General features: G+C 42.8%; 1 protein-coding gene and 1 pseudogene across 5 annotated transcripts; one reads left to right on the top strand and one right to left on the bottom strand.

Annotated features, from left to right (window-relative positions):
- Positions 1-41474: 41474 nt before the first annotated feature.
- Positions 41475-142849, bottom strand: LOC141135725 (V-type proton ATPase subunit S1-like protein). Of its 5 annotated transcripts, XM_073624455.1 has the most exons (9): positions 141982-142849; positions 104710-104871; positions 82345-82391; positions 70500-70632; positions 69596-69657; positions 69154-69395; positions 65960-66010; positions 55590-55833; positions 41475-42064 (listed from the first exon to the last, which is right to left on the bottom strand). In XM_073624455.1, exons 3-9 carry the CDS (start codon positions 82345-82347, stop codon positions 41738-41740), a joined length of 1062 nt encoding a protein of 353 aa, XP_073480556.1. In that variant the 5' UTR covers positions 82348-82391; positions 104710-104871; positions 141982-142849; the 3' UTR covers positions 41475-41737. The 5 variants fall into 5 exon arrangements, with proteins under 5 accessions (XP_073480556.1, XP_073480555.1, XP_073480557.1 ...); XM_073624454.1 differs by lacking the exon at positions 104710-104871; XM_073624456.1 differs by lacking the exon at positions 70500-70632 and having other exon boundaries at positions 141982-142846.
- On the top strand, positions 115510-115628 carry LOC141125150 (5S ribosomal RNA; annotated as a pseudogene).
- Positions 142850-144179: the final 1330 nt, after the last annotated feature.

The following is a 144179-nucleotide window of genomic DNA, read 5'->3' as shown; positions in this document are numbered from 1 at the left end:
AATCAAAGCCTCATGCATGTGTCCTGCTTCTTAATATAGGGGGTCAACAATGCCAAGAGCTAGTGAAAGCAGGGGTCCGTCATCCGGAGATAATTCCGAAAATCATCCGGATTATTCTCCTGGAGCTCCCACAGAAAAGGCATATGACATAATTGGTCACGATTAATAAAACAAACAATTTTTGATCCAAGAAATCTCCTCCACCTGTTCCTGGACTAGACTTGGGTCAAAGCAATAACTCCAAGGCCAATAATAAACAACACGTTATCTCCTCCGATTCCGCAACACGTCTGGTTGATGAACGGAGGTTCAGAAACGAACTGAAAATCGTGAAATGAAAAACGTGAAATGAAAAACGCAAATCAACACTCACCAAACTTCTACTAACATGAAATTAGCAGAAGGTGCCCAAAGGGTGGCGCCTGACAATTGAATTTCCTCTTTATCGGCTCGTAGTACGTCTAGTACGTCACTACATTCGTGTTTGTTGGCAGACAATTGTATACCGTTTGTATGCAAAACAAGTTTGCGGCACACGCCCTTCAGACAAAAGTCTGATGTTTTGTCTGTGGAAAATCCGATCGTGTGAACGAGGCTTTAGTCTACACTGTTGACTAAAGTTAACTAAACATTGTAACAATGCAATGGATTATAATGTATGTGGGGGTTTAATTTCACTATCCTTTTAGTCTTGGTTCACACCTGAGATGCTGTTTAGAAGACGTGTGGGAACTGGGAACCACACAGCACTATGTGGTTTCCTTGCAGCTGCATTTTTGGAAAAGATGCAGGGGCATTTTCCCTGCATTTTCCTTAGGTATAGCAGCCCATTCAAAAGAAAAGCTGCTGTGCCCACACATATGCGGCCACCAGGAAACCGGTATAGTGTAAATCTATGCTAAGACACTTGTAATTGTTTGCTTTAGAACATTGTATACAATATTTGAGGCTTGCCTTTAATGTGTTTATTTGTGATCCAGCACAGGAAATAGGTGCCTGGATCTGCCACATGTGTGAGACGCTCCTTTTATTCCAGTGTACCATCAACTTAAATATATTACTATATGAATTGTCATCAGTGCCGAATATGCTAATAAAAAACACGGCCCTACTGTGAGATGTGTCCTGACATGACTTCTCACAGCTTCCAGGACATACATATGATAGGACTTAAATAAATGCTTTGTTTAAAGAAATATAATATCTTCTTGGTGTAAAGGTTTTTACTTTGAACCATTTTTGGCACAGGTCTTCGGCTTCTCTTCAATAGGAACTTTTCGTTTTCACATTATTGTTTTAGTTTTACCTATAATAGTATGTTGTTCCAAACCAATCCATTTATATAGATTTTTCTTTGCTCATGTTTACAGATAATTTTGTGGGTTAGCATAGGACACTATTATTCTCACATGTCTTCAGTCTTTGGCATAGTATGAAATGTCAGCTGTATTTATATATTTTTCCAGCTATAAGATTTTGGGTCTTTTGTGGTACTAAATACACATCTATATAATTCAGGTGGTGATGACATTGTACAGAGACCTACAAATTTTTGAGGCTTCTATGGTGAGAACAAGGTGGTCTCAGGGGTACACATGCTCAGTTTAACAATGTATTTGCCAGTTTAGTAGGAAACACATACACAATATTGGTATAATGTTCAGCGCTAAACCATCTGATGAAAAAGATTCAAGTTTAAAATTAAAATGAATCTGCATGCTGATACATGAAGGTGCAACCATGTGAATGGTGAGTGGATTGAAAGTTCTGAATCGCTCCTCGATTTATGCGCTTCCGCCCTCGAAATAAACCGCAGATGTACAGTGGAACGGGCCCATCGAATCGGGGCCCCTGCAAATGATCGCAAGCACCCAAGACCAATTATAGCAAAATACCTTAACTACGCCAATCGCATGGACATTCTACAAGGCTTTCGGAAAGCTAGATCCGTCGTGGTGGAAGGCCACAAGCTCCTCATCTTCGCGGATTACTCCGCCGAAGTGTCACACAAACGCAAAGAATTTCAATCTGTATGCGCAGAGCATTACAAAAGGGGCGTCTGCTTCACTTTGGCCTACCCAGCAACTCTCCGCCTACAAGCTCCGGATGGAGAACAGCTCACCTTTCAATCCCCGGAAAAAGCGAGCGCTTTCCTGCGCTCACTCCCATCTCCACCCGGGCACACCCCATCTGCAACATACGCAGAAAAAGTGAGGTCGGGACCCAGAGAACAAAGGAGCCCAAGGAAGGACCCCCCCAAACGTCTGAAGTCCACCTCTCTAAATGCTCTGCAAGAACCTCGTCGAAGTCAGGAGCCTTTGACCTTGGAAGAGATCAAAGAAGTGCTGCCCTAAAGCACACTCCACGTTAGTTTGAGTTTTGTTTACAGCAACTTTTCCTGTTGTGCTGTTCTGGTTTTTCTTTAAATTGTATGACATACTGATTTAATATGTGATCGCCCCTCTGAGACGGTTCCGGGCAATAGTTATTGCCATGACCTCTCCCACTGGATAGGACGTATGCTCCTTCACCACTTGCTCTACCACACCGAGATCCTCCTAACTCAGAGTTACAGAATGACAACCCCGTCACCAAATCTTGCACTCTGCGGGGGGGGGGGGGCTAACGCTTGACCCCACCTCTTTTCAGCCTGCGGGCTGGCGGTTTGACCGGTGGTGAATTAACATACGGAAAAAAGTGAAGTCGCACAAATGTTTATCTTGTGTAGTTATTCTTTTTACCTCTATCTTCCCCCCCCCCCCCCCCCCCATGCACCCAACTATCTAAAGAAAGGATGGTTCCTCCTGTCACAAATCCAGACTTCTGTTTTACTGCGCACAAAATTAAACTCCCTTCATATGCTCCAGGTAATTTCCACATACAACCACCTACACTATCTACCACATTTCTGACCTATGGCTTCTTTACAAATCATGGAATGTTAAAGGGCTTCGCTCCCCGATAAAAAGAATGAAGATCCTCAGACACTTAAAAAGATTAAAGTCGGACATAGCCCTGCTGCAGGAAACTCACTTGGCGGAAAGTGATTTCTCCAGAATGCAGAAACTTTGGGTAGGAAAGGTGATAGGCTCAGCTTCCAAGGGCCGCAAAGCGGCTACACTTATACTCCTACACAAAAGGCTAGCATACGACTTAATCTCAGTTGACAAGGACGAGGAAGGCAGGTTAATATCAATCCACCTAAAATTCCAATCGAGAGAGGTGTGGATAACTAATATATATGCACCCAATTCCCCGGACAAGTCTTATTTCACCAATTTAACATCCCAACTAGCAAATGAAACCTACATACCACACCTTATAGGAGGTGATTTCAGCTCTTATCTTGTCTTACATAACAGTGAAGATAGATCTAGCCCACACTACAGATCAAGACCGTCAACACGTGACCAGTTCACCCACTTCTACCACATGGTAAACGCTCTCCAACTGATAGATACATGGAGACTACAACATCCCCTAGATAAGGAATTCACTTTTTTTTCCCCAGCCCATGACTCCCTCGCCAGACTCGACTACTTCCTTTGCACCTCATCCCTGTTGCACAGGGTTAGGGACTCTACTATACACGACATGACAATTTCAGACCACTCCCCTATCTCAGTTACCATAGACGCCCTCCAGACCTGCCCAGAATACAGACAATGGCAATTTCCGGGCCACTTGGCCCAAAATGCCAACTTCAAAACAATGATGCGTGAGGCTTGGTTAGAATACTCACACAACAATAGGTCACATGAGGATAACCCGAATCTATTCTGGGAGGCAGGGAAGGCATTCCTCAGAGGAAGGACTATATCCTTCACATCGGCACATAGGAAATCCACCCAAATACACTATTTGAAAGCTAGTGACGAACTACGGACAGCCCAACAGCGACTAAACAACCGTAACACCCCAGAAAACCGTAAGCTATGGCAGGAAGCTAAGGACTTTTTTGACTCCTGGGCACACAATCTAGAACAGCTGAAAATGTCCCATACTCAATTACAATACCACAAATATGGAAATAAGGCAGGGAAGCTTCTGGCCAGACTCACCAAAGGTACCTTTGTTCCAACCCATATCAACGCCCTACGCCGCCCTGATGGCACTCTTTCCACTTCGCCCAAGGAAATAAATAAAACTCTAGTATCATTTTATCCTAGCCTCAATGCCCCTGAATCAATAGATTTTACTGAAGCGGCAAACTGGTTGGATACTACGTTCCTTCCCCAGATGGCACCAGACCTGCTAAAAACTTTAATTGCCCCTATTACTGCAGAGAAAATCAGGACCTCCATTAGTGGCCTCTCGAATGGTAAGGTCCCAGTACCCGATGGCTACACTCCCGAATTTTTCAAAATGCTCAGAGACTCAATCACCCCTTCTCTCCTATCAGTATACAACTCGATATGGGACGGGGGCCCATACCTTCCGACTGGCCATCAAGCAAACATAAAACTGATTGCAAAAAAGGGTAAGGACCCACAGAACCCAGGGTCGTACCGCCCAATATCATTGCTAAACATTGATTCCAAACTACTATTCAAGATAATAGCTACCCGCTTGGCACACATTATGCCGTCTCTTATCCACCACGTGCAGTCTGGGTTCACCAAGGGCAGATCAGCCACTTCCAACCTAAGAAAGGTCTTAGCCACCTTAGAGTATGCAAAACAACACCCCTTAGATGATGTGGCAATTATAGCTTTAGATGCCGAAAAGGCCTTTGACAATGTGAGTTTTCAATGGCTATCCCTAGTAATGCAAAAGTTTGGTATATCAGGCCCCTTTTATCATTTCATACAGAACTTGTATTCATCCCCGTCAGCCACAGTAATAGCATCAGGTTTACAGTCTAACCCCATAAGACTACACAAGGGGACAAGACAGGGATGCCCCCTATCTCCCCTGCTATTCAACCTGGCCATTGAGCCCCTTTCACGATACCTTAACACAACAGCCCCCATTCAAGGAATCCCTATTGGTCGTGAGGAACTGCAAGCCACTTTGTTTGCAGACGACATCTTGTTATTCACGATCTCCCCCCAAACAGATATTCCTACCATACAAAATATTTTCAACTCTTTCCGCAAGTGCTCTGGCCTGAAAATAAATTTTGTCAAGAGTGAAATCCTCCCCCTAGGTGCACACACGTCCCGACCATGGATGTCCTCCTCCCCTTTCCACATAAACAAGAACCACATCACCTATTTGGGCATCAAAATAGGCAAGGAACCTTCCTCTCTTTATCACCTTAATTACCCTCCTCTGATTTCAAAAATTGTGGGTGAGCTGGAGGCCTGGTCCAACCTTTCACTTTCACTCTTTGGGAGATGCGCACTCTTCAAAATGGTCAGCTTTGCTCGCCTTTTATACCCTTTACAAACTTTACCATTACTACTTAAACATAAAGATGTACAAACTTTACATATGGCACTTATTGCCTTTCTATGGAAAAAGGGTAAACCGAGAATAACTTTATCTAAACTTGTTCTCCCAAAAGAGTGCAGGGGGAGCCAGCCTTCCGAACATTAGAGTTTACAATCTGGCATGTTTATTGAGAACAGGCATGGACTGGCTATCACAATCGTCCAAATACTCTAATTATGACCTGGAATCTGCCATGGTCCACCCGATAAATCTACCAGCACTCCTACATAGTTCTCTACGAAAAATCCCAAACCATATCAAACAACACCTGATGTTTAGAGATACGATAGCATGGAGGGAAGTGCGGAAAAAATTAGGCCTCTCACCCCATGTATCCAAATTTCTCCCAATCCAAGGCAACCCCATGTTCCCCCTTGGTATACAGTATGAACCTTTCTCCAAATGGAAAGACAAAGGACTGACTAGAGCCTGTTATCTATATCACGACGAGAAGGGTACTCTTGACCTTCCCACCCACCAATTCCTTCCAGTCTCACAATTCTCTGACTTCATCAGGTCGATCTGCCCAAGGAAACACATTCGATTCCAACCATCCTTCTTGGATACTCTACTTGAAGAACACAGATACTCCATCTCGGACCTGTACCACCCTCTAAATGGAAAATTTGCAAAACCGTTACATGTCATTTAGATCAGATCATGGATAACAGATCTACCGGGTCCGGTCAATATTGACAACATCCTCAAGGGTTGCAGGACCACCAGAAGCATCACACCGAACGAAACTTGGAGAGAAACACATTTCAAGATAATGCACAGAGCCTACTACCCTTTTTCATCGAACCATCCCTCCACCACTGGACCATCTTGTCCTTGGTGCTCTTTCCGTAAACCATCGCTGCTCTACCGCCTCTGGCATTGCCCAAGGATTTCCACCTATTGGTCCTCAATTCTCACGTTTATTTATAAAGTGACTAGCTTTATAAATATTGAAAGACCCTATGCTCCTCCTGTTCGGATTCCTTCCATCAAACTCGGAACCCCCACACACATCTAATTTGTTACCTCAGGAAAACCATCACTGGGTCTTCCTAACGCTACTCATAGCCCGCAGAAACATCCTTAACCATTGGATTGTTCCCGCTCCTCCAAAAGTATCCGGAACGATAAATCCCCTCAAATCTCTGCTTTTCCAAGAAAAATTGGATGCCATGATCCAACACAAATGGCCCAACAACAAATTCACAAAAAAATGGTCATCCTTTATTGACCGCTGTCTGACAGCATCAGAAAAAAAACGCCTATACTCGACATCTTTCCCTTCCTATCCAAAAAAACACATCCCGACTTCACACCTCTCCCAAAGGCAGACACGCTTTTCCTCTCCATAAGCCTCGACACCACAAACTCTCCTTCTCTGAGAAAAATTTGACATTGTTTGTGCTTGGTCGATTTCTCTTTGACTTTATCCGTTGTCTGTTAGGATCTACATAATGGATAAACTTGCGTTTGTAATGTTATTAACATTCATGTATATATTTCTGGTTTTAGACCCAAGGTCACCAAGGGGAGACGCTTTTTGACTGTCCCTGTTCGATGTCTTCTCTTGCTTCTGTCTCACATCCTTCCTCCATTTCTTCCCCCTCCCCCCTAGCTACTCCCTTTTCTACTCTTTTATCCAAATCTCTTCTCACATACTCCTTCCTCATAGCAGTGGGTGTTATAATTATTGTAGAGGTTATCTGGTTTATCTGACCGCCTTGTCTGTTATCTACTCCAACTGTCAAAAATTTTAACAAAACTAATAAAATATCTTGAAAAAAAAAATACATGAGGTCAGGTCAAATTTGAGGAAGATTGACATCAGAAAGGCAGTAGGACCAGACAGGGTGTCAGGCCGTATACTGAGGGGATGTGCAGACCAGTTAGCAGGTGTTTTTACTGATATTTTTAATTTGTCATTGAAGCAGGCTGCAGTACCTTTTTGTTTTAATCTACTACTATTGTCCCAATACCTAAAAAATCTGCGGTATCATGCTTAAATGATTATCGCCCAGTTGCCCTAACTCCTATCATCATGAAATGTTTTGAGAGGCTCGTATTATCACATCTTAAGGCAAGCATTCCTGTTGATCTGGATAAGTATCAGTTTGCCTATCGTGCAAATAGAGGCACAGATGATGCAATTGCTATTGCATTGCATGCAGCCTTGACACATCTTGAGCATTCAAACACTCAAATAAGAGATTTGGATAAAAGAGTATGTTATTATATTTGGATATTTGGATAAAAGAGGATGTTATTCATTGATTTTAGCTCTGCATTTAACCACTTAACAACCGGCTCGTGGCCGAATGATGGCTACAGGGCGTTTTTTTAAATTTGCGAGGGCGTACAGTGACGTCCTCCCAGAATTCCCCTGGGGCGTGCACCCGAGAACATCCGTGACCGCCGGGTAGAGAGGACCCGGCACATCACGGATCATGGTAAACAGCCGCTGATCGTGGCCGTTTACCATGTGATCGCTCCGTCAAATGACGGAGCGATCACATGTAAACAAACCGGCGTCATGTCATGACACCAGTTCCTCTCTCCCCTCTGTGTACCGATCGTTACACAGAGGGGGAGGGATCGGATGACAGCAGCACTGTGGGCTGGATGTGTAGTGCCCACAGCGCTGCTCTGTGACATGTGCAGTCACATCCATGGATCCATCCATCCATGCTCAGCCATCCCTCCATGCTCAGCAATACCCTGCACTACTCTGCAATACTCTGCAATTCCCTGTGCAATACTCTGCAATACTCTGCAATAGCCTGCAATACCCTGTGCAATACCCTGTGTAATACCCTGTGTAATACCATGTGCAATACCCTGCAATACTCTGCAATACCCTGCAATACCCTGCATTACTCTGCAATACCCCACAATACCCAGCAATACTCTGCAATAACCTGAAATACCTTGCAATACTCAGCAATACTCTGCAATACTCTGCAAAACCCTGCAATACCCTGCAATACACAGCAATACTCTGCAATACCCAGCAATACCCTGCAATACTCTGCAATACCCTGCAATACTCTGCAATACCCTGCATTGCCCAGCAATACCTTGCAATACTCTGCAATACCCCACAATACCCAGCAATACCCTGCAATACCCCGCAATACCCCTGCAATACCCAGGAATACCCTGCAATACTCCACAATACTCCACAATACTCCGCAATACCCAGCAATACTCTGCAATACCCAGCAATACCCTGCAATACTCTGCAATACCCAGCAATACCCTGCAATACTCTGCAATACTCTGCAATACCCCACAATACCCAGCAATACCCTGCAATACCCTGCAATACCCCGCAATACCCAGGAATACCCTGCAATACCCTGCAATACTCCACAATACTCCACAATACTCCGCAATACCCAGCAATACCCTACAATACTCTGCAATACTCTGCAATACCCTGCAATACCCCGCAATACCCTGCAATACCATGCAATACCCAGCAATACCCTGCAATACCCTGCAATACTCTGCAATACCCTGCAACACCACGCCATACCCAGCCATACCCAGCCATACTCTGCCATACTCTGCCATACTCTGCCATACTCTGCCATGTTCAGCCATACTCTGCCATGCTCTGCCATGCTCAGCCATGCTCGGCTGTACTCGGCCTCTGTATGTGGCCAGGCTGTGGAAGTCTCACACATGTGGTATCGCCGTACTTAGGAGGAGTAAGAGAATCTATTTTGGGGTGTCATTTTTGGTATGTACATGCTATGTGTTAGAAATATTGTATAAATGGACAACCGTGACTCACCATCCAGGAAAATAGCCCCGTGCTTGAGGAGAAACACAGGCAGGTGTGCATGCAGATTACTGAAGAGCTGGAGACCAGGAGCTGATTCCTTCAGTCACTCTTGCAAAAATGACTCCCGTAATTAGAAGTCCATAAGATCTGGTAAGAATCCATCTGGCTGCTTGTTTTGTCCCCCCGCAAGGATCGATGTGCAATATCTGATATACCTGTGTAGGATGAATTTGATACGGCCACAGAGTCTGTAGGATCAATTCCTACAGAATCTATTTGTAAGATCTATTTTTTTTTTTCACATAGTCCCTTTAATTTTTATATAGATTTTTTTGAATTTTGACACATAAATCATTTTTTGCATGTTTATCACGATTTTTAAAAAATTACATTAATTATTCCAAGGGTGTTTTTACACACACAAGTTCACCATTTGTGTTTACGCAACTTTTTGTGTTTAGTAATATTGTTTGGATTAAGTATTTAATCTTATAAGTTTGCGGCATTTATATTTTATATTTTCACCTTTTAGAGATGAGCGCAGAATTTATTTACTTTTAAACTATCCCATTGTCTTGAAACTATTACTGAAGGGAGCACGGACAGTTCTAACTTATCCTGAATTGATGAGAGAAGTACGGGAGGAAGAGGTTCTACTGAAGGAAAAGAGTCAGGGGATGAAAGAGTTGGGTGCCAGTGGAGGAAGGAGAGAGAAAGCATCTGCTTGTGTTGTCCATACCGAAACTGGTTTCTCGGAGGAGGACAGTGAAACAGAAACAGAGCAAGAGGGATCTGTCAGACCTGACAACAAAAAGCCAGTTGGCGAATCGGAGCCAGTAGAGTTGATGACCCAAGTTGCTCAGGCTCAAACTCAGATGTATCATGCTTTGATGCGAGTAATGGAAACCCAAGGGAAGATACAAGAGCAAAGATTTCACCCAGGAGGGTCAAAGCCTTCCCAATCTAAAGAAAAGAGTTGTTTTGGATGTGGGGAAGCTGGGCACTTCAAGGCTAAGTGTCCCAAAGCAGGAATCAGCCCACAGTTCCTTGCAGAAGTATTAAAAGCGTTACAGAAGATACTCTTTGAGTGTCCCAGGGTAAAACAGAGCTCCAAACCCAGGAAAGAGTCAAAGAAGAGACGTAAACCACCTTTACTCGTCCCTCTCCTCCTTTGCCTGCATCTAAAGTCCCAAGGGAAAGGAAGATGGACATGGGAGGTCAATGCACACCCTTCTAGTCGAGCATTTAAAGAGACTTCCCAGTCATGAGAGAAGTTGATTAGGGCTCAGACTATAGAGTCACAAGCGAGGAATCTGCCAAAGAACCTGGTAGGGCCTTTTCCAATAGTTTTGCTTCAAGTGGAAGGGATCTACACTCAAACGCTGTTAGATACTGGAGCCCAGGTGACGCTGTTAGGGTTAGGGATTTATATGACAAACATCTGAAGCATATCCCCTTGTGTAAGCTGGAGGAGCTGGAGATCTGGGGCATAGGTACCCAAAAGTTACCTTACGTTGGATATATCCCTATCTAGATAACATTCGATCCTTCATTGGCTGGGAAGCCAGAAACCTTTGACACCTTGGCCATTGTTTGCCCTTGGCCCCCTGGGCCAGGACAAAATTCCTTGTTGATAGGAACTAATACAAACCTTGTGAGAAGATTGCTCACCCCGTTGGCCATGAAGGGTGCTACAGTAAAGACTATTCACCCCCAGCTGAGGCAAGCTTTCCAACGTGTAGTGCAGGAACAAAAGGCACCCACCGAAAAAGAGGGAAGACCGTGACAACTGGACACTCAAGAGAGAGACCTACAACCCGGAGAAAGAACTTGCATGAAGGTGTCAGAAACCATGAATCAGACCGAGACAGAAGTACAGTGAAATCACACTTGTATAATAATAAAAGTAAATAGAACAAACGTAGTTAAAACATAGCCAAAGTTCGGTAACTGGAACGGATAGTCAGACAAGCCAAAAAGTCAGGAAGCCAGGGAACAGCGTAGTGGAACAGCAACAGGATCTGGAGCCAGAAGGAATGTCAGCCAAGCAAGTCTTCAACAGGAACGCAGGAGATAGTCTCTGTGATGTTGACCAAGGCGAAAGCAGAGATCATCTGGGCTGAACGGCTTAAGTAGGCCAGACTGACGAGCAGGATATCATCAACAAGTGAGTCGCTGTTGAGAGATAGGAGCTGGCAATTAGCCAACAGCTGAGCAGCCAGCTCAGAGAAGTCAAGCTGTCCTGGGACCAGCCGGGTCCCTTTGTGGTATTGGAAGCTGACCCATTGGAGGAAGATATTGGAATAGAACTGGTCCCTGAAATCGTATCCACCAGGGCGTTACTGAGGAATGGGGGAATAATATTTGTCAGTGTTCGAAATTTTACCAGTCAGCCTGTCAGCTTGAAGCCTCCTATGGTGATAGGAAGAGTGAGTGCAGCTACTCCAGTGACGGTGGATGACTTGGTTCGGAACGACCCTGGGAGAGAGCCTCCTGTCCAGTGTCCCACTTTGTCTCCCAGATGGGAAGAAAGGCTTAGAGCTCAGCTAGCCAGGTGGGAAAAGATGTTCTCTAAGAATGATTTTGATGTGGGCTGTGCCAAAAGTGCCCAACACCGAATTCCACTGAGCGAAGATAGACTCTTTCAAGAGAGAGAGCTCAGCTGATCCCGTTGAGTGATCTTGAAGATATCTCAGGGAGCAGCTGGTCGAGTCGAAAAAGGCTGGAGTCATTAAAGAATCCATGAGCCCTTACGTCCTCCCCCATTGTGGTAGTGAACAAGAAAAATGGGTCCATTCGGATGTGTATTGACTATATAATACTGAACCGAAGAACTATTCCTGATCGGTATACCACACCTCGCATAGAAGATGCTTTGCAGGGTCTGTCGGGAGCCAAATGCTTCAGTGTATTGGATCTGAAGAGTGCATACTACCAGATACCTATGCATCCTGATGACCGAGAGAAGACAGCATTCATCAACCCGTTAGGATTCTTTAAGTTTGATCGTATGCCGTAGGGATTGATGGGAGCCCCCGGTCACCTTTCAGAGGTTGATGGAGAACATAGTGGGTGACATAAATCTGATAGAAGTGCTCGTGTACTTGGATGATATCATTGTTTTTGGCAAAACGTTAGAGGAGCATGAAGCACGACTCCAGAAAGTCTTCCAGAGACTTCATGCAGAGGGACTAAAGCTGTCGGAGAAATGTCCATTCCAGACTTCAGTTACCTATTTGGGGCACGTGGTCTGAGCTGATGGAGTAGCCACGGATCCACAAAAGCTGGAAGCTGTTACCTCTTGGCTTCGACCAAGTACTGTTACTGTACTGAGGTCATTTTTAGGATTCTGTTCCTATTATAGGAGATTTGTGAAGAACTTTGCACAAATTGCGAAACCTCTCAATGAGCTGTTGTAGAGGGAAGTGAAGGAGGATTCACAGAAGCCGAATTCAAGAAAGCTCAAACAGTTGAGACCCAGAAAGCCATGGGAGTCTGTTCGGGATCAGTGGATGCCGAAGTTTGAGAGGACGTTTAGTCGTTTAAAGGAGAGCCTCACTGAAGCGTCAGTCTTGGCCTATGCCGACCCTTCAAAGCCTTACGAGCTGCATGTGGACGCTAGCCGAGATGGTCATTTCTGAGGTGATTTCTAGGATTCTGTTCCTATTATAGGAGATTTGTGAAGAACTTTGCACAAATTGCGAAACCTCTCAATGAGCTGTTGTAGAGGGAAGTGATCGAGGATTCACAGAAGCCGAATTCAAGAAAGCTCAAACAGTTGAGACCCAGAAAGCCACGGGAGTCTGTTCGGGATCAGTGGATGCCGAAGTTTGAGAGCACCTTTAGTCGTTTAAAGGAGAGCCTCACCGAAGCGTCAGTCTTGGCTTATGCCGACTCTTCAAAGCATTACGAGCTGCATCTGGACGCTAGCCGAGATGGGCTATGGGGAGTTTTGTACCTAGAATCTAAGGGAAGTTTTGTCCAGTAGCATATGTGAGTCGGAGTCTCACTCCCCCTGAGAAGAACTATCCTGTGCACAAGTAAGAGTTTTTGGCCCTCAAGTGGGCAGCAGTAGACAAGCTGCAATATTACATATATGGAGCTACGTTTGTGGTCAAAACGGACAACAATCCTTTGACCTACCTGTTGTCTACTGCTATATTGGATGCCCCTGGACATCGGTGGTTGGCTGCATTGTCCGAATTTCAATTCAGCCTGAAGTAACGGGCCAGGAGTGGGAAATCAAGATGCAGATGCCCTATCGTGTGTAATGTTTACATGCATCCAGTGTCAATGGACCCTATTGGCTGCTCAGGGCCGAGATGTAGATATAGATAACACATAGGCAGCGCCAGTGGCATGCATGGCCGCAGGTAAAGGTCAATCTGCGCATACACCGTTGATTCATGGATGAATCATTCTTTAAATCTCAGGTGCTTATTAGATTGGATTTGTTATAGCAGTAAGTTGTTCATAATGTAAGATAGAAATATTCTTTAGTGAATAGATGTCACAACTGACTTTTATCTCAATGACCACCATCTCTCACATTCAGAATCCTCAGCAGCTCAGGAGATTTAGCAAGCTGGCTTCCCTACGCCCCCCAACTGCACAGCATGTGTGCATTGCTGTCCCTTCACACTGGAGATAGCAGGACGTTGTGGAAAAAGGTCTGGGTAGCTTAGGGCAGGAAGTGGTGAAAGGAATGTGCAGGAACTTGCAGGGAGTAATGCCACGTACACACGAGCGGACTTTACGTCAGACTTTGCCCGGCGGACGGGATTTCATTGGACAATTCGATCGTGTGTGGGCTCCAGCGGACTTTGTTTTCTCAAAAGTTGGACGGATTTAGATTTGAAACATGTTTCAAATCTATCCGACAGACTCGAGTTCGGTCGAAAAGTCCGCTCGTCTGTATGCTAGTTTGACGGACAAAAAGCCACGCTAGGGCAGCTATTGGCTACTGGCTATAAAATTCATACAAATTCATCGGACTTTGGTTGATTGTGTGTAGGCAAGTCCGTTCATTCAGAAAGTCCGTCATAAAGTCCGTCGAAATGTCCACCGGGCAAAGTCTGCCGTAAAGTCCGCTCGTGTGTACGCGGCATAAGAGTGGCAATCCTAAAACACTATGAGCCTATCGAGTAGAATTATAGGGGTCTAAAAATGTTGAGCTATATACATATATATATCTATAGATAGATAGATAGATAGATAGATAGATAGATAGATAGATAGATAGATAGATAGATAGATAGATAGATAGATAGAGAATATCACTATAAGAATTGGTTATTCAATTGTTTATATTTTTTTTCTAGATGTTCTCCTTTTTTTTTGCTCTTCCTTCTCTGGTTTCAAGTCCTTGGAAAACGAAACTACAGGATATGTGATGACTTCCTTATCAAAACCAGTCTGAACCGACCAAATATTGTTGAATTGTCGTTTTTTGAGAGTCACATGATGTAACCACCCATTTAACTGTTCCCTTGCTACTAAGAAGATATGGACTTTGATTGGACTAAACTATATGATCACACCTATACGCCTAGAATACACTTCATACACACCCATATCTTATGCATATTCATACGTATACATATGTATAACCCTTAGATGTAAGCTCAGAAACACTTTCACTTTTGCTCGCTAAAGTAGCCGAGAACTGTGTTGTATTTTTTCAGTGAATAAAAGCACCTATCTTCTCTTAAGATCTGGACTCGCTATCTCATCATCATCTGTCTTGTTTTGAGACCCCCAAATTGTATTTAACACTATAAACAGGAATTCTACATTTACAAGGCACGCCCCCTTCCCACACCTCCTACCCCTCCTCTTGTCCTGGCCCCATTCGCTGATATAAAATATATCTGAAGTTGCAATACAGATATTGTAAGTCATTCACATTTTACATAAAAACAGAATGCTTTACGAAAACCATTTGCTCAATTTGACAGACCAGACACATAAAATAAGTCATTCTTTTACAAACAATGCCATCTGAAATGTACAGAATATAGCTTCCTAATCCTTTCCACTACAATTGTGGGCCACTGTCCTGTGTTCATGGCTGATATTAGTAAGGGTGAAGCTCTGTATCAGTAGTTAACCACTTCAGTCCCGGAAGATTAGGCTGCTCAATGACCAGAGCACATTTACAATTTGGCACTGCGCTGCTTTAACTGGTAATTGCGCGGTCATACAATGTTGTACCCAAACAAAATTTGCGTCCCTTTTTTCCCACAAATAGAGATTTCTTTTGATGGTATTTGCTTGCCTCTGCGATTTTTATTTTTTGCGATAAACGGAAAAAGACCGAAAATTTAGAAAAAAAAATGATGTTTTCTACTTTTTGTTAGAAGAAATATCCAATAAACTCAATTTTAGTCATACATTTAGGCCAAAATGTATTCAGCCACATGTCTTTGGTAAAAAAAAAAAAATGTCAATAAGCGTATATTTATTGGTTTGCACAAAATTTATAGCGTCTACAAACTATGGTACATTTTCTGGAATTTACGCAGCTTTTAGTTTATGACTGCCTATCTCATTTCTTGAGGTGCTAAAATGGCAGGGCAGTACAAAACCCCCCCAAATGACCCCATTTTGGAAAGTAGACACCCCAAGGAAATTGCTGAGAGGCATGTTGAGCCCATTGAATGATTTATTTTTTTTTCACGAGTGATTGAAAAATGACGAAAAAAAAAAAGGGTTGTCACATGGTTATATGTGGAATTACGCCCCAAAATACACTCTGCTGCTTCTCCTGAGTACGGGGATACCACATGTGTGAGACTTTTTGGGAGCCTAACCGTGTACAGGACCCCGAAAACTGCCTATCACAGTTTTGGAGGCCATGAAATGCCCAGATAGCACCACCCCCCCCCTAAATGACCTCATTTTGGAAAGTAGACACCCCAAGCTATTTACTGAGAGGCATGTTGAGTCCATGGAATATTTTTATATTTTGACACAAGTTGCGGGAAAATTACAATTTTTTCTTTTCTTTTTTTCTTTTGCACAAAGTTGTCACTAAATGATATATTGCTCAAACATGCCATGGGCATATGTGAAATTACACCCCAAAATACACTCTGCTGCTTCTCCTGAGTACGGGGATACCACATGTGTGAGACTTTTTGGGAGCTTAGCTGTGTACAGGACCCCGAAAACCAATCACCGCCTTCAGGCTTTCTAAGGGCGTAAAATGGTGATTTCACTTCCTCACTGCCTATCACAGTTTCGGAGGCCATGAAATGTCAAGATAGCACAAACCCCCCCCCCCCCCCCAATGAACCCATTTTGGAAAGTAGACACCCCAAGGTATTTGCAAAGAGGCATGGTGAGTATTTTGCAGCTCTCATTTGTTTTTGAAAATGAAGAAAGAAAAAATATATATATATATTTTCTTCTTTTTTCAATTTTCAAAACTGTGACAAAAAGTGAGATCTGCAAAATACTCAAAATGCCTATCAGCAAATAGCTTGGGGTGTCTACTTTCCAAGATGGGGTTATTTTGGGGGGGGGGTTGTGCTATCTGGGCATTTCACGGCCTTCAAAACTGTTATAGACAGTGAGGAGTGAAATCAAAAATTCTGATTTTCGGGGTCCTGAAGGCACTGATTGGTTTTTGGGGTTCTGTACGCGGTTAGGCTCCCAAAAAGTCCCACACATGTGGTATCCCTGTACTCAGGAGAAGCAACAGAATGTATTTTGGCATGCAATTTCACATATGCCCATGTCATGTTTGAGCAATATATCATTTAGTGACAACTTTCTGTAAAAAAAAAGAAAAAAAATACATTTTCCTGAAACTTGTGGCAAAATATAAAATATTCCATGGACTCAACATGCCTCTCAGAAAATAGCGTGAAGTGTCTCCTTTCCAAAATGGGGTCATTTGGGGGGGGTTTGTGCTATCTTGACATTTCATGGCCTCCGAAACTGTGATAGGTAGTGAGCAAGTAAAATCACCATTTTACGCCCTTAGAAAGCCTGTAGGCGGTGCTTGGTTTTCGGGGTCCTGTACACGGCTAGGCTCCCAAAAAGTGGTATCCCCATACTCAGAAGAAGCAGCAGAATGCATTTTGGGGTGTAATTTAACATATGCCCATGGCATGTTTAAGCAATATAGCATTAAGTGACAACTTTGTGCAAAAAAAAAAAAATTAATTTTCCCGCAACTTGTGGCAAAATACAAAGTATTCCATGGACTCAACATGCCTATCAGCAAATAGCTTGGGGTGTCTACTTTCCAAAAAGGGGTCATTTAGGGGGGTTTTGAACTGTCCTGGCATTTTATGCACAACATTTAGAAGCTAATGTCACACATCACCCACTCTTCTAACCACTTTAAGACAAAGCCCTTTCTAACACTTTTTGTTTACATGAAATTTTTTTTTGCAAGAAAATTACTTTGAACCCCCAAACATTACATATATGTTTTAAAGCAAAGGCCCTACACATTAAAATGGTGGGTGTTGCAATTTTTTTTTTCACACAGTATTTGCGCAGCAATTTTTCAAACGCAATTTTTTTGGAAAAAACACACTTTTTATAATTTTAATGCACTAAAACACACTATATTTCCCAAATGTTTGATGGAATAAAAAAGATGATCTTATGCCGAGTACATGGATACCAAACACGACATGCTTTAAAATTGCGCACAAACGTGCAGAGGCGACAAACTACATTCATTTTTAAAAGCCTTTAAAAGCCTTTACAGGTTACCACTTTAGATTTACAGAGGAGGTCTACTGCTAAAATTACTGCCCTTGATCTGACCTTCACAGTGATACCTCACAGGCATTGTGCAATTGCTGTTTACATATGACACCAGACCGACGCTTGCGTTTGACTTTGCGCGTAAGCACGGGGGGACAGGGGTGCTTTTTTTTTTAATTATTTATTTTGCTTTTTTATTTTATTTTTAAACTATTCCTTTTATTTATTTATTTTTATCCTTTTTATTGTTATCTCAGGGAATGTAAATATCACCTATGATAGCAATAGTTAGTGACAGGTACTCTTTTTTGGAAAAAATTGGGGTCTATTACACCCTAGATCTCTCCTCTGCCCTCAAAGAATCTGACCACACCAAGATCGATGCAAGATCAGTGTGATAAAATGCTTTGCTAATTTCCCAATGGCGCTGTTTATATCTGGTGAAACCTAAGTCATGAAATGCTCATAGCTTCCGGTTTCTTAGGCCATAGAGATGATTGGAGCCATTGTGGTCTCTGATCAGCTCTATAGTCAGCTGGCAGAACCACCAGCTGCATTCTCAGGTTCCCTGTTGGGACAGAAGAGCCCGAGAAAACCATGGAAGACAGTGGGAGGGGGGGGCGTTCCCTCCCACTGCTTGTAAAAGTAGTCTAGAGGCTAATTAGCCACTAGGATTGCTTTCATATGAAAACTGACTGCTGGCTGAAAAGAATGATACCAAGACGATACCTAAATCTGCAGATATCATTCTGGTATAACCACTCAAAGTCTAGCAACATACCAGTATGTCGCTGGTCCTTGTTATGCATACATTGTAATGTTCTTTTTTCCATGCAGCCTGTGGGCTGAACGAAAAAAAGAGATTGATCGGTGGGTATGCCCACCATTAGAATACCGCCCTTCATCCACCCACTTCTAATGATGGGCATACATGCATCATTTTTTTAACTGTGGTGGTGAAATCACATCCTACAGCACTGGAGTCACTGAATAACGTATCGTGGGAGCAAACGCTGTTGCTGTCAAGGTAAATAAATGTGCTGCAGCTGAATGGCGTACCTGCTAAGCAAATGATAATTAACAATAAGATAAAGTAACATTACAGTATAACAGTAAGACATACCACACCTGCAAAGCAAATACAATAAAACATAGTAAAAATAAAACATTTTTTTAACGCAATCTGTGCCTAAAAAATATATGCCGAAGCATGGGGGCAATCCGCCCTTAATGTTAAGAGCAAATCACTCCTCCACCCCTGCCCCCATGCTTCGGCATATATGCTGTTTTTATAACTGCAGACTTCTCAAGTCTCCCACGAGGTATGGGAGTCTCCCACATTTCTGTGGTGGCTCCCGCACACACGCAATGCCTCGCGATCTCCCGGGAATGATCGGTGCAGCTGTGAACACTGATTTCACTGTATAGCTTTTCAGCTGAGAGCCACTTCTCCTTCTCTTCCTCCTGCGGCTGTCAATTAAAAGCTATAGAGGGAGATCAGTGATCACAGCTGTTCACTGCCGCACCGATCATTCCCAGCTATTCTGTGTGCTCCTCCCCCCGGCTCAATCCATGTCCTTCTCTGCCCCCCCGGTTCTCCTCCTCCGCCCCCCTCATCCCCCACAGCTCCCCTCCTCTTCTCTCCCGCCAGCTGTGGGGAAAACTGTCAGAAATTGGACACAGCAGGGGTGGACTGACCATTTGGGAATTGCCGGGGTCCCCATGATGATGGTGCGCACAGATGTAGCTGCTGAGGTGCAATAGTGACAGATTGCTCTCCACTGGTTGGTGAGATCCTGGGGGCCGGGGCTCTAAATAGTCTGCACTGACATCTCGGTTAATGGGAGAATGGGACGGATCATCTCTCCTCCCTCCCCCTGCTGACAGACAGAGGAAAGCATGGCGAGCCTCAGCCATCGCAGCCACCTACATCCAGCCACCTTGGACATGAGCAGTTGTGGAGATCATAGCAAAGCTCAGGGGAAGAGGAAGGGGGAAGGAACCGGCAGGCACACACACTTCTTACACTGTGATGTGGGAGGAGCCGGAAGGCACATACTTCTCCCTCGTGATGTGGGACTTACAGGTGAGGCTCTGTAGGTACTACCATGTTTCACCGAAAGTAAGACATCCCCCGATAATAAGGCCTACTTCCAGTTTTGCCTCTCGCTGTAATATAAGGCATCCCCCGATAATAAGGCCTCCCCGATAATAAGGCATCCCCCCGATAATAAGGCCTCCCCTGAGCATAAGGCCTCCCAGAATATAAGGCCCCCGAAGCTAGGTACCGGTACCGTAAGGCGTCTGATTCTAGACTGTAGCCGCAGCGCAGCCGGAGCTGTTCAGGCAGTGCGAGGTCTCTTTAAATCAGTGAGCTGCGGCGGGCTCTCTGGATGATGAGTGACGTCCCTGATGTTGCGCAGGGGAATGTCGCCCGTCAGAGAGCCCGCGCCTCCTCCGCCAGACACAGGAGTCAGGCATGTTGTGTGGAATCTCGCCGCCACAGGGGTGACTGAGGTGTGGGGGGGGGAATGTCTAAAAAAAGGGGGGGATGTCTGGTGAAGGTGGGAGGGGGGAGAGACTAAATAATAAACTGTCCACTGGCACAGGGGTGGGGGGAGGGGGACTTAAAATCACACATGGTGGATTTGAGGGGGGGGGTCAAATCGGCACAGGAGGATCAGAAGGGTGGAATCAAAATGGCACGGGTGGATCAGAAGAGGGGGAATCAAAATGGCACAGGAGGATCAGAAGGGGGTACTAAAATGGTAATCCCCCCCTTTGATCCTCCTGTGCCATTTTTATTGATTCTCCCCTCTGATCCCCCCTGTGTCATTTTAAGTGATCCCCCCATTTCAATTCCCCCTCTGATCCAGTGTGTCACTTTAGGGGGTGACTGCTTTTCTGCTGAAGGGTCTAAAGTACAAGAAATACTGGTAAACAGTGCTGGTATATTTTTACCCCTAGACATGAGCGCAAAAAGAAAGAGCTACTCCATGGAGTACAAGAAAGGAATCGTGGAAGACTCTTGGGGCCAAAATCTTACTGCTTTCTGCAAAGAGAAGATGTTGAGTATCCGATTGGTCCGAAAATGGCGAGCAGAGTACGGTAACCTCATTGAACAAGTGGACAAGAGAAATGCTAAAAAGCGCAAGTGTGGATCAGGTCGGCAACCATTATTTTCCAAGCTGGAAGACCTGATCTGTGAATGGGTTGTTGACAGGAGAGCAAAGGCTTTGGTTGTGAATAGGGCTCAGATTCAAGAATTTGCCCTTGCAATGGCACCACAGTTTTGACATAGCCCCCGAAGACTTCAAAGCATCACAACACTGGCTCGATAATTTCCTTCAGCGAAGTGAACTGTCTTTAAGAAGATCCACAACACTGTTTAGGCTGGAAGATGCTCAAGTTATTAAGCGAGCACTTGCATTCAAGTCCTTTATTGATGATGCTGACTTCTCTAAATACAATCTTTCCAACATGATTGCTATGGATGAAACTGCAGTGTTTATGGGTCAATCATCTCAAACAACAATTGAACAGCGGGGTGTCTCCTCAGTGTACATTCCCTCCATTGCTTACGAAAGTGCATGTGTTACCTGTATTTTGGCAATTCGTCTGGATGGCACTAAAATCCCACCTTTAATCATTTCTAAGGGCAAGAAGGACAAGACTGAACGTGTTTCGGGCATTTTTATTCTTGAAACTGAAAAAGCCTGGGCCACACAAGCAGTTATAAGGAAGTGGGTCGATTTAATGCTGCCACTTGTTATGCGAGGCAGCCAAAGAGGTCTGCTAGTCTGGGATGCAGCCAGCACTCACCGCGCTAAAGACATGAAGAAATTTCTTCACGAAAGAAAAATAGATCAAATAATGATTCCCGCAGGAATGACGGCCTATCTCCAGACTCTTGATATTGCAATAAATAAGCCATTCAAGGACCATTTGCGCATGGAAATTAATGACTACATTGAAAATAGAATGGAGAGAAATCAGCGTGGAAAATTTGTGAAACCTAAACTGCAAGAGGTTGTGACTTGGGTGAAGAATTCATAGGAGAAAAGCACTGACAGTTGCATTGCAAATGCACTACGAGCAGGCTACCTTGACAAGAAGTACTCATTTAAGGACAGTGCTATTGCTAAACATGAGAGATTTGGTCCACTGATTCTGAAAGAAATGGAGTCACAAGAAATTCACCAGGAAATTCAGGGTTTGGATTGTTATGATGATGTTCCAGAAGATGATGACATGACTGTCATTGAATAAATCTTACTTTGTGTTCTTACTGGTAAATATCAGTATCAGTAAATGTACCATAGATTGTTGTACATGGAAATAATGGTAGTAACAAGAAATTCTTGATACCGTAGGATTCACAGTTTGTCTGGTTATGCTGGTTTGTGATGACCACTACTACCGTACCGTATACAGGTAATACATTTCCTTTTTTTTGTTCAACAAAAAATGTGTACCATATTCTTCTTCATGGAAAAATAAGACATCCCCTGAAAATAAGACCTGGCGCATCTTTGGGAGCAAAAATTAATATAAGACACTGTCTTATTTTCAGGGAAACAGGGTAAGCAGCCCACAACTGGTGCTTGGCTTGGGGGCAGTAGGACTCGGGGGCATTAAGTTATACAAACAGGGCAATTGTAGTGCTGGAAGAAGAGGTGAATGGGACAGTAGTTAGGTCAGGGAGGATGACAGCAGGATGGCAGTATCTGCGTGAAGGAAGGAGAGAGCGAAAATATTCTGTGAATCCCTCCACTTCACCGCTAACAAATTATTACACTTCAAGCAGGCTCTCTCCCCCGTCTAAGTCGGGATTCAACAAGCCGTAGGGGGGGAAGCCCTGGCGATTAGATCGCACGGTGCCACATGCGCCATTTCCATAATAAAAAAGGTGACTAAAAAGTGTCACACTCGTGTAATAATTGTCAATGTACAAGTGGTACCCCTTTCTGAATAAGAGTGACACCAAGTCCCACACAATCTTACCAGCGCTCCCTATGTAGTCTGGGCAGTTCTCCGACTATCTTTTCCCTCGTAATCCATAAAACTATATGTATAGCCTGATGCCCTGTCACAGAGGTTTTATATCTTGAACCCATATCTGGCACGCTTGCTGGGAAGATACTGTTTGATAGACAAGTGGCCAGAAAACTTAATCAGGGACACATCAACGCAGACAACTTGATTGGGAGTAAACAAGGCTGCAAACTGTTGGTTGAAGTGTTTTACGAGGGGCCGAATTTTGTAGAGCTGATCAAATCCAGGATCACCCTGAGGACGACAGAGTTCATTATCACTGAAGTTCTTAAACCGCAAGATCTGCTTGTATCGTGTCCTGGTCATGGAGGCAGAGAACATGGGCATATGGTGAGTTGGGTCAGTGGACCAATATGACCGCAACTCACTCTTTTTAGTTATGCCCATGAGGAGCGATAGGCCCAGGAAGGTCTTAAATTCAGGAGACTGTAATAGGTCTCCAATCTCTTGCAAGGGTCAACTAAGGATTAGCGATGAATTGACCAGCATACAAATTGCTTTGGTCCACAATAGATCTATAGAGATCTTCCATGAAAAAAATAAAAATCAAGTCACATAAAATCAACTGTTTCCACCTGAATTCCAGGTTGGCCAGTGAATGGGGGAAGTACGGGTGCTGCAAAAGTGGTGGGCTCCCAATTAGGATTGGTGAATGCAGCAGGAAGGGCACTATGGGCTCGACAGGCCTGTGTTTGTCTTCTTCTTGGTGGCAGCTGGACACTACTTGTGCTAGCTACCTCGCCAGCTTGAACTGCACTTATGAGACTCGCCACGTCACCAAGTGTTACTGCAGTGCTGGATGTACAACCAGGGTGTACTAGGCCGCTGGTGCTTGCCAGTTCACCAGAAGGATGAGCGGCACTAGTACTGGCTCTCTGCTCCATATGAGAGCCCTGCGGTTCTTGCACCTCAACGACAGCAGAAGAACGGGGTCGGGTATGCCTGACCTTGGCAGGGACCACAACTCCGTCGTCAGAGCTATCTGTCAGGGTGCGGATGCCGGTTCGTATTATGAGACTGAATCTGACAGATGAGTGACTCCTCTTCACTATCTGCCATGCTCAGAAACGTGTAGGCCTCTTCACTAGTGTACCTTCGATTTGACATTTTGGTCTCTAAATTTACTGGTACAGTAGTGAGACTCACAGTAAAAAAAGATCCTGACTGTCAGCGACTGCTTTAAATGCTACAAAAAAAACTGTTAGCGTTCGCAAGGATCAGGCCTGACTCTGTGAACGCTGCAGTTATGTGTGTTGTGTTTTGTAAGTGACAGTGATCAATTGATACTGTACTTGGGTGGGCTGGGCTGGGCTGGGCGGAGGGGCTAAATGCAGGTGCTAGCAGGTATCTGGGCCGATCCCGCTAACACTGCATTTTTGGGAACCCTAAACTGCTGGGGATGCTAATATAGAGCTGATCATATCAGATATCGATCTGTTCAGACACTATACTGCTAAGGGAGGTGTATGGTGTGTGCGTGGGTGTTAGCGCTATTGGCACTAATCTGACACTGCCTGGGGAGACGCAGACCCTGACAGACACTAACTGATATCACCCGCCGGGCGATCAGGGGGTTAAACCTTTATTCATGTAAAATACGGCGGGTGCCCTGACGCTATAAAAAATAAACTAGCTAACCAGCGTCACCAGTGACACTTATACAGTGATCACTGGTGACAGGGGGTGATCAAGGGGTTAAACCTTTATTAGGGGGGTTAGGGGGGTCCCTAGACCTATCTGGGCCTACACCAGTACAGTGATCAAAAAGAAAAATATACACTGCAGTGGGTTACACAGTGACAGGGGGTGAAGGGGTTAACTGGGGGGGGTAATCGGGGGGTGGCAAGTGTACCTACGTGAACTGGTGTCAGTATAGTGTTGGTGCACTTACTCTGAGATGTCTTCTCTCCTCTCTCTGGAACGCAAAGACTTCCATGAGGAGAGATGACATCACTTTCCCTGCTGTGTTTACACTTACACATGCAGGGGAAGTATCTCATTCTCCAGGATCGATCACCAGGTCCAGGCCAGATACCATTGGCCTGGGCCTGGGGATTGATCGGGGCTCTGGAACGAATATGATCGTCGTGGCTGCTGAGGGGGCGTGCGCACGACATATAGCTACGATGCTTCATGCAGCTGGGCCAACCTGCCGCAGTATACTTGCGGCGGCTGGTCCGGAGCCGGTTAAAGAGGAACTGCAGTTAGGGTTGCCACCTTTTCTTCAAGCCAAACCCGAACACTTTAGCGGCCTGGGACACTTTGGGTGCCCCAAGGAGAGTAGTAATGTGGCGCGCATAGAGTGCCACAGTGAACAGTGGGTGTGGCCAAATTGTTCTTGTGGATGTCATTGCCCTGCCCCCCAGTGATGCCAAACCTGCCCGCAGCCATCCACGGCTCCCGGAGGGCAACAGATTTGTGTGTGACTATCTTGGTTACTTGGGGAGTCACAGCCCCATCTGAATAACGTGTCCGGGTTTTAGTCAGCCTGAAACCCGGACACATGATTCAATACCCAGACTGTCCGGGTGAATCCCGGACAGGTGGCAACCCTAACTGCAGTCTACTCACATAATTTGTAATAAGAACATCTTTGCCATTCTGAAGCTTCCCTCCAACCCCTTTGCATATTATTTTATATATACTGTGATTCTGTACTTGCCAAATATGCTGCAGAAATCTCCCTCCACTGAGTCTGGCTGCAACCATTTTAACTGTGGGCAGCTAAAGCTGCTGCCTGCTCACTTCCCGGATTTACACAGAGGCACACCTCCAGCTTTGTAGCCCTGCAGGTCCCATTGGCCCTCTTATGACTCACCCCTCCCCCCCTCCCTTCCTGGCAAACTATCACGAGGGTGAGAGAGAGAGCTGTGCATGATGTCATAAGCCTAGGCTATTCACCAGACAAGAAACAGGAAGTGGGCTGTATAAGGTATTTACTGGCAGAAAAAAAAATGTTTTACTATCCAAAGTTAAAACAACAAGGGCAGGAGATTAAGAAGATGGAAAGATGAAAAAATGACTGAAGGTCCGCTTTAATCATATGCTATATTGTAGAGTGGAGATTTTACAATATGTTAGAGATTCTCACAGTGAAGACTGCAGAGCACAGAATAATTTATAGGAACAATGAATTTACAATGTGATGACACTATCAGATGGAATAGATAATAACAAATGATTAAGGGCCAGAGGCCTAGTTCAGGCCTTTGGCTTTTCCCACTGTTTCATCCTGGTAAAAGAATGACTTACTAATAACTTTCAGCTGACATAAAATTAGCCACATTTATAAAAACAAGACAGTAAGGAAACATTGGAATATGTTATGCTTCACTAGAATGTACTTGATGGTACAGTGTATTCATATATCAAATATAATCAGAGTAAATAAAAAACATGTGCTGCAGATTTAAATTCTACAATACTGTATGTGTTCCCAGTCATTGTCAATCCCCCATATAATGTATATTATGACTCTATTAATATTAAAATTTCTGTAACCTGCCGGGATGTATATCCTGCCTATAGCAATACACCAATCAATGGCTATCCACTCTATATCAATGCCCCAAAAAATGGTATGCATCTACAGTATATGCAGTGTATATCTTGCCTGTATCAGCCCCATTACAATGCATGTACTATAAGAAAACTGATAATATGAGACTTCAAAAAGATAATTTAGTAAATATAAAAGTAGAAGATGAAGCATAAGAGAGATCTTAAAGTGGAAGATAACTACAACTACAAGTCTAACTACAACTGATCTTAAAAACATTCCAACCCCTTCTTATTACCTATCCTGCATACCCTGTAAAAGAAAAAAAAAAAAGAACAATGTACCTTTTTTTAATCCTGTTCTTTCCAGTCACATGATTCAGCAGCTTTGGCTGCCCTGTGTCAGATAGAAGCTGCTGCAGGGGAAGGTATGTGGATGGGCATGGCAGGATCTGCCATCATGTGGGCGTCTTTATAGGTGCATATGTGTGTATATATATATATATATATATATATATATATATATATATACAGGCAGTTAGAAGAGGCCAGTCATTCAACGCTTTGGCTCTGAGGAAGAGGGTCCTCCCTCAAAACGCGTTAGCCATCCTGCAATACTGTCTGGTCCTCTGACATCTTTGGTTTCAAATATAGATTCAAGAGATACCGTTCGCTATTGCTGTTGCCTTGATATGCTTGTATAACACGTTATACTCACATAACATGTGAGTATAACCATTGCTGTTTTACTTTTATTAAAATACTTTTGGTAATGCACAAGGTCGGTGCACCCTCTCTTCTTTTTTACAGTGGAAACAGCCAAAGGCCTGAACTGGGCCTCTTTTTCTTCTTCTATATGACTCCAGGACTTCACAGCCATTGTCAAGTACTCCCTTATATGGGGGGAACCAGAGCTGCTTTTCTGCCAATTGATGGCCTCAGTCTTCTTGATTGCATAACAGTCTGCATCATACAGCCCACTTTCTCTTAACCCAGGTTGTCATAGACCCTCCCCCACACCATGATTGGATAATGAAGGAGCACAGTGCTGAGTTCATCTCTCTGTCACACTACTTTCTTCAACTATCAGCAGAATAATGTACCTAGGGAAAAAGAATCCCCTGAGAGAGTACAACATTGGAGGTGCAGTGTTAGCCAGCACTACAGAGGAAACAGATTTGGGGGTACTTATTTCAGATGATTGCAAAATGAGCAAACAGTGTGACCAGACAGTGGGAAAAGCAAATATAATACTAGGATGCATCACTAGAGGGATCACCAGCAGGAGGAAGGAGGTCCTGATTCCCCATTATACATCTTTAGTGAGACCTCATTTAGAATACTGTGTCCAGTTCTCACTTACACAAAGATATTGATAAAATAAAACGAGTCCAGAGACAGGTAACAAAAATGGTAAAAGTTTTGGGGGAGAAAACATATTAGGAGAGACTTCAGGAACTTAATATGTATAGTCTGGAGGAAAGAAGTCAAAGGGGAGACCTGATTGAAACCTTTAAATCCATGAAGGGGGTGAATAAGGTTCAGGAGGGCAGTATTTTTTAACATGAAACCAAAATCAAGAACACGGGGACATGACCTCAAACGGGAAAGTTCAAAACGAATCTTATGCAGTGTACACACGATTGGAATTTCCGACGGGAAATGTTGGATGTGAGCTTGTTGGCTGAAAGTCCGATCGTGTGTATGCTCCATCGAACATTTGCTGGCGGATTTTCCACCAACAAATGTTGGCGCTAGCAGGTTCTCAAATTTTCCGCCAACAAAACTTTGTTGTCTGACTTTTCTGATCGTGTGTACACAAGTCCGTCGCACAAAAGTTCACGCATGCTCGGAATCAAGTACGAGCCGGAAGCGTTCGGTCGTGTAAAACTAGCGTTTGTAATGGAGATATCACATGACTATTGAACTTCCTGTTTATCGGCTCATTGTACGTCTTGTACGTCACCACGTTCCCACGTTCGTAATTGTTGGCCAACATTTGTGTGACTGTGTGTATGCAAGACAAGTTGGAGCCAACAACCTTCGAACAAAAATCCACGGTTTTGTTGTCGGAAAGTCCGATCGTGTGTACGGGGCATTAGAAAGTATTATTTTACTGAAAGGGTAGTTGATGCTTGGAATAAACAACCAGCAGAGGTAATGAGACAGTCAATAGTAAATGTTCAGACTCGGTTCACACTGCAGCATGGAGCGGCTCACAGCAGGGGTCCGGTGCATCCCAGTTCACCGTTTCAGATCTGATTTCAGTCCGAATTTTTGGCTGAATTCGGACCTGAAACAGACCAGAAAACGTACAGGACTCCTGTGCAATTGGCTCCAGAGGCGCTTCCGAGATGTTTGAACCAGATCCATAGAGAGCCGGTCACAATCTCCTGACATGCGAATTGGATGCGTGGAAACCCACATCCAATTCCCACTAGTGTGAATCCAGCTTCAAACATGCTTGGGACAAACAGAGATTTATACTCAGACAAAAAAGTTAAAGGGTAACTCCACTTTCGTGGGGGGAAAAAATAGCAAATAAAGAAAAAATGATATAGCGTATACAGTTGTGACACAAGTCACATTGTAAGTGAATGTTATTAAAAATGACCTTTCCTTTTCAATCTGCAGCTCTGTAATTTTCTGAAAATGCATTGCAATATGGCTACCTGAAAATATTCGAACGCCCCTCATGATTTCCTGCTCGTGTGATTGGCTCACTGATTTTCCCAGAAGTCTGCACCAAGATACAAGTCAAATTTCAAGTGTCCCCTGCAACAAAAATGTAATTTTTGGTGCGATACTCCCAATAGGAAATCATGACAAAAGGGATGCAGGCCCCGCATCTTTCCTCATTAGGGCTCTGCAGGTGCACAGCTGATTGATAATTATGAAACCATTCCCATTAGACTCACTTTCCCACAAGGGCACAGACAAATACGAGGATTTATTCAGAATAACAAAAGGTAGGAATCTGGAACAAAGTTTGTTAAAATCCCTGCAATGCACATAGATCACCCAGAGGGGAATGTTTTTTTCTCAAAAAAAAAGTGGAGTTATGCTTTAATGAAAAAAAAACAACAAATAAAACAAATTAGAAACCAAAAAAATAAAAATAGGCAGACTCGATGGACTACTCTGTCGTTTTCTGCCGACACTTTTCTATCTTTCTATGTGACTCTTTGTCAGCATATGAATTCATTTCTACCTTGTTCTGTTTCTTCCTCTCACAGTCTGTGTTCTGTTGTACAGGGTCTACTTGCACTGATTGCATTAAAAAATACATTTAATAATGTATTAATGAATATAAAGCTGCGTTTTATGTCTTTAATATCTGCCTAGAGTTCAAATTTAAATACCTATGTCTTTATCTGTGTTGTGCCAAATATTATGGTGGATAGATGTAGCCAATGAAGCCAATGTTGCTATTTAAATAAAATAAAGAACAGTTTGACCACATCCATCCCTGATCACTGAAGAGATAATGATCAGTTACTGATAGGCCACCAGTTTTTTTTGTCTTTTTATATAATTATTATTTATTACAGGTACTTATAGAGTGCTTTCAATTTACGCAGCGCTTCATATATATTATACATTCACATCAGTGCCTGCCCTCAAGGAGCTTACAATCTAAGATCCCTAATTCATACATACTGAGGCTAATTTAGATAGCATCCAATTAACCTACCAGCATGTTTTTGGAGTGTGGGCTGCAATCAGAGGATACCTACACAAGTACAGGGGGAACATGCAAACTCTGGACAGGTATCGCCATGTTTGGGATTTGAACTGACAACCCTAGTGCTGCTAGGCAGAAGTGCTAACCACTTAGCCACTGTGCTTCTTATACAGAGGATATAAAAAGTCCACAAACCCAGTTAAATGTTAAATGTTTCTGTGATGTAAAAAAATGTGTCATTTCAGAACTTTTTCCACCTTTAACGTGACCTATAAACTGTACAACTCAGTTGAACAACAAACTGAAATCTTTTAGGTGGAGGGAAGTAAAAATAAAAAACTAAAATAAAATGTATCTACTGCACAGAGTTTATTATACGCCAAAGAAGCTTTTTAGGTATGGTTACAGAGCAGATGACAAATGCCTCAGGTGTCCAGGAACTGGCGATTTGATCCACTTGTTGTGGAGATGCCCAAAATTGTTCAGGTATTGGAAGGAGATAATCGAGGAGGTGAACAGTACCTTTGGGATTAAATTGGAGATGGATGCTACATTATGCTTGCTGGGGAAAATAGAGGAAAATAGTATATCTGTAACTACTAAAATGACAGTAATAAGATGTTTATTCCAAGCTCGAAAGATAATTGGCCAAAATTGGCAATCCGCAAGGCTCCCTACATTTGAAGAATGGGTTAAGGTGATAGACGCTAATGTCTGGAGGGAAAAAGTGAATTTACAAGACCAAAGAATTTGGAGAAATTCTAAAAAATGTGGAACCCTTGGCTAAATAAAATAGGTTGCCCACCATAAGGGGAATAGAGGTCACACGGAGGAGAGGGACGAGAAGAGAGGGGTATAGAGAGGACGGGGAAGGGGGGAAAGTGGGAGAGTAGAGAGAATTAAAAGTTACATATTGTACTTAAACTAATATTAAAAAGGAATATTATGCACTGCGAGGAATGTTTAAAAATTGCACTGGTGGGTAAGGGGGGCGGGGTGGGTATAAAGGTTAACAGGCATCAAATAGAGGGGATGGTACAGGGCTAAGGGGGACCACATAGATTTATCATTTTTTAACTCCTTTTTTGATCATGTGTGAAACACTGTGTCCCCTTCTGGACCCCTCCCCTTTACTCCAGGTTGTGTGGTTGAGTACAGAACATAATAATGCATGGCCAGTTACTCAACCTGGTAAGGTCGTCAGGCGAGATAGTTATGGTTAGACAAACTGTCCATGAGTCATAAGAGGCTTTTGAGAGACAATGTATTGTTTTGCATTTGTATGTATGAAAAACTATAAAAATAAAAGAGTTAAAAATAAATAAATAAAATGGTTGCATAAGCGTGCACACCCAAAACTTGAATGGGCCAGCCAAAGCCCAGACCTGAATCCTATTGAAAATCTGTGGGGTGATCTGAAGAGGGCTGTGTACAGGAGATGCCCTCGCAGTCTGACAGATTTGGAGTGTTTTTTCAAAGAAGAGTGGGCAAATATTTCCAAGTCAAGATGTGTCATGCTGATGGACTCATACCCAAAAAGACAGTGCTGTAATAAAATCAAAAGGTATGTCAACAAAGTATTAGTTTAAGGGTGTGCACACTTATGCAACCATTTTATTTATTTATTTTTAACTCTTTCATTTTTGGTGCAAATGGGCCACAATGGCCATTTTACACTCTGCGCTACTTGTGCTGCCTCGTTCCTCTCCTTGGGATGCCCCACGTCTTTCACAATCCTAGGAACCTATCTGGAGGAGGTCCAGGAGAAAGGTGAGGAGAATGCCATAAAGATAAACAGGAGGAGAAAGACAAGGCCACCATGGAATACAACTCTTAAGGCCCCTTTCACACTTATATGACTTGTCCCACAATTTTGTACTGCAAAATCGTATGACAAGTCATTCTCCATGATTTTCAAAGACTACCATTCATATTGGCACGGCTTTAAGTCGTGCTGACTTCAGAGTAGTCCCTGCACTACTTTGGTCCAACTTCCATGCGAGTTGATGTCCATAGACCTCAATGTTAAACCCTCAAGTAGCATGTAAATCGTACCTGAATAATATAGACATGATTTCAGCACTACTTTGTAAGCACAAGAATGGTTAATGCCAAAGTTGTGGCAAAGTCGTACAAAGTAGTACTGCTCCCAAATCGCAGCAAAATCGCGGTAAAATAGCGGCAAAATAGCGGCCGTAAAATTGCGTGTGAAAAGGGCCTAAAGAAGTATTAAAGCCCCAAAAATGTAACATATTGCAGCTTACCAATTCTCAGATATGATGGCGACAATATTTTTTTCTTTATTTTCACCTAGTGATCCTGCCATTAGGTCTATTATTTTTCAACTTCCCTTATATGACAAAACTGTCCTGTGGCAGTTGGGGGGGGGGGGGAGGCTGAGATAAACCCTTTACCACTCACAGGTGTGCTTACAATGGTCAGTTATTATTAATTTATGTAAAACCAAAGAGGAAAGAAAATGGATGCTGTAACTACAATATAGGATGGAAAGGGAAGACCAAACATAGAAACACCACATCCCAATTTTGACAAATGAAGAAAATAATGGGGGTTTGAGGTAACAAACCTCAGGACTTTAATGGTGTTGTGTGAGTAATAAGGGAATATCAATTCATCAACGGTATTGGATAAAACAGAATTTTATTTTAACAAAAAAAAACATGAGGCAAGACTAAATACAGAAAGTTCATAAAATTCAATGAGACATTATAAAAGAATACCACTTTTCTCAACACGTTTCACTCTATGGAGCTTCCTCAGGAGATTTTACTTGTGGCATCATATTATACTAAAAATCGCAAGAAAAATACTCAAGTGTAGATATAAATAAATTCATAAATCAGGCATACACCAATTACTTTGAGCAAAATGCAAGAAACATAACAAAATAAAGAAAATGACAAATTATTATCATAATAGGGCATAAAGAAAAACAATAATAATGACCGTAAATGGGATGCTGTAACTGCTTAAAAAGTGTTAGCAGTTCAGCTTCAATTTGTTAGTCATCTAATACTACCCTCTCCCCAGAATGACAATGCTACTGTCCAAAGGTGTTTCCGTTGCTCCACCATCTAGAGTGGAGACACCCTAGGACAGAAAGTGTGTTACTGGCCAGATTCCCAGGTAAAAATAAAGGTTGGCAGCACAAGTGTGATAGTTATCATTCATTGCATGCCTTGAATGGAACTTTTTTGGGAAAAAAGTTAAATGTATTTGTGTTATGAATTGGTAAGCTGCAATATTTTACATTTTTAATTTTGGGTTTAATACCGTTTCAATTATCACCTTTTAAACCATTTAAAAAAGTAAAAATGATACCTAGAATATCAGTGAGGCACTGCAGACATGCAAATTTCTTCTATCTCAACTACCCGCCATAAAATTGCTACGATCGCTATGTTTCATTGACAAAATCTGTATAAAAGTGGTGTTTTGTCGCCTCGAGCATCATCTCAACTCTCTATATAAATGACTCAGTTTTATATCCATTCATTTTCTACTTTACTTTTGTGCATGTCCCTGTTTTTTTTTCCAAACACAGCACTTGAATCCATTTCTTGGTAATAAAAGAGTTTTAGCTTTCACTATAAAATGAGAAAGACTAATTCAACAATGTCAGTACATCTGAAACGGAAAGAAAGTTCTATCACTTGCATGCTACTGCCATCTTGTGGTGTCCCTATAAAAAGTGCACACTGCAAAGCAAAACCATCTGAAATGTCATTACATTATGAAATAGTTTTCACTGAATACAAAGTCTCATTCATCACTAATTTTTTATTTAAAGCTGAACTCTGGGCAAATATAAAAGACACAAATGAATGAAGCTCTGTCATTATTAATGCCCCAATCGCACTAGTGCAATTTTTCTTGCATCTGTCATTGCACTGCATTGCACAACAATGTCGCCTTTTTTTAAAACCACTTGAAGACCAGGCTTTTTTCTGACACTTTTTGTTTACAAGTAAAAATCTGTATTTTTTACTAAAAAATGTTTTTCTTTTAAATATAAAAGATGAAGTTACGCAGAGTAACATGTCACATGTTAGATACCTACCTAACATGTCACGCTTTAAAATTGCACACACTCATGGAATGGCAACAAACTACATCAAATCTCCATAAACAACGTTTAAAAGACTTTACAGGTTACCAGTTTAGAATTACAGAGGAGGTCTTGTACTAGAATTATTTCTTTAGCTCTGACGTTTGGGGCAATACCTCACATGTTTGGTGTGATCACCATTTATGTATGCTTGTGGGACCAATGCATGTGCTCGCCTTTGCAGGGGGGGATAGGGGGTGCGTTTAAAATTAGTTTTTTCTTAATTTTTACATTGTTTCTTTAAATTTTGAAGCACTTTTATTGCTGTCACAGGGAATGTAAGCGTTCCTTGTGACAGCAATAGGGAGTGACAGGTACTCTTTATGGACATATCTGGGGTCTATTAGACCACAAATGTTTCCTCTGCCCTTAAAAGTATCTGATCACACCAAGATCAGTGCGATCAGATGCTTTCACAATTTAAAAATGGTGTTGTTTACATCTGGGGAAACTGGAAGTGATGAAAACGCTTGTTGCTTCTGCTTTCCTATACCATAGAGCTCATTAGGGGCACAATGCAGCTACAGGCATCATGCGGGCATCATACAACTACAGCAGCTACAGGCATCATACAGTAAAACCACTTGAAGTCCATCACATACATCATAGCTCCCAACTGTCCCTGATTTCGAGGGAATGTCCCTGATCTGGAACAATGTCCCTCTGTCCCTCATTCCTCCTCATTTGGGTCTGATCTATATAGTTGTATATAAAATGTACTACTTATCAAAAAGTGTTTCCCAGCACTAAACCTTTCATCCAATCTCTAAATTACTGCATTTGTAAATACTAAAAGCCAGGGCTTTTTTTTCTCAGAGAATAGGTGCAGGAACTCACCCCTTATGAGTCATGCTTCCTCTCTGCCCCCCTACCCACCTCCGAGCACTGTCTCTTGTCTCCACCCACCTCCCAGTACCACCCCTTTTTAGAGAATACAGAACCAAGTATCATTTTGTGCTACTAAATTGTATGGAATTTGATAGACCCCACCCAAGCAGCAACAGACCCCACCACAGCAACAATAGATCCCCCCACACACAACGACAGACCTCCCCCCAGCAACAATGGACCCCCAACAACAAAATACCACCCCAGCAACAATAGACCCCCACAAAAAAATAGATCCCCAATGACAATAGATCCCCCAGCAGTCAGCATCAATTGATTTTCCAGCACACTTTGCCATAGAATACATTCAGTGCTGGAGATGCCGGAACTGCATTCCCCACGTTCCCGCTGCAAAAAAAGCCCTGCTAAAAGACAATATAAAGGAACAGTAGTGGTAAAAAGCAGTTGTGGGTTTAACCAATCATTTTTTTGTTGTACAATTCTCCTTTAAGGGGGGGGGCGCGGCAGGAGGTGTGTCCTATGCCTACATACTTTTGCGAATAGGTGTCCCTCATCCCCATTTCAGAAAGTTGAGAGGTATGCATACATGTACTTGATTTGGTGGCAAGTGGTTAAATACAAGCAATGTAAGTATTTGAATTTGACCTGGTATCAGCCTCTTACAGTCCCTCTACAGCAGAGCTGGGGTGTGAGAGCAAGAAGCAGTAAATGAAACCAATCAGTTTATGTGCTGGCAGAAAGCGTGCTGATAGGAGGAGAAAGAGTGACAGACAGATGAGCTCATTACTGTGCTGCTTCTCCTTTCACTGTGCAGCAACTGGCTGGGGAGAGTCCATGAAGACTTGGGCTCAGAGGATGTGGGGTGAATTATGCTGGTCATCAGACACGGGACATCTAGTGACAGAAAAAGAGTATTGTGAAGAAAATCTCTGAATTAAAGATGAATACTATGGCAAAACCTGTTTTTGCTATTTTATCTTTTAATAGGCTATTCATTATTATCTTTTTTTTGGCTGGAGTTCTGATTTAATAAGAATAACTGATAACACTAAAGCTACATATTAGTAAGAAGTGTATACAATAAATGTTATAGTCTTAATCTACATGCTAGATCTATAATTTATTTTTCACTATGGAGGGTACTGCAGCAGTAGAAGTTAGACTCCTCCTAATGAAGGAGAAGAGCTCCTTGCAAGGAAATGGCAGTCAAAAAAGGTGGAAAGAGACATCTTGCCATAATCCATGGGATCATAGGAAAACAGTATATGATTCAGCCCTTTAGGGTCCACCTGTAGCTAAAATATACATACATATTTTTGTGTTTACTGCTCTTTTAATTAATAGGTGACAAAATGCATCTTACGCTTTAATATAAAAGTGCGTTAAAAAAGATGTAAATCAATTAAAAAATAAGATTGTTACAATTCGTGATGAAATCTCCACTCTACAGGTATCTCCCCCAGTTGACACCCCATGTCAACAGCTACAATTGACACTCCCCTTATTCAAACCTGCTACTATAGATAAAGTTGCTAAACTCCTTTCTAACGCCCCACCTAACCACCTGTCCCCTGGACCCTATTCCCTCTTAAATACTACGGTCAGCCTCTCACTTTATCCTACACTCTCTAACCTACATCTTCAATCTCTCCCTCTCTTCTGGCATCTTCCCCAATGCTCTAAAACATGCACTGGTCACCCCCATACTTAAAAAGCTCTCATTGGACTCTACCCATCTTAACAATCTATGCCCTATCTCCTTGCTCCCCTTTTCCTCTAGACTCCTTGAATTCCTGGTCTACATCCAACTGAGTCTGGATTGTGCCCTCAACACTCCACAGAAACTGCTCTTCTAAAACTCACAAATTACTCACTAACTGCAAAAACCAACTGATGTTATTCTGTACTTCTATTTCTGGACCTTTCAGTTGCCTTTGATACGGTTGACCACCCCCTCCTCAAAAAAAACTTTACTCCCTCGGTCTCTGTGACTGCGGTCTTCGGTGGCTCTCATCCTACCCATCCCAACGCACCTTCAGTGTCACTTACAGTTCTACCTCCTCCTCTCCTCTTCCCTTCTCTGTCGGGGTGCCCCAAGGTTCTGTTCTTGGACCTTTCTTATTTTCAATCTACATCTCCTCCTTGGGTCAGGTGATTGCCTCACACAGCTTTCAATATCATTTCTACGCTGACGACACTCAAATCTATTTCTCCACCCCTCAACTCACTCCATCAGTCTCCTCGCGCATCACTAACTTACTAACAGACATATCTGTCTGGATGTCACACCACTTCCTCAAACTCAACTTATTCAAAACTGAGCTCATAATATTTCTTCCCCCATGTGCTTCTTCCCCTGACTTCTCTGTCAAGAGCAATGGCACAAACATCCACCCATCCCCACATGTCAGGGTGCCAGGTGTTATCCTGGACTCTGAACTCTCCTTTCAGCCCCACATCCAATCCTTTTCCAAAGTTTGCCGACTCAACCTCCGCAACATCTCCAAACTATGTCCCTTCCTAACCAATGAAACCACAAAGCTCCTGATTCACTCTCTGGTTATCTCTCGCCTCGACTACTGCAACTTCCTCCTCATTGGCTTACCTTTAAATAGACTATCCCCTTTCAGGAACTCGAGTCCACCCTTCGGGTAAAGGACTTGGAGAAACACACGTCTCAGATCTACGGGTCCCTGCTAGTAGCTGCCATCCCCGAGCTGTCCTCCCTCCCCAGGAAATGGGTGGGGGACATACCGGAGCTGGATGAGGATGAGTGGAGAGAGATTTGGGACTTTCCATTCTCCCATCTGGTCTCAGCCAGGGACAAGCTGGTCCAATACAAAATTATTGGAAAGAAGTAATCCAAGTGATCATTAAGGTCACTACGACTAGTGTCCCTTATGACCCTAAACATTGTCTGCTGGGACTGGTAGAAAAAAAGGCAATGCTCAGCGCTAGAAAAATACTCATATCCCTGCTTTTGTATTATGCACGTAAGGCCATCACGATGAACTGGAAACAATCATCTCCCCATTCTGTCAGATTTTGAAAAAATCTAGTGAACGCCAGTTTACCCCTTTATAAAGCCACCTACTTGGGCAGGGGTTGCCCACAAAAATTTGAAAAGGTATGGACCTGTTGGCTGGATGATAATACCACGGCAAATGATACAGTAGCCAACTCCTAGATTAACATCATGGTTGTAGTATGTTAATATATTGACCCACTTACTCTTATGTCACAATATCCTGTTATTAAATTATTGAGCACAGATCCTCCTGATCTAACCCCCCCCCCATTGGGGTATAGATAGATAAGGTTGTTTATGTTGTATGATGTATCCTGTTGTGGTCTGTTGCCACAGCTGAGGATTGTCTCTGCGTAGGCTATGTCTGCCCTTGTGTGGGCAATTTTGTATGCTAATGAAAAATTCAATAAAAAAAAGATTTATAAAAAAAAAAAAAAAAAAAACAGACTATCCCCTCTTCATTCCATCATGAATATTGCTGCCAGACTCATCCACCTTACAAACCACTCAGCGTCTGCTACTCCTCTCTGCCAATCCCTCCATTGGCTGCCACTCACCCAACAAATTAAATTCAAAATACTAACAATAAGTTACAAAGCCATCCACAACTCTGTTATAGAACAATAAAAAAAGTCGCTCTAGATCATGTACAGCTCATGCACAAGATCAGAAGCTGTGTCGTTGATGGGCTAGCCATAGGAAAAACCAGTCACAGATGATGTCACCATTTAAAAATGGCAGCGTGGGATAGGAGCAGTGGGAAGAACTATTTGGTACAGTGCATGCGCCGTACATGGTCTGGGCCTGGCATGGTATTATTCAATACCAAGCCACCCCAGATCATGTATGGTGGATGTGCCAGACCAAGCTTGGTTTCCCTGGAGTCACTGGTGACATTGCCTTTCCAAGGTGCACCTGTGCAGGCAGGGCTACATCACCATTGCCTCAGGAAAGCCTGGAAGACAAAAAAAAAAAGTTTTACAAAAAAAATGTAAATCTTTGAAATGGCTTGTGGAAGGATGGACATGCAGTGATGCATGCACAATCCTTTTTTCTGTTCAAGATCCACTTTATTGGCAGCTTTAAAAAGCAAGTACAGCTCTATCATCATTAATACACCAATAAATGTATTTTCAAATGCAAGCAGTGGGAGTACACATGGTTTAGAGAGTTTGCAGCTGGCCCAGGCCAGGGAATGCGGTTAGCTGTTGTAAGCTCAGTTCCCAGGCTTTTTGGTCCTTGCCAGCCCACCTGTGCTATAAAAAGGGGGAAGGCTGAGGTCCAGGACCCTTTTTGGTTGGTTCTGTTCCTACTCATGGTTGGAGGTTACACTTTGCAGTCCCCTGAAGGCACTGTGATTTTCGGAGACATCGAAGTCATGGCAAATGCCAAGATGGGCTCTCACCTCATGAAGGTATACCTGGGCAGCCATATTACAGTAGTTAGCTTAGGGAATGGACATAGTTCATATTGAAGTCGCTGATAAGGCAGTACAGCCAGCCCTCCTATACTGGGCCCAGGCCTCATCAGTTTAAAAGGGGGCCCAGTCACCTGCCAAGCAGGAGGGCCAGCAGTACTGCCTCATTACTGACACCTGTGTGGCCCTTTTCCCTATAGTGCTGCTGTTTTCTCTCCTCTCCTCTCCTGCTGGCAGCTGCTGAGGGCTCACAGGCAGGTTATTGGGTTATTTCAGGATGGTGAGCAGGGGGGGGAGGGGTCTCACCATCCTGAATGAACACACCACCCTGAATGAACACTGTGGGGTTGCAAATAATGACTCTGTGCCGCTATTCACCTGAATGGGTCTTCTGCCATGGCTGCAAAGCTTAGCATTGTGGCCATTGCATTTAAGCAAAAATATAATTCAATATTTGTGGAGGAATGGGGGCCCTGTCAAGTAGGCTGTACAGAGCCCCGTGATCAGCAGCCCTGATTATGCTTTAACTTACTCAGTAAAGTTACATTAACCGTTTTGAGCCTGGTCTGAAGTTATTCAAAGGGATGCATGTTGGTTCTGGCGTATCTAAGGAATCAGGGTCTGTAAAGCACAAAGGGTTACGAACTTACAGCACTACAAAGGTACTAACACCGCTACAGGTAGACCCTAAAGGGCTGAATGCTGGAATACCCGCAGCTGACGACTCTTGGTCAGCGCTCTCAGCCAATGGCACTTTTGGAGTTTTGTTGTGGGGGGGCAGGCAGAACACAACAGCTCAGTGAGTTAGATCACTGTACTTACTTTGCATAGTGAGTACAGCGGCTCCCACCGGAGCTGACAGTTTTTAGTAGTGTACCCAGCTTAACAGAGGCTCTAACTCACTCCTATTCTATACAAACCAAATATTTGGCTAGAGTTGGGCTTTAAGATGATTCAGATCCACCAAAAGTTCTACCCCACCCCAACCTTCTGGGAATTGTCATAGGTCCTAGAAGGCTGCAGGACCATTCACAAAGTGCAGCATGGCTTGTACATACGCAGGGGGAAGCTGGCTGTGTACTCGTAACGAGTCCCAGCTGGCTGCCCCACAGTTAATATGCCTGTGCCAGGGACCTTAAGACCGAGGAAGAACTGGTCCGGATGTATCCTTGGACAGGTGAGTGTCTGTTTATTGAAAGTCAGCAGTTACAGTTTTCATAGCTGCTGACTTATATTTTTGGACAAGTGACTGAAGCTTCTCTTTAAAGTAGTTGTAAAGGTTCGGTTTAAAAAAAAATACAAAATAACAAACATGTCATACTTACCTCCTCTGTGCGGTTGGTTTTGCACAGAGTGGCCCCGCTCCTCCTCTTCTCGAGTGCCCAGTCGGAGAAGCGCTCTCCTTCGTGGACACCCATGCGGGCACGCTCTCTTGTCCTGCTGCTGCGTCTGTAGACATAGACAGCAGGACTCGGCTTCGCCCCCCGGGACACGGGTCATTGGATTTGATTGATGGCAGCGGGAGCCAATGGCTACGCTGCTATAACTATATCTAATCAGGACACGAGGTGGGATTCTCATGTAGTGTCCCCATAGACATTAGATGGCTGTCTCCCAATATGTCTATTATCAATTAACCTAAGCAACATTCTAAAGTTTATGAGCTACCTTCAGGGACCACCAGCTGAGGCTAACCATGGGAAATGAAATGGGTCATGTTTAGGGACAAAGACACAAATACTGTTGAATCATGACTGTAGGTCTGACTGTACTGTAGTGTCTATAGCCAGCTTTAATTGGAACACAATTTAAATGTGAATATTGAGATTAACTGAAACAAAAAACATGAGGTCTTTGTCAGACTTGATTACCTTTACTGTTAATGACTCACAGCCTAACACATCCACTACATACATTGGCCAACAATTATTCAACATGTTTTGGTGACAGAACGCTCTGCAGTTTCACAAGAGTGCTCTGGGGTCGCGGGTCTCTGGAGTGACTGTGTTGCACAAGAGTTTATTTTATAATGCCTTTATCGGGGGGAGTCATTTCTTGGAAACTGTGTTTAATGTGAAATCAAAATAACAGAAATACACAAAGGGAAACAATGGTCAATTATAGAGCTAATGAGAAACAGATGCACACTGCTGAATGCTTAGTCTACAGTACTCCGGCTGTCTTAGTTCATAGAACTCTTGTCCACGGCCTCTGAGGGGCTCCCTCTCGTCTTCCATATAATTGTCTTTTGTTTTAGGGAAATAGGTGGCAGAACATTTCCTCTGGTAATGTCTGTCCATAGATTTTAAATGGATCAGCATGTGGAGAGCATAGGCGAGGACTAATAGAAGGATGAGTGACATGACTAGGCCCATAAGAATAGCTGGAGAAAAGTACGTTGTACAGTCTTTGGCATAGGAAAACTCTCCTTCTTCAATGTTAAATCCTTGTATCTGCAATACAAAATATGCATCAAACTCATATATTCATACATGCACTAGTCACAAATGATCTTACGGTAAATTTATAAATTTTAGGGTGTCTGCTGCTGTGTATATGTGCAAAATCTATGTTTTTTGTTCCTGTATGCGGCCACATCTTCTCTATATGCTGCCACACCTAAGCACATGTAAATTAGGAAGAAACAGGATACAGTCTGCGGGGGCTCCCATGCCCACCAGGGCGGACCCAATCCCTTTGGAACGCAGTGCATGTTTTTGCTTAGGCTAAGGGCTGCATTTTATGTGGGGGGTGACGCCGCGCATACTAAATGTATCTTAGCCCAGGTTCACACAGCTGCGGGAATGAAGCCATGCGAGTTCAGCTGAACTCACACTATTTCACTCCTGCATGTCAGTTTTGATTTCAGCCGCGATTTCAGAGACATCTGTGCCGGTTTCTGCACAGATGTCAATGTAAATCGCAGCCCGAAATCGCAAAAAAAAGTAGTACAGAAACTACTTTTTGAAATCGGTGCGAAGCCGCAAATGCAGCGTCGCACTGATTCGGACAGTGCCATTGCCGGCAATTGCCCCCGATTTGACATGTCAAATCACATGTCAAATTGTACCAATGTGAACCAGGGCGTATGGCTATTTGGCCTTTTCAATGGCCTTTAATGTGTTTTTGCTCGTTATTATGCTTAAATATGATTTTCTTCTTCTATTTTGTAGTACATGATCTCTGTTCTATAAACGTCATTTACATGCAAACAAAGCTCCTGAAGAAGCGGAGTACTGTCTGAGAAACATGTCCAGCATGCTAATATGATTGCTCCAGGGTAAACAGGTATCACTACTCTTCTCAGTTGTATCCCTTTTTTCAGATTTGACAGAGTTTTAAAATTGTATGTTTTAAACATGTTGTAAAACGCAATAAAATTAATTTTGTTTTATCAATATGTGTGAATCCCAAGCATTATGGTACCATTAAAGTCCACTTCAGCCTCATAACTAATCACTTCTATATTGATATAGCATGAAGGTATCCCTCTTTTTTACCATTTAATATTAGGCACTCCATTTAACTATAAAGAACTTGTAGTCAAAGTAGAACAGTTCACAGCAAGTCCGGCGGGAATGCAGCCTGACCAGGAACACTCACAGATGAACAGCTGATTGTAGCAGAGCAGGTCTCAACCAAATTGACAGCGTCTGCCTTGAGGGGTGCAATGCAGCCTAGCCTACCCAAGTGGGGAGGTTCCCAGGAAGAGTGGCGGATCCCTAGGCTTTCCCTTCTCAACTGGAACCTTTCCCTGCTGCTATTGCTGTCTCTGACAGAAGGGTGACCTGTCCCTACACTACCCACACGCTAAATGCACACTAATCTCGGGAGTCAGGGTGTTAAATAGACTCTGCCTGACCCAAGATGGCCACCAGAGTCACATGGGCTGTCAGCATCCAACTGGATTGCTGCCCCAAAAACCCAAGAAACTATAGAGGAACCACATTCCTCTTAACTTCCTCTCTCTCTGCAGTGCCGCTGCGATTGAGCACCCCCTGTAGTGGAAGAAATAGACTGCACCTGCCTACAGACTGCCAATCAGTTCAATTTAATGGAAGGTTTGGGCATAAACATATAGCCTACTAGAGTATCCATTGATAGCTGGTCATTTTCATGTTAGCTGCTCACTCACTGCAACAAAAATACTTTGAGTGTTAAAGGTTTGTGCTGAGTGATTTTTAGTTTTGTTGAAACTGTGCAACCCTTCCAGGTCAGATTTTTACATTGCAAGAAAGTTAACATTTATTACAGAACCTTACCTGCTTCATTTCTGGAGATACTGGACTTTGTGGGTACCTCTACTTTTCTTAATAAACGGTTTAGTATTTTTTTTACACTATGGAGTCTTTCCTTCTTTCTTCTATGGTGCAATACTGCCTGGTCTGATTTTACTGGATTTCATGTGTGGGAAAACTGCATCCTTGGTGCCTATGTTTTACACCACTGAGATTAAGTGCATTTAGACCTCTTTCATTATGGGGTCTAGGTATCTAGTAAGCAGCTTTATGTTTTCATGTGGTTAAAGAAAGAAGCACTTGCATAGAGGATCACTATGACATTCGTTTTTACTGGACTTGATTCACCCACATTGTGTTTGAGCATTGATTTCACTCATGTCATAGGAGTTTGTGTTCCCAGTTATTTGAGTTTGTGGACAACATATAAGCTTTTGTGAATATTCATGATTTAAAGGGACAGTGCAACATTATTTACCTTTTTTGAGTGTACAATATATATGTCAGTGAGTGCTGCTGTTCTGACTTCCACATATTGGACACATTGAACTTATCACATCCATTGAAGGTTTGGAGTTATACCACACATTATGAGATTTTTTTTCACACTGACTATTTAATTTGTAGTTTTGACACTGAATGCAGATTATTTGGCTTTATGAATGCTTAAGGACTAATTCATGCTCGTGGCCTAGGGGGAGGTAAAAAGATATGCAGATGATCCATGGTTTTACCGCCCCCAATTGCTGCCCTTCAGCTGCATTGGCAGCCAGATGGGGTTGTGATAAAGCCTGCAGATGATACAGCAGCATAGCTCTCAACTGTCCCTGATTTTGAGGGACTGTCCCTCATTCGAAACAAAGTCAATCAGTCCCTTTTTCCTCCTCATTTGTTCCTCATTTTGGTCTGATCTATATAGTTTTATATAAAATGCACTATTTATCTTTCAAAACATGTTTCCCAGTGCTAAACCTTTCATCCAATTTCTAAATGAGTGCATTTGTAAATTCCAAAAGTTAGTATAAATGAATAGTAGTGGTAAATAAAAATCACTTGTGAGTTTAACCAATCATTTTTTTGTAGAATTCTCCTTCAAGGGGGCGTGGCAGGGGGTGTGTCCCATGCCTACATACTTTTGCAACAAGTGTTCCTCATTCCCATCTATGAAATTTGGGAGGTATGCAGGAGTGTAAAAATTCCCAGCAGCAGGACAGTTTTCATCAGGGATAATAGGCCTATCTGGTTCACGCCTAACCTTTATTTTATTGTTGTGTGTGATATAATTCCAGGAGCTTTAGATGCACATTCTTCTTGTACTTGTTTGGGTTTTTTTTTCCTTTAAAACGATGCAATGGTAAGCTGGGAACAAAAGGCATTGCGGTAGTGGTATTAAACCCAAAAGCAAATGTAGCACCCCCCCCCCCCCCCCCAGGTCTACTGGGAGCAAAAGGGCAGCAAGCTTACATTCACCCCAGAGCTGAGTCCATGGCTATAATGGCAATTTAGAACAGATTTTAGCCGCCAGTCACTTTAGCTATTTTTCAATGCTTTAATGAGAACTTTAGAAAAGTAGTAGAAGAGAGGTTTAGGGGAGGTTTCAAATATACTTTTTAGCAGATCACTTACAGACTCCTTGAATCCAAAGGACAGAACAGCTTTCTTTTAGAAAATCTTGAATACCTGGACAAGTCTCTCTCACAGACTTAGCAGCCAGTAGAACTATTGGATAAGTCTCTCTCACAGACTTAGCAGCCATCAGAACTCTTGGATAAGTCTCTCTCACAGACTTAGCAGCCATCAGAACTCTTGGATAAGTCTCTCTCACAGACTTAGCAGCCAGTAGTACTCTTGGATAAGTCTCTCTCACAGACTTAGCAGCCAGGAGCTAGTTACCTTGATTGGATTGTAGAACAGCTTAACAGTACTAGGACCTTTAAGCCGACCCGGCGGTACTGTAAGGGTAGTTAGATGTAGGTGCATCCTCCAAACGAGTTACCAGGCCCTTCTGAGAGACCAGCCTTCATCCTGGCTCTCTCCAGCAAGGGTCCTCCCCTGGATCTCCTCAGCTTGGCTCGGCTTCTTCCACATAGGCAAGACAGCCTAAGGACCACCTTAGAATTAGTAGGCCCCAGACAGGCTTCTGGGCCTACTGCAGGATATGCAGCAGGATATCCTAAGGCCAGAAGGTCCCGAGGTAACGACTGAACTAAGAGCACATGGCATCTGTCCAATAAATACCCCTTCCCAGAATGCACAGCGGCCAGGCACCTCCTACTGGGCTGTTTCTGGAAAAAGAATATTCATTACAGAGCAACCTAGTTGTAATTCTCACACTGTCCTGTGATACCAGTGACACCTACTGGCAACAGTGAGAAAAGCACAACTCAGCCAAGTTTAGAACAGAACCAAAAATACAATCAAATCTGAGCTGTTTACAGCTTAGCCAAAAACTAAATTTACACTATAGCCACATATTTAGGAACAGGCTACACAAACATTTATTATAGTGCAGCTTACCAAATCTTAGATGTGAGGGCTGTATCAGTTTTATTTTTTAGGCTTTTTTCCTTTATTTTCATCTGGTGAACCAGCCAGTGTTGTTTTTAAACAGAAAAATCTCTCCTGAAAATGTACCAGTTAGGTGTTTTTGGACAAACCATTTACCACTGACAGGGGTGCTTACAACTGTCAGCTTTTATTTATTCATGTAAAATAATTATCCAAAAAGAAAAAAAAACTGCAGTGTGAGCTGGAGTTTGGCTTCAATATCATAGTGTATGTAAATCAGGTAGTACATTTAACACTACCCTCCACCTGATTACCAATGCTGCTGTCTGCTGTGCCCCTGTGCTTATTCTTCCAGAGTGGCAGCATGCTAATACAGGAGGTGTTTTACTGGCCAGATCACCAGGTGAAAACAGAGGGAGAAAGCCTAAGAAAAGAAAACAAATGCAGCCACCACATCTAAGGACTGGTAAGCTGCAATATGTTACACTGTTAATTTTGGGTTTAATACCACTTTAAGGATCCATTGGTCAACAACAAGTGAATGCTCCTCTTTGAGCACCCCAAACTTGTGTAGCACCCCTGCCCTAGGCTGGCTAAATTATGAATGAGCTGCAATTTATCTTTTAGGTCTTATCAGGGTCTCCCTAAACCTGGTTGTTGATTACTACTGGCGAGGCCCAAAAGGCCTGGCTGGGGAGAAGAGAAAAATTTGGGGGGAGCTTATCAGAGTCTCTCTCTACCTGGGGCTTTCCCTGGGAGGAGACATGTGTATGTTCCAGAGAAGGTACCATTAGGCCTCAGCAGGTGCTATGTGCTGGAGGCTTAAGGAGTGTTGCAGGGGAGCTGCACAGAAGCTGCCACCTGAACATTGTGAGTAGGACCTTTCACCTGTAGCTTTGGGTGTTGAAGTACTCTTCAAGGGTTTAGACTACAGGAGGTGCTACAGAAGCATTGTGACTTCTCATATTGGTCGATTTACTAAAGCTGGAGAGTGCAAAGTCAGACTTCAGCATAGAAACCATCAGCTTCCAGGTTTTATTTCAAAAGTCTAATTTAACAAGCTGAGGTTAGAAGCTTATTGGCTACCATGCACAGCTGCATCAGATTCTGAGTGCTCCGATTTTAGTAAATCAACTCCATGGGGTCACAGATTTACTTGGATGTCCCCTCTTTATCAGTTCATTTTTGAGGCTGCTGCTAAAAGGTCAAATACTGTTGGGATAAGATATACCATAACATAATAAAAAAAGGCATAATATTAAAATTAAACAAATCCACAAATGAAATGAAAACGCCAGAAGAGAACCCTTAAAATAAAAAAACATTATTTTCAATTGTAAGTCTTGCAACAACAAAAAAAAAAAACATAAAGACCCCATGCAATAAAAACCAGTACACCCTGTAATGGAAATTTGTAAGTTCTGTATATAATTGTATTGTATTTTGTATGTATTGCACTCTGCCCTCACTGTGCACACAGCACTAATAATGTTTTCAGTAAATGTTTACATTCTTTCGAGTCCTGATTAGAATAAGCCTGCCTATGTAACGCCCCTTGTTACCATAAACGTACAATTGTAATATTAATGTGATACCTACGTAATCATGTGCATAAAAACCTTCAATTGCGTCATAATAAAGCAGAACAGTAATTTGGAAAGATGCTGAGCGTATCTTTTGTGTCTGTTCCCTACTGCAGTAGATATTATTAATTTGGAACCACTAATCAATATGAGGATAGGAGTTGCCTATCATCAATTTAACCGAGTCATGCATGGCGAGCCAGCCAGGAGGGGATTCCAGGTGACCCTGAGTATCCGAAACGAGGAGCTTGAGACGATCCGGGAATTTCTGATAATCAGCCGGCTGAGGTAAGCCTTTTTCTTACATTTGAGTTATCAGACTTCCTTGATCGGTAAGGCATTTTCGGGACAAAGGGTACCTATTTTTCTCCCCTTAATCGAACTGTATTGATTGGTGGTTATATGTTATGTTGTCCCTGTCTATTGTCCATCGGAGTGTTATAAATAAGAAAGGGAAGAATAGTACTGTTCACAGGTATATGTAGTACATCTGTTAGATAAAGTCGTTTAGAGGCAAGAGGGTATAGGCACACGTAGAGAAGAGAGAAGACTGGCCAGTCATTATGGGCATTGAATTAAGTAAGGGAATGAAGGGTAAGAGACCCTCAAAAATGCCCAGCGCAAGAGAAGCGCTATATATGAACCGAAGGTGTGGTTCCGCCTATACTGAGCCCCTAGATTAATTGTTAGAGTGGACAGGGATCCACATTGGGTAACTGGGTTACCAAAGTCCACAGGGACTAAGAATCATGCAGAGTAAACAGCTAGAGAAACAGCTATCTATGTGAGCAGGATGGATCAAGGGTGACATTAGAACTAGACAGAAAGGGACATTTTCATGTTAAGTTGTGGGATGAATTTGGGATCAGGCACTACAACTAGTAAAAGTCAGAAACAGAGAAATGAGAGGTAAAACAGAATACTTTATATGTTGTCAGAGAGGGAAGATGGGATGAGCACTGTGGGTCTCCATCTGATCATAGAATCATAGAAGCTAGATATAAAAGTTATTTAAACAAAATAAGGAAAGCAGAATTTAGGCAGGGAAATATTAAAGAGTTAAAAGAAAGTGAGAGAATGATATGCATGTGTTGTGTACAAATGGGAAAAATGTAAGCGATTTTAGAGAGATATTGGTGTGTGTGCGAATGCTGGGACCTTTAGTTCTATTGCTTGTGTGTGTCATGTACGCAGATGTGACCCCCTCCTTTGTGCTCTCATGAAAGAAATGTGGCTGGGATGAGAGGTTAGTGATAAGCTGGAAGGACACCATTGCCAATTTCTGTTTTTTAGACAAAACATTTATAACAAAATGTGCCGGGTTAACGAATCTAATGGTAAACAATGTGATCACAATTATTTTGAATCTGTTTTCCAAACATGGTAAAATGAAGGTTACATTTAACCGTGTATTACACAAATTGAATATCCTTTGATAGTGGAAACAGTGCATTTAAAAAAGGGAAATTAAGTAAAATTAAGTAATAATGAGTATTAATTTCTAATATGAGTTTAACAATTATATAGATATAATGAAACTGGTTTACACAACCTTTGGTTGGAAATGAAATCCAGGTTATTGGGGAAATTTGTAAAAATGGGATTAGTTTAGATTAAGATAACAATTTTGTAATTTTACATTTATACAATAAGCCCTTATTGAGAGAAAAATAGATTAAGATGAGGTTGTTATTTTGAATAAAGCTGCCATAATATTTAACAAAGCCAAGATGGATGGGATACATAAGAAGTTTTTCTACAAAAATGATATTGTAAGGTTTTTGATGAAAACTTGATGTGCTGTCCATGATGTAAGAGTAATAATAAATAAAATTTAAATATAACAGACCCATCACATCAAGTCCACACACCCTGTTAGGATAGATGCCACCTGCAGCCAGTTGTTTTATAGTTTTTGATGCTTTCTGGTCCATCATACAGATTGGTCCTTTTGTTTTTATTTATTTTTATTTTTGAAATCCAAAGCAGAATGTGTGGATTGTGAAATGATGTGCCCCTTTTTCTTGTAAAGTACAGTGGTATAAGCAGAAGAATAGTTTTGGATTTATGGACATCTCTGCATGACCGCAGGGTATTGTTATCATTTATTATAATATTGCCAGGAAAAAGTTGTCTTTTGAAACATGAAACTGGAGTTCTTACACAAATAGCATGATACAAAACAAGCCATTGTAATATATTTATGCAAGCTGGACCCAGTAATGATGGGTTCACCCTGATATATCAGAGCTGTAGCTTTTATGCAAAGGTGCTATTAGACAAAGTTAGATATTGTTTTGGTCAATGGTCCGACATTCTGTGCAGCAAATTTACAGCTAACTAAATGTTTGTCTAATGAAAGGTTTAAAATATGAGTTTGTTTATGTACAAATCTAACAATGAAAAATGCGTACATTTATTCAAAAGAAAGGAAAAGACGCATGTGTTAAATTGATGACATAGGAATCAGCTGCTGTGAGTCCAGTGCAGGACACACTCCCTGAAGACCCAGATATTACATTTTTTGTAGATTTGAGTATGCAGTTTATCACCCAGAAGGATACCCTGTATTCAAAGTCATTGGATCCTTTTTCCCCAGCTCAAGAAGCAGAGCTCCATGTTTTAGCAAAGCCTGTGAGCTATAAAAAGAGTGTATATTTATATAGATAGTCGAGATATAGAGAGCTTTTGGTTCCATTTGAAGGGCCAGAAGTTTGTTTTTACTTCGGCAGGTAAACCAATAAAGCATGCCAAGTTAATTTGATTGGCTGTTTTCAGCCTTCCAGCTTCTTGCTGAGGTAGCCATATTAACTTTCACACATGGAAGCAGACCAGGTGACTCTAAGGATGCTGCATTACAGCCCCGGACACTTGATGGGTCTGTGCAACTCACAGATTCCACCCTTGTTCTGGCCCAGTATAGCTGGGATTAATAATTCAACTTTAAGGACCCCAGAACGAGAAGAACAAGTGGTCCACAGGGGGCAACTTCTTATGAAACAGGACTTTGGAAAAGGTGATCATTTATGTCTGTCAGCCACTCTTTTCCCTCCAGCTTGACACATGGACCGTGTCATCAGTCACAAGCAGTTATGGCTGCCTTAGTAAATGAGCATGGGTTAGAGCCAGGGTTCACCACAGTTGTTTTTATAACATACCACTTCTTGTTTTACCTGTTACCAAAGGTGTTACCAAAAGCTCAACATCCCTTCCAGAGATTACAAAAAAGATATATCCAGATGCCCAAGTCAGGATCTTACGAGTATGCATTTTGTCTGTATGGACATGTTTTTTGGATGTCCAGTGGCAAATGCTACTGCAAAGGCCACAGTAAAAAGTGTTATCAGAAGTAGTTTGTAAATATAGAGTGCAGAAAGTACAGAGAGTAACAAAAGAAATCATTTTTTATAGGAGAGTCCTTACTAGAAGTTTTGAGGTTTTATTTTTACACCCCCTACTGTCTACAATATAGCGGACAAAGTAAAGTAAGAAACTAGAAAACTTTTGCCTGAATGTTTTCTTAAATTTTATCAAGCCCCTAAGGGGATGTTGGACTCTCTCCCTATGAGATTTTGTTTGGGAGTGTGTTACTCACTTGCTTATATTTTGTCTCAGCAGCTGAAGTCCTCCATTCGGATCTCACGGAGAATGCTGATGATCTTTTAAGGTTTTTTACAAACTCATTTATGTGTTTTCTCCCTAATTCCAGATCCTAAAAGTTTGGAAGGATCTAAAACTAAAGCCAGGTGACTTTTGGATTGTTAAGAGACATTTATATATAAGGAAATGTTTGGAGACTCAATACAGCATCTATTTCATGTACAGTTTTTGCAAAACTTGAAGGAAAAGTCACCTGGATCCACACCAGACACTGCAAAAATGACTTAATTAAAGAAATCTCTGTGTTTGATTTGTTTCCCTCTTGTGATCACAGTCTAGGGTACTTTTTGATTCAATTACTTTAATTGTAAGGGATATATATATTTGAAAAATAGTTTAGCCATGTTGAAGTCATATTTGTCTTTTGTACGTCTTCCATTTTATGTAGAATTGTCTGTGTTTACATATGCTGATAAGTCAGCATGTCCACAATTCAGCTAGAAGGCCATTCTGGCCACAGGAGTGTACAGCCAGTACTCTGTAATTATGTCTTATCAATCATTTGTTCTTCACAATGAAAAGTCATTTTGTAATGAAAAAGTTGCTCAGCTATTATTTTCTCCACAATGGAGTTTTTTTGCCTCTTTGGCCAGGACTACCTCCACCTAAGCATGTGGAGGTTCCAGGTTAAAGGTGATAGCAGGTATGGTTAGTGATTGTAATGGAAATTTGTAAGTTCTGTATATAATTGTATTGTATTTTGTATGTATTGCACTCTGCCCTCACTGTGCACACGGCACTAATAATGTTTTCAGTAAATGTTTACATTCTTTCGAGTCCTGATTAGAATTAGCCTGCCTATGTAACGCCCCTTGTTACCATAAACCTACAATTGTAATATTAATGTGATACCTACGTAATCATGTGCATAAAAACCTTCAATTGCGTCATAATAAAGCAGAACAGTAATTTGGAAAGATGCTGAGCGTATCTTTTGTGTCTGTTCCCTACTGCAGTAGATATTATTAATTTGGAACCACTAATCAATATGAGGATAGGAGTTGCCTATCATCAATTTAACCGAGTCAACCCCAAATAAAAATGAAAACCCCAAATATCACCCCTGAAACAAAAGCACAAAGGGAAGTGTTAAAGCAAATAAAAGTTTGCTACGAATGGTACCACTGAAAATAGTGACCACTGAGACTCAAATAATAAGAACAAAAAAATGCATCAAAAGGGTTGATTGGCCAAAAAGCTAGCAATTAAAATTAAAGTACAGTTTCCTAACAGAGGCTAATCTCTTCTTTATGCAATCTGTCAGCCTTCCCAATTCTTTCCTTACAGTAGCTTCCAATTCACTGACACTATGTCTGCTCTTTGACCTCCTTTTATAGTGAAGGGTCTGGCTTTTCTAAAAGGCCCCATATTGGCCCCTCCATTCCTGATTGCTTTAAGATATAAAAAAACATATCCAAAGAAAATCTTCACAAAAATTAGCAGGGACCACAAATTTTCAACCAGCAGAATTAGCCTCAAACCGATGACAGGTGACCCTGCCCCTTTGTTTATTTACCGTCGGCAATGGGAATCGGAGCTGTCAGTCGGCGTTGTCTAGAGACACTAAATAAACAAAGGGGTGGGGCCACCTGCTGTTACCAGTGACTCCGCCCCTTTGTTTATTTGCTGTTGGTGGAAACCGGACATGTCAGATGCCGGGAGGCAAGCGGTGGGTGCGGACCAGTTTTTTTGGGGGGGGGGATCGCCGTTTATTGTGATTAACTCTGGATTTACTTTGGGGGAAATTATTCTTTTTTTTTTGTTTTTTTTTGTTTTTTAATACAGGACTGATCAAAACTGTGTTCTTTTTTTATTTATTTTTGACACTTTGGTGAATGAGTGGGGGTACAATGTAACCCATACTCATTCACATGTGGGGGGCCGGGATCTGGGGGCCCCTTGTTATCAAGCCCTTATCGAATGAATTTGAATTATTCAATTGTTTCATTTGGATACTTCAAACATCCGAATGAAGCAAATAAATTTTGTTATTTTGTTAATATTTATTTCGGATTTGTTAAAATGTTTTACTTTTGTATTCAGAAATTCGGATACATTCGTTTTTCCGAATAACAAAACTTTTGTGCGAATTTTGATTCGGAACGAAACAAACCACACATGTGTACAGGCCACCTAATGACAAACTGAAGAAGCACTATAAGTTGACAACACTGCTGTCAATTGTTGTTAATGGCAGGATTTCCAGTTAATAAACTTTGCAACAGATTCACAAAAAATGATTTGTGTATGAAAACTTTATACAGTGAAGTATGATGCCACACATACTGAAAAAGAGATTCAAGGTTTACTTTTTTACTTTTTTCATTACTGATTTTTTAATGAACACATACCTTTTTTTTTTTTTTTTAATCGTCCTGGAGTTTAGGTTTAAACAGATGCTCTGTTAGGTATTATCTTAATCTCATCAGGAAAAAGCAGGTAAGCATCTGCAATAAATGCTGCTAAAAGTCTTGCAATGTATATACAGTAGATGACCTGCAAAGGCTGCACTTTTAAAACCTTTGACTGGAATCAATCTCGACACAAATGTACAAAATATTCATAATCATGATGGTTAAGCTGCCCACAGGCACAGTGGATTCCGATCATCTAAGCTGGCTGTAAATGACTGCATGTATGTGGACACTCACTGACCTCTCCAGACTTCACCTGGCAAACTATTACTTGTGGGAAGAATCAATCAGCTGAGCTAAATTTTCCCAGCTTTCTCTTGAACTAATGGATGTCTTTCTGCTTTCATCCTCCCTTCTTCAAACCAAAAACCTGACCACCAAGAGCATTCAATATATGTGTTTTCTGAAAAATATTTCAGAGGGCAGACTGAACCTGAACTTCTGACCGCAGTCTTATGTCTGTAAATAGTCATACTGAGCAGATTACACTCCAGCTGTACATTTTCCAACATAGGCTACAAAATGATGGCTACTATGAGTTTGATTGCTCTAGGCCAGTGATGGCAAAATTTGGCACCACAGATGTTTTGGAACTACATTTCCCATGATGCTCAACTACAGTGCAGAGTGCCAGAGCATCATTGAAAACGATCCATAGAAAGTACAGGCCGGCAACTTGACAGCTTCTCCATAGAAAATATTTATTTGAGCATTACAGCAATTTAGTTATTTTATTTATTTCAGGTACTTATATAGCGCTGTCAATTTACGCAGCGCTTTACATATACATTGTACATTCACATCAGTCCCTACCCTCAAGGAGCTTACAATCTAAGGTCCCTAACTCACATTCATACATACTAGGGACAATTTAGACAGGATCCAATTAACCTACCATCATGTCTTTGGAGTGTGGGAGGAAACCGGAGTACCCGGAGGAAACCCACGCAGGCACAGGGAGAACATGTAAACTCCAGGCAGGTAGTGTCGTGGTTGGGATTTGAACCAGCGACCCTTCTTACTGCTAGGCGAAAGTGCTATCCACTACACCACTGTGCCGCCCAACAGCAATAACATCATCCAAAAATGCTGATGCGTTTCGGCCTTAGGCCTTCATCAAAAGCAAGGGGAATGAAGTTTCAAAACATTTGGGGTGCCAAGGTTCGCCATCACTGCTATAGGCAATTGTCCTGATGAGCCATTTCCCTATTTTTGCAAATCAGCTACAGGTATCTACACATACACATACACATACACATAATCTACACATACAGTATGTACCATTGTACAGTATGATGGAATGGAGCTTTCAGATTGGCAATCATCAAAGGTCATGTCACCACCTGAAGAATACTACAGCAGCATTTAAGGTACTAAAGACTTGAAAGCTGTAGCAGAAATGTCTGCTATTTGTAACATGATCAATCTGAATCCCCCAAAGCTTTTAGCTTGTACAAGAAAGTACAACATAATAACCAAAGCTGTTCTTTAGTTCTATTCCTCTCATTCTGAATACACTGGTGCAATGGTTAAAATAATTCTTATATGTCTGTAAAGCTAACCACCTTTTATTACCTGAAAATCCAGGAAGGTGACATCCCAGAGTGCCGAGCTGTTGTCTTCAGAGCTGGGAAATAACAGAGAATCGTATTTCTGTAGACTGCTCACATGCTGACAGTGGTAAGAATAGCTGATTGGAGCAAAGATTTTGATGCTGTTGAATGTCGCTTGCACACTATGGTTGAAGAGGATCTGAATGCTTTGCAATTGATACCAATTTTGGACTGTAAGTTTGTAGTAATTTTTCACCAGTAAAAGTCTTCAAAGATAATAATAGAAAACAAAATTATTGAATAAGGGGATCAAATAAAATATAAAAAGGTACCATATTATATTGGACATCTCAGTCTTTTGAAAAACACACACAATCTACAAATCTACAAATACAGATATAGTTATTTATTCTTGTATACAAAACTAGGACAGGATTGGGTGGGACTTTGCATGTACCTTGTAGGGTTAAATGAATGCACAAATCAAGGAGATTAAAAGGAAAATGAACATAGTTTTTTATTTATTCTACACATACAAAAAATTTGATAAAAACATTCAAGAAAGAATTGGTTAAAAAACACTATTTCTGCTGTCCAGGGTGTTGTAAAAAAAAAAAAACGCAATATTTTTTACTTTTTGCTATAATAAATATCCCCCAAAAATATATAAAGAAACATTTTTTTTCCTCAGTTTAGGCCGATATGTATTCTTCTACATATTTTTGGTTAAAAAAAAAAACGCAATAAGCGTATATTGATTGGTTTGCACAAATGTTATAGGGTCTACAAAATAGGGGATAGTTTAATGGCTTTTTTATTATTATTTTTTTTTTTTACCAGTAATGGCAGCGATCTACGATTTTTATCGGGACTGCGACATTATGGTGGACAATTTTGACACTTTTGTGGGACCATTGGCATTTTTACAGCGAACAATGCTATAAAATTGCATTGATTACTGTAAAAATGTCACTGGCAGTGAAGGGGTTAACCACTAGGGGGCAGTGAAGGGAATAAGTGTGTCCTAGTGTGTGTTCTAACTGAAGGAGGAGGGGACTGTGCAGGGGAGATGACAGATTGCTTTTCATACTCTGTATGAACAGACGATCTGTCTGCTCTCCCCTCAGAGAACCATAAACTGTGTGTTTACACACACAGATCCCGGTTCCCAGTGTGCCCAATCGTGGGAGCCCGGAGGTGATCGCGACCGCCGGGCACTCGTATCGGCTCCTTGGGCGAGCAGGGGGCGCCTACGTTACCAAAGTAACATGATGGCGATTCGCGCAGCCGAGCCATGTTGCCGCAGTACTGCGGCGGCTGGTCGGCAAGCGGTTAATCAAGACCGGAAAAAATGGAAAATCCAATATTTTGAACTGTCACGAGAACAGGGACAGAGAGGAAATCTTTCAATAGGGACACATTTCAGCTGGTTTTCCAGCATGCTCGTCCAAGAGTAGCCGGCCAAACAGACGGCTTCTGAGGGACCGGCTGCCTTACACACGAGCCGAACGTCAGATGGTTTTTATTGAACCAGCCAAAGTGGCCTGGCATTTGGCCCTGGCGTACGGAGCTTTAGTCTGCTTGTCCATCTAACACTCCCCACCCCCCTAGACTAACAATGCTGCTGCTTGCTGTGCCCCCTGTGCCTCTTATCCAGAGTGGGGGCACTGTAATACAGGGGGTGTGCTACTGGCCAGTTCACCAGGTGAAAAAAGAGATAAAAAAGAAAATGAATGCAGCCACCACATCTAATGATTGGTATATTATATTCTATAATATATTACATTTTTGGTTTTGGGTTTAATACCACTTTAACTTTATACCTTGAGATCGACTTATGAAAATAGAAAGGTCTGCAATGAAGCAAAATGTTGTCCCCTAAGATGGGCTTATCGTGAAATATAAGAAATTGTTTTCAATATTCTTTTATTGATTTTTAAAACAATTATACAAATACTTTTAAATATCTTTCATCACCAAGTTGAACATTAAGTTATTGTATAGCATCCTCTCTTTAAAATATCATCATTTCACCATAATTTTTAATAACCTGTTCTATACTGAGCCTTCTGACTTATATTTCTTTACAATGTCCATACTCATTCATCTCTACCATTCATCCCTGTCTAACTTATTTGAAACATACACTCTAGACAGGTACTCATACCTATCTATTCATCCCTATCATTCATCACTATCTTATTTTCCACACATACTCTCAAAAAAAAAAAAAGTGGGGGTGGGGGGAGGTAAGAAAAAGGAAGGGATCTCTCCTGTCTCTAGGGAGTGTTTTTTTCCCTTTCATAAAAATTGTATCATTTTTGATGAGGTCTGAAACTTTTCCAATTGATGCCACATTATGGGCTTTTGGTCCTTTTTCGTCCCCTCTTTCCTTATCTGCTCTTCCATATATTGTATTTCGTTCATTTCACATATCCATTCCATTATTGTAGGGCCATTTATTTTTCTCCATTTTCGAGCTATTATTGTCCTAGCTGCATTTATCATATGGTGAAGAATATCCGTCTTTATAGATTTCAATGATCCAGATATTATAGACAGTATCGAAACCTTAACGCTTGGTTGCATCTCGTTTCCAGACACCAATTTGTATATTTCAAATATTTTGTACCAGAATTCCTTAACCATGTGACATTCGTACCAAATATGTGTCATTGTTCCTTTATCCCTTTGGCATCTCCAACATTTCTCTGTATTATCTTTTTTTCTTTATTTATTTTATTCAGATCTACTGGCCTCCAATACCATCTCATCATAATTTTATAGCTGTGTTCTTGATTCTTGACTGCGACCAATAATTTGTGTTAATAAAAATGCTTTATCCCATTCTAATAGTGAAATCAGACTCTCTAATTCACTTTCCCATTTTCTAATATTTGCTATTTCATTAAGGGGTCCCGTAGGAAGTAGAAGTTTATAAATTTTAGATTATGGGTCACTTTTCATTCTTCTATTAACAATTGTTTGAATTTAGTTAATGGTCTAGCAATCCTAGACTGCAGTGTCAGAAATTCGATGTATTCAAATTCGCTGCTGTTTGCTGTGCCCCCTGTGCCTCTTATCCAGAGTGGGGGCACTGTAATACAGGGGGTGTGCTACTGGCCAGTTCACCAGGTGAAAACAGAGATAAAAAAGAAAATGAATGCAGCCAACACATCTAATGATTGGTATATTATATTCTATAATATATTACATTTTTGAATTTGGGTTTAATACCACTTTAACTTTATACCTTGAGATCTACTTATGAAAACAGAAAGGTCTGCAATGAAGCAGAATGTTGTCTCCTAAGATGGGCTTATCGTGAAATATAAGAAATTGTTGAATACAAATTAAAGAAGACAGCTTTACACGTGGGAAAAGAGTCACAATATAAAACAAAATTGGGCCAGTTAACATTAGTTGGCAGTAAAATGTCATAGCAAGCTTTTCCAGCAATAAAGCTCAAGAAATACTAATTTAAATTTATATCAAAGTAATTAAATATTGAGTTATTATAAGATTGCCAGAAACGGTATTGTCAAGTCCAATAATAATATTGCAGCCTCAGAACCATGCAAAACAAAACTGGCAGTTAGCTGCTCATTAAACTTGCTGTGCTACAACTGAAATCACTTGAAGGAAAATGTCAAGAACATATGATGAATATTGCCTAAAATTCTTCTCTAGTAAAATAAATATATATAGTTTATAGATCAAAAACAAATCCTCAAGCTTCTGTTAAATTTCTGTTTCTTCAGTTGCTAAGGCAGAATTTGTACTCAGTTATTTGCTACCATTGGAGCAAGGGTTTCAACCTGTCCCATTCCCACAGGGCTGAGCTGCTACTTTAGTAGCATGCTGAATTGAAAATGCATCCCAATATATAGGAATAAGTGCAAAAGCTCTTAATCCGCATAAGGGATGGTGTTGGTATCATAGATTCGGCCTGATGATGTCTGATACTGTTGCACCTGTTGATACCTGCACTAAACCAAGTGGACTAGCAGAATTTGTCAAAGCAGTGGACCTGTTTGCAAAGAACCTCCACCATGCTTTACTGTTGGCTACATTTTTCTTCACCCCAGTTCTTATCTTTTTGTGCACAGGACATGGGAAATAGTCTAAGAGACTCAACTAAGCACGAAAAAATTGGAAATGGGGTGCAGAAATTGGCAGCAGGTGCTCTGGATTGATGAATCAATATTTGAAGTATTTGGCTGTAGCAAAAGGCAGTTTGTTGGCGAAGAGCTGAAAAGCAGTATAATAATGAGTGTCTGCAGGCAACAGTGAAGCTTGGTGGAGGTTTCTTGCAAGTTGAGGCTGCATTTCTGCAAATGGAGTTGGAGATTTGGTCAGGATCAATGGTGTCTTCAATGCTAAAAAAATACAATAAGATACTTATCCATCATGCCATACCATCAGGGAGGAGTGTGATTGGCCCCAATTTTATTCTACAGCAGGACAACGACCCCAAACATACAGCCAATGTCATTAAGAACTATCTTCAGTTTAAAGAAGAACAAGGAGTCCTGGAAGTGATGGTTTGGCCCCACAGAGCCCTGATCTCAACATCAAGTCTGTCTCGGATTATATGAAGAGACATTAGGATTTGAGGCAGCCTAAATACACAGTGGTTAGTTCTCCAAGATGTTTGGAACACACAACTTGCCAAGTTCCTTCGAAAAATATGCAAGTGTACCTAGCAGAATTGATGCTGTTTTGAAGTAAAAGGGTGGTCACGCCAAATATTGATTTAATTTGGATTTCTCTTCTATTTATTTACTTTCCGTTTTTTTAATTGATAACAATACACTATTAACACTTCTATTTCTGAAAGCATTCTTAACCACTTCAGCCCTGGAAGATTTGGCTGCTCAATGACCAGGCCATGTTTTGTGATACGGCACTGCGTCGCTTTAACTGACAATTGCGCGGTCGTGCGACGCTGTAACCACACAAAATTAACATCCTTATTTGCCACAAATAGAGCTTTCTTTTGGTGGTATTTGATCGCCTCTGTGGTTTTTATTTTTTGTGCTATAAACAAAAGAAGAGCTACAATTTTGAAAAAAAACACAATATCTTTTACTTTTTACTATAATAAATATCCCACATTTTTTATCAAAAAAATGTTTTTCCTCAGTTTAGGCCAATATGTATTCTTCTACATATTTTTGGTAAAAAAAAAAAAAATTGCAATAAGCATATATTGATTGGTTTGCACAAAAGTTATAGCATCTACAAAACAGAGGATAGATTTATGGCATTTCTATTATTTTTTTTTTTTTTTACTAGTAATGGCGACGATCTGCGATTTTTATTGGGACTGCGATATTGCGGTGGACAAATTGGACACCTTTGACACATTTTTGGGACCATTGACAATTATACAGCGATTAGCGTTATAAAAATGCCCTGATTACTGTATAAATGTCACTGGCAAGAAAGGAATTAACACTAGGGGGCGCTCAAGGGGTTAACTGTGTTCCCTAAGGAGTGATTCTAACTGTAGGGGGGATGGGACTGTCTAGGAGGAGATAGAGATCGGTGTTCATAGTTAGTATGAATACACGATCTGTCTCTACTCCCCTGTAAGAACCGGGATTTGCATGTTTACACACACAGATCCCAGTTATCTCTCTGTCACGAGCGATCGTGGGTGCCTGGCGGTCATCGCCCCTAGTGGCCAAAAGGTAAAGCGACGTAAGGTAACGCCATTTCACCCAGCCGTGCCATTCTTCTGCAGTAAAACTGCGGAGGCTGGTCGGCAAGCAGGTAATTTACAGCATTTTATCACACCTGCCTAAAAATTTTACACAGTACTGTATGTATTTCATCTGTTAGCTGTTTGTCTAGATTTCAGATTTGAAGTGATACTAAAAGAATAACATTTTTTTTGCAAAAATATATATATATATAAAGGGTGCAAATGAATCAGCACAAAAATCAAATGTCAAATTAATAATATACACTGTGTATCTGATTAATAAAGTACACAATAAAATAAACCATCAGAAATGTCCATAATAATCATATGTGAATAAATCTTGTGTATTCTTGTGTATGCTCCAACACCGTGAAAAATAAAGTGCAAACAATAAACTTGCTTCAAGTGCTTCACCCGAAGTGATAACAAAATGCGCTCACCAGATCGCCTCGGCCACACAGTGACCTCAAAGCATGACTAATGGGAAGGACTCCTTGATTCAATGCTGTAGCTCCTTTGTGTATCCCATCCCAATCAAGCAATCATATATGGAGGAGGCTGGATCCCAATCCACTTTGCAGGTATACAAATGTAGGTGTCTTCACCTTATAACATCTCTCCACTGCATATATCAACTTGCATCAAGTAGGTCTGTGAAAAAGCTCCCCAACAAAGAGCCACAGAAGGCAGGATATAGTGTAATATCGCTTTATGTTTTATTGCTTAAAAAGAGCACTTATATAGTCCAGCATGAAATCACAAACAATCCACTCAGGAGGAAGCAGAAACCGGTCCGACGCCGGTATACAACTCACAATGTGCGTGGCGCACCTCAGCTGTGCAAGCAATAGTATAGGGCTTCTATGGTTTTAAGTCAGGCCTCACCTCTATGCATTTCACGCTAGAGTGCGCGTCATCAGGAAACAGTCCTGGAGTGGTGACTGATATTGCTAAGCCCCCTGCCCGCAGAACCCCTTAACCACAGCCCAGGGTTTTGGGGATGAGGCCCTTGTCCCCATCAACCCACCCTCACCCATGTTGAAAGCATCTGGCCTGGCCCCTTTCTTGACCTGCCAGGCAGCATGATCGGATAAGGGTCTGTTATTGATTTTGGGGGGACCCCAGACCGTTTTTTTTTATTTTGTGATGGGGTTCCCCTTAAAATCCAGACCAGAAGGGGGGACCCCCACACCGTTTTTTTTAAACATTTTTCGATTGTGCAGATGTGCCACTTTACAGGCAGACTAAGGGGACCCCCAGGCACTATATTTAAATTAATTTTTCATTTTTATTGTTGCACTTGAAGCATCATTAAGACCCCTTTCACACTGAGCCGCCTCGGGCGTCAGCGGTAAAGCGGCGCTATTAGGCCGATAGCGGGGCAGTTTTAACCCCCCACTAGTGGCCGAAAAGGGGTTAAATCCACCCAAAAAAAGCTGCTGCAGCAGTGCTTTTCCCGGCGGTATGGCGGCGCTGCCCTATTGTTATCAAGGAGCTCCTACACCGCTGCAATGAAGATGCTGGCAGGACTTTTTGTGATGTTATGCCAGCTTGGCTCCCCAGTGTGAAAGCACTCTGGCTTTCACACTGGGTTTGCAGCTGAGGCTTTTTTCAGGTGCTATGCAGGCACTATTTTTAGCGCTGCAGCACCTGAAAAACGCCTCCAGTGTGAAAGGGGTCTAAAATCACTGCTTGTCTATGGCTCACCAGTTCCTAAATGTCTTGCAGGACAATTTCATGTGTCAGACGGTAGACGCACCAACTAGCAATAAAGTGTTACTAGATCTACTGATTACCAACAATACAGACCTGATCAAGAATGTGGAAATACAGGGCAATTTAGGAAACAGTGATCACAGGTCAATTGGCTTCAGTATAAATCACAAAAATTGGAAACATAAGGGAAATACAAAGACAATGAATTCCAAAAGAGCCAACTTCCCTAAACTGCGAACCTTGCTAGAAGGCATAAATTGGGATAAAATCTTAGGAACAAAGAACACAGAGAGATGGGTTTGCTTTAAGAGCATATTAAATAAGGGCATTAGCCAGTGCATCCCATTGTTTAATAAATTTAAAAGAGTGAACAAAAGTCCTGGATGACTTAACTTCAATGTAAAAATGCATATAAAAGCAAAAGAGAAGGCTTTCAAAAGGTTGAGGGATCATCATCAGCATTCAGACTTTATAAAGAATGCAACAAGAAATGTAAGTGGGCAATTAGGACGGCTAAGATAGAACACGAAAGACACATAGTGGAGGAGAGCAAAAAAAATCCCAAGAAATTCTTTAAGTATGTAAACAGTAAAAAAGCGAGGACAGACCATATTAGCCCCATAAAGAATGAGGAAGGACATCTGGTTACAAAGGATGGGGAGATGGCGAAGGTATTGAATTTATTCTTCTCCTCAGTCTTCATTCGGGAATCAGGGGGCTTCAGTAACCAAAACTGCAGTGTTTATCCTCCTGACACATCACAGGAAGCTCCCTCATGGCTAACAGAGGACAGAATTAGAATTAGACTTGGGAAAAGTAACATAAATAAATCACTGGGACCAGATGGCTTGCACCCGAGGGTACTTAGGGAACTCAGTCAAGTAATTGCCAGACCATTGTTCCTATTTTTTACTGACAGTCTACTGACTGGAATGGTACCAGCCGATTGGAGAAAAGCCAATGTAGCCCCAATATGTAGCCCAAAATACCTCCCTGAGAATTACAGACCAGTTAGCCTAACATCAATAGTATGCAAGCTTTTGGAGGGGATGATAAGCGACTATATACAAAATTTTAGTAATGAAAACAGAATCATTAGCAGTAATCAGCATGGATTTATGAAGAATCGTTGTTGCCAAACCAATCCATTAACCTTCTATGAGGAGGTGAGTTGCCATCTAGATAAAGGAAGGCCCGTAGACGTGGCGTATCTGGGTTTTGCAAAAGCATTTGATACAGTTACTGTACAAAATAAGGTCCATTGGCATGGACCATAGGGTGAGTACATGGATTGAAAACAGGCTACAAGGGTGAGTGCAGAGGGTGGTGATAAACGGGGAATAATCGGAATGGTCAGGAGTGGGTAGTGGGGTCCCACAGGGTTCTGTGCTGGGACCAATCCTATTTAATTTGTTCATAAACAACCTGGAGGATGGGGTAAATAGCTCAATCTCTGTATTTGCGGACAATACTAAGCTAAGCAGAGCAATAACTTCTCCGCAGGATATGGAAACCTTGCAAAAAGATCTGAACAAATTAGTGGGGTGGGCAACTACATGGCAAATGAGGTTTAATGTAGAAAAATGTAAAATAATGCATGTGGGTGGCAAAATTATGAATGCAATCTATACACTAGGGGGAGAACCTCTGGGGGAATCTAGGGTGGAAAAGGACCTGGGAGTCCTAGTAGATGATAGGCTCAGCAAGGGCAAGCAATGCCAAGCTGCTGCTAACAAAGAAAACAGAATATCGGCATGCATTTAAAAAGGGATTAACTCCAGGGATGAAGGATAAAGCGATAATTCTCCCACTCTACAAGACTCTGGCCCGGCCGCACCTGGAGTATGCTGTCCAGTTCTGGGCACGAGTCCTCAGGAAGGATGTACTGGAAATGGAGCAAGTACAAAGAAGGGCAACAAAGCTAATAAAGGGTCTGGAGGATATTAGTTATGAAGAAAGGTTGCGAGCACTGAACTTATTCTCTCTGGAGAAGAGACGCTTGAGAGGGGATATGATTTTAATTTACAAATACCATACTGGTGACCCCACAATGGGGATAAAACTTTTTCACGGAAGGGAGTTTAATAAGACACGTGGCCACTCATTGAAATTAGAAAAAAGAGGTTTAACCATAAACTATGTAGAGGGTTCTTTACTGTAAGAGCGGCAAGGATGTGGAATTCCCTTCCACAGGCGGTGGTCTCAGCGGGGGGGGGGCATCCATAGTTTCAAAAAAAGCACCTGAACAACCACAACATACAGGGTTATACAAGGTAATACTGACATATAATCACACATATAGGTTGGACTTGATGGACTTGTGTCTTTTTTCAACCTCACCTATATGTAACTAAGTAACTATGTGAAAACAATCTTTTTTAAAAACTTTTCCATTGATACACGTCCCCTAGGGCAGTACCCGGGCCCCCATAACCTCTTAATAGGCAATTACTTGCATATAAACCTTCAAAATGGGGACTTTGGATTTTTCATGTTCGGGTCCCATAGACTTTAATAGGGTTCACCGTTCAGGTCAGAACTTTTTCTCTGGTGCGAACTGAACAGGGAGGTGTTCGGCCCATCTCTACTATAATCAATAGATAAACAATTGGTGATTTTTGATTCTACAATCCTATTCTAGTGTTCCATAAAAAAAAGCCATAAACAATTGGGGAAGGGAGCAAAAGGAGAACCCCTATTTATGTCACCCCATAAGGCATTTCTTACACAAGAATCTTACATTGAATATCAGATAAATTACAACAAAAGTATCATAAATTTTAAATAATCATATTAATTATTATTGTTAGCATAATTAGCAGTGTATATATGTATTTTCATAATTCATAACGATTGGATATCTAAAGTATTATACCAACATTAACACTAGCATACATATTATTATTATTAGCAATAATACTTTTGTTCTTTACCTTTCCTATTTAAAATTGTGTTGTAAAACCTACCTTAAAGTAAGTCCTCTCATACTTGCAGCCTTATGAAATGTCAATGAAAGTCTAGAAATAGAAAAAAACATGAATTTTTGATACATAGCTTATTCATGGCAACCATCACAACCATCAATTTTTATTTTTGTTTACTTTCACAAAGCCCTGAAAGATAAACCTGTAACTGTGTTAAGATAGTCAGCAAGTCAGAGAACAACTGTCGTTCATGTAGTCAATGGTACAAATTATTATAACGGAATCTCCTTCATAAACATACCCAACGTGTTGGCCCAAGCAACTGTGTTTAACAATAAAATTATGTTGTGCTGATAAGTAATGAAAACCATTATCATTTTTTGTGGCTGACATCATATCCCAAGTAAAAACAAAGCAATTACAGCCGTGCATTGGAAACTGATGTCCCTTTTACATTACATACCACAGTGAGGGCGAACACACTACAGGGTCATAAAATCACTGCATTATTAATTAATTTCCCTAATGCACATTTTATCGCAGTTTGTTCTACTTTTATTTTAGCTTGACTTGGTCTGTTTTTTTTTTTAATCAAAGAAAGTTTTATTGTACAAGAAAATATAGATTACAAACATTCAAGTATAGACTTCATGTGCAATTATTGGATATTTAGAGATACGTTTTACTCTACATGAAGTATGAGCTTGTTTGCAAAGAGTCCATACTTTTCAAACAGTGGTAAATTCCTCTCTAGGAGTAGTACAATAAAAAACAAAACCTCACACAAACAAAATACATAAAATTAAGAAAATAAAAAGGATTACTCAAAGTCAAAACTCTTGCAGTGTACACGTCTCATCCTTACAAAGGTATAAATCCTAAGTCTGCCCTCTGCCTTCTCCTAACTCTGCATAGCAGTGTAGGACCTTCTCAAGTTTGAAGTAGCCTGGTAAGTACAAGCTGAGAGGGAGCCACCCCAGGTCTGTCCAACCACTCTTGCCATATGTGTTGAAATTTCTGAGCGACATTCCTGTGAAGGTAAGTATTTTTTTCCCGTACTAGAATATGACTTACCTGTTGTATCCATTGCCTACAGGTAGGTGTGTGTGGAGATAACCAATATGTCGCTATCAACTTCCTAGCTAAGTTCAACAGTCTGAGAAGGGCTACATAAGTGGATGGGGGTATAGGTCTTCCACCAGTCCACCTAAAATACACGTAACTAAGTTGAAGTCAAGTTGAACCTGATATATGTTGTTAATCATTTGAATCACATCCAGTATCTCACCAGTTTGGGGGCATCTCCATAGCATATGAATTAGAGTACCTTGATGTATTTGGCACTTCTGGCATAAGGGAGAATCTCGTCTACCCCACTTATGTAGTTGTACCAACGTGCAGTATTCATGATGAAGGATAAACAAGTGAGATAGCTTAGGTGCTGCAGACACTGATACTAGGGGGCTATTCACTAAGATTTGTTCCCAGGTGCCCCCATCTAAAGGACCTACATCTATCTCCCACTTTTCTCTTCAAGAAAACAAACCCGGGGCTTGAATATATAACAATAAAAAGACATATATCCTAGAGATAATCCCTCTCTTACCAGAAATGGAGAAAATATCATGAAGGAACGTAGATTCTTTGACCTGTAAGGTAGAGGTCCTACTCTGCACCCTGAGGGCATGACGCAGTTGCATGTACAAGTAGTATCTATTCCAAAGCAAGAGGAGCTCTATATATAACTGGTCAAAGGATTTCACATCCTGTCCCACAAAAAGTTGTGATAAATATTTAGCTCTGGCAGCTATCCAGGTTGAACAATTACAGTTTAGTCACCTTCCTGTAGGACCTATTGCGCCAAATAGAGGTGCATGGAAGAAAGCCAGTAAGACCCAGTCTACGGACTTGGTCTGTTTTTATGCATTTGATACATGTTTGACCTCTATGTTGCTATGTTAAAAACACACAAAAAAAGTGTGCTAGAGCACATTGAAGTGCAGCAAAAATCCCATTAGAGACTCACTCTAAATAGCAGAGTTTTTATAACATTATAGCATATAACAAATCCATATTATAGAATGAATGGTAAGCTGCTTACATTCTTTTAATTACTTACCATAGCAATTCAAATCTGGTTGAAATGACCTGAAAATTGTTACCTGTGTAGCCAGCATTAGATCCTAGAAGGATAATTATTTAAAGGACCGCTCAAGGCAAAAGATAAAATCAATCAGTGACTGCCAATACTATCCAGGTCATATTTTAACTGTGTTAAAGTTATCCAACATACAGAATTAATATTTAATCCGAGATAGATAGAAATAGCAATTATCAATATGGAAATTAAAGGAGCTCAGCGAGCAGGTTGCGTCCCTTGAGCCAGGTGAAAGTGAAAGTTAGAGCACTAAAATAAAAGCCTTAGCAATTGGACATAACTCTGGGAGAAACCCTCCTGTACATGCAATGAAACCCTTAATTTAAAAAAAAAAATTTTGAAAGAATCATAAAATTGTTTTCTAAAATCATGTCACACGATATGGCTGGTTTGCTTCCAAATGATTAAAATTCTGAAGCCTAGGAGGAAGGATCACTGCAGAAGCTCAAATTAGGAACATGTGATGTAATCACATGACACTGGAAGGAAGCATATTTGGCAACACACTCCTTAGGCATGACACAGCTGCTATTATGTTGTCAATCAGCTTCTATAGTTTGCTATAACACACAAAGTGGTATGTTCATGTGAAAGCAGAATACATTGGGGAATTTTTCAAATATGGAGTAGTTGTCAAAATCAGAATACTTTATTAATCCCAAAGAGAAATTGCTGCCATGCTGTTGCGGCAACCAATCAGGTTCTATCTTTCATTTTTAGAACTAAACTGAACAAGCTAACGATAGAAGCCAATTGGCTGCCATGTGCAGCTTCCCCAGATTTCCCTCATTGTATATTTAAAAAAAATTTAAAAAAATAAAAAAAGTTTTAACTAAGTTTCAGGAACATGGTTATAGACCTCTATTGAATACAAGTGCATTTACTAAGATGGATTCACTGAAATTTACCATCGCTACTGATAACATTCACTGTGTTTAAACCTTGGTGAATGTGATGGCTGTGAGCAATAAAAACAAGTGAATGTGCAGTGAATGTTTAATTTACAATAGTAGCATTTCAGTAAATTAGGTACAATTTAAATGCGTTATCAGTTCAAGGACAATTCATACTTGCTTACGTGGTATTTTCTTCATTACAGCTTGAGTCCTCCATGTCTACAGAATTATATAAGCTTAAGTTCGTATTTGTCAAATCCAGTTGAGTCTGTTTCTTGAATCTGATTATTATTCTCTTGAATCCAAAAAGAACACAAGTTGTGCCGTCTATGGTTACATTGACAGTGTTCCTGGCCTGCACCTTATTTTCATGGTTCACTCCTTTGGTCATTGTCTCCTCTTTTATTATGTTGTAATATAATTCCTGTATTATAAAATAATATTTATTACCAGCAAGGTGTCAAATATATGGGCAGATCCCCACGTCACCAATTACACCCCACCCCCCAAAAAAAAAAAAAAAATCTGCTCCAATAGCAAAAAATATGTCACTCCAAACATGTAAAATGGATATTGATGTTGTAAATGAGTCTACCTATCTATAAATATAGTACACTAGCCCACCTTTTGCAGCCCTGCATGGTGGAACTGTAAATCTTGTTCCGTGTTGTGAATGTCAGGATACCCTGAAAAGACAACAGAGGATACTTTAAAACAGAGCTTAATCAATATTTAAAGCTAAACTCCAGGTACACATTTATATACACCATTAAAGCGGTTGTATACCCGCACAGAATTTTTTTTTTTTTTTTTTTTAAACAATAAAACTTGTAAGGCAAAGGCATAATGAGCTATTATGCAGCACATACTAGCTCATTATGAAATACTCACCTTAGAATGAGGCGTCGGCATCTGATCCCGGTCCACGCCAAGGGAGCTGACATTTTCCCTCTGAGTTTCTTCCGGGTAAGCGGCTCCGGCGCTGTGAGCTACGATTACGTCACTCCGGCGCATGCTCGCTGGAGTCTTCTTCCCAGCAAGGTCTGGCAGGGTCTGCCGGACCTTCAGCCGAGCCTTCACATCGCATGCGCCGCTGACGTCAGCGGCTGCATGCAAAGTGAATATCTCCTAAACCGTATAGGTTTAGGAGATATTAATTTTTCCTACAGGTAAGCCTTATTATAGGCTTACCTGTAGGTAAAAATTTAAAATAGGGTATACAACCGCTTTAAGTCACATAAATAGAAACAGTTTACCTGCAAGTAAAAATGTATTTGTTTTCATCCAGTTCTGAGATTTACACAGCCCTGCTACATAACACAGCCAGCCTGGTGACCTGCATGTTTTACTGCTGCAGTTAAGCAACACAGTATGTTTGCCTCCAGGCAAACATCTACATACACCATTAAAACACATACGTATATGGGAACTGTTTGCCATCCAAAGGATTTGTATTCCTTTCCATGCAATTCAGAGATTTCCACAGCAGAGTCAACTCCCTTACACACACACAAACACATACCCCCACCTGTAATTGAATGGTGTAGAAGTAGGAAAAAAACAATAGGATCATCTTTTTCGCTCTCCTGTCTGCACATGTGAATGAAGTACACCTGATTGGCCCTTTGTGTTGTTCCATCTCTCTTCCTATTTAAGTGCTGCTGTACAAAGAATTCCAAGTCAAATTCAGGTATTACAACATTGCATGTAACAACAAATTTCATTTGTTTAATTTCAGCTTTCAGAAAATGTAGTTAGTTAAATGTTGTTGCCAATAGACCCTCTGCAACTTAAACCACTTCAATACCATTTTTAAATGACAATTGCGCGGTCATGCTACACTGAAAGCAATCACATTTTTTATCATTTTGTTCCCACAAATAGAGCTTTCTTTGGGGTTTTTATTTTTTGCTAAACAAAGAAACAAAATACTGAAAATTTTGGAAAAAAAAAAAGTTTTTCTTTCTGTTATAAAATTTTGTAAATAAGTATGTTTCCTCCTTCACTGATGGGCACCTTTGAGGCTGCACTGACCTAAGGCGGCATTGCCCCCCCCCCCCCCCCCCCGTCTGGAGAGCTTTTCCCATGTACACAGTGATCAGCTGTGATTGGACTGACAGAGGCTCTTTACCTAGATCAGAGTTGCGGAGTGTCAGACTGACACACCGCACAACCGACCGCCACGCTGCGCGCTGGCTTGTTATCCTGAAAGACGTCATATAACCGTCAGGTTAACGGAACCACCGCCAGGCCGTCATTCTGCTATAGGCCGGGAAGTGGTTAAAGAAGATTTGAGCTATGGTGTTTTATACATAGTTACATTAGTCCAGCTTGGACTAATATAATTACATAGTTAGTCAGATTGAAAAAAGACACAAGTCCATCTAGTTTAACCAATAAAAATATAAGTAAGCAAGTATAAATATAAGTATACCATATGTATGTTGAAACCCTCTAAAGCTGAAAATCACTGTAGTAGACTCCACTACTCCAGCTATCTCCACTAGCTTTTGGGTCCTGTGCTGAGCGTCTGCCCTGCTGCATTGTGAAAACAAGAGGTCGGCCACTCTGCACGAGCGCCAGTCACAGAATGCACTACATTTAGTCAATGAGTCCAAGGCATTCTCTGGCTGGACAAGGTGGAGAGTGTGACAGCACCATCCTGCCTCTCCACCTTGTCCAGTCACAGAATGCTTTGGAATTTCTCAACTCTCAATCCCTGAATGGTGCCTGTGCCAAGCGTTCAACATCTTGTGTTCAGAATGCAGCAGGGCAGCATGGGATTCGGAAGCTAGTGGAGATTACTAGCGGTCCTACTACAATGATTTTCAGTTTTTAGAGGATCCAGCTATATGATATATAATTTTTTCTTTAGAGAAAATAGCCTTGCCCAATTAGATTTTCTTTTTTTTAATGTAACTTTACAAAGCCTCCTTAGGACTTTTAGTGTGTCCAGATTTTAGGTTTATCCTATTGCAGCCAAGGAGGTATTCTAAACATCATGATTGTTCTTCTCTTAGTTGTCCAATGATGTATACTAAACATCATGACAATCAAATGGGATGTGACAGTTCTGTGCCCTGCCGCGGTGTTAAAAGGGTTTTGTATCACCCAGGATTCTCATCCAGGCAGGTTGAGGGACTTCCAGGTGCTTGTCTCACACAGAGGAAAATGTTTTTTCAATTCCTCTACCAACTGGTAAAACCTGGTTTGGGAACTGAAGTTCAGAGACTTTGTAGAGACTTGGGTTTGATGAAGTCTCCAATCCTGGGACCAGGTTTTTCAGACAACCAGCACACTCATTGGACATGTATGCTGGGCTTTTAGTTGAGACCTGACTATGGTTCTGGGCTCTAGCCCGACAGACAGAGGTAGTGCAAGGAATACCAAGTTTGGTGAAGCTGTATTTAGGATACTGGAATCAGCTTGAGTAAGATTAAAAATAAAGTTTATTAATGCACAAAACACCAATCCAACATCAACAAAAAACAATTAGAAAGGCGAAAGTGAAAAATAAATGTGATAGTGACGCAAACAAACAACCTAATTATAATACATTATATACCAATGGAAAGAAGATGACATAACAAGGCATGACCAGGGCTGGGAGCAAGCGGAGCAGAAATGGTGTAACAGGATACAGGGAATGTTGGAAAAGCAACAGCAAGTTATATAAACTGACAATACTATATGCATTATACCTATCTATACAGCAGGTGGCGCTGTGGTATTATAGTGTATAATTCTTATATTCTATGATATAAAAGGATGTATTGTCTATCTATGCTCAATGCACTGGTTTGTGTTCTCTTCCTGTCTGTCTCTGTGATAATAAAAGGCATGTAATATATTTCTCCATAAAAGTAAAGCAGTTTGCTGTATCCAAGAAGCTTCCAAACCATGATTTCAATACTCAGCTAATAGGTAATGTCCCAGGCACCCAGGCATTGGAGAGGATATCCCAGGCACCCAGCAAACTCAGCAGCACCCAGAGGCACTGGAAAGAATACTTAGTGAGTATAGCAAGTCAGTGAGTACCGTATACAAGCTACTGAAACATGGCAAGTGGTTCAGATGTGAAGTTTGCAATTGCAAGGCTGAACCGTGCCAATTACCTGTAGAAATTTAAACTGGAAGTGTTTATCACCAAGGATGACTTGTGGCAAGTGCTGAATACAGACAGACAGACAGACCCACAGACAGAGAGACAGGATAGGAGGACTGGGACAGGAAGGACAGACATGCAAAAGCAATTATAAGCTTACTAGTGGAAGATGACCAGCTTATCCACATAAGAACAGAGAAAACGGCCAAAGGTATGTGGACTTCATTACAAAAGCTGCATGAGTGTTCAAGTCTTAACAGCAAACAGTTTTTGCTAAGAAAATTGTATAAGATGAGACTAGTAGAAGGCCAGCAAATGTGCAACCACAAGAAAGCTATGCTATAAATCATAGAGCAGCTGCATGCTATTGGAGAGGACATCAAAAATAAACATATTGTTGCCTTGCTCCTCTGCAGCCTTCCTGAGACATACTGCTCTCATTAACGCTTTAGAAACCAGACCCAAGCAGGAGCTGACACTGGAATATGTCAAAGGGAAATGAATCAATGAATATGACAGAAAGAAAGAAAATACGCACCATGATGACAAAGCTCTTAAGATGTACAAAAGCACAAAGTATAATAAAAAAAGAAGAGCCTGTTTTCATTGTAAATGGACCGGTCACTTAAAAAAAGGATTGTTCTATCTGGAAAGCCGAGCAGTGAAAGCTAGATCTGTCCACAAAAGAAAGAGTCAAAGCAATCAGATGGCAGACAAATCATGGAGTGGCACCTTTAAAGTGACACAGAGCGGCAAGCCACTTGGCTGGTGCATAGACTCAGGAGCGACAAGCCACATGACTAGCGATGAGACCTTCATCACAAACATTGATTACAGTGCAAAAGACAAAGTTTTCCTAGCAAATGGGAAAAGCATAATTTCAGAGGGTAAAGGCCAGGGCTTACTGAACTGCATTACACCACAAGGAGGCAAGCAGAGTATCCTTGTAAAGATAGTGCTGTATGTTCCAGAACTAGAAGGCAGCCTTCTATCACTGAAAAGTCTTGCAAACAATGTCCTCGCAGTTAAATTCCAGGGTGATGAATGCACAATTCACAATAATAAGCATTTCCTTGCAAAAGGAAAACTGGACGATCACCTATACAAGCTCATCCCCACAGACCAGCAAGCCAATATAGTCTCTAATGACCTATACAAAAAATTTATTCACTTGCATTAAAATGCAAATCAATTTAAAACTTTTTTTAAATGCATTTTTCTGGATATTTTTGTTGTTATTCTGTCTCTCACTGTTAAAATAAACCTACCAATAAAATTATAGACTGATCATTCCTTTGCCAGTGAGTAAACGTACAAAATCAGCAGGTGATCAAATACTTTTTTCCCGCACTGTATGGCCAACAGGCAAAAAACTGAAACAGTGATGAAAGTCAAGGGATGGGTTATATACCTTCCCAGCAGCCAGCAACAGGTGGGGCCTTATTACTGGGATCTGCTGGCTGCTCAATGACACCCACTGGGGTTTACCAGAACTGCTCTCTTCAGCTCTGGGAACCACAGTGCCACCAGCAGATGATCCAGGTCCTAACAGGAGGTCTATAATTTAGAAGGGCTCCACCTAGGAAACAGGTGGGAGCCAGAGCAGCAACGGGCTGCAAGGTACGGACAAAGTTGGCATGAAGACTTTCTGCCAGAGGCCAGAGCAGCAACACTGCATGTGTAAGCCAGGAGACTGAATGAGTATTTCCTTAGATGGAAGAGACATGCTGAAAAACCCCTGTGAGGGAAATCCATGTATTGATTTTGTTTTTGTTGAACTTTCTTTCAATAAAATTGGACAAGAAAAGCCCTTTAAAAAAGGAATTAAGCAAGTGGCTGCGTCCTTAAAGCTCTATCATTTGAAGCTGGTTCTCATGGGGGGTTAAGACAAGCTCTCAGCTGCAACAATCTTTCTTTCTTGTTTGAGAACCGTAGAAGTGACTTTGTTGATGCTCTATCACTCCTATAAACTAAAAAATAGGCCCCCCTCCCTCACAGCAATCTGTCACTTCCAGCACCCAGCATGTTCATCCCCTGCTGGCTGTGTTGATAATACATACTGTAAACATTATGCATGTGCATTTTTTATAATTGGTTTTTATAAGGAATCTGCAGCAATATGTTCTTCATTGTAAAACATATATTTAAAAGAAAGTTCCACTTTTATTAAAAAAAAGTTAGTCAGTAATGTTGAATAAAGACACCAGTCCATCCAGTTCAACCTGTGGTGTGTGTGTGTGTGTGCATATGTTTATGTCAATAGTAAATCGAATTTCCCTGTATGTTGAGATCATTAAGGTGCCCATGTAATAGTTTTTTTAAACTATTGATGCTCCCTGCTGATACCACTGCTTATAAGGAATCTGCAGCAAATTCCAAATCCTTACCGCTCTAATGCCTCGTACACACGATCGGACTTTCCGCCAACAAAACATGGATTTTTGTTCAAAGGTTGTTGGCTCAAACTTGTCTTGCATACACACGGTCACACAAATGTTGGCCAACAATTACGCGGTGAAGTACAAGACGGACGACGAGCCGAGAAAAAGGTTCAATAGCCAGTGCGGCTCCTTCTGCTTGATTCCGAGCATGCGTGAACTTTTGTGCGACGGACTTGTGTACACACGATTGGACTTTCCGACAACAAAGTTTTGTTGGCAGAAAATTGGAGAACCTGCTATCAAACATTTGTTGGCGGAAAGTCCGACAGCAAATGTTCGATGGAGCATACACACGGTCGGACTTTCCGACAACAAGCTCACATCCAACATTTCCCACTGGAAAATCCGATCATGTGTACGCGGCATTATAGTAAAGATCCCTCTACTTTAGGGTTAAACTGCTTCTCTTCCAATTTCAGTGAATGGCCGCGTGCCTTTTTAAACTCCCTCTCAAATGTTTTCCCCCATGGTAGGGTCACCAGTAAGGTATTTGTGTATCGCTATCATATCCCCTCTCCAGAGGAAATAGGTTCAATGCTTGGAGTCTTTTCCCATAGCGGAGATCCTCTAGTCCCTTTATTAGCTTTACAAAAAAAGTTTGGTGCTAAAAGGGCCAAGACGGAACTTCCTCAATGGTGGTGTACATTAACATACTGGGGCCCATAGAGCAGCTGTGTGGAAATTCAGCACCAGGAGCGGTGCTAAAAACAAGCAAAAATAGAAAAAAAGAAAAAAAACACTGAAAAGCACTGAATGGGACCACTGGTGGATAGTGCAAATGGCAAGTGTATGCACTGAAACGAGTTCCAGTGACACCAGCACAAGTATTAAAATGGGTAGTAGGTTTAAAACCTATTACCCATTTTAATGCAGGTGCTGGTGTCACTGGAATTTGTTTCAGTGCATACACTTGCCATTTGCACTATCCACCAGTGGTCCCATTCAGTCCTTTTCAGTGGTCTTTTGGATTTTTCCTTTATTAGCTTTTTTGCCCTTCTCTGAACTCTTTCCAGTTCCAGTACTTCCTTCTTGAAGACTGGTGCCCAAAACTGGACAGAATACTCAAGATGCGGCCAGACCAGTCTTTTAGAGTGCGCAAATTATCGTCTTATCTCTGGAGTGAATCTCCTTTTTAATGCATGCCAATATTCTGTTGGCTTTGCTTGCAGGAGCTTAGCTTTGCATGACATTGCTGAGCCTGTCATCTACTAGGACCCCCAGGTCCTTTTCCATCCTGGGTTCCCCCAGAGGTTCTCCCCCTAGTAAGTAACTTGCGTTTGTATTTTAGCACCCAAATGCATTACCTTACATTTTTCAACATTAAACCTCATTTGCCATGTAGTTGCCCACCCCATTATTTTATTTAGGTCTTCTTGCAAGGTTTCCACCTCCTGCGCAGAAGTTATTGCCCTGCTTAGCTTTGCATCATCGGCAAATACTGCGATTGAGCTGTTTATCCCATCCTCTACATCATTTATGAATTAATTAAATAGGATTGGTCCCAGGACAGATCCCTGGGGAACCCCACTTACCACACCGGACCATTCTGAGTACTCGCTATTTATCACCACCCTTTGGACCCGCCCCTCTAGCCAGTTTTCAATTCAGGTACATACCCTATGGTCCAATGCGACAGTCCTCAGTTTGTAAAGTAAACGTTTGTGGGGAACCGTATTAAATGCCTTTGCAAAATTCAGATACACCACATCCACAGGCCTTCCTTTATCTAGATGGCAGCTCACTTCCCTATAGAATGTTAATAGATTGGTCTGGTAAGAATGATCCTTCATGAATCCATGCTGAGATTACTACTAATGATACTATTTTCATTAGCAAAATCTTGGATATGTAAAAACATTTCAAATGTGGTTTTCCTGCAATATGGAACACTGGAGGTGTTCTATACAATGTATGTGTATCAAACTCCCCGAATAGTGTTATTTTCTACTTGTGTGACTGGCTCACTGCTTATTGAAGAGGCTTGCCCTGTAAGAGCTCATGTTGATAGATGTTTTCCCTTTGACTTTAAAGAAGAAGTTTGGGGTATATAAAAAAAAAATGTCCACTCAGCACCGGTGAGATGCTGCAGCTGTCCCATGTCAGCCCATGACCAATGATCACTCACTTTTTGTTCTGCTCAGAGGGGAGAGCAGTGACTGTCAGTCTCTGTTCTGCCCCTTCAGCGCTCATTGGAGTGCCAGGCTGAAGAGGGGGCAGGCACAGATGGCTTGTCAGAATCCTTCCAAAGCCAACAGCTCTACCATGTCAGCTGATAAATGCACTCATGTGACCATAAGTGAAGGTTTTTTGGCCATACTTCACTTTTAATTAAGCAGTATATATGTCAGTTCAGAGATTGTGTTTGCATTGTGTTGTAATTCTTTGGACGCAGCATGTATTTTAAGGTGTGCTTGAACTAGAGGCAAAGTAGGCCAAATGCAGCAATTCTTATCAAGGGTTACATTTTTCATTTAAACACAGCTGCATGCTTTCAAAAGGTATATGCAGCATTTGACTAGATTCTCCATCGACCCAAAAGTTACCTTAAAGGCACCCCTGAATTAAAAGGTTGGTGGCAAACGTTCTTGTTTAAAGGTTGAGAAAACGAGTGGCCTCTATGATAAGTGGCTAAAGTAAGCATGTTAGAGACTTGTACCATCATCGAGGAATCTAGAATTTAGAATTAACAAGGTTAGGAGCCTGGTCCCCAATCAGGCTACCAAAGGGATGTGAGGACATTTGGACTATTACGGTACAGTAAAAAGTAATGCAATATTAAGTGATATAACAATTATGTAAAAAATATACAGATGATTTTATTGATGCACAAAAACACAAATCATCAGTTACACATTAAAACATGATAGCAGTACAAATATATCACCAGTGCAGTAATTAACCCCAAAGGGGGAGATTTACAGTAGAGCAATCGATCACAGATGTCATTTTCCTCGACTAGTTTCGCGGACAATGGCCACTTTATCGGGAGGGAATCAGAAAAAAACAAAACAATGCAGTTGCCAAAAAACATGAGCAATAAAAACTTATAATGCAGCATCATAATTGAGCAAGGTATTAATGAAATTAAAGGGGAAGGGAGCAAAGCTGCTTACCCATGTCCCAGCAGACACCAGGGGCAGGGCTCTACCACCAAGGAATGATCCCCCGCGGTGACCCGGGGGAGCTTCCAAAATGATGAATGGAAATCTGGGTAGATAAGGTAAAGGAAATGGGTATACTGGTGTTGCCACAGCAGAATCAGGTGAACCAGTGAAGCATAAGATAGTGGAGAAGGTACTGAAATAATGGTCAAAGATGTGAAAAAGTAGTTAAGGTGTGCAAGGTGCACAATGGGAAAAAGTGAAGAATGAAGTAAAATATAATAAAAATGATAAAGACGGGTGAGTGACAAATGAAGTGAGGGGGGACGTGATAAGGGTAGAGGGGTGAGGAAATAAGGGAAGGGAGGAAAAGGAAGGAAGGGAAAGGGGAAGGGAAAGGAAGGGGAAGGGAAAGGGAGGGGGAGGGGAAGGGAAAGGGAGGGGAAGGGAAAGGGAGGGGAAGGGTGGGCATAGCATTGGGTGAGTGAGGGGGGAAAAACGGAAAGGCTTGGGAAGGAGGGGGAAAGGGGGAAAAGAGGAGAAGGGGAGGGAGGGAGAAATGGGGGAAAGGTAAGATGGGAAGAAGGGGAAGGGGGGGGGAAGAGAGGAAACAGACAAGGAGAAAGATAGATAGGGGAAGGGAAAGGAGGAGGAGGGGAGGGGGGGGATGAAGGGGAAAGGGCGAAGGAAAAGAGGGAATGTGGGGTGAGTAAGAGGCACAGAAATACCTGGCCCTGATATAAGAATTTTAAGGGTTCCCGGGGAAGGCACCACCGCTTGAAAAGCAGGTGCCATAGTGTGACTAGCGTGGATAGTACTAGAGACTACAGAAAGGGGGTGGAGGCATGATAGAGCATATCCACCCAAGCCTGAGGCACCTGTAGAAAAAGGGGGAAATAGCGGGTTAGATAAACCAGTGCCAGTGCCTTAAAGTAAAGGACTACAACATGGTTATGGTTAAGCTAAGTTATCTCAGGTCACTTACTAAGGGCTAGCTGAGGCACAACATTCCGGGAGATCCCGAGTCCAGAGCATCAGTGAACAGGCAAATGCCTGTTATTTGTAGCTCCCGACCGAGCAACGCTAAACCACACGCCGGCAGGACGCCGGCACATGACATTACAAGGTCAGAGATCCCGCACAGAGCATGCGCGAGGTAATCGTGCTCGCACATGCGCACTCGCCCTATGGCCAAGGGGACATGGTCCCCGCCAGAACCAGTGCAAGAGGAGGAGGCGACTCGTGTCCGGGACCGACTCCTCTGCCAGGGAGCTCACCGGGCCGTCCTGGAAGAGCGCCGGTGGAAACCCCCCTGTCATTGAGGGACAGAAGGGGGAGAGGGGAAGCAGCAGGGCTCCATTTATAGAGATAAACAATGAAGTACTAAACAGCGAAGCATACATGAAATTAATCCAGTAATAGAAATAAGATGTACCATATAATGAATTGTAATAAGTAAATAGGGATTGAATAAATACCCTAAGAAAACGATGCGGTCACAAACAAGACAGGGGCCCATGGAAAAACTTAAATACATATAAACGAGAGAGATATATATATATATATATATATATATTTATATATATATATATATATATATATATATATATATATATATAATGGCCGAAGACAGAACCACATGATTGGGTACATGTGGAAAATTGGGCGGGTAGCCTATAATATGATAATAGATTATGTCTGGCCAAACCAATGGACATCTGTGGTGAATGGTTGCATCGGGGTTAAATGTTGTGAAAAAATAGACTAAAGGTCATAGTATGTAATATAAGAGCCCCCCCCCCCCCCCACGAGAAGACATATCAGTCAATGGGGGTTTGTTAAAAACTGGGGGGTGGGATAAATGGGAGCGATAGGGTGGAGGGCAAAGGCACAGCCATACCACCCCGATCGCTCACCAATAGATCCCACTCGACAGTACGCCAGGTGTGTTATCCACCTAATGAATATGAGAAAATGAGTGGCCTCTATGATAAGTGGCTAAAGTAAGCATGTTAGAGACTTGTACCATCATCCAGAAACCTAGAATTTAGAATTAACAAGGTTGGGAGCCTGGTCCCCAATCAGGCTACCAAAGGGACGTGAGGGCATTTGGACTATTACGGTACAGTAATAGTCCAAATGCAATATTAAGTAATGCAATATTAAGTGATATAACAATTATGTAAAAAATATACAGATGATTTTATTGATGCATAAAAACACAACCCATCAGTTACACATTAAAACTTGATAGCAGTACAGATATATATCTCCTCTTTTCCCCCTTTCCCCCTCCTTCCCAAGCCTTCCCGTTTTTTCCCCCCTCACTCACCCAATGCTATGCCCACCCTTTTCCTCCCTTTCCCTTGCCCTTTCCTGCCCTTCTTTTTCCTCCCTTCCCTTATTTCCTCACCCCTCTACTCGTATCACGTTCCCCCTAACTTCAATTGTCACTCACCTATCTTTATCATTTTTATTATATTTTACTTCATTCTTCACTTTTTTCCCCATTATGCACCTTGCACACCTTCACTCCTTTTTCACATTTTTCACCATTATTTCAGTACCTCCTCCAGTATCTTATGCTTCACTGGTTCACCTGATTCTGCTGTGGCAATCCCACCATATCCATTTCCTTTACCTTTTCTACCCAGATTTCCATTCATAATTTTGGCAGCTCCCCCAGGTCGCCGCGGGGGATCATTCCTTGCTAGCGGAGCCCTGCGCCTGGTGTCTGCTGGGACATGGGTAAGCAGCTTTGCTCCCTTCCCCTTCAATTTCATTAATACCTTGCTCAATTATGATGCTACATTATACGTTTTTATTGCTCATGTTTTTTAGCAACTGCATTGTTTTGTTTTTTTCTGATTAAACAGTCAAAACCCCTCTACAGATTCCCTCCCGATGAAGCGACCATTGTCCGCGAAACTAGTCGAGGAAAATGACATCTGTGATCGATTGCTCTACTGTAAATCTCCCCTTTGGGGTTAATTACTGCACTGGTGATATATCTGTATTGCTATCATGTTTTAATGTGTAACTGATGATTTGTGTTTTTATGCATCAATAAAATCATCTGTATATTTTTTACATAATTGTTATATCACTTAATATTGCATTACTTTCTACTGCACCGTAATAGTCTAAATGCCCTCAAGTCCCTTTGGTAGCCTGATTGGGGACCAGGCTCCTAACCTTGTTAATTCTAAATTCTTGTTTAAAGGTTGAAGGCACTGCAGTTTTTTAATTATTTTTATAATTAGAGAGGAGCTCAGGTGTGGTCAGATCCTAGTCCGCACCCACCTGAGAGAGCCCACCAGGAAGCTGTTACTGTACTGGACCAGTCATAAGCAACCAAGGAATTTCCAGCTCTGCAGCCAAAAGTAGACACGCCTGTTGTATAAGTGTGGTTACTGGATGGGGAATGTCCTGGCCACAGATTATTTGGCCTGCACATATGACAACTTCCTGATGAGAAAGCAAACACAAGGGTTTTGATCCTAGTCCGAACACGCTGCAGATCCTCACTAGTGATAATGAAGGTTTGCTAAAATCCTTGCAATGTATGAAGTTCATATGGTGCGGATAGTTTTTCCCTCAATAAAATTAATTACATTTTAGGGTAGGCTACATACACTCATAATATGAAGCATTTGCCAAAATAGTTTACAAACAAAACACTAGGCTAGTCTGAATTTATGGGATATCGCTACATATTACACTTACCATAACTCCAAGATAATTCTTTACCTGAAGTTGACTGTAAATTATACCTGTCAAAAAAACATAAAAGAATACAATCACAAATATATGGTATATATTATGTGCTACCTAATAAGTAATCAGGGTATACAGAAGCTACAGCTTCTGATCTTCAGCCGCCTCCACGTGTTTTTTTTAAAGACACTGTTGTTTAAAACACACATTCTTACAAATGTAATGGGGACTGGCTGAACTGGTATTGGCAGCTGTAAACCATGCTTTTTTACTTTTATTTTTACAGAAAACACAGTTTTAATAAAAGAGGGATTTATATACCAAGTCCATAGTATAAAACAAACATGACATCTGCTCATATAAGCAGTAACTTACAAATAGGCAGCATGTGTGGCTTCTCGGTGTTCTGTCTGTACTCAGCCTTTTAACACAGCAGCAGGCACCGACAGCAGAGAATGAGAGAAAGAGCTCTGAGCATCAGCCAGCTCACATATATAAAGGCCATAAGCATGCACATAGGGTGTGCCGGGTGTGCCTGGGCACACCCTAATCCCCCTGTGTGGTGCAGATTCCCCCTGTTGAGGCTGAAGAGAAAGGGACTGGGGAATCTCTGTCCTAAGTCCCTTTCTCTGTCTCAAAAGTGAGACATCAGGGATCTGTTTAGACCCCTGATATGTTACCAAAGCCCCCCCATGGGGTTCCTAAAACAATTGTAAAATAATATTGTGAAAAATAATTAAAAACTAAAATTGTAAAAAAATAATAAAAATAAAAAACTACTGACACTGTACACTGCCCTCCTGATACCATCCACTGCCCTACTGACTGACACCATCCAGGGTCCCACTGACACCAACCTCTGCTCTACTGATACATCCACTGGTCTACTGACACTGTCCATGTTTTAATATATATATATATATATATATATATATATATATATATATATATATATATACATACACACATACACACAAGCATATGTGTTTGAGCCTTGGGGTGCACACCCTAATGAAATGGGCTTCGCACACCTATGATAAAGGCCCATAGAAAGCTGAGACTTGCAATGAGGTCTGGAAAGAGTTGTCATCCCCAAAGAAACATTTGTAAAATCTTGCGATATGCAGGTAAAGGGAGTAGCATCAGCTCAACATTAACTCTATCACACCTATGTATCGCCTAATGGTTTCCCAAAGCTTTTGGAATCGGCTAACAATATGTACACCAGGAGTGCTCAACCTTTTGAAGAGAGAAGGCCACTTAAGTGATTTGGTAATCGGTCACAGGCCACAATTATTAAAATGGTTCAGAATTTTTAATTTTCTATAGCATAATAAACATTTTCCTCCTGCAGCTGCTGAATGCCAGCGGGAGAGAGAGGAGGAGAAGTTGGATTTTAGCAGTTGCAAGCGGAAAATGGAAAGGATCAGCCTCCGCAGCCCCTTCTATCAAAGTGTAAAACAGAATGTGTGACAGGGAGGCTACACAGACCCCCTGGAGCATGGGGCGGGGTCGTCATTGTGACCCCTGATGTTATGCCAGTGTTTGGGGGGGTAGTAAAAACACATCTCAACTATGGGGTTTTACCTCCCTCCAAACCGCAAATGTAAGTAAGCCCTAACTGTCCTGAGCCCCCTATAAGGCTGCTTTCATACTGATGCCGTTTACACGCACCGCATGCTATGCTAATATATGCCCATTGCTAAACTGTGATGTTTAATATACTGACCTTTTATCTTTTAGTTTCTGCTGACATCCTGGTTGTTAGTAAGGTTCCTGTCCCAGGCAGAGTGATAGAGGAAGCATTGGCTTATGTGGCTCCTGCTCCCTCCACAGCCGTTGCTTCCCCAGGCACCGGCTCCATCCACTCTGGTGCTCTGGGATGGCGGGTCGCCATCCCAGAGCAGGAGGTCATGGGCCACATTAGAGAGCTCTGTGGGCCACCAGTTGTGCACCTCTGATGTACACCTTTCTTATGTTTCAGGCAAATAGAGCTTTTGGCTGTAGCACACCATTGTGCTGTACCATAGATTTTTTTTGCTTTTTACCTGTGTGCTCATTTACCTTTAATTGGGACAGAGCTCCTTTAATTGATTACTTGATGATGCTGAAAACCTCCTAATGTAAAGGCATTGGGGTTGATTTACTAAAAGTTGTGAGTGCAAAATCTGGTGCAGCTCTGCATAGAGACCAATCAGCTTCCAGTTTTTTTTTTTAATCAAAGCTTAATTGAACAAGCTGAAGTTAGAAGCTGATCGGTTGCCATGCACAGCTACACCAGATTGTGCACTCTCAACTTTTAGTAAATCAATCCCACTCTCTAAGATGTGCCCAGGAGCCAGCAAAGTACTGACACCAATATTCTCAGCAACTAGCATGGAAGCAGACACCAACTGTGAACAAGCTTTGTAAATTTGGTAACGTTTCTAAATTCTGGACTAGTAACAGGAATGTAAATGTATAGTTCATAAAAAAACAGACAGACTATGAAATAGTATTCTGAACAGAAAGGGTGGGCCATTTTCAACACATGGGGGGAGATCTAGGCTACTTTCACACTGAGGCGTTTTAGCACTCAAAATAGCGCCTGAAAAATGCCTCCCGTGCTTTCCCAGTGTAAAAGCCTGAGTGCTTTCACACTGGGGCAGTGCGCTTGTGGGACGTTAGAAAAAGCCCTGCAAGCAGCATCTTTGAGGTGGTTTGGAAACGCCGTATACACCGCTCCTAAACCGCCCCTGCCCATTAAAATGAATGGGCAGCGCTGCCGAAGCGCCTGCAAAGTGATTCGGCAGTGCTGCAACACGGGCGCTTTTAACCCTTTCTTTGGCCGCTAGCGGGGGTTAAAAGCGCCCAGCTAGTGGCTGAAAAGTGCCACTAAAACAACGGTAAAGTGGCGCTAAAACTAGCGGTGCGTTACTGCTAATGCTGGGCGCTTTCAGTGTAAAAGTAGCCTTACTAAAACTGGTTCACACAGAATCCGGTGCAGCTGTGCATAGTAACCAAACAGCTTCCAGGTTTTAGGGTCCTTTTACACAGCAGTCTGGCCGGTGGACTCAGTGGGGGATCCCTGCGCTGATCTCTGCTGAGCAGGTGGATGACAGGTCCGTCTCCATTCACTGCGCTTAGACGGACCTGTCAGAGCCCCGCTCTCCTCGATGGGGAGATCGAATAAAAAGGGACTGCTTGCCCTTTTCAACCAATCCCATCCAATCCACCAGACAGATGGAAAATAGGGTCTCCATCCATCTGGATTTCACGAACAGGATCGGATCGGACAGCAGTGGGTGGCCACGAACATGTCACCACTGACATCCACCGCACCCCATAGGATTAAATGGAGGGTCCGATCAGGTCCACCTAAAAAACTGACAGGCGGACCTGATTGGAAAGTCCGTGTGAAAGGGGCCTGAGCCCTGGTTCACACTGACTGTGGGAATGAAATTGCACGAGTCCAGCTGAACTCGCACAATTACATTCCCACATGTTAGTCCCGACTTTGGGGGCAATTTCAGAGACCCACACAGATGGCAATGGAAATCGCACCCCAAAATCGCCAAAAGTAGTACAGAAATTACTTTTTGGAATCAGTATGGCACCGCAAATGCGGCGTTGCACCGATTCGGGCGCTGCCATTGCTGGCAATTGCCGCCGATTTGGCATGTGATTTAACATGTCAAATCGCATGCCAAATCGCATCAATGTGAACCAGGGCTTATTGTCAAAGCTTAATTGAACAAGCTGAAGATAGAAGCTGATTGGCTACCATGCACAGCTGCACCAATTTTTTTGCACTCTCCAGTTTTAGTAAATCAACCCCACCGTGTCCAAAAAAAACACCACAAAAAGCAGGTTAAATGCAGCCTCCGAACTGCCATAAGTACTTCTCAAATAAAGTTGCGTTCATTGAAATATACAAATTGGCGTCTGGAAACGAGATGCAATCAAGCGTAAAGGTCTCGATACTGTCTATAATACCTGGATCATTTAAATTTATAAAGACGGACATCCTTAACCATACAATATATGGAAGAACAGATCAAAAGCCCATAATCAATGGGATACGTTTCGGACTTCGATAAAAATGATACAATTTTGGGGAATGGGAACAAAATACCCCGTAGAGAGGGGGAGAGATTTTTTTTTTCTTCAAAAATGAAAGATAAATAAGATAGTGAAGAATGATATGGATGGAAATAAATGTAAGAGTAATAATATAGAATAATCTAAAATAAGTAAACTAGGGAGGAATGGTAGGGATGAACGGTAGGGATGAATGGAGTATGGACATGGTAAAATAAATATATGTCAGATGGTTTAGTTTAGAACAGGTCATTAGAAATTAGGATGTAAAGATAATATTTTAAGGAGAGGATGCTATATAATAATATACTGTTCAACTTGATGATGAAAGATATTTATATGTATTTGTATAATTGTTTTAAAAATTAATAAAGAAGGACTGAAAACAAATAAAGTTGCGTTCCAAATGCAGTAAAACAACAGCCTTCAACATGAGCCTTCACAAACGTGCTCTGATTTCTATCAGCTTCGGGGCTCTTAAATAAGTGTATCACAACAGATCTGAATGAAAGTTCTGAGAAAAAAAAAGAAAGTTGGAAAAGAGCTGAGTCATGATCTGTCAAAGTCACCATGGCCTGAATTTTATGGGTGAGCTATGGCTTGCATAGTGAACTGTGAGTATTCAAATCCTGTCACATGTGGGTGTGGGATGAGCCCTAAAGCTGGCCATACATTATACAATTTTCTTATTCAATTTCCTTTAGATTTACCCTCAATTATGTAATGCAAGGGCCTGCCTGATTGCATATAAATTGAAAGTGTTTAGGTTTGACCTCATATTATATGGTTTTGGTAAATCTAAAAGAAAATTGTTCAAGAAAATTGTATAATGTATGACAAGCCTTAGCCCTGTGTATGCGTCAACTGTAAAAGTCGCAAAGCATACACAGGGCCCACACATCGCTGCTTCTGGCAGTTCTGGAAACTGAGTAGAACAATGTGGTTGGGGTGAAGAGCAGTTGAGTACATGATGCTGGGGAAGGGAGCATTGAAATTAAGCTGTTGTTTTGCGCCTACATGGGCCACGCCCATACTCATTTTGAAGCTCAACTCCAGGAAGAAAATTTTCCCTTATGGTGTGGATGGCCCAGCATTGCAAGAGCTAAATGCTTGTTTACGTCTAGGGGACAGAAAAAGCAATCTTACTTACCTGATCATCCACTCCCCCGGCACTCGCCGCACTCCACTACACTCCAGTGGTGAACTGTCCCTTGGCACCCCCAATGTAGGACTATAAGCTCTGCACTAGCCTTCATGATATAAGAGGCCCTGAGAATTAAATTAAAGGTATTCCATGTCACCTTACAACGGATCTTCAGTGAAAACACTGGTTTCTCATTTGTGTGTCAGTACAAGTTACTAATAAATATTTGCTTCTCTAACCTCCACCTGAACCTCAGCACCAAAACATGCAAAACTAGAACTGCCTTTTATATAACGGTCACATAAATATTACTGAATTAAGCATAATAAATCCAATAACTGGCAATTTTTTTTTAACATGTATTAAAAGATAAAGACCAAAAACATTTCTGAAAAAAAGTTTATTTATAAGCTGACACTGCTGGAGTTCCTGTGGGTGGCAGACGGTGGAAGACAAATGGTATAGGCTGTGGCCTGTGGAATGATTTACAGCTTGGAATCTGACATGTAATCATAATGTGATTACTATCACAAGCCTAGACCAGTGTTCATGGAGGGGTTTGACTTGAGGATTGAAGATTACTAGGTGGTTGCAAGTTGATATATTTCTCAAAGCAATTAAGACTATCAATCTTCAGTTTATTTCTGTAGAATGGATGGACAGCCTTCAGATTAGGAAGTAAGGAATTGAAAAACATTTGTTCTTCATCTTGAATAGGGGCAAGACTTGTAAATTTCTCACGACTTTGATTAACAAGTCTTTTAAACCTAGATGGACTCTTTCCTTTTCTTCTGTTTCCTTTGTCTTTGGTTTTTTTAACCACTATTGCTGGACTTGAGATGCTGTTATGATTAATTCTTCATTCTCTTGTTTAGGGATGATATCTTCATCTGAACTAGCCCCAACAGAAGAAGTGACCCTACAAAATGATTGCTTTGTTAGTTCACATTTAAATTCTGATTTTATAAACATTTTTATTGTTAGTGCAATTTATATACATGGTTTAAGCAACTAAATCACATATGATGCATAACACAATATTGTAGAGGTAATTAAAACAATGCGCAAATTAGTTTAACATTTTTTTTATATTTTCACAGCAAGAGGAAAATCTTTTGTGGCCTGACAGTAGGTAATGTTATGTTGCTGGATATAATAAGTGGATTGTTGCATACCCAAGCACTTTCATATTAGTGACATATTCCCAGTAATGCAAACCTAACATTATAAATTAAATTTAAACAATGGTATTGCTCCTTTCCTATGGTCCCAATTTGCACTGCTGTCACACATGAAAGCTGTTTAAAGCGGAGTTCTGCCCCCCCAGCAAAAAATTTAAAGTCAGCAGCTACACATACTGTAGCTGCTGGCTTTTAACCACTTAAGGACCAGCCTTGTATTGGATTTTAGGTGTTTACATGTTTAAAACAGTTTTTTTGCTAGTAAATTACTTAGAATTACTTAGAATCCCCAAACATTATATATTGTTTTTTTCTAACACCCTAGAGAATAAAATGGCAGTCAATGCAATACTTTTTTTTTGCATTGTATTTGTGCAGCGGTCTTATAAGCGCACTTTTTTGGAAATAATTAACTTTTTTGAATAAAAAAATAAGACAACAGTAAAGTTAGCCCAATTTTTTTTTATATTGTGAAATATAATGTTACGCCAAGTAAATTGATACCCAACATGTCACGCTTCAAAATTGCACCCGCTCGTGGAATGGCGTCAAACTTTTACCCTCAAAAATCTCCATAGGCGACGTTTAAAAAATTCTACAGGTTGCATGTTTTGCGTTACAGAGGAGGTCTAGGGCTAGAATTATTGCTCTCGCTCTACTGGTCGTGGCGATACCTCACATTTCGTGTGGTTTGACCACTGTTTTCATATGCGGGTGCTACTCACGTATGTGTTCGCTTCTGCAGGCGAGCTCGTCGGGACGGGGGTTTTTTAAATTTTTTTTTTTTTAAAAAGCATGACAGGACCTCTTAAATATGAGATCTGGGGTCAAAAAGACCTCAGATCTCATATTTACACTAAAATGCAATTTAAAAAAAAAAAAATTTAAAAAAATGACATTGAAAAAAATGTGCCTTTAAGACATATGGGCGGAAGTGACGTTTTGACGTCGCTTCCGCCAAGCAGTGTCATGGAGACGAGTGGGCGCCATCTTAGCCTCACTCGTCTCCAGGCACAGAAGGGAGACAGACGCGATCGCCTCCGCCGCTACCGACGGCTCCGGTAAGCGGTGGAGGGCACCGGATCACGGCGGGAGGGGAGCCCCTCTCCTGCCACCGATAAAAATGATCTCGCAGAGAAATCCGCCGCAGAGACCACTTTTATCTTAAAGCCGACCGCCGCACGAGAACGAGGATACCGGGGTTATGGCAGCTAGCTGCTGCCATAACAATGATATCTGCCGCCAAAGTTTGGATGTACATCGGCGTGCGGCAGTCGGCAAGTGGTTAATATTAGGACACTTACCTGTCCTGGAATCCAGCGGTGTCGGCACCTCAGCCAATGTTTCCATCGTCTCTCAGGTGCTGCCGCCGCCATTCGTAGTGAGGGAACCCAGCATTGAAGCTTTTCCACTTCACATACTAACGGTAGACAATTGTTGGCCAACAAACACGAATGTAGTGACGTACTAGACGTAGTACCATACTATAAAGAGGAATTTCATTTCTCAAGTGCCACCCTTTGGGTTCCTTCTGCTAATTCGTGTTAGTAGAAGTTTGATGAGTGTTGATTCGCACTTTTCAGTTTGTTTCTGAACGACCATTCGACAACCAGCCATGTTGCAAAATAGGAGGAGAGAGCGTGCTATTATTGGGCTTGGAGTTATTGCTTTGACCCAAGTCCAGTCCAGGAACAGGAGGAGGAGGAGTTCTTGGACCAAAAATTGGTTGTTTAATCATGACCAATTATGTCATGTGCCATTGCTGTGGGAGCTCCAGGAGAATAATCCGGATGATTTTTGGAATTATCTCCAGATGATGGACCTCTGCTTTCACCAACATTGGTGACCCCCTATATTAAGAAGCAGGACACATGCATGTGGCTTGTCATCACTCCAGAGCAAAGGCTCATAGCCACCTTGCGATACTTGGCAATGGGGAGAAGTCTCCAGGACCTCAAGTTTACCACTGGGATCTCCCCCCAGGCTCTGGGACTCATTATTTCAGAGACCTGCTCAGCCATTATTCAAGTCCTGCAGAAGAACTATATTGGGGTACGTTTTTACCTTTAAGATCACATTCTATATATTAATGTTTGCTAATGTATTGGATTAATTTGTTGATTACATAATTATCAATATTGGAATATGCTGTGAATGTCCTCTTTGTCCTCATGCATGCTGTAAGCTTTTTCTGCTCCTTTTTTGGCCTACATGCATATTTTCCATAACTAACTTCCCCAGCATACTATCCTGGGCCCATACACACCTAGCCTAGTAACTTAACAATGTTTTTTGTCAGCTACATTTTGGAGCTTACCCTAAATAACCCCTAAAATGTGTACAAATGTTATTGTTGTCCTCAAATTCAGGCAGAGTGCAAGAGACCATTTTTTGGGGCCCAAACTCATTTGGAACCCTCCCCCCCAAAATGCTGACTTTGCAAAACCCATACACACTATCCCTCTTTTGTGTTCATATTTCTGTACAGATTCACCAAACCATGTAATGCAAGGGCCTGCCTGATTACCTACAAATTGTAATGTAGAAAGTTTTTGTCTCCTATTACATTGATAGTTTATTTCAGAATGTCCATATGTGCTGCAATTTGGACAGTGTGTATCCAGTTTTTTTAGATTATGACACTTCTTACCTGTCCACTGGGCTGCCAATAGTGTAAGTATGGAGGGGCTGGCCAAAGTATCACAGATTATTTATGCAAACAGCTCTCATGGAAGTGGAGAGGGTTACCTGTCCAAAACATCTACCCATTACCTCTCCCCACCCTAAAATTTTGCTAATGGGTGATGATTCAGATAAGCTGACCTTACACTTTTGTCTTTAAATACTCATTTAAGTTTTATCCTTATGTTGGCTAAGCATGTTTGTGTCAAATCTGCTTGCAATGTTATGTGCAGAAGTAGTATTCATTTATTTTTTAATCCGCAGTTTCCTTCCAACCCAGAGCAATGGCAGGCCTTGCAGCCCAGTTACACCATCAGTGGGATTTTCCCAACTGTGGTGGTGCTATTGATAGCAAGCATGTCCAGATTGTCCCACCATCCAACTCTGCCTCATATTATTTTAATTATAAGGGCTTTTGCAGCACAGTCATGCTAGCTGTAGTGTCTGACAACTATGAGTTTTTGTATCTGGATGTTGGGAAGAATGGCCGCAACTCTGATGGAGGAGTGATTATGCAGACAGAGTTCTACAAGCGGCTCCAGAATGGCACCTTAAACTTGCCCCCTGCTGAGGAGAATGTTGAGGGCCTCAATTTTGTTTTTGTTGCAGGTGAAGCCTTTGCTCTAGGGGAATATCTGATTAAGCCATTTCGGCATCCTATCAAGTCGTTTCAGGCTATTTTTTGACTCCAATCAACCTGGCACTCTACAAGATCAACCATGTGGTCCTGTGCTGTTGTATTTTACATAATTTTTTAAGGAGGAATGCTACCAGCTAACTTGCCTCACTGCCAAGTGATGTGGACCCTGCAGTGGCAGGCCCAGCTGAAGAGGCTGCAGCTCGGCCATCTGTGGGCATGCTGATGCCTATTGAAAATGGCCATGCTGGATTGCCTTCACAAATTGCCAGAGATTTACAGCAGAAATACCTTGATTATTTTGTGTGTAGAGGGGCAGTGGCTTGGCAGCAAAAATTGTAGCTGATCATGCCTAGGATTATTTTGAGATCATAAACTCATATTTCACTTGAACTACTGTTGTCTGTGTTTCTTATCTGTCTAATATGTTCACAAATGGGCTTTATTTTTGCTACTTGCTTCAATAGTGCAAATGTAACTTATTTGCTACATGAGGTGACAATATCTTCTTCAGCTAACTATTATGGTGTGCTGTGGGTCTTTTACACACACACAATGTTTTTGTTCTTAATGGATCTAATGCATGAAGTTCAAAAACATTATGCCTTTTCAACTCTTATAATTTTTTTGAGGACTAAAAATTGCAGGAGTTGGCCACATTTAAGAGCACATTGTCACTGTAACTACAACAACTTAACAAATACACTGGAGCACTGGAGCATTAAGCCACACATTGTTTATTAAAAACATTTTACTCAAAGCACATTTATATGTGCATTTTAAGGTTTTAAAACAAACCAACATCTTGGTGTATAACATGTATGTTTTGCATTATTTCTCCTTTTTGGGGGCTAAACAGGCATGTTCTAAAACATTAGATACACATCCCAAACTCAGGAACTGACAAAGTTTGATTTTGGTAAAGTGAAAGCCAAATGAGACATTAGTATCCCAAGACTGTGTGGATGTTGCCTTCCTCATATGGGGTGATCTCACCCCTCTAAAAGCCAAAATTTGAAGCCACGTACACGTAGAGGCATAACATTTAAATTTCCCTTATGATCCCATGCCGCAAATGTGTGTAGTTACCAACATCTTTTTTTTAAACCCACAAAACACACAGTGTGTCAACATGTGCTATCTCCCATTCCAGGGTATCAATGGATGTGTTTCGGGGGGGGCAACCCCTTCTTCTGAGCTACTTTAGTTATGAGGAAGGGGTTGCACCCCCAAAACGCGTCCATTGATACCTAGTGATGGTAGATAGCACATGTTGACACACTGTGTGTTTTGGGGCTTTTTGCAAACTAGATGTATGGAAATACACACATTTTAGGCATGGGATCATGGGATCATGATGGAAATAAGAATGTTAAGGCACAATTTGGGGGAACCTTCAAATTTGGGATTTTATATTCTTAAAAAACATTACAATTCACATTAGTTAGGGCAGGGTTTCCCAACTCTCCTCCTCAAGATGCAAACCCAGGTCATGTTTTCTATACCTGTAGAATTTGGCACAGGTGATGTTGTCATGTTCACTGTTAGTAATTCGCACAGTGTTTTTAGACAGAGGAAAATACAGAAAACATGACCTGGTGGTGCACCTAGAGGAGTGAAGTGGAGAAACACTTTCTGTTCAGTCCCTAAACTTTCACATTTCAAAATCCTAAAAACATTGTAAATATTAAAAGGGTAAACAGGAGCCAACAAGTGGAACAAAAAACTTCAGAACAGGCAAGAGGAAATTAAAATTTGGCAAGCATGTCCACAAAATCTCTGATTCTTTGCTGTAAAGCAGTGGCAGCCTCCTTGATTTGCTCCAGATCCTTCAACCAATTCAACATATCTGCACTCATTCTGCCAATAGTGCATTGTGGAAGATCATGACCTAGTTAGAAGAGTAAAAAGTATTAAGGGAACGATGGTCAAGTGGCTGAGGAACATTGTGAGTTATGGTCAAGTTACTAGTCAAATTCCGTAAATACTTACCTACCCAGTCTATTGTTGCTTACAACCTGCTTGCCCTTTAGACACCTATACTACTAGGAATGTACACGCTGCAACTACTCTGTAATCTTGACCCTGGTGCCTGGGTCTCCAAAACTCGCATACCTAGCAACACTGCCAGCTCCTTCCTTCTCCATGCTAATGTTAATGCACTACATACTTTGCTAATGTGTGGAGTGGGTGTTTTGTTTGGACATCTAAACACCACATGTATACACATTTGAAGCCAGATTCCAAGAAAACTTACTTGCACAAACAAGAGGCTCCCGAATACTTTCTTCCTCTTCTGGGTCGCTTTGGCCCTCAGTGTGGCTCACATCAGGGGACTTGGCATCCACAATGGCAAGGTCTGTGCTGGGTCCAGGAGTCAGCTCCCATGGCTCCAAACAAACATCCTGGATGAGCTCACCACACTCGCTTTCCTCTAAATGAAACAATACACCATTCATTAAGCCACCTCAAGCCCCATCTGTTTCTCGCATCCATTTTGCTACATTAGTTGACCACCCTTGCACTTGGTCTGATGTCAATGTTTGCTCCTTACTAGTGGACTCCACCATGCTGCACTCTGGTTGTTTTTCTGTGATAAATGCATAGAAAAGGGAAGATGGTATCGTTTTACAGAAGGCAAACATTGGACAAGTGCCAACATTTAAAAAGTCCAGCAGTTGCCCCTAACCCCTCTTGTCTCCTATGGGATAGGGGATATATGATGATCATCCTAGCAGGCGTGACTCTGTGTGACTGTGATTCCCGGGGCCTCTCCTCTACTCATGTCTACACCGGCAAGGCTGCATTAATGGGCACTGATGAGCCAGGCAGCAACCAGAAAGTGTTCTTTACCCCTTAAGTTCTGCCCTAAGCCCATGGCCTTTGGCCCACCTAGAAATACTTCTGTCGGTGGCTAAATGAGTGTGTTTGAAGTTGTCACTTACGTTTTTGGGGGGAAGATGGCCTTGTTGCCTTCCCTGTTGGGGCCCGAGTGAGGGAAGCCTCCCTTCATTCCTTGTGGTGGCTTGGCTGGAGCCTCCTTTTTTGGTGCCTCCCTGTTGAAAGAAGAGAAAAAAATGAAGAAATGTCCAGAAACATGACCAAATAAGAATGTTCATATCTGCTTTATATTTCCCTTCATCTTTAGTATACCAAGTCATACAAAGATTATAGAAAACCTTATATATAAATCTCTAGAGCTACTTGGAGAAAGAACATATATACACAGCTAATTTACACATATACATATTGGTTAGAACCAAATATTGCTTACTTTTTTTTATGATCTGATGTGTGTACTGCACCTGGTCTTGTTCACGGTGTTTGAGATCAGACCATCGTTTTTGGATTTGGCCTTTTGATTGTTCCACCGAAAATTCACTCTGAAAAACGGCGATGACCTTCTCCAAAATGATGTCCTTTCGGCTGTTGGGCCTTTCATAATTGCACAGCTTGCAGTCGTAATCGTGCTTCTCTAGGATGTGCACCATCTCCACCATCTCACCTTTGCTCGTGGAGGTTGCTTTGTGCCTCCTATGAACTCCACCACCGGGGAGCTGCCATGAATCTGCAGAATCCGCCATATTGTCCCTCCCAAATGTTCCGCCGTGTGTGTTGCATGCAGAAGAGAGAGGGTCACGCCCCAGCGTCATGACGCACTGAGAGCGGAGTTTCAGGCATGCGCAGTGTATATAAAGCCAGAACGCACAGTCGATGGAACAGCCGTAGGAACGATCTTGGAGTGGAGGACGAACAATCGCCAACGCCAGAAAGGAGCCATAAAAAGAAGGTACAATTGGAAATTGGGGCATAGGTGGTTAGTGGCCCATACTGCTTAGATTGAGGCCTATATTGAGACCAGCTTATGAGTTAAGCCAGACATTATGGTTTGTCTTGTGTTCTGCCTTGCAGCCATTATATAATTTATCATGACTTATAAATTTACTGCGCCTGATTTTCTACCCCAATTCATTGACCTGTACTGGGAGCTGCCCTGTCTCTGGAAGGTCAAGAGCAGAGACTACTCCAATAAAATATTGAGGAAGGCAGCTTTATTAGAAACTGCTCGAGTTGGTGAAACCAGTGTACCCCAGGGCAGACATCAACTATGTGAAGAACAAAAATATCAAACCGGAGGAGTACTTTTAAAAGGGAGCTCAACAAGGTCATGGACTCAGAGGGATCTGGAGCAGCAGCAGATGACATATATGTCCCCAGGCTGTGGCATTACCACAGCCTGCAGTTTTTGACTGAACAGACAGAACCCAGGCCATCGCTGTCTACACTCCCTTCAACATCTGCTGAGGCCACAGCTCCTGGGTTCCACACGGGTCCTGCTGCACACGAATAAGATGTGGAGGAGCCCAGCTTGACCCAGGTATAGCATTGTTGAACATATTTGTATCCAAAAATACAATGATGATAACTAGACATTATTGTTAAAATATTTCTGCCTTAACAAAGTGGTTTCCATATCAATAGACAGTAGTGACCAAAAATGATTTGAACAAGAATTAAAAATGCTGGGGTCAGAATTATAGTCTTTTCTATTTGTCCACATTCAATTTGCAACAGTGAAGAGATCAAAATTGTGTGTGATTGATGACCAAACCCTAAAAAAGATTCTAATTATGTCCTATTTTCATACACAGGAAAGTGTCAGTCTGGAGGAGCCAGCGGTCAGCAGCCAGTCGGAGTCACAGATCCCTCCCCTACGCCCTCCTGCTAAAAGGACCAGGAAGAGCAGGAATCTGTAGGAGGCCACTGCTGCCTTCCTCATACAGGCCACTACTGCCCTCCGGACAGACCCAGATGAGGCTGAGGGATTTGCCGTGGTGACGGGCAATAAATTAAGGGAGATGGACGGTGAGCAAAGGAGCAGGTGTGCAAATTTCAGAAAACACACACCTGTGTGATTTTGTGGCCCCACATCCACCACCTCCACAGCCACCCCACCCACCACAGCAACATGGCGGTCAGTGGCAATACCAGTTAGAAGACCCCCAACAAGCCCGCTGGACTGGGGATTTTCACCTCTTCACCACTTACTAATTTCCTTTTTTGTTTGTTATAATGATTTTATTTGTTATATTTTCTATATTTGTGTATGCATAGAATGCACTTGGTTAAGTTCTTTGTATTTGAATGACAGATAGCATCTCTAATTTAATTTGCTTAATTTTTTTCTGCACAATAAAAAAATTGTGTAGAATAATACTTGGCTATATGTTTTACTTTAAATGACAGTTTGGGAGTAGGCAGTTACATTTTAAAAAACACAATGTAAAATTAACAAGGGACACTAACATAGTTGTATCTTTGATCTTAACCACTTGAGCCCCAGCCATTGGCTGGCCAAAGACCAGAGCGTTTTTTTGAGATTCAGAACTGCGTCGCTTTAATTGACAATTGCGCGGTTGTGCGACGTGGCTCCCAAACAAAATTGACGTCCTTTTTTCCCCAGAAATAGAGCTTTCCTTTAGTGGTATTTGATCACCCCTGAGGTTTTTATTGTTTGTGCTATAAACAAAAAAAGAGCGACAATTTTGAAAAAAAGCAATATTTTTTACTTTTTGCTATAATAAATATCCCCCAAAAAAATCAAAAAACATTTTTTTCCTTAGTTTAGGCCGATACGTATTCTTCTATATATTTTTGGTAAAAAAAAATCGCAATAAGCATTTATTGATTGGTTTGCGCAAAAGTTATAGCGTCTACAAAATAGGGGATAGTTTTATGGCATTTTAAATATTTTTTTTTTTACTAGTAATGGCGGCGATCAGCAATTTTTATCATGACTGCGACATTATGGTGGACAGATCGGACACTTTTGGCTCCATTTTGGGACCATTCACATTTATACAGCGATCAGTGCGATTAAAAATGCATTGATTACTGTGTAAATGTGACTGTGTAATGTGGAAATGTGACTGGCAGTGAAGGGTTTAACCAGGAGGGGTGCGCTGCAGGGGTTAAGTGTGTCCTAGGGAGTGATTCTAACTGTGTGGAGGATGTGCTACGTGTGACACGACACTGATCACCACTCCCGATCACAGGGAGCTGTGATCAGTGTCAGTGTCACTAAGCAGAACAGGGAAATGCTTGTTTACATCAGCATTTCCCCGTTCTTCCTCTCCATGAGACGATCGAGGGTATCCCCGCGGACATCGAGTCCACGGGACCTGCGATCACACTCACGAAGCTTGTGGCAGGGTTGCGCGACCACATAGCAGCAAATTTAAAGGGACGTACCTGTACGCCCATTTGCCTGTCCGTGCCATTCTGCCAACGTAAATGTTCGTGCGGCGGTCGGCAAGCGGTTAAAAACTCAGGGATTATGGTGTTGTGGTAACTTGCCCAAAAAATAAAACAACAAACATAATAATATTATTCCTGATATCACTAGAAAACAAATGCCTTTTAAAATACGTTTGGCATAACTCCATCAGTATCACCAGCAAAGCAGCTCTTCTATCCCATTAAAGAAGAGAATGTGCACTGCATTTCGACATTTCATAATTCGCAGTGTCACGAATGTTAATTGTCCTTTACAAACACTAGTTTACAAGACCGACCGCTTGCAGCTCATTCCTTGCTTCCGATCATGCGTGTTTGTACTTTTGACTTTTGTGTGATGGACTTGTGTACAGATGATATGAAAATCAGACAACAGACCCTTGTCTGCCGAACATGTACTAGCCTACCATCCAACATTTGTTGGCCGAAAGTTGGACAACAATTGTCTGAAGGAACGTACTAACAGTCTGATTTTAGGACAACGGTCTGTCAACAGACAATCCCCAGCCAACAATCAGATCGTGTGTATGAGGCTTAAGAGTTAAGCACAAGGGCATCAATATTTTCAAGATAAACATGCTTTACTTACCCAATATGCCGCACTCCCCGATCTCAGTAAAGAGCCGATGACATGGATCTTTACCCATGTGATCAGCTGTATCCAATCACAGCTGATCACATGTAAACAAGGAATTCCCGTTATCAGCTTTCCTCTCCTTGCACTGACAGAGTGTGAGGAGAGGAGAGACAAACAGAGGCATTTCCTCACAGGGGAGATCTGCACAGATAATTAGGGCACTGATTATCAGTGCAGCCCCAACTGTGCCAAGCAGTGATGCCAGTCAGTGCCCATCAGTGATGTCAATCAGTACCCATTAGTGATGACGATCAGTGCTGCCTTTCAGTGCCCATCAGTAACTGCCCATCAGTGCCTCCTATCAGAGCCATCCATCAGTACCCATCAGTGCTGTCTATCAGTGCTCATCAGTGCTGCATATCAGTGCCACCTATCAGTGCCCATCATTGCTGCATGTCAGTGCCTCCTCATCAGTGCCCTTCAGTGCCGTCTCATCAGTGCCCATCAGTGCAGCCTCATTAGCGCACATCAGTGAAGGAGAACAATCACTGATTTAAAAAACCCAGTGGTGATTAAATACCACCAAAAGAAAGCTCTATCCGTCTAAAAAAAAATTAATTTGGGTACAGCAGTGCACGAACGCAAAGTTGTCCTTCAAAGTTTGACAGCGCTGAAAGCTGGCCTGGGCAGGAAGGGGGTATTGTATTGTTGTTAAACACTGTCTGGCTTCTGCTTCTGTAGTTTGCTTTCCTTCCTGGTCAAGTGACTCCTCTTCAATAAGGTTGTAGTACTATCTAAGCACTACTTGTGGGAAAGACCACTGAAAGGAAAGTTATATATGAGGATGGCAGAGCAACCACACTATTTATCAAAGGTAAACTTTATTCCAAAATTCATATTTTGTTTTTTTGTGCATTTTGGAATAAAGTTTACCTTTGATAAATAGTGTGGTTTCTCTGTGATCCTTATACACTGAGCAAAATTATAAACGCAACACTTTTGTGTTTGCCCCTATTTATTATGAGCTGAACTTAAAGATCTACGACTTTTTCTATGTACACAAAAGGCCTATTTCTCTCAAATATCGTTCACAAATCAGTCTCAGGCTGGGTTCACACTGGTGCGACACGACAGCCGTCCTACTTTGGATCCGACTTTGCCCTGCGACATGAAGCCGGCATGTGTCCGACTTTCAATGAACGGGGATCCGACTTGGATCCCCGCCAATGCCGGCACTGTGTTTGGTATGAATCTTTAGGGGGGAACTCCGCGCCAAATTTTAAATAAAAAACCGGCATGGGTTCCCCCTCCAGAGGCATACCAGGCCCTTGGGTCTGGTATGGACCTTGAGGGGAACCCCCTACGCCGAAAAAACGGCGTGGGGGGTCGCCCCCAATCCATACCAGACCCTTATCCGAGCACGCAGCCCGGCCGGACAGGAATGGGGGTGGGGACGAGCGAGCGCCCCCCCCCCTCCTGAACCGTACCAGGCCGCATGCCCTCAACATGGGGGGTGGTGCCTTGGGGGAGGGGGGCGCGCTGCGGCCCCCCCACCCCAAAGCACCTTGTCCCCATGTCGATGAGGACAAGGGCCTCTTCCCGACAACCCTGGCCGTTGGTTGTCGGGGTCTGCGGGCGGGGGGCTTATCGGAATCCGGGAACCCCTTTAATAAGGGAGCCCCCAGATCCCGGCCCCCCACCCTATGTGAATGAGTATGGGGTACAGCGTACCCCTACCCATTCACCTAGGAAAAAAGTGTCAATTTAAAAAAAAACACTACACAGATTTTTAAAGCATTTTATTAGACAGCTCCGGGGGTCTTCTTCCGACTTCGGGGGTCTCTCCGGTTCTTCTGCCGGGCTCCTCCGCTCTCTTCTGCTCTTTTGCCGCTCTTTTGCTAAAGCGGAGGAGCCCGGTCTTCAATCTTCTGCCTTCTGCCTTCTGCCTTCTGCCTTCTGCCCTCTTCTCCTGATGTTGACACGACGCTCTCTGGGGCTAGAATGCTCTCTGTGCGCTCTGCTCTGACTTATATAGGCGGTGACCCCGCCCCCTTATGCCGTCACAGTCCCTGGGCATGCTGGGACTGTGACGTTTTAGGGGGCGTGGTCATCACCCGATGACCACGCCCCCTAAAACGTCACAGTCCCAGCATGCCCAGGGACTGTGACGGCATAAGGGGGCGGGGTCACCGCCTATATAAGTCAGAGCAGAGCGCACAGAGAGCATTCTAGCCCCAGAGAGCGTCGTGTCAACATCAGGAGAAGAGGGCAGAAGGCAGAAGGCAGAAGATTGAAGACCGGGCTCCTCCGCTTTAGCAAAAGAGCGGCAAAAGAGCAGAAGAGAGCGGAGGAGCCCGGCAGAAGAACCGGAGAGACCCCCGAAGTCGGAAGAAGACCCCCGGAGCTGTCTAATAAAATGCTTTAAAAATCTGTGTAGTGTTTTTTTTTTAAATTGACACTTTTTTCCTAGGTGAATGGGTAGGGGTACGCTGTACCCCATACTCATTCACATAGGGTGGGGGGCCGGGATCTGGGGGCTCCCTTATTAAAGGGGGCTCCCGGATTCCGATAAGCCCCCCGCCCGCAGACCCCGACAACCAACGGCCAGGGTTGTCGGGAAGAGGCCCTTGTCCTCATCAACATGGGGACAAGGTGCTTTGGGGTGGGGGGCCGCAGCGCGCCCCCTCCCCCAAAGCACCAACCCCCCATGTTGAGGGCATGCGGCCTGGTACGGCTCAGGAGGGGGGGGGCGCTCGCTCGTCCCCACCCCCATTCCTGTCCGGCCGGGCTGCGTGCTCGGATAAGGGTCTGGTATGGATTGGGGGGGACCCCCACGCCGTTTTTATCGGCGTAGGGGGTTCCCCTCAAGGTCCATACCAGACCCAAGGGCCTGGTATGCTCTTGGAGGGGGAACCCATGCCGGTTTTTTATTTAAAATTTGGCGCGGAGTTCCCCCTCAAGAACATCTGAGCACAAGTCGCGTGCCAAAGTCGGATCATGCAAGACGGCGATCCGACTTTGATCCGACTTCAATGATAGTCAATAGACTGAAGTAGGATCAAAGTCGGACCAAAGTAGTACAGGGAGCATTTCTAAAGTCGGAACGACTTGTGTCGGACCAGTTAGGACGGCTCCCATAGGGAAACATTAAATTTCACACGTCATGCGACATGAGCTCCCAATGTCGGAGCGTTTGTCGGACCAGTGTGAACCCAGCCTCAATCTGTATTAGTGAGTACTTCTCCTTTGCTGAGATAATCCATCCACCTCACAGGTGTGGCATATCAAGATGCTGATTATTGCACAGGTGTGCCTTAGGCTGGCCACAATAAAAGGCCACTCTAAAATGTGCAGTTTTACTATATTGGGGGGTGGGGGGTCGGGGGTCAGGGGGTCTGAAAACCAGTCAGTATCTGGTGTGACCACCATTTGCCTCATGCAGTGCAACACACCTCCTTCACATAGAGTTGATCAGGTTGTTGATTGTGGCCTGTGGAATGTTGGTCCATTCCTCTTCAATGGCTGTGTGAAGTTGCTGGATATTGGCAGGAAATGGAACAAGTTGTCGTATATGCAGATCCAGAGCATTCCAAACATGCTCAATGGGTGACATGTCCGGTGAGTATGCTGGCCAAGCATGAATGGGGATGTTTTCAGCTTCCAGGAATTTTGTACAGATCCTTGCAACATGGGGCCGTGCATTATCATGTTGCAACATGAGGTGATGGTCATGGATGAATGGCACAACAATGGGCTTCAGGATCTCGTCACGGTATCTCTGTGCATTCAAAATGCCAGAAATAAAATGCACCTCTGTTCTTTGTCCATAGTATACGCCTGCCCATGCCATAACCCCACCGCCACTATGGGTCACTCGATCCACAGCGTTGACATCAGCAAAACACTCACCCACACAACGCCATACACAATGTCTGCCATCTGCCCTTGACAGTGAAAACCATTATTCATCTGTGAAGAGAACACCTCTCCAAAGTGCCAGTTGCCATCAAATGTGAGCATTTGCCCACTCAAGTTGGTTACGACGAATAACTGCAGTCAGGTCGAGACCCCGATGAGGACGACGAGCATGCAGATGAGCTTCCCTGAGACAGTTTCTGACAGTTTGTGCAGAAATTCTTTGGCTATGCAACCAATTGTTGCAGCAGCTGTCCGGGTGGCTGATCTTAGACAATCCTGGAGGTGGGGTTACACGTGGTCTGCGGTTGTGAGGCCGCTTGGATGTACTGCCAAATTTTCTGAAACGCCTTTGGAGAAGGCTTATGGTAGAGAAATAAATATTCAATTCAAGGTCAACAGCTCTGGTGGACATCCCTGCAGTCAGCATGCCAATTGCACGCTCCCTCAAAACTTACGACATCTGTGGCATTGTGCTGTGTGATAAAACTGCACATTTTAGAGAGGCCTTTTATTGTGGTCAGCCTAAGGCACACCTGTGCAATAATATCTAATCAGCATCTTGATATGCCACACCTGTGAGGTATGTGAATTATCTCGGCAAAGGAAAAGTGCTCATGATAAATAGGGCCAAACACAAAAGTGTTACGTTTATAATTTTGCTCAACGTATATAACTTTCCGCTCAGTTCCCACAAGTAGTGCTCTGACATATTTAAGTTAGAGGATCACATCATAAATGGGGGAATGAGCACACATTTGTCTCAACTATGTTTTCTTTTCGTATTTATAGTACTATCTAACCAGACACTGATATAAATCACAAGACTGCTCTAACTACTGATGAGAAAAGGTATTTTTGCAGTTTATTTTTACTAAAATAATTGCATTTCCATGTTCTGTGTACTGTGGGAGACCAGATATAGTGAATGCAGGGTCCTGGGTTTAGTAACACTTTTAGGATCGATGCACACTGGGTATATAAAAAAAATAAGTCAGTTTTGGCAGAAAAAAACATTTATATAGAGCATTTTAGTACAGGTGTTTAGAAGCGTTTGGAGGTTTTTTTCTACCAAAAAACTCCTCTCAAAAACACAAAACAGAAAGTTTTTTCTTCTTCCTCTAAAAACATTGAGTTTAAAATATGCCTCTAAACGTCCTAATGTGCATGGACACATAGGATAACATTGAGCTGCTTTTACAGGCAAAAAAACAAAACACCTACAACATCGGGCGGCACAGTGGTGTAGTGGGTAGCACTCTCGCCTAGCAGTAAAAAGGGTCACTGGTTTGAATTCCAACCACTACACTACCTGCCTGGAGTTTGCATGTTCTCCCTGTGCCTGCGTGGGTTTCCTCCGGGTACTCCGGTTTCCTCCCACACTCCAAAGACATGCTGGTAGGTTAATTGGCTTCTGTCCAAAATTGGCCCTAGTATATGAATGTGAGTTGGGGACCTTGGATTGTGGGCTCCTTGAGGGTAGGGACCGATGTGAGTATGCGATGTATGTGTAGAGCGCTGCGTAAATTGACAGCGCTATATAGGTACCTTAAATAAATAATAATATAATAGATGAGCATCTTAATGAGACACAATGTACAGGGATATTAGACATGCACCCACACTCACTCAGGATGGACTGGTGTCTTTATTCAACCTTACTATGTAACCTGTAGAATTTTTTTTTTTTTTTTTTTTTTTTTTTTTTAAGCCTAATGTGCATGGACCCTAAAGTAGGGAAGATATCTCTGAATCTGAACCAACATTTTGAGACTGGGGAGAGTGTTCCTTACACCAGCTTCTGAATAACTAGGTATCTTCCCCTGTTTCAAGAGAGATATTACAACAAAAGTCTACTTACGGACGATGTTCCGTCATAGGAAGAAGAAACTGGAGCTGCTCCCGGTACATGTATCTGCGTCTAGTTGATGACCCTGCCCCACTCCTAGCTTCTTCTCTTTTGCTTGCAGTTCTCTTCTAAATGAGTCCTTCATAGACTTCCAACTTCTATTTATCCGCTGTACTAATGAAACAAAAAGTACAAAAATGTGTATTGTAGTATATAAAATTGTGAACATTTTTGATTTCTATTATTAAATAAATAAATGTAAATGAATGCAAGTGCAGCTTTACACACCCTGAATTCTGCCCGATCCCTATACCAAACTTTTAAAATGCTTTTGCACACCGCTGATACTCTATGACCAAGCCTGGAGCATACAAGATAATTCAAAGGAAACAGAGAATTAGAGGAGAAAAACACTGTTCTGACCCATGCATAGCTTCTAACTATACCTCAATTGGAGGGACTGTCCCTCTAAGGTAAAGTAGAGAGGAACACTTATGGGTTTAACAACTCATTTTCAGTATATTAGTTCTTAGTGGTCCACATAAATGGGGGGGCTTCCTTTGCCTACATAGCATGTGCTAAAATGTATCATCTTAGAAATGTAGGTGGTATAGAAGGCTGGGCAGTGTAAACTGCAATTTTTGCCTTTTTGTGACATGCATAACCATTTACAAATCTGGTACAGAGGATGGGGCAGAACCCAGTGTACATTTACTCTTTATGTTTGGATATGCTATAAAGTAGCATCTACTTCAATTCATATTGATTCATTTGATTCCAAAATTATGTAGTAAACACCAACGTTGAGATCCAGAGTGGAAAAGTATTTCAATCAGCATAACCTACCCCACATATTTATAATCAATTAATTAACTTTTAGCACTTAGTTAAGCACGAATTAAGAGATTGCTGCATATAATACCAATTTATCTTTTGGGCGATTCTTGTTGGCCAAAACAAAATTATAATTCATAATGGCGGTCATCTTGAAAATAAGCAAACACTAGGGTCCACCAATGTTCAGATGGTATCAAATGAAATTTTCTATTGTAGGAATTGGACAAAGATTATGGTCATTATTTTAAATGCTTAACAGACATTCTCCTAATTTGTTGATTGCTTCCTAATTATTAAGCATGTTTGGTCTTTCATTTTTCTTGGTATTATGCTAAAACCTATTTTCAAAGTCAGTCCTGATAAATTCCACTCTCATTCAGATGGGACATTTCTGATTGTTTCAGGAGTTCTGTGCTTTTGCTCATTTTACTGCTGGAAAATTGATAAACGGCACAATAAACACCTTGTTACTGCAGAAATATTTATTTATTTAATACTTCCCTCTTTAATAAAAATCCCATTACTGTTTATTACTATTCTGCAACTTTATCCATTATTAACAATCATATTCCTGTTTATTACTATTCTGTTACCTTCTTCTTCATTAACAATCTTATTACAGATTATTACTATTGAGCTACTTTCCCCTTTTTTAACAAACTGATTACTTTTTTTTCACTATCGAGAAGCCTTCCCCTTTATTAAAAATTCTATTACTGATAAATAATTTTGAGGCACATTACTCTTTATTTACAATCCTATTATTGTTTAATAATATTGAGGTACTTTACCTTTTATTAACAGTTATATTACTGCTTATTAATGTGTTATTGCCCTCTATTAAACAATTCTACTGCAGTTTATCAGTATTGTTCCACTTTCCCCTGTAATAATACATTTTACTGCAATTTAATATTAAGTTGATTTCCCTTTAAGTGATAGTAAATTCTCATTTTTAACGCGTACCTATAGGTAAGCTTATAATAAGTCTAATCTGTAGGTACAATGAAAATCTTCGAAACTTGCGCAGTTTAGGAGATATTCGCATAGGCTCCAGCTGATGAAGTCACTGCAAGTGCATGGTGTTCTCTGCATTCAGGGCACACTGAGTGTGCTATGAGAGCACTATGCTGCAGCATGCGCAGGAAAGACGTCATTGTGCCCCAGGCATTCAAAAAGCTGGAGAGCGAAAACACAGAAGGAAGACCGCGCAAAGATGATAACTCAAGTAGCAGTGACAGTGGAGCACTGGAGGGATGTCATACTGTACTAGTACATGATGCATACTAGCACATTATAGCATAAACCTGCAGGGGCACAATGCAAAAAAATTAATGTTGAGTTTAGTACCGCTTTAATCAACAATCATACTAAGGTTTTTTTTTAAAGTGTATCTTACATGAAAAATGCTTGTGTGCCTGATTACCTGTTAGCCCTCACCATTCATAAAAATTAGATGAGAAAAAATCTTTAAAAATATAAATGTTAAAAAAAAACAGAGAAAAAAGAAAAAAGATACTTAATTCGGTCCCAGCTTCTAGCGCTTCTGAGGGATGCCAGTGACACCAGCCCATTGCAGGAATGCATTCTCAAAGAATTTCGAGTGCCAGAAGGCAGTGGTGAGGGGTAGCTCCCAGAAAGCTGGGACCTAGGTTAGTATGTTTTTATTTTTTAAAACATCTTCATTTTTTGTTTTTTTGCAGCTAATTTTGTTCAGGCAAAGGGAGACTGTCAGGAAAAGTTAACCATTTTGGAATAAACAGGGAACTTCCAACTTGTGTCAGAAGAAATGTCATTTTCCACTGCCTGCGTTCAGCACAGTGATAACTCATTCAAAGCAGGTTTCCCCAATACCCACTCCCAACTCAGAACATGCACCAGATCCTAACAGGAGGAGAAGCACAGAGAATGTTAATGCTATTCCAGGAGTTTCTGTAAATTATTTTGAGATGTATAATATTTAGTCATGCAAATTAGTCAGAGTTAATTTCAAGTTAATCAATCCACACTGACGCTGATAGATTTGATCAGTGCATGCAGATATCAATACCCTCCAGTCACAAGGGGTTGAAGAAAACAAAGATATGCTTAAATCACTTAAAGTCAAATGCAGATTTTTCTTTTTAGTTTGGCATATTCAGTTCAAAATTTAAAGCCGAACACAAAAATAGATATGCAATTATATAGATCTAACCCCCATTTTCATAGCCTGCACTTTCATGTTATATAGGAGCTGTGCAGGGTGTCTAAACACGATTGTGCAGTTCAAAATGTACCAGTGTTAAACTGGCCATACATGGATTGAAATTTAAATATAGATCAAAATCACAGTGCAAGCCAAGAGGATGCAATTTATTTAATTTGTGAATCCAGAAGACTTCCCTCTTTTTAAAGAAGCAATTCCCTGTCACCTGCACTTTTAAGCTTGGGCACTGAATAAATAACAGTATATTTTAATTGGCACACTGACACTGGATCAACTGTGGGTAAAGAATAGTGTATATGGACGTTTTCTATTTGTGTGTGTGTGTTTTTTTTTCATGTTTGTTGAACTGGATGGACTTGTGTCTTTTTTCAACCAGAACAACTATATGGCTATCTAACTGAGTGTCCCGGTTCAACAAAATGCTGTACCAAAGGCTGTTCCACTCGTTTATTCCTAATCGCATATTTGTGCCTCGCAATTTTCTCTTTAAAGCGGTGGTAAACTGTGACCAAAAAAGAAAAGGAAAACAAACTGCCCCCCATGCCAGCTCATGTCAAAATGTGCTAAAAATGCACCACATACTAGTACATTGGTATTCCTTCCAGGTTCACAGGCTCTGGCCACTTGAATGGCTGAGAAATGATGATGTCACTGCCACGATCATGGATCATTAAGAGCACAGTGTGCATGAGCCGGTGACGTCACTGGCTGCTGCGCATGTAAATATCTTGTAAGTGATGCAGGATTAGGAGATATTGACTGTATCTACAGGTAAGCCTTATTATAAGCTTACCTGTAGGGACAAGATTAGAAGTGGAGTTTACTACAGCTTCAACTTGCTGAGTTGTCTCCCCTACATAACAAAGTCTACATGGGCATTTAATTGCATAGATCAGGCATCACTAAATGGGGTTCCTTCCCCAGTAGCCATACTACCTGGACTGCAGCCTTGCCAAATTGCCTCTGTGTCCTCTCCCCGCCGCCGGCTCACCTGCCTGCCTCATGTCAAAATGTGCTAAAAATGCACCACATACTAGTACATTGGTCTTCTTTCCAGGTTCACAGGCTCTGGCCACTTGAATGGCTGAGAAATGATGATGTCACTGCCACGATCATGGATCATTAAGAGCGCAGTGTGCATGAGCCGGTGACGTCACTGGCTGCTGCGCATGTAAATATCTTGTAAGTGGTGCAGGTTTAGGAGATATTCACTGTATCTACAGGCAAGCCTTATTATAAGCTTACCTGTAGGGACAAGATTAGAAGTGGAGTTTACTACAGCTTCAACTTGCTGAGTTGTCTCCCCTACATAACAAAGTCTACATGGGCATTTAATTTCATAGATCAGGCATCACTAAATGGGGTTCCTTCCCCAGTAACCATACTACCCGGACCGCAGCCTCGCCAAATTGCCTCTATATCCTCTCCCCGCCGCCCACTCACCTGCCTGCCTTGTGCTGCTATGTTCAGAGCATGGCAGGCACGCTGCGCATGGGTTTGTCCTTTCGATAGGATCGCTGCACTGCCCCTCCTCACACTGCCTGTCTTATTCACTCAAGATGAGAAGCACGGCCGCTCTGGACAAAGGGCGGGACTTTTTAATTTAAGAAGCAGGTGATTGGTTGCTACGCAGTGGGGCGGTCCCAGCAATCAATCACTCACCTTTAATGTGAAAAGTCCCCCCCGTTGTCTAGGGCTGCCGTACTTTCCATCTTGTGTGAATAAGGTAGGGCTCTGTGGGGAGCGGGGAGTGCTGTGCAGGACAGGAGTCTACTGTCGAGGGGGGTCTGTAATGGGGGGTCAGTCTGTGATGGGGGGCCAGTCTGTGATGGGGGCCAGTCTGTAATGGGGGCCAGTCCTGTGATGGGGGGTCAGTCTGTGATGGGGGTCAGTTCTGTGATGGGGGTCAGTCCTGTGATGGGGGTCAGTCCTGTGATGGGGGGCCAGTCTGTGATGGGGGGTTAGTCTGTGATGGGGGGGTTAGTCTGTGATGGGGGGCCAGTCTGTGATGGGATCAGTCCTGTGATGGGGTCAGTCTGTGATGGGGGCCAGTCTGGGATGGGGGTCAGTCTGTGATGGGGGTCAGTCTGTGATGGGGGGTCAGACCTGTGATGGGGGGTCAGACCTGTGATGGGGGGTCAGTCCTGTGATGGGGGCCATTCTGTGAAGGGGGGCCAGTCTGTGATGGGGGGTCAATCTGCGATGGGGGTCAGTCTGTGATGGGGGGGTCAGACCTGTGATGGGGGGTCAGTCCTGTGATGGGGGCCAGTCTGTGAAGGGGGGCCAGTCTGTGATGGGGGGTCAGTCTGTGATGGGGCCAGTCTGTGATGGTGGGTCAGTCTGTAATGGGGGTCAGTCTGTAATGGGGGTCAGTCTGCGATGGGGGCCAGTCTGTAAAGGGGGGTTAGTCTGCGATAGGGGGCCAGTCTGTGATGGTGGGTCAGTCCTGTCATGGGGGTCAGTCCTGTGATGGGGGCAAGTCTGTGATGGGGGGTCAGTCTGTGATGGGGGCCAGTCTGTGATGGGGGGTCAGTCTGTGATGGGGTCAGTCTGCAATGGGGGGTCAGTCTGCAATGGGGAGTCAGTCTGTGATTGGGGGCCAGTCTGTGATGGGGGGTCCAGTCTGTGATGGGGGTCCAGTCTGTGATGGGGGGTCCAGTCTGTGATGGGGGTCCAGTCTGTGATGGGGTCAGTCTGTGTTTGGGGGCAAGTCTGTGATGGGGTCAGTCTGTGATTGGGGGACCAGTCTGTGGTGGGGGACCAGTCTTTGATGGGGGGTCAGTCTGTGATGGGGGGGTCAGTCTGCGATGGGGGGGTCAGTCTGCAATGGGGGGGTCAGTCTGCAATGGGGGGGTCAGTCTGTGATTGGGGGCCAATCTGTGATGGGGGTCAGTCTGTGATGGGGCCAGTCCTGTGGTGGGGGTCAGTCTGCAATGGGAGTCAGTTTGTCATGAGGGTCAGTCTGCAATGGGGGTCAGTCTGTCATGGGGGGGTCAGTCTGTGATGGAGTCAGTCTGTGATTGGGGCCAATCTGTGATTGGGGGCCAGTCTGTGATGGTGGGTCAGTCTGCGATGGCGGCCAGTCTGTGATGGGGTCAGTCTGTGATGGGGGCCAGTCTGTGATGGGGGTCAGTCTGCGATGGAGGCCAGTCTGTGATGGGGGTCAGTCTGCGATAGGGGGCCAGTCTGTGATGGGGGGTCAGTCCTGTCATGGGGGTCAGTCCTGTGATGGAGGCCAGTCTGTGATGGGGGTCAGTCTGTGATGGGGGCCAGTCTGTGATGGGGGGTCAGTCTGTGATGGGGGTCAGTCTGCAATGGGGGGGTAAGTCTGCAATGGGGCCAGTCTGTGATTGGGGGTCAGTCTGCAATGGGGAGTCAGTCTGTGATTGGGGGCCAGTCTGTGATGGGGGGTCCAGTCTGTGATGGGGGGTCCAGTCTGTGATGGGGGTCCAGTCTGTGATGGGGGTCAGTCTGCAATGGGGGGTCAGTCTGTGTTTGGAGGCAAGTCTGTGATGGGGTCAGTCTGATTGGGGGCCAATCTGTGATGAGGTCAGTCTGTGATTGGGGGAAAGTCTGTGATGGGGGACCAGTCTGTGGTGGGGGACCAGTCTTTGATGGGGGCCAGTCTGTGATGGGGGTCAGTCTGTGATGGGGGGTCAGTCTGCGATGGGGGGGTCAGTCTGCGATGGGGGGTCAGTCTGTGATTGGGGGCCAATCTGTGATGGGGGGCAGTCTGTGATGGGGGCCAGTCCTGTGGGGGGGGTCAGTCTGCAATGGGAGTCAGTTTGTCATGAGGGTCAGTCTGCAATGGGGGTCAGTCTGTGATGGGGGGTCAGTCTGTGATGGAGTCAGTCTGTGATTGGGGCCAATCTGTGATTGGGGGCCAGTCTGTGATGGTGGGTCAGTCTGCAATAGGGGCCGTCTGTGATGGGGGTAGTCTGCAATGGGGGTCAGTCTGTGATTGGGTGCCAGTCTGTGATGGGGGCCAGTCTGTGATGGGGGAGCCAGTCTGTGATAGGGGTCAGTCCGTGATGGGGGGGTCTGTGATGGGGGTCTGAGATGAGGGGCCTGTGACGTGCACAGGAGGCTGCGATGTGGAGGACATCATGTGGAGTCATAGCACCAATATGACACTCGGACCTCCGCTAGAAAAATTTTTTCTGACCGGACCCCTGTGAATATTAATTCACTACCCCTGGCATAGATAATGAAAGAACTCAAGCAAGTAAATGGATTCTTTATTTTTATATATACATATATAATATTGTTTAAACAATGGATGTGGATATAGATATTTCTCTCCAACCACATCACAAAATCACAAAAGCATTGGCATAAGGTGGTGCAGCATGGAAACCCATCGCTGTGCCCCTAATTGTAAAAAATAATCATTTTCGAACATAAAATAATTATTATACGAAAAAAACTGTAAACTTTTTGTCTGAAGGGCACTTAAATAAGCTTCATGTATGTTGCAATCCCTGGTTTTGGATTCCTGATATATATATACGGTATCTCACAAAAGTGAGTACACCCCTCACATTTTTGTAAATATTTTATTCTATCTTTTCATGTGACAACACTGAAGAAATGATACTTTGCTGCAATGTAAAGTAGTGAGTGTACAGCTTATATAACAGTGTAAATTTTCTGTCCCCTCAAAATAACTCAACACACAGCCATTAATGTCTAAACCGCTGGCAACAAAAGTGAGTACACCCCTAAGTGAAAATGTCCAAATTGGGCCTAAAGTGTCGATATTTTGTGTGGCCACCATTATTTTCCAGCACTGCCTTAACCCTCTTGAGCATGGAGTTCACAGCGCTTCACAGGTTGCCACTGGAGTCCTATTCCACTCCTCCAGGATGAAATCATGGAGCTGGTGGATGTTAGAGACCTTGCGCTCCTCCTCCTTCTGTTTGAGGATGCCCCATTGATGCTCAATAGGGTTTAGGTCTGGAGACATGCTTGGCCAGTCCATCACATTTACCCTCAGCGTCTTTAGCAAGGCAGTGGTTGTCTTGAAGGTGTGTTTGGGGTTGTTCTCATGTTGGAATACTGCCCTGCGGCCCAGTCTCCGAAGGGAGGGGATCATGCTCTGCTTCAGTATGTCACAGTACATGTTGCCATTCATGGTTCCCTCAATGAACTGTAGCTCCCCAGTGCTGGCAGCACTCATGCAGCCCCAGACCATGACACTCCCATCACCATGCTTGACTGTAGGTAAGACACACTTGTCTTTGTACTCCTCACCTGGTTGCTGTCACACACGCTTGACACCATCTAAACCGAATAAGTTTATGTTGGTCTCATCAGACCACAGGACATGGTTCCAGTAATCCATGTCTTAGTCTGCTTGTCCTCAGCAAGCAGTTTGCGGGCTTTCTTGTGCATCGTCTTTAGAAGAGGCTTTCTTCTGGGACAACAGCCATGCAGACCAATTTGATGCAGTGTGCGGCATATGGTCTGAGCACTGACAGGCTGACCTCCACCCCTTCAACCTCTGCAGCAATGCTGGCAGCACTCATACGTCTATTTCCCAAAGACAACCCTTGGATATGACGCTGAGCACATGCACTCAACTTCTTTGGTCGACCATGGTGTGGCCTGTTCTGAGTAGAACCTGTCCTGTTAAACCGCTGTATGGTCTTGGCCACCGTGGTGCAGCTCAGTTTCAGGGTCTTGGCAATCTTCTTATAGCCTAGGTCATCTTTATGTAGAGCAACAATTCTTTTTTTCAGATCCTATGAGAGCTCTTTGCCATGAGGTGCATGCTGAACTTCCAGTGACCAGTACGAGAGAGTGAGAGTGATAACACCAAATTTAACACACCTGCTTCCCAGTCACACCTGAGACCTTGTAACACTAATGAGTCACATGACAGTGGGAAAGGGAAAATGACTAATTGGGCCATATTTGGACATTTTCACTTAGGGGTGTACTCACTTTTGTTGCCAGCGGTTGACATTAATGGCTGCGTGTTGAGTTATTTTGAGGGGAGAGCAAATTTACACTGTTATACAAGCTGTACACTCACTACTTTACATTGTAGTAAAGTGTTGTTTCTTCAGTGTTGTCACATGAAAAGGTATAATAAAATATTTACAAAAAATGTGAGGGGTGTACTCACTTTTGTAAGATACTGTAGAGATATATATATATATATATATATATATATATATATATATATATACACACACACACACAAGAAAAGCAGGTCCGGCTCAACAAAAGGAAAATAGCCCATGGAACTTTAAATGAGGCAAGCCTGGGGGTTAACAAAGTAGAGAAAAACATAGTAACATGGTTTATTAAAACCTGAGTAAATGCACAAACATAAAAGCCAAGCTATTAGCATAATAAATAAATTATAAAGCTGTTTGGCTTCTACTTTTAACCCCTTGTGGCCATTCTATAGCTGACGTCGCAGGCTGCTTCAGCTCGCTGCACATCACATGCCTCCCTGCCACGAGGGTTGCCGGGAAATGTAGTGCGCCTCTGCCAGAACGACTCCTCTCCCTGGCCAATCCCATCGTGCCTTGTGCAGAGGGTGACGGCATGGTCCTGCGGTGCTGGAGGGGCACCTCAGGACCTTGTAAGAAGCTCCTGGCTAGTCTTCATTTTTGCTGTGAAACAGCTATTGGGGCTGTTTTGGATAATATATCCAAAGAAATTCTAGTGGAAAGCACCCCTTTTTGCCATTTAAGAAAAGAAGTAAATGTATTTTCATTTTAAAGCTCCTTCTCCTGTGCCAGAGGCATCAGCCTCCAGGCAGTCATGGTGGCTTCCACCGTCAGGTTCAATCGAATAGGGGGAATTCTTCTGCAGTTCTCAAGGATCTGGCAGGAAGAGTGTCGAGACGAATGGGAGACTTCCTCAATAGCTCCAGGGTACAAACTGGAGTTCAAAGAGTTCCCGTCTCCTCGTTTTCTCAGATCAAACGTTTCTAAGGATCCAGAGCAAAAGAAAAAAGCAATCATGGGGATCCCTATGTAAGAACAGAGGTTGGGGTTTGATTCAAACCTCTTTTTTTTCACGGTGCCAAATCCGAATGAACATTCTGGATCTCAAAAATCTAAATTCAATTCCTGAATATAACCACTCTTTTTTCATATGGAGTCAATCCAAATCAGTTAGCTCCATCCTACAAGGAGGAGAACTTCTGGCTTCAATCGACATCAAAGATGCATGCCAAATATGTCTATTTCCTCGCTCACTAGTAATATCTACTTTTCAAGGTGAAAAATCTTAATTTTCAGTCTGTAGCTCTGCTTTCCGGTCTAGCTACTGCACCTTGAGTGTTTACAAAGGTTCTGGCTGCTCTTCTAGCCAGATTAAGGGCCCAAGGTATAACGATTATGGTTTACCTAGTCTATCTGTTCTTGATAGACCAATCGGTGGCCCAATTAGACCAAAGTATGCTCACCACATTCAACTACCTGGAATATCTAGGTCAGATTCTCAACCTAGAAGAAATCTTCTTTAAAACCATGAAGAAGGCTAAAATACTTGGGTCCGATCATAGGTACACCCAGAAAAGGGTATTCTTACCCCAGGCAAAGATCAGCGCCATAAAGGAACTGATTTAGGTGGTCAAAGCAAGATGAATTTCTTCTATTCAACTTTGCATGAAGTTGTTGGGAAAGATGGTGGCTTCATTCGAGGTCGTTCCTTATGCTCAGTTTGATTTGAGACTGCTGCAAAACAGTATCCTATCGGCTTGGAACAAAGGGTTCAACCTTTACATTCCCAATGTGTCTGATTTCAAAGCCTATGGCCACATCACCCTGATAGCGCCCAATCTCATCTGATCTTGGAAACTAAGCAGGGTCGAGCCTGGTTAGTACCCGGATGAGAGACCACCTGGAAATACCAGTAGCTGTAGGCTGGGTGTGCCGGAGCCTCAGTTTATGGTTAATATCCAAAAATCTACTAAGGGGAAAATCCTTCCTTCAGTTACCTGGGAAGTGGTAACAACATATGCCAACCTTTTTTGTTTAGGTTGGGGAACAGTCCTGGAAGAGGCAACTGTCCAAGAGAAGTGGCCCAGATCAGAAATGACCTTGGAGCTCTTGGTCCTGAGGGCCTGAACGTTCAGTTTACGGTATTGTCCTGCCAGGATTCAGTCCAACAATGCCTATATTAATCACCAAGGGGGCACAAGAAGTTGTACAGCCCAGAGAAAGGTGAATCATATTCTATCTTGGGCAGTAAACAATGTACTTTGCCTATCGGCAGTCTTCATTCTAGGAATAGAAAATTGGCAGGCGGACGCAGTTGTTCCCGGGAGAATGGTTACTTCACCCCCATATCTTCCTGTCAATATGTCAAAAATTGGGGATCCCAGACACAGATCTGTTTGCGTCCATGTTCAACAAAGAAATCGACAACTTTGTGTCAAGAACAAAGGATCCGCTAACATGTGGAAACAGATGTCTTGCTATTCCCGTGGAATTGGTTTTCACTGATTTATGCATTCCCTCCTATTCTGCCTGCATCCACAACTTCTTCGCAGAATCAAGCAGGAAGGGAAGTAGTTGATTCTTCTGGCCCCCAGCTGGGCCCAGGAATCTTGGTATGCAGAGATCGTAAAGATGGCAGTAGGGGATCCATGACACTCTGAAGAAGCATGGGCTGTCAGGTTCAGTAGTTTCTACCTTGGTTAGTGCAAGGGAGCCGGCCTCCATAATTATATATTATGGAGTCTGGGAAACATATGTCTCCTGGTGTGAAACCAGGAGTTACACCCCAGGAAATAGGTCAAAGGTAGAATCCTTGACTTTCTGCAGATGGGGTGAGAAATAAGGCTGGCCCATGGCCGATCCTGGTCGGGGTGCACGGGGTGTAGTGCACCCGGGTGCCACAGAGGTGGGGGAGCTGAAGTGCCAGAGTGCTCCCCTCCCTCCTCCTCCTCTCCTTTTCCGTAGGCGGCTCTTTCCGCCGGTCACCACCGCCGCCCCTGTGTTTCTTGCCGAAGCCCATCCCCCCTCCCTCTTCCTGTCAAAGGAGGAGAGCGGAAACAGCTGGGAGATCGGAGCGGCTGTGTCTCTGTGTGCAGAGAGACCAGCCGCGCAGTGATGTCAATGGGGGGGTGGTCCATGCCCGATGTGTTCCAGTTCTCCTCCTCCTGTGTGTAACTCCCACCTGCTGCCCAAGCCTGACACGTTCTGTTCTCCACCCAGGCGGTGCGGCTGCACACTGTCCTCTATCCTCTCCAGCGGGTGTTTTTTAATTAGCTTAATGGAGGGGTGGGGGTGGTTTGTCTGGGGTCTATACTAATGGAGGTGTGGGGGTGGTTTGTCGGGGGTCTATACTAATGGAGGGGGGTTTGTCCTTGGGGGTCTATACTAATGGAGGGGGGTTGTCCTGGGGGGTCTGTACTAATGGAGGGGGGTGGTTTGTTCTGGGGGGTCTACACTAATGGAGGGGGGTTTGTCCTGGGGGGTCTGTACTAATGGAGGGGGGTGGTTTGTTCTGGGGGGGTCTATACTAATGGAGGGGGGGTTGTCCTGGGGGGGTCTGTACTAATGGAGGGGGGTGGTTTGTTCTGGGGGGTCTGTACTAATGGAGGGGGGTGGTTTGTTCTGGGGGGGTCTGTACTAATGGAGAGGGGTTTGTCCTGGGGGTCTGTGCTGTGACAGACCTAGCCGGGAAAGAGACTTTTGGAGGGGACTGTATGCAAGCCTCTTGCCGATCGATCGGGGCCCTTGCATTTGGGGGAACGGTGCTCTTTGTGAGCTGTATGCCTGGGGACCCTGGATTTGCCATATTGGAATAGTGGCTGATTCATAATGCTGGGACAGATACTGTTAGGAGATGCTGATGTAAATTCCAACACCTGTCTGTCTATTGTCTGCTAAAATGTGTATTGTAAATAAGTCTACTATGGGATCTAAGAGTCATTAGATCCCCATTGTTATTTGCGTTAATTAACTCTGCTATTGTGTGAAGAAGAGTCTATGTTGATTGTGATAATGTTGATTGGATTTTCTGAACTACAAGACGGCCAGTCTGGCCTAACGGTCATGTCTGAGTCATCTAGGCTGTCTAAAGGGATTAGTTAATTAGCTCATGTTAATTAGGTTAATTAGGTTACAGCTGTATTGTTAGAGTAATATGAGCAGGTCTGCACCTCCACTTTGAGTGTATAAAAGCCTGTATTTTCCAATAAAAGAGATTCCTGGTTGAACTTACATACAGCCTGCCTGGTGTTTGTTCTGAGCTATCAAAACTGGGTTAGAACGGCACATAGCTGTAATTCTAATCCCCCAGCATTGGATGACAGAGCAATCAGATGGTGCGATCTGCAATCTGATTCAATAGCTGCAGAGGAGTGTCGGGAGAGTGAAACCGAGCGAGCAAAGGGGCTCGTTACATTGGTTGGCAGCCGTGGGATTTGCTCTCCAGTTACTGGGACACTCCAAATCAGCCTGCAGGAGAGCCACGCTGAAAGACTTACTTGAGAGCCATGGAGGGAATGGTGGGATCGTGCTTCCTTGCCGTGAACACATCCAAACCATCACCTGGATCCAAGGTAGCAGGATAGCAGGAGAGGAGAGATACCAGCCACCATGGATGAGGAATTCAGAAGGAGGTTGCGAGAGAAGGAGATACAGCACAGAGGACCAGTATCAGAGCAGGTCCTGCTAGGATGGTTTGATTCTATGCGCTGTGAACTCTGGAAGGAAGCGCTAGCCCGTGAGCAGCGACACCAGGGAAAAGTTCTCCCTCCATCCATGTAAGGTACTGGTCGCAGTATGAAGTGCGAATGCTGTTTTTGGGGGAACAGCCGAACCAGGAGTGGACAGCCGAGTTAAGCAGGCTGATCTGGGCAGAAATGTGGTTGGATGAGAGCTACAGAGCCCTCCAGTGGTATGTAGCCCAAGTGTGCCCATGGACAGCGGATGACAGCCCCACGGAAGGCTTTGACTACGATGGCCTGGGATTGTTATACTGGAGGCTGTCCAGGGACCCTGATTTTGGAAGTGATCGGGAGTGGCGTTTGGAGGAAATAATGGAGCACAGAGAGCGGAGACTGAATGTCTCAGAAGTGCACTGGGCACTGGAAGATTTGGAGTTTCTGGCCGTTCAGGAATGGGAGTTGGAGATCGCCTACAAACAGCTGTTAGACTCTACTCAGCAGCAGGGTGGTGCTCCCTTTGCCTGGGACAATCATGAAATACCAGTTGACAACTATGAAATCCTGGCTGAAGAGTTGACAATGTGGCAGAGTAACGGTGTGCTTTGCTAACCTGCACCCGCAGCTATGGAGGGGGAGGTCTTATGGCGGATGCAGCAAGTGCTGACTGACCTTGATGAACCTGTTTCTGCATTGGATGATCTTGGATGGAGGAATGTGCCTGTCCAGAAGAATGCCAGAGAATCGGCAGTGGAAAATCTGAAGATTGACGTTCCCAAACCTGAAGTGCTGACAACAGGGCAGAGCTCTGCTAACCTCTGCCCAGCACTGACAGCATCTTCTGGGTTCCACGGAGAGGAGATGGTGAACCTTTATGCCCAGACACCAGTTGCAGAGACAGGGGATTTGATAGACTTTTCTGCTGAGGAAGAACAACCTGGTGAGCCTCCAGCAGAAGAAGAGCTGTTATTAGGGCCAAACTCCACTGTGCTCTGCCCAGCACTGATAGCATCTTCTGGGTTCCAGGGACAGGAGATGGTGAACCTTTATGCCCAGACACCAGTTGCAGAGACAGGGGATTTGATAGACTTTTCTGCTGAGGAAGAACAACCTGGTGAGCCTCCAGCAGAAGAAGAGCTGTTATTAGGGCCAAACTTCACTGTGCTCTGCCCAGCACTGATAGCATCTTCTGGGTTCCAGGGACAGGAGATGGTGAACCTTTATCCCCAGACACCAGTTGCAGAGACAGGGGATTTGATAGACTTTTCTGCTGAGGAAGAACAACCTGGTGAGCCTCCAGCAGAAGAAGAGCTGTTATTAGGGCCAAACTTCACTGTGCTCTGCCCAGCACTGATAGCATCTTCTGTGTTCCACGGAGAGGAGATGGTGAACCTTTATCCCCAGACACCAGTTGCAGAGACAGGGGATTTGATAGACTTTTCTGCTAAGGAAGAACAACCTGGTGAGCCTCCAGCAGAAGAGGAGCTGTTATTAGGGCCAAACTTCACTATGCTCTGCCCAGCACCAACAGAAGTATCTGTGAAGTTACAAGGAACTTCCCCAGCTGAAGCGCTGGCAACCGGACAGAGGGTCCAAGATCTCTGCCCTACACCTGCGGTGGTTCCGGAGGCTCAGGGTGAGAAGGAGGTGGTCACTTCCCAGCAGCGGATCAGGATACAGGGGGAGAAGGGAGAGGTGGTGTTCGTCATCCCACCCCAACAGTTAGCCGGAGCAGATGGTGTGGGGTTTCCAGCAGAAGGGCTGGCAACAGGGCCGAGTACTGCTGGACTTTGCCCTCAACTAACAGAGCATGGATGTCCTGTGAAGGTGGATGGGACTTCAGTCTCCACCTGTATACCCCAGGGATGCTGGGCAGTCGGCCCAGATCCCCAACAGTATGACGGAGTGTGCCCAGACACCCTGTCTTCTCTCCAGCGGCAGAAAGGACTCCAGGGAGAAGGGCCAGTCCAGGCCTCTCCCCAGCGGCACATATGTTCTCTAAGAGAGGCAGAGGTTGGCTGGGTGAGTAATGCTTTGTTTGGAACAATTTGTTTGGGGTACTGTGTGGGTACTGGCATTAGAGGACTGGAACTACTGACTAACTTCGGAGTCAACCCGTCTGGGGTCTCCTCCTGTGTTAGTCTCCTGCCGAAAGGGGAGAAATGTGACAGACCTAGCCGGGAAAGAGACTTTTGGAGGGGACTGTATGCAAGCCTCTTGCCGATCGATCGGGGGCCCTTGCATTTGGGGGAACGGTGCTCTTTGTGAGCTGTATGCCTGGGGACCCTGGATTTGCCATATTGGAATAGTGGCTGATTCATAATGCTGGGACAGATACTGTTAGGAGATGCTGATGTAAATTCCAACACCTGTCTGTCTATTGTCTGCTAAAATGTGTATTGTAAATAAGTCTACTATGGGATCTAAGAGGTTGAACTTACATACAGCCTGCCTGGTGTTTGTTCTGAGCTAGCACAACTGGGTTAGAACGGCGATCTGCAATCTGATTCAATAGCTGCAGAGGAGTGTCCGGAGAGTGGAACTGAGTGAGCAAAGGGGCTTGCTACATGTACTAATGAAGGGGGGTGGTTTGTGCTGGGGGTCTGTACTAATGGAGGGGGGGTGGTTTGTTCTGGGGGGGTCTGTACTAATGAAGGGGGGTGGTTTGCCCTGGGGGGTATGTACTAATGGAGGGGGGTTGGTTTGTCCTGGGGGGTCTGTACTAATGGAGGGGGGTGGTTCTGTACTAATGGAGGGGGGGTTTGTCCTGAGGGGGGTCTGTACTAATGGAGGGGGGGTTGGTTTGTCCTGAGGGGGGTCTATACTGATAGAGGGGGGTGTTTTGTCCTGGGGAGGTCTATACTGATGGGGGTCTGTACTGAGGGAGGGGTTTATACTTAGTGGGGGGTCTGCACTGACGGAGGGAGTCTATACTGAAGGGCGACTATAGTTGGTGGAGGGGGGTTGATACCATGTTTTACCGCACCGGGTGACACCCCTCTCCCTCTCCTCTTCTCGCGCGCTGCTGTACTAGTGAGCGGCGCACTATGTTTCTTCCCCGCCTTCATATCGGCCAGGGAAGAAAAAAAAGGAGCAAAGAAGAGGATTGTGGGACATGTAGTCCCGAGGACTGGCAGCCCCACTGTAACATGGAAACTGCAGCCCACACAGCATGCCCAGCTGAATGGGAGAGAGAGAGAGCCAGGAGCCTGGGTAAGCTTTCAGGGAAGCACGCCCAGGACTCCAGAGGGAGAGGACAGTGCCAAGGGAACACCATCAGAGAGGGAGAACCTCGCTGCCCTGCGCCACCAAAGGGAAAGCCACACAGCCTAGTGCCATCCCTGGCGGAGAAAGGAATGGAGTCAATGCCAGAATACAGATCTGGGTGCTACCCAGCGGAGTCGCCACGGGCAATTCAGAGTGAGCAGACTCCTGATCAGAGGAACCGTTGTTGCTGGGTCAGGTGAGAGGGCCGATCGTCCATTATCTACTAACGTCCATAGGAACTGCAGTCTCTGACCATCTCTTGTAACATGTCTGCAGTCTCTGACCATCTCTTTATCATGTCTGAAGTCTCTGACCATCTCCTGTACTATGTCTGCAGTCTCTGACCATCTCCTGCTTTATGTCTGCCGTCTCTGACCATCTCTTGTAACATGTCTGCAGTCTCTGACCATCTCTTTTATCATGTCTGCAGTCTCTGACCGTCTCCTGTACTTTGTCTGCAGTCTCTGACCATCTCCTGTACTATGTCTGCAGTCTCTGACCATCTCTTGTATTATGTCTGCAGTCTCTGACCATCTCCTGTTTTATGTCTGCCGTCTCTGACCATCTCTTGTAACATGTCTTCAGTCTCTGACCATCTCTTGTATCATGTCTGCAGTCTCTGACCATCTCTTGCATCATGTCTGCAGTCTCTGACCGTCTCCTGTACTATGTCTGCAGTCTCTGACCATCTCCTGTACTATGTCTGCAGTCTCTGACCATCTCTTGTATTATGTCTGCAGTCTCTGACCATCTCCTGTTTTATGTCTGCCGTCTCTGACCATCTCTTGTAACATGTCTGCAGTCTCTGACCATCTCTTGTATCATGTCTGCAGTCTCTGACCATCTCTTGTATCATGTCTGCAGTCTCTGACCGTCTCCTGTACTATGTCTGCAGTCTCTGACCATCTCCTGTACTAATTCTGCAGTCTCTGACCATCTCCTGTATTAAATCTCCAGTCTCTGACCATCTCTTGTAACATGCCTGCAGTCTCTGACCATCTATTGTAGTATATTTGCAGTCTCTGACCATCCCCTGTAATATGTCCGCATTCTCTGACCATCTCCTGTACTATGTCTGCAGTCTCTGACTATCTCTTGTAACATGTCTGCAGTTTCTGACCATCTCTTGTATCATGTCTGCAGTCTCTGACCATCTCTTGTAACATGTCTGCAGTCTCTGACCATATCCTGTATTATGTCTGCAGTCTCTGATCAATTCCTGTACCATGATTGCAGTCTCTGACCATCTCTTGTATCATGTCTACAGTCTCTGATCATCTCTTGTACTATGTCTGGGGGCTCTTTCTAACAGAAGCCCTCTCTGTGTGCATCAGAGAGACTCCCCTCCAGGTCTCATTAGTGTACTCTCTTCCTGTATTTTCTTTATTGTTAAAAGATCATGGGAGGATCCCAGGGTAACAAAGACTTCTTAGGGGAGCATCTCTGTGTTTGAGTCGTTGCCATAGTATCATTTGTAAAGGGGAGGAGTTGGTAAGATGACCACGCCCTTGTGGGGGCACCAGAAATATTTCTGCACCCAGGCGTCTGTGACCCTAGGATCGGCCCTGGGCTGGCCTTAAGCGCTTTCTAAGGACAGGTCTCGGCCTTATCGGTATTATTTCAACGGCCACTTGCTTCGCATTCTTTGGTTCATAAATTTATTCAGGAGGAAACGCAGCTTAATCTCTGGTTAGGCAACCCCTGAACCTTTGGGACTTGATTTTAGTTTTGTCGGCATTACAAAACAGCCTTTTTTTGGGCCGATACGACATATTCCCTTAGTCCTTTTTTTAGAAGGAAACTATTTTTTCTGGTAACCATATCTGCTGCAAGAAGGGTATCAGAATTGGTTGCTCTTTCTTGTAAAGAGCTATATTTTTATTACTCACAAGGATAAGGTAGTATTGCGTCCTCATCCTAACTTTTTACCAAACGTAATATCAGGTTTTTATCTAAACCAGGATACTGTTCTACCTTCATTTTTCCAGAACCCTGTTCTATGGAAGAAAAATCACTACATTCTCTTGATGTGGTGAGAGCAGTCAAAATCTACTTAAAAGCGAGTGCTCAGATTCGGAAAACGGATGTTTTGTTCATGTTGCCTGAAGGTCCTAAAAGAGGACAGGCAGCATCAAAATCTACTATTTCTAAATGGATTCGACAAGTAATCGTTCAAGCTTATGGTTTAAAGAGGTAGTTCTACCCTCTCAAATCAAAGCGCACTCCTCTAGGGCTGTTAGTGCTTTGTGGGCAGTGCATCACCAAGCCTCCATGGCTCAATTCTGCAAGGCCGCAACTTGGTCTTCAATCCATACATTTACCAGATTCTGTCTAGTATATGTAAAAAGACATGAGGATGTCGCCTTTGGGCGCAGTGTGCTGCAGGCAGCAGGATAAATCCTCTGATCTCATGATGCCCTACTTGTTTGTCTCCCTCCCCTCAGTTGGCATTGCTCTGGGACATATCACATAGTTATTACTATGGCTCTGTGTCCCATGATGTACGATTAAAGAAAATAGGATTTTTATAACAGCTTACCTGTAAAATCCTTTTCTTTTGAAGTACATCATGGGACACAGAGGTCCCGCCCCTCTTTCTAGTATACACGTGTATTGCTTTGCTAAAAAACTGAGATACTCCCAGTAGTGGGAGGGGTTATATAGGGAGGCAAATTCCTGTTTGGGGTGTGTCAGTGTCCAGCACCTGAAGGTGGACTATAACCCACACAGTAATTACTGGCACTGTGTCCCGTAATGTACTTCAAAAGAAAAGGATATTACAGGTAAGCTGTTATAAAAATCCTATTATATATAGTCTAATCAGAATGATGGGAAACTGTCTTGCTTTGTGAGGCTACAGCAGACTTGTCAGATAGCCAGTCAACTTGAAATCCGAGACTAGTCAGCCCTAAACGGTCTGCTTCTCAACATACTTGCTGCCCAATCCACCCAAACATGGTAAAAAGAGGGGCAGTCTACACATAGCCATGAGAAGGAGAAACTATAAATCTATATATTAAATATGGTCTTAAAAATTTGGAATATCAAGCAACTAAAAATCTGATAGTACCATAAAGAATGTTGTATGTTACATTTAACAAAACATTTGTCAATAATAACTCAAGAAAAGTTAATCATTAAAATTACATTATAGTTTCTTTAAAACAAACTAAGGCCATGAAAATTATTTAAAGGTCATTGCAAGCAGCAGGTATAACAGCTCTGGTCTTCTGTATGGTGCCCTGGGGTTTCCAATGCCCCTGCACTCTATAATGGAAACAGAGCTATGGCTCTGGTCCTTTAACCTTTTTTTTACCTTACTATTTGTTACAGAGGGCACATAGTAAGGCACAAGCAGTGGGAGTAGAGCCAGAGACTTCAGAAGCTGGTTGATGTCTTCATAACATTGAGGCATAGGTTTTAAGGGTTCCTGTGTGACATATAAGGGATCTAAACTGACATGCAGGCATCTGGAGCTGCCTGGTTTTTGGAGATGGTGACAGTAACATCCTCTTTTGTTCTTTTATATTTTTATTTTAAATGTAACTAGAAATTCTGTACTTTACAGGTCCCTATACAGAAGGTTAAACAGTGGTTAGCGAATCTACAAAGTAATGTAAAGTTTACATACCTTTGTCGGCTTTTTCATTGCTGTCCAGTCTGTCCCAGTTCTTGAAGACAGCGCTGCACACATATTCCTAGAGGTGGTCTTCTACAAACTTGTTTGAATAAACTGGAGATTTGAGATCATAAATTCCTGGTCTAGCTTAGATCTCAGTGATTAACTGGTCCGCATCCACATGGACACTTGAATAGGCCATTTTGATAATGGCTACAGTTTAACATGTTTTCAGAATGTTCTGGGTGGTTGCAGATTACCTAGGAGACTTGATATTCTGTTATTAGCGGATTAATACCCATGTATTGTTAAAATGTTGGTAGAGTTCCTTAGTTTGGGGAAAATTCAATTGATAAAAATTGTATCGATGCAGATAAAACAGTTACACATTTGCTTGCCTCCCAGCTTCTTCAGATGGTTGGAAATCAGCTGAATGCCAATAAACTGCCTGAATGTCAGCAGAAATGGTCTGTCTGTTGACTTTAGCTTCATTATGGAACAGCATGCAGTATAAGCCTACTGCTTTTTGGGTACATTCTTGAAGCGTCTTCTCCACATTATAAGAAATGGAATGAAGTTAAAAATAACCTAATAACGCTTGAAAACTAGACAAAATGTCTTTTAAAGGGTGACCAATGACAAAAACTATTTGAAATAACCCAAATATTATCATATATTCATTTACATCTAAAGAAGACTTTAAAATGTATTTTAGTTTGTGTGACAAAAAATTCATTGCATTATGCCAAAGTGGACTAACTGAATTGGTTGAATCTGATCTCCGAGATGTGTGGAGAACTCTGTTTCACAGCATTGGGAATATCATATAATGAAAGCTGTTCACGGAGCTAATAAGGTACCAGAGAAAGTGTATGGATCAGGTAAAAAAAACTTGGTTAGAGTGGGTTGGCATTGCTTATTTATGGTGCTGATATAGGGCTTGAGCAGATGCTTTGTCCCATGCCAACTCAATGTTTTTAAAGGTATGTCCAAACAAATTAAGATTTAGCAGTTTTGGTTGGATGGTGGTATATACAATAACTTGATGGCTTTAGAAAAACAAAACTCGGATTGCAGAGGAGAAATCTTCCACCTAAAATCCCTTAACATGCCATATATTACTTAGCTTAATGATCAGTGGTATCACCATTTCCAGCTGGATTATTCACAGACATATTTGGAAAAAATGCAATGAAAGGGTATTAGCATGACTTGCCATCAATTTGAGCCAAATATGAGGACATAGGGTAACTCTAAAGCTTATGAACCACCAGTTAATGCAAAAAAAGTATATACCCAGAACTGACCAATTAGGTTTCCAGACACTTACTTGATAATAGTCCTAATAAAAGAAGAAAAATATATTTTGTAAGAAGAGTAAATTAATGAAAACCTGTCATGATAGGAACACCTAGGTTGTTACGTTTACATTGTTCAGAAAAGACTATTTGCTGACTGTCTTTCTTATCTGTGTCACTGACCTGGATCAAGTAGGCAGCAAGTGAAGTCAGAACTGCATAACTGTTCTCAGTGACTCAAAAAGCAATGTACCAGAGGGTTAGTTTGACAGCCAGAGAGTTTGTATTTTTAGTCACGTCAGTAGCATTTTTAATTGCTCTTATGACCCCCCCATATTAATCGTTTACATTGTATCTGTCTTGTGTATACAGTGCCTTGAAAAAGCATTCATACCAGTTGAAATTTTCCACATTTGTCATGTTACAACCAAAAACGTAAATGTATTTTACTGTGTTTTTTTTGTGATAGACCAACACAAAGTGGCACATAATCGGGAGGTGGAAGGAAAATGATAATTGGTTTTCCAAAGTTTTTACAAATAAATAACTGAAAAGTTTGGCGTGCATTTGTATTCAGCCCCCTTTACTCTGATACCCCTAACTAAAATCTAGTGGAACCAATTGCCTTCAGAAGTCACCTACTTAGTAAATTAGAGTAAAGTAGAGTTCACTTGTGTGTAATTTAATCATTACATCGTTTAATGTAATTTAATAAATATAGCTGTTCTGTGAAGCCCTCAGAAGTTTGTTAGAGAACCTTATGGAACAAACAGCATCGCGAAGGCCAAGGAACACATCAGATAGGTCAGGGATAAAGTTGTGGAGAAGTTTAAAGTAGGGTTAAGTTATAAAAAAATCCCAAGCTTTGAACATCTCACAGAGCACTGTTCAATCCATCATCCAAAAATGGAAAGTGTATGGCATAACTGCAAAACCTACCAAGACATGGCTGTCCACCAAAACTGACAGGCCGGGCAAGGAGAGCATTCATCAGAGAAGCAGCCAAGAGGCCCATGGTAACTCTAAGGGAGCTGCAGAGATCCACAGCTCAGGTGGGAGAATCTGTCCACAGGACAACTATTAGCTGTGCACTCCACAAATCTGGCCTTTATGGAAGAGTGGCAAGAAGAAAGCCACTGTTGAAAGAAAGCCATAAGAAGTCCTGTTTGCAGTTCGCAAGAAGCCATGTGGGGGACACAGCAAACATGTGGAAGAAGGTGCTCTAGTCAGATGAGACCAAAATTGAACTTTTTGGCCTAAAAGCACAACGCTATGTGTGGCGGAAAACTAACACTGCACATCACCATGAACACACCATCCCCACCATGATACATGGTGGTGGCAGCATCATGTTGTGGGGATGCTTTTCTTCAGCAGGGACACGGAAGCTAGTCAGAATTGATGGGAAGTTTGATGGAGCCAAATACAGGGCAATCTTAGAAGAAAACCTGTTAGAGTCTGCAAAAGACTTGAGACTGGTGGCGGAGGTTCACCTTCCAGCACGGCAACAACAGTAAACATACAACCAGAGCTACAATGGAATGGTTTAGATCGAAGCATATTCATGTGTTAGAATCGCCCAGGCAAAGTCCAGGCCTAAATCCAATTGAGAATCTGTGACAAGACTTTCTGTTCACAGATGCTCTCCATCCAATCTGACAGAGCTTGAACTATTTTGCAAGGAAGAATGGGCAAAAAGTTTACTCTCCTAGATGTGCAAAGCTGGTAGAGACATCTCCAAAAAGACTTGCAGCTGTAATTGCAGCAAAAGGTGATTCTATAAAGTATTGACTCAGGGGGTTGAATGCAAATAACCATAAAGAAGTGATTGATCCACCAGAAATAAATGAATTATAAAAGAAGAGAACAAGTCTCCCATAGAAGACAGAGACAGATGCCTCACCTTATACCACAAGTGAAAAATAATTAAATAAAGTAATAAAAAATATGTCCCAATTATAAATGTTACAAAAACTCAAAAATAGTCCATAAGTAAAGTGAGTTGATGACCAAAGTGCATATAATCAGAAGAGATGTGACATAAGTGAATCCAGCATCCAATGTGATTCGCACCCAAGTGAGGTATGAGGCTCCTTACCAGCTCGAGGTGACCACCATAACAGTGATCTCACCAGGCATTTGGGAAATTATCAGGTCACCCACAAACCTATGCCGATCTTTCCAGTAGTAAATGTGGTACTCAGAAGACAAAATCAAGAAAAGCTCCCATAGCGTAAAATTGCAAAACAGTATGATTTATTATGCTAAAAGTTTGCACTTACAAGAATCTTCCTTCATAGACAGCGTATAGCCAAACATAACAATCGCGGCGTCTCCACGAGCTTCCGCCTGCTTGCTGTGTATGTCCCATCGATCTCAGAAAAAACGTAATGACGTCAGCGTCACAGGCTCCTCCTTACGCGTTTCGTCACGATAGGACGTCGTCTGGGGATTGGGGACTGTTTTGCAATTTTACGCTATGGGAGCTTTTCTTGATTTTGTCTTCTGAGTACCACATTTACTACTGGAAAGATCGGCATAGGTTTGTGGGTGACCTGATAATTTCCCAAATGCCTGGTGAGATCACTGTTATGGTGGTCACCTCGAGCTGGTAAGGAGCCTCATACCTCACTTGGGTGCGAATCACATTGGATGCTGGATTCACTTATGTCACATCTCTTCTGATTATATGCACTTTGGTCATCAACTCACTTTACTTATGGACTATTTTTGAGTTTTTGTAACATTTATAATTGGGACATATTTTTTATTACTTTATTTAATTATTTTTCACTTGTGGTATAAGGTGAGGCATCTGTCTCTGTCTTCTATGGGAGACTTGTTCTCTTCTTTTATAATTCATTTATTTCTGGTGGATCAATCACTTCTTTATGGTTATTTTTAGTATGATATATAACTCAAATTTTAGTTTTAGCGCTGCACTCATTCTGTTTTTCTGATGTTTTGGAGTTTAGTATTAGACTTTTAGTGCTGGCGGCTTCTACAAATCATCTATCAATATATATTTTTCTAGCGTAGCGTTAACCCTTTTTGTGGGTTTTTATTTTAGGTTGAATACAAATGCACGCCACAATTTTCAGATATTTATTCATAAAACATTTTGTAAATCATTTATCATTTTCCTTCCACTTAATAATTATGTGCCACTTTGTGTTGATCTATCACCTAAAATCCCAATAAAATGCATTTACATTTTTGGTTGTAACATGGCAAAATGTGTAACATTTCAAGGGGTATGAATACTTTTTCAAGGCACTGTATTTGCTTACTGGCACATAGTTTATGCACTGTCCCACACTTAATAAATAGCAATAAATGAAATACACGAGAACGGTGTTTTATATATTTGTATACCTAGTCTACCAGCAGATGGTGCAGCAGAAACACAATATGCAATAGCTAAACAAAAGTGTGGGTCTTATCCAAATCACCCTAATCGCTACACCGAATCTGGTTAGGAAGGCTTATTAGTGCTATTTAGTGTCAAGTCCTCCTTAATAGGCTGTGTTATCCATTAAGCAGGTTGGTTTTGTAGCTTATCTTATTCCTGAACTAGAAACCCCTTAAGAAAGAGAGGATTTATTTTATTAACATGTATTATTATAATACTAATGGATATTACAGTAAATAGAAACGTAAACTTAATATACACTTTAAGCAGCAAATGAAAGCATGATATAAACTAATGTTCTGAATTGGTTTGTTCTTCGTTATCTCCTGCATCTGCACAGCAGTGATGTAGTCTGAAGTGGCTTGCACATTCTGCAGTTCCTAGATTCCACAAGTTAACAAAACTTGCAATGTCTGTATTGCCCAATGAGGAAGTGTAATTTAGTAAATAAACTAAGTTATTCTTAAAGCAGAACTATGGGTAAAACTTTTTTATCTTTTCCAAAAGTATTTTATTTGTAGAAAAAATAAATTCAACAGGTTAGTTTGCAAGAAAGCATAACAGAAAAGATCCCAATAGAGGGACACAATAAGAATAATACATATTTCTCCAATATAGAATACAACGTCTTGAGTCCATGATGTGGAGCACTTAATGCTCCAAACTGTTCCGTATGTTGGACTAAAACCTGAAGGCCCAGAGTGACAAAAAAAGGGGGGGGTTCATATGTACACAAGTGAACTGTGTACAAGTTACCAAATGTCAATCACTGCAACCATCCTCACCAAACCCACACCTGGTGGCCAGGTGTGATTTAAAAACATTTTTACATAAAAAGGAAAAAAGTGTTCGAACAGAAGCTGAGGAATAAGAGAAAAAAGAGAGAAAAGAAAAGGAAGAAAGAAAGGAAGGAGTCCAACGGGGGGGGGAGCACGGAAGACCGCTAAATTGAAAGAAGTATAGTACTGAATCTGGAAGGTTGGTTGTATGTGATCCATGGATACCAGATCCTGAGAAATTTATTGTGAGTGCAAAACTTTTTTTTTCATCATGGATAGATTAAGGGAGGATTATAACCCCTGTCAGATTTTTTTTTCCGCCATCTGTGTCCCATTGCAAAGTTTTCCTGTGCCATAGCTGAACAGGAAGTGAGAAGAAATCCCTGCAAATTAAGGGAATTCCTTGGGGACCCCCAGGTCACCAGAACTAGTGTCCCCATCTGAAGATTTCTCCTCTATTACTTTTCTGGGAACACCCCAAAATTAGTGATTTTCTTTCAATGATATTGGTAAACAGGACAAAGAGAGAGGGTTAATATCCTATACGGGAACACAAAGTTATACTTTAGACCTGGTTCGTACCTATGCATTTTTCTAGTACGTTTTTCGTTTTGCAGAAACACACTACAGTCGACTTACCATGGTTTCCTATGGGTCATGTTCACATCTGTGCATTCCATGGAAAGGGCCAGGGACCGGCAGGTTGTGTTTTTGATTCCATAGACTTGAATGGATCAAAAATGTGTATTGAAAAATGCAAAATGCACCTGGAATATGCAAACTGCAACCTGCATAGGTGTGAACCAGGCCTTAAAGTAAAGTGTATGGCAGGGCAGAAAAAAATGAAATGCAGTACAGCTCTGCAACACATGCACTTTTTACCATGGTTTATCTATTTAACCCCTTGTCTTTCATAAAGAAATTGCAACTGCCACCATTTAATTTTACAGAACCTCTGCTTTGAGAAAATATATGTAACTGATTGGGGGTGTAAATAATTTTCTACCAAAAAAATTATTGTTTTAACAGAAAAGTGATTAAAGTCCATGCAAGTACAGAAAAATAATAAATACAAAGTGTTGCTCTACCCCAGGGGTGCCCAACCAGTGGCCCAGGGAGCCCTCTGATGTGGCCCGCAACCTCCTGCTCTATGATAGCGGGTCGGCAAGCCCAGAACATGAGTTCCTGACCCGTTATCCCAGAGCATAAATGTTGTGAATGAAGCCAGTGGTAGAGGAAGCAAGCAAGTGCGGAGCAGAGCAGCATTAGCCGATGCTTCCTGTATAGTGCCGACTCCTGTCACAGGCGGAGTGCACTCTGCCTGTGACAGCAACAGCCAGCGATACCTGAATAACCAGCATAGCTCCCAACTGTCCCTGATTTTGAGGGACTGTCCCTGATTTGGAGCAATGTCCCTCTGTCCAACATTCCTCCTCATTTGTCCCTCATTTTGGTCTGATCTATATAGATGTAGATAAAATGCACCTTTTATCTATCAAAAAGTGTTTCCCAGTGCTAAACATTTCATCTGATTTCTAAATTGTTGTATTTGTAAATTCCAAAAGTTAATATAAAAGAATAGTAGTGGTAAAAAAAGCACCTGTGGGTTTAACTAATCTTTTATTTTTTGTACAATTCTTCTTTCAGGGGGCGTGACAATGGGTGTGTCCTATGCCTGCATACTTTTGCTGATAGGTGTCCCTCATTCCCATCTCAAAAAGTTGGGAGGTATGCTCAACAGGTATTTTTTATAGAACAGATATCACAAAAATGTTTCAATGATATACTGTATTTAACAGGCAAATATGGGGCCAAAAAAAGAGAAGTCAGTTTGTACAGTTTATATATATTTTAATTATTATAATGACAATTCCAGATTTGAAAATGCTCTTTAAAGTGATTGTAAACCCTTTTATATACCCAGTGAAGTGAATAGCCTCAGATGATACACAAAGATGAAACAAATCCTCCTATATAAGTTTTACTTGTTTATCTGCAATCTTTTTTACAACTCTTCAAAGTGCTGAATTTAATTAAAATCCTTCTGCAACCACCCCCTTTGCAATTGCCAGAAGTTAGGGGGTAAAGGAGAGGTTCAGGAGCTCAGGGGGATGTTACAAATAGGCAGAAAAACACAGTAAGAAAAGATTTCATGAAAAATAGATTACAGGGCCATTAGAGAATATGTAAACCCAACATTTCATATTCCTGATCTGTGCTTGCTGTACCATATACTTGTATAAAAAATTCTCCTGTTCTCTTCGTAGTGCTTCCTTTGTGTGAAATCCCTGGTGTTCCCGCCAGTCTCTCTGCTTTCCTATTACAAACTGATCACACTAAGCATGATAACATACTGTGGTCAGTTCTCTAGCTGTGCTGGGAACTCAGGCTGCTCTTCTCTTATGCAGCTGGGAACAAAGGGAATATGATCATTTATAAATAAAAAGGGAACAATGTATTTATAATGTTTTTTATATGTATACGCAATTGTTTTGCCTTTCATTTCTATTTTAAACGGAATGGGTTGTTTTACAAGGTGAGTGTTTACAATCACTTTACGTGGTGGATGTCTATGGATTATTTTTGTATGGACTATTATTATTATACAGGATTTATATAGTGCCAACTGTTTGCGTAGAGCTCTACAATAAAAACAGAGACAGAATGAGAGGGATAGGAGGGCACTGCTCTTGGAGCTTACAATCTTGTAGGGAGGGGCTGGTGGAACAAAAGGTAATAACTGTGAGGAATGAATTGATGGGAGAAATAGAACATTTGGTTATTAACTGAAGACATTTTAGTTAATAATAACCTGTAGGCTTTCCTGAAGAGATGAGTCTTCGGGGATCGCCTAAAAGTGGACAGAGTAGGAGATAGTTGGACAGATTGGGGTAGGGAGTTCCTGAGGAAGGGAGAAGCTCTAGCGAAATCCTGGAGACGAGCATGGGAAGAGGAGACAAGGGAGCTAGCGAGCAGGAGGTCTTGGGAGGAGCAAAGAGGTCAGTTTGGGTGATATTTGGAGATAAGATTGGTGATGTAGCTTGGGGTAGAGTTGTAAATGGCTTTGTATATTATTGTTAGTGTTTTGAATCTTATTTGTTGGGCAATGGGAAGCCAGTGGAGGAGTTGGCAGAGAGTAGTGGTGGACACTGAACGGTTGTGGTAATGTGGATGAGTCTGGCAACAACATTCAAGATAGACTGAGGAGGGGATAGCCCATGAGAGGTAGGCCTACGAGGAGGGAGTTATGCCGCGTACACACGATCGGACTTTACGGCATACTTGGTCCGGCGTACCGAATTTTGTCGGACAATTCGATCGTGTGTCGGCTCCAGTGGACTTTGTTTTATCAAAAGTTTGACGGACTTAGATTTGAAACATGTTTCAAATCCATCCGACGGACTCGAGTCCGGTCGAAAAGTCCGCTCGTCTGTATGCTAGTCCGACGGACAAAAACCGAGGCTAGGGCAGCTATTGGCTACTGGCTATGAACTTCCTTGTTTTAGTCCGGTCGTACGTCATCACGTATGAATCCGTTGGACTTTGGTTGATCATGTGTAGGCAAGTCTGTTCATTCGGAAAGTCCGTCGTAAAGTCTGTCGAAAAGTCTGCCGGGCAAAGTATGCCGTAAAGTCCGGTCGTGTGTACGCGGCATTACAGTAGTTAAGGTGAGAGATAACAAGGGAGTGAATAAGTTGCTTAGTGGTTTCAACAGTTAAAAAGGGGTGTATTTTAGAGATGTTATGGAGGTGAAGTCTACAAGATTTGGACAGTAATTAGATTTGGAGGTGAAAGGACAGGTCAGAGTCTAGGATTACACCCAGCACCCCGGTATGAGGGGAGGGACTGATAGCTTTATTAATGATTTTGATAGAGAAGTCAGGGGAGGGGGCACAGGCAGGAGGGAATATTATTAGCTCAGTTTTAGAAAGATTGAGTTTGAGGAAGTGGTGTGACATCCATGCTGATATGTCAGTTAGTAAGTTAGTAATGCGAGAGGAGACTGAAGGAGTGACGTGAGGAGTAGAGAGATAGATTTGGGTGTCATCAGCATAGAGAGGCTACTTAAAGCGGAGCTCCTCCCAAAAGGGAAAGCTCAGCTTGTCTGCCTCCTCCCCCCTCCGCTGCCAAATTTGGCACCTTTTGGGGGGGAACGGGTACCTGGTTTTGACAGGTACCCGCTCCCACTTCCAGCTGAGTTTGCCATGGAAAACTCAGACGGAAGTTCAGCCTCCTCTCCTTCCCCCGCAGCCGGCCTATTCACAGAGTGCAGCGCACTTCATGCATGCACAGTGGAGAACCGGCTAAGAAGCAGCAAGGCTTCACTGACAGTTTCCCTTCATGGAGATGAGCCGGCAGCACCTGATAGCCGATTGGAAAATCGTCTCGGGTGAGGACACCGCTGGATTCCTGGACAGGTAAGTGTCCTAATATTAAAAGTCAGCAGCTAGAGTACTTGTAGCCGCAGGCTTTTCATCTTTCTGAAGGAGCCTGGAGCTCTTCTTTAAAGCCATGGGATGTTATCAAGTGACCAAGTGAGGAGGTGTAGATAGAGAAGAGAATAGGTCAGAGGACAGAACTTTGGGGGATCCCTACAGAAAGAGGAAGTGGAGAGGAGGCGACAGAGTTATAGGTAACACTGAAGGAGTGATGTGATAGGTAGGAGGAGTGAAGAATCAGGTCTCCGGCCAGGCAGGAATGTGCTGTATGCCAAAACTGTATAAGTCTCAGGAACAGATGGACAAAAATGCATACCCTTTCACAGATAAAGCAGCTGCTATAGATTTATTTCATAGGTATATTTAGCTGTTTGCCTGGATTTTAATTCAAGGGCATAGTTCATCTTTACCAAAAAACTGCCTATGCAGATAACCTCGCTCCTGTGCTGGTGGAGGTGAATTGTAATGACTGGGAGTGTCTCAGCGCTAGCAAACCTAGCAAAAAAGCAGGACAAAGAGATGTCAGCTCCGGGAGTTTTCAGTTAAGCTTCAGTAGGTATGTAAATGTCCTATACCTATTTTTATTTTATTTATTTCAGTTACTTATATAGCGCTGTCAATTTACGTTGAATACATATACATTGTACATTCACATCAGTCCCTACCCTCAAGGAGCTTACAATCTAAGGTCCCTAACTCACATTCATACATACTAGGGACAATTTAGACAGGATCCAATTAACCTACCAGCATGTCTTAGGAGTGTGGGAGGAAACCAGAGTACCCAAAGGAAACCCACGCAGGCACAGGGAGAACATGCAAACTCCAGGCAGGTAGTGTCGTAGTTGGGATTCGAACCATCAACCCTTCTTACTGCTAGGCGAAAGTGCTATCCACTACACCACTGTGCTATAGCAAGGGTATAGCTCCCAACTGTCCCTGATTTGGAGGGACTGTCCCTGATTTGGAGCAATGTCCCTCTGTCCCTCATTCCTCCTAATTTTGGTCTGATCTATATAGTTGTATATAAAATGCACTTTGTATCTTTCAAAAAGTGTTTCCCAGTGCTATACCTTTCATCCAATTTCTAAATTGCTGCATTTGTACATTTTAAAAGCCAATATAGTAGTGCTAAAAAAAAATCCTTGTGGATTTAATTAACCTTTTTTTGGTTAATTCTCATTTAAGGGGGTGTGGCAGGGGGCGTGCCCTATGCCTACATATATTTGTTAGTAGATATCCCTCATTCCCATCTCAAAATGTTGGGAGGTATGGCATTATTTAACTTTGGTCCGAGCCGCCAAGTTTGTATTTATCTACAGACCTCCTTTACCTACATAGGCATTTTTTGGTGTAGGAAGGTATTTCTAGACTGGAGTAGACTGGACAGGGGTGAAGACTTTGCTACTGAAGTGTATCCTGGGAAACTAAATAGAAGCTATCGCCAGTGGGCTTTGCAGGAAAGTTTGGTGGTTTGTCCACAAAGCAATGAAGCTGATCTACAGTCTGAAGAGTACAGATTACTGATCCTGGTCCTAAAACGTACTTTCTGTTATGAATGTAAGTAGAGTTTGAAAGTCTGATTTTTTTTTTTTGGTTGTTTTCAAGTATCCTGTGCCTTTACCCTTAAGTATCCTGTGCCTTTAAACTATGTTAAAGTGGGTCTAAAGGCAGAAGGTTTTTTTTACCTTAATGCATTCTATGCATTGAGGTGAAAAAAAAACATCTGGGTGCAGCTCACCCCCAGCCCCCCGTTATACTTACCTCTCAATCTAGCGATGAGAGCAGGGGCTTTCCAAAGTCTCTCTCTCCTCACTGGGTCACACAGCTGTCAATCACAGCCAGTGAGCCAATGAGGAGGGAGCAGGGGGTGGGGCCAAGCCAAGCTCTGTGTGTGAATGGACAATGTCCATTCAAAAGAGCTCTGCTCTGGAGTGAGCCTTCTTTGAGTGTCCCCAAGAGGCTTGCAATTGGGGGCACTTGACAGGGGGAGGAGCAGGACTGCCAATGGGGGACCCAAAAAGATGAGGATTGGGCTGCTCTTTGCAAAACCATTGCACAGAGCAGGTATTTTTTTAATCACTTACGGACCACCCGCCGTCATTATACGGCGGCACTTTGAAGAGAAATATCGTTGTTATGGCAGCAGCTAGTTGCCATAACCTCAGTATCCTCTTCTTCAGCGGGCAGTCCGCTTTCAGATAACAGTGGTCTCTGCGACGGATTCGCCGCGAGATCACTTTTATCGGTGGCGAGAGAACAATGTCCCCCCCCCTCCTGCCATGCTCTGGTGCCCTCCGCTGCTTACCGGAGCCAGCGGCAGAGGCGATCGGATCCTGTTCCCTCTGTGGTATGGAGCTGAGTGAGGGGAAGATAGCCCCCACCCGGCTTCATACCATTACAGGGTGGAAGCGACATTTTTTTTTTCAAACGCCATTTTTTTTTTTTTATTGCATTTTAGTGTAAATATGAGATCTGAGGTCTTTTTGCCCCCAGATCTCATATTTAAGAGGTCCTGTCATGCTTTTGTTCTGTTACAAGGGATGTTTACATTCCTTGTAATAGGAATAAAAGTGACACAATTTTTTAATCTTTTTTTAAAGAATAGTGTAAAAAGAAAAAAGAAGAGGTAAAAAAAATAAGTGGCTAATTGTAAACTTTAGAATCGTTTTAAATTTCATAAAATTAGTGATGCCCAAATATTTTTACCACACTATAAGCCAAGGATCCTACCTCAAGCTTTTGAATGTTAGCCCCCTGAGCACCTGGGGGTGTGGCCTGTGGGTGTGGGAGTGCTACACTTATCATGTCTAGATTGTACCATGTGGAATATTTTCTGGCATATTTGCTATCATTACTAGAAAGTGAACAGAATCTACTTATTCCCTGCCCTAGGGTTCCTCCAGAAGTTGCTAGGGTTTCCCTGAGCAATGAACAATTACTGCCTCTCAGAAAACTTCCCGCTGACACCAGTAATGTTTTAGCAATCTGTAAGGGGGACATTCCTCCCAATGACCACAAGTGTATGGAGCATTGTTCCCACTGACCATCACACTAATGTATCATGAGTTGTAGATATAGTCATTTTTAGCAGAGGTTCCCTGAGACCGGAAAGTTATTTCAAGGTTTCCTCTGTGTTAAAAAGGTTGAGAAATGCTAATCTAGACCATCACTGAGTACCGTGAATGACCAATGCATGGGTGACCACTGCTGCTAGACCACTTCTAGAGCCAAGGAAAAACCACCACTACAGCCAGGAAACAACCTCTAGTAAATGAAGATCATCATCGCCACAAACGCCAAGAAGTAAACACAACCAAGAGTGATATTACTTAGACATGAACACCATTACCATGTGTTGGAATATATAATATAAACAAAATAAGTTAACCTATAAAATAAATGAGAATTGTTGGCCATCAGCGCTACATCCATCTCTCCCCAAATACTCAATCCCTTACCATCTACATTCCCTACCCCTTCCAAGCAGCAGTGGAGCAGCTAGGCAGAAAAGGATAATGGAAATGTGATTGGTTGTGAGATCCAACATGGCGGTGTGCCTGGCTGATGTCAGAAAACTTTGGCTACATACTGTTCACATGGGGATGTTGGACTGATCTATACTGTGATGTATTCATGTAAGAGGCTTTCCTTTAGGATAATCACCTTAGAAGTCTCAGCATCATGCTTCTATGTGATCATGGAATTCAGACGTAACCTCTAACATTTGCTTAGCCTACAACAGAAGGATTCCTTTCTATAAATAGGTATTCATCTGCAACCAGGATCACTGGCTCTGTGTATTGATGCGTATACCAAAGAGGTATATTTTCTTTTATTACATGTGAAGTCCATCATGGAACACTTTCTAAGTGTTATATTTTACAGTATTCACAACACTAGTGTGATGCTATAAGTTACAGAAGTACAGTGCCTTAAAAAAGTATTCATACCCCTTGAAATTTTCCACATTTTGCCATGTTACAACCAAAAATGTAAAAATATTTTATTGGGATTTTATGTGATAGACCAACACAAAGTGGCACATAATTATGAGGTGGAATAAAAATGATAAATCGTTTACAAATAAATACAGTATGTGAAAAGCGTGACGTGCATTTGTATTCAGCCCCACTGAATCAATACTTTGTAGAACCACCTTTCTCTGCAATTACAGCTGCAAGTCTTTTTGGAGATGTTTCTACCAGCTTTGCACATCTAGAGAGTGACATTTATGCCCATTCTTCTTTGTAAAATAGCTCAAGCTCTGTCAGATTGGATAGAGAGCGTCTGTGAACAGCAATTTTCAAGTCTTACCACAGATTCTCAATTGGATTTAGGTCTGGACTTTGACTGGGCCATTCGAACACATGAATATGCTTTGATATAAACCGTTCCATTGTGGCTCTGGCTGTATGTTTAGAGTCGTTGTCCTGCTGGAAGGTGAACCTCCGACCCAGTCTCAAGTCTTTTGCAGACTCTAATGCCGCGTACACACGGTCGGACTTTTCGTCTACAAAAGTCCAACGGACGCTGACGGACTAAAGCTGGCTGGTAATCCGATCGTGTGTGGGCTTCTCCGGACTTTCAACGGACTTTTTTAGCCTCAAATCCGACGGACTTTAGATTTGAAACATGCTTCAAATCTTTACGTCGTAAGTACGACGGACCCCGAAATCCGCTCGTCTGTGTGCTAGTCCGACGGACAAAAACCCATGCTAGGGCAGCTATTGGCTACTGGCTATGAACTTCCTTATTTTAGTCCGGTGTACGTCATCACGTACGAATCCGTCGGACTTTTGTGTGGTCGTGTGTAGGCAAGTCCGTTCGTAACAAAGTCTGCCGCAAGTCCGCCGAAGGTACGTCGGAAGTCTGTCGGACAGGCTGTCGGACTTTTGTAGACGAAAAGTCCGACCGTGTGTACGCGGCATAACAGGTTATCTTGTAAGATTGCCTTGTATTTGGCTCCAGCCATCTTCCCATCAACTCTGACCAGCTTCCATGTCCCTACTGAAGAAAAGCATCTCCATAACATGATGCTGCCACCACCATGTTTAACGGTGGGGATGGTGTGTTCAGGGTGATGTGCAGTGTTAGTTTTTCGCTATACATAGCATTTTGTTTTTAGGCCAAAGAGTTTAATTTTGGTCTCATCTAACCAGAGCACCTTCTTCCACATGTTTGCTGTGTCCCCCACATGGCTTCTCACAAATTGCAAACAGGACTTCTTATGGCTTTCCTTAAACAATGGCTTTCTTCTTGCTACTCTTCCATAAAGGCCAAATTTGTGGAGTGCACGACTAATACAGGAGGTCACCGAACGGGAGGCAGCATGACGTTCTGCGCGCCCACTTTTTGGCGGTGGGCACATCAGAAAACAGCGGAAAACGACGTTTGCGCATGCGCGGCAATCTGACAGAACATCGGAAAACAACGTCTCGCCGTTCTGCGCATACGATTCCTACTTCCGAACAAATCCGACTTAAGAACAAACAGGCAGTCCTTAACCCGTTCTTAACTCGGAGACTGCCTGTAGTTGTCCTGTGGACAGATTCTCCCACCTGAGCTGTGGATCTCTGCAGCTCCTCCAGAGTTACCATGGGCCTCTTTGCTGCTTCTCTGATGACTAGATTTTAGTTAGGGGTATAAGAGTAAAGGGGGGCTGAATACAAATGCGTGCCACACTTTTCACATATTTATTTGGAAAAAATTTGGAAAAAAGTGATATTTTCCTTCCACTTCACAATTATGTGCCACTTTGTGTTGGTCTATCACATAAAATCCCAATAAAATACATTTATGTTTTTGGTTGTAACATGAGAAAATGTGGAACATTTCAAGGGGTACGAATACTTTTTCAAGGCACTGTATACCATCACTATTTCACAGATAACAGATAACCATGTATGAAACACCAGGATATAATGTATTTGCCTTTACATTACTGGTGCACTATTTAATTCAAATCTACAATGGGGGAGAGTTACTAAAACTGGAGAGTGTGAAATCTGGTGCAGCTCTGCATAGAAACCAATCGGTTTCCAGGTTTTATTATCAAAGCTTAACTGAACAAGCTGAAGTTAGAAGCTGATTGGCTACCATGCACAGCTGCACCAGGTTCTGTGTGCTCCGGTTTTAGTAAATCAACCCCGATGTCAGCATTAAACAACAACTGAATGGATGCCACAAGCTCTCCACGCTTTCTTGCTCTCACATGTCTATTAAGCAGGTTTAAACAACTGCTAATTAAAACTGTGCTGGATATGCAGTGGCAAACATACTAAAGCTTTTATCCGTTATTGACCCAAAGTCGTCTTAATAGAAGATTAAACAAATCACCACATGTCCACTCTGCCCTATATGCAGAGCTCTGACTCTCTGCGGTGTTCTTATCTATGATCACATATTCCTATAACCTTGTGAACTGGAACACTGCACAAAGAAGGAAGGGATGAGACCTAAGCTAATGCAGTAATAAGAACTATTACATATATCAGTTGGTGCTACATTCAGAAACTGTTACAAATGAAGCAAACCTGTACAAACTTATAAAATATTCAATGATTCGGGAACAGTTCTGTCCTTTAATCCCAGATCATACAGTTCTATTTTAATTAAATGAAACTACCGGCAGGCATTGACGAAGATCTAATGTATCTGCTAGCTGCAGTAAAACAGTTCACATAGGCAGGTTCACAAGTCTTTACACTCTTCTCTTATTAAAAATCTAATATCTTCCATCGCCTCAGTGCAGGACACATGATCACAAGATGAATTCTGTTGCTCACCTGTCCTCCAGTCCTGCGGATACCCATGCAACGGAGCGGAAAATTCCCATCCCGATAAAAGCTACAATAAAACAGAGCCTATTCCTTTCCATTGAAGAAGAGCTGATCTTGTCAGATCCCGTACATTTGTTAATCTGTGGTCGCAGAATGAAAGAAGTGACCTTCCCATCACGTGTGACAGAATACACACCAATAGGAGGCAGTGTGTGACAGGAGGACTATGACATGGAACTTCTCATCCTCATTAGTGCTACCCCCATACTTCCTCCCACCTACACTGAATTCACTTAGCACTTTTCAGTCCCACTTCTCTTCTGCCATTATCATTGTGTTAATCTTTAATTATCTTTACGGAATTAATTGCTCTTCTCAGACAGAGGAAAATGTGGCAATTTTTTTATTTTATTTTATTCTATTTCTGTTACATGTCTTGCTTAGGTTGCTTATGCTTTATCAGGATTTGTAAGTGATCCATCACTTGGATTGATCAGGTAATAAGAGCTTCAGGCTGGGTTCACACTGGTCCGACAAACGCTCCGACATTGGGAGCTCATGTCGCATGACGTGTGAAATTTAATGTTTCCCTATGGGAGCCGTCCTAACTGGTCCGACACAAGTCGTTCCGACTTTAGAAATGCTCCCTGTACTACTTTGGTCCGACTTTGATCCTACTTCAGTCTATTGACTATCATTGAAGTCGGATCAAAGTCGGATCGCCGTCTTGCATGATCCGACTTTGGCACGCGACTTGTGCTCAGATGTTCTTGAGGGGGAACTCCGCGCCAAATTTTAAATAAAAAACCGGCATGGGTTCCCCCTCCAAGAGCATACCAGGCCCTTGGGTCTGGTATGGACCTTGAGGGGAACCCCCTACGCCGATAAAAACGGCGTGGGGGTCCCCCCCAATCCATACCAGACCCTTATCCGAGCACGCAGCCCGGCCGGACAGGAATGGGGGTGGGGACGAGCGAGCGCCCCCCCCCCCTCCTGAGCCGTACCAGGCCGCATGCCCTCAACATGGGGGGTTGGTGCTTTGGGGGAGGGGGCGCGCTGCGGCCCCCCACCCCAAAGCACCTTGTCCCCATGTTGATGAGGACAAGGGCCTCTTCCCGACAACCCTGGCCGTTGGTTGTCGGGGTCTGCGGGCGGGGGGCTTATCGGAATCCGGGAGCCCCCTTTAATAAGGGAGCCCCCAGATCCCGGCCCCCCACCCTATGTGAATGAGTATGGGGTACAGCGTACCCCTACCCATTCACCTAGGAAAAAAGTGTCAATTTAAAAAAAAAACACTACACAGATTTTTAAAGCATTTTATTAGACAGCTCCGGGGGTCTTCTTCCGACTTCGGGGGTCTCTCCGGTTCTTCTCCACGCTCTCCGGATCTTCTGCCGGGCTCCTCCGCTCTCTTCTGCTCTTTTGCCGCTCTTTTGCTAAAGCGGAGGAGCCCGGTCTTCAATCTTCTGCCTTCTGCCTTCTGCCTTCTGCCTTCTGCCCTCTTCTCCTGATGTTGACACGACGCTCTCTGGGGCTAGAATGCTCTCTGTGCGCTCTGCTCTGACTTATATAGGCGGTGACCCCGCCCCCTTATGCCGTCACAGTCCCTGGGCATGCTGGGACTGTGACGTTTTAGGGGGCGTGGTCATCGGGTGATGACCACGCCCCCTACCCAGGGACTGTGACGGCATAAGGGGGCGGGGTCACCGCCTATATAAGTCAGAGCAGAGCGCACAGAGAGCATTCTAGCCCCAGAGAGCGTCGTGTCAACATCAGGAGAAGAGGGCAGAAGGCAGAAGGCAGAAGGCAGAAGGCAGAAGATTGAAGACCGGGCTCCTCCGCTTTAGCAAAAGAGCGGCAAAAGAGCAGAAGAGAGCGGAGGAGCCCGGCAGAAGAACCGGAGAGACCCCCGAAGTCGGAAGAAGACCCCCGTAGCTGTCTAATAAAATGCTTTAAAAATCTGTGTAGTGTTTTTTTTTAAATTGACACTTTTTTCCTAGGTGAATGGGTAGGGGTACGCTGTACCCCATACTCATTCACATAGGGTGGGGGGCCGGGATCTGGGGGCTCCCTTATTAAAGGGGGCTCCCGGATTCCGATAAGCCCCCCGCCCGCAGACCCCGACAACCAACGGCCAGGGTTGTCGGGAAGAGGCCCTTGTCCTCATCGACATGGGGACAAGGTGCTTTGGGGTGGGGGGGCCG

The sequence above is a fragment of the Aquarana catesbeiana genome, linkage group LG01 (genome assembly GCF_042186555.1).
Source record: "Aquarana catesbeiana isolate 2022-GZ linkage group LG01, ASM4218655v1, whole genome shotgun sequence".
Taxonomy (NCBI): domain Eukaryota; kingdom Metazoa; phylum Chordata; class Amphibia; order Anura; family Ranidae; genus Aquarana; species Aquarana catesbeiana.
The sequence above is the reverse complement of the archived record's forward strand: the minus strand, read 5'-3'. Positions and strand labels throughout refer to the sequence as shown.

Bases quoted from the DNA above. Each gene is read 5' to 3' on its own strand.
- LOC141135725 (XM_073624453.1), bottom strand. From the start codon at position 142,073: ATGGAAAGGAATAGGCTCTGTTTTATTGTAGCTTTTATCGGGATGGGA. The intron at 82,392-141,981 runs GTGAGCAACAGA...TTTTTTTGACAG, and splicing joins TCCGCAGGACTGGAGGACAG to GTATAATTTACAGTCAACTT. The intron at 69,658-82,344 runs GTAAGTGTAATA...TTGTCTTTTCAG, and splicing joins AGAATTATCTTGGAGTTATG to GGTATCCTGACATTCACAAC.